This window comes from Pholcus phalangioides, unplaced genomic scaffold (genome assembly GCF_987345545.1).
Source record: "Pholcus phalangioides strain wild (caught in Gottingen) unplaced genomic scaffold, Ppha-v1.0 ptg000007l_1, whole genome shotgun sequence".
Taxonomy (NCBI): Eukaryota; Metazoa; Arthropoda; class Arachnida; order Araneae; family Pholcidae; genus Pholcus; species Pholcus phalangioides.
The window spans coordinates 62,989,504-63,098,597 of record NW_028301600.1 but is presented as its reverse complement, the minus strand read 5'-3'; the positions used below and the strand labels follow the sequence as shown (position 1 = coordinate 63,098,597).

The 109,094-nt window shown below is 34.0% G+C and overlaps 1 protein-coding gene across 2 annotated transcripts; it reads right to left on the bottom strand.

Annotated features, from left to right (window-relative positions):
* Positions 1–9,348: 9,348 nt before the first annotated feature.
* LOC149085608 (histone deacetylase 4-like) lies at positions 9,349–98,977 on the bottom strand. Of its 2 annotated transcripts, XM_089233744.1 has the most exons (27): positions 98,697–98,977; positions 97,024–97,122; positions 73,028–73,263; positions 72,411–72,519; positions 71,850–71,961; positions 71,498–71,613; positions 66,659–66,790; positions 61,926–62,029; positions 53,591–53,701; positions 53,366–53,477; positions 53,102–53,258; positions 48,893–49,043; positions 44,666–44,927; positions 43,766–43,891; positions 35,622–35,755; positions 34,189–34,238; positions 33,454–33,521; positions 29,862–30,019; positions 28,896–28,951; positions 23,909–23,996; positions 17,502–17,621; positions 16,016–16,113; positions 14,513–14,631; positions 14,021–14,090; positions 12,844–12,992; positions 10,643–10,784; positions 9,349–10,194 (listed from the first exon to the last, which is right to left on the bottom strand). In XM_089233744.1, the coding sequence occupies exons 2-27, from the start codon at positions 97,046–97,048 to the stop codon at positions 10,131–10,133; spliced, it is 3,069 nt and encodes a 1,022-aa protein (XP_089089870.1). In that variant the 5' UTR covers positions 97,049–97,122; positions 98,697–98,977; the 3' UTR covers positions 9,349–10,130. The 2 variants fall into 2 exon arrangements, with proteins under 2 accessions (XP_089089870.1, XP_089089871.1); XM_089233745.1 differs by lacking the exons at positions 9,349–10,194; positions 10,643–10,784; positions 14,021–14,090 and having other exon boundaries at positions 12,850–12,992.
* Positions 98,978–109,094: the final 10,117 nt, after the last annotated feature.

The window sequence follows — 109,094 nt, the reverse complement described above, 5'->3', positions numbered from 1 at the left end:
CTGTAGTTTCCTAACCTTGAGGAATGAATTCAAACTGGCTTCTAACATAAAACCTCTCACTGCATAATTTTGCAAGGAGTCTCACTCAACAAAAATACATTCCCACCTTTCTCAACTTTAACATCTCTTCTAGTTTGAAAAATAAATCACAACACCGACAAAGCGTATCTCTAGCAACACATATGCAAACCTCTAGGATATGCTTATTGAAATTCTGATTCATCAGTCTGTAGGACTAATCACCTAATATTAATAGACTATAGTTGTATACGGAAAACTATTGCGAGATGTGAAAAATATATAATCAGTAAGCCTTTAGTTGCTTTATTATTCTTTTCAATGATAATCATAAATAGAACTGAATTCTATATAAATAATTTGGAAAAACAAGTGAGAGCAAGATAAATGTATTAAGTACTTTGAACATGCACAGCAATCATATGTAACTGAAAAACATGGAATATAATTATTAAGCAACAAAATTAACAATATTTATTAATAAACAAAGAAAATATCCCTGATAGGGAACAACACAAATGCTGCGGAATGAAAAAAGAAATCTACACAACAATGCTCTGAATTTCAGATACACAATACAAAAATGCAAAACAGCATTCTTAAATATACAATGATGAATAGAGAAAAAAATCTTGATGCAAAGTTTAACAAAACAAGCAATCTACAACAAAAGTACTCAAATATTGTATAATATAAAAAAGATCTAACTGAAAAACACAGCAACTTTAGTTATTAAAATATTTTCTCACATACGAAAAATAATCAATTTTTAATATGGAATGTAGTCTAGTGCAATGTAACCATATTAAATTAACAAAAAAATTTTTGCTCTGTAAAAAGCTTCTTCTAGAAATTAATAAAAAAACTTCTTGCGAGCTGTAGATGTTATCAAGTACACATACAAGTAAGTAGATCTGCTGAATGAGTAAATATCAATCATAAATCTCAATTCTAATTAGAATTTTATAGTGTTGTAATCCTAGATGACTACACAATTATCACGAATAAGAAAAGTAGGATAAATATATTATTTAAGAAACAGGTGATTGAATGTCATATTGCTTAACCCATAGTATACAGAGGCAGGTTTATATGAATTTGCCGCCTGCAGGAAAATTCAATATTTGCCACCCTTTTGCCATTTTAATTTGTAGTTTTTGACCATAAATTACTGAAATTTGCCATCCTGGGCTATAGCCCAATTAGTCCCCCATATAGTATAAGGTAAAAAATCCTCTGATAGTATGAGGTAAAAAAAAGTTCTAGCTATTTTTGATAGCCAGAAACAAAAAGGTATAGAGTAAATGTCACATATCATTAGTCCTTATATAAAGAAATCCCTACCAGCATCCATCATTTTTTATCAATGCACTCCCAGTAGCTTAATATCCTGATAGTAAAAATTGGGCAAGGGGAATGCCCTTGGTTGCAAAGAAGTTTGTGGGTGCCTGTTTGCACATCTGCTTAATCTGCAAAGAATGTTCTGCAAGAATGACACAGTGATGCTTTTCCAGGAAATAGGAGAGAGGATGACCTCTCTATTGGTACAAATTACAAGAGTGACACTGTGCCATTCACTATGCTCCCCAGACCTTGCACTAGCAAAAATGATCTCTCTCATTACCTGGAAAACCGCCTTCATGATAAATCCTTCATAAATAAGGCAGTCTTGGGGCAGATTTCTTTCAGTTTGAAACTCATGACTTTTACATTGCACAGAGATACATGGGCAATGGACGCTGAATGCTAATAGGAATTACTTTGAGGACTTATGGAATGTAACATTTGCTGTACCTTTTTTCTTTTTTTTGCATCTGACAATCAAAAATGGCAAGAATAAATATTAAAATTTAAATGATTCTTATTTTGTAGTGATTTCGAAAATTAATTCAAAAAAATCAATTACTAAAAATATTTTTCATAGTATGATGATATTGATATAACACATATATTTTAGAACTTTGTATTTGCCTTAGACTGTTTGTGACATAAAAAATATTGGTACATAATGGGCTGCGCAATATACTGATTTCAATATTTGAAGTTTTTTTAATAGTGATTACAATGATAAAATTAATATGGAAGAATCTAATTCAGGAAGGATTATTAATTTATATGTACATGGCATTACTGGTTTTCACGGCAAGCTAGTTATTGAATATTTTTTTACAAAACTTGCTATGTAAGATTTGCAGTGTAAGACTTTTACATACGAATCAAAGCAATACATTTAAAATGAACCTTTTGTGTTTGAAAACTTTCATATTTAATTTATACTATAATATTCAAATTGAGCTATGAAGAATGCCCTGAATCTCAAGAGCAATATCTTGAGCATAGCTATTGAGAGAAAAATATATATTTTTTAGCATCTTTGTGAGGCAATCAATAAAGCTTGAACAACATGTTCGTAGATTTTGTAGCTTACTGTCAAATGACATTGCAATCAATATATCAATCAGGTTTTCTAAAAAAATAAGTCCAGAAAAGACATTCAAAAGCACTTAATGAAAACAGAAACAGCCAAAATTTTTAGTGCACAGCAAATTGAATTTGCAACACTTTTAAACTGACAGATCACAGAAAATGCTTTGACTGCAGCACCATCTATCAAAACATCTCACTTATTGCACACAAAACATAGTCAGGTATTTATGATGGCCAAATAAATACAAAAAAACAAACATTTATACTTTATCGTAATTTTTTTTAATAACATTCTTACTTATCAAACTCATTGTGTTTATTATTAGAAACCTTGAGTAAACATATAAAGCCATTAGAAATTGCATTATTTGTTTATTATAATAATTGATTTTACTACAAAAAAATTGCAGTTGAATATTGATAATATAATACAAAGAAACTTGGTTAATTTTAACGTAATTGTTTAGAAATTTTGGATAATTTGAATTTTTAGATAATTCAAATTTTAAGAATTTCCCTTGAGTTTCCTATTCAATTTGATGTTGAAATTACCTGCTTAATTCAATTTTTTTGCCTAATGTTTGGAGTGATTTGAAGTTTGATTCAGATATGTCCTTTGTAAAATTTCTCTTTTCTCTGAATTCCTGGCTAACTCTTAGTCATCCTTTTCTTTATTTCATATTTTATGGATCTTTTCCAGAATATATATAGCCTATATTAAAGCATAAAAAAATTATAATCAAAAAACTTTAAACTTTTTATTATTGTGGCTCTAAGTAAGAAGCAATGTCTTCATTAAACTCTCACACATACTGGCTTTTGTCTTTTTTTGTCGGCAGCTGGAGTTTTAGCAGATCTTGTATGACTCCAGTAGCATTTGCACCTGACAATAGCAGACGTGAATGCTACTACTCAGAAAATACAAAAGTTTGTGTATGTGTAGTAAAAGTCCTCCATAGATGGAATGTTTAAAAGCTAGAGCATGGAAGAGTAAATAATCCTTCGCCTGACATAATTTTAGAAGGAACCAATGAAAAAGGCAAGCACAAGGGAAAAACACAATTTCACAATTTTTTATGTGTTTTGACACATAACTAATGCCGTCTTCAGAGGGTAACTATAATCCCAATCACACTGACCAGGGATCCCAATTGGGGTAGCTTACCAAATCTCAAATCCCGGTTGCTCAACAGATAATGTCTGTTTGAGTCAAATGTCATGATCAGAATGAAGGTCTGTGCCTGCATGTAGGTCTGAAACAATGCTCTGATTAGTTGCTGGGAAAGTAGAGCTATTTGATTGGTCTATTTTAAGTAACACATGCCTTCCTCAAAGACAAAGAAAGCTAAAAAATGTTAAGAAATCACCGCAGATCCCTATTTCAACACTTAACAAGAAACTACCAACCTGTTAGGGGGAAAAAATTGAAGCTCAAAAATTGCAATTTTCATTCTCTAAATAAACTTGAAGTACATTGTTTAAGCACATTTAAGATAAAACAAACGAAGATTAAAAATTAACTAATGGAATAGTTTTTTTTTTATCATTTACATTTCATACAAACACTAGTTGCAACAACCAGGAAACTGGCATAGAAGAGGTGGGATCACGGTCGTAACTAGGCTGGGGCAACCGGGCACTGCCCCTGGTCCCTGAGCCGATGGGGGCCCACAAAAGTTTACATTTGTTTTGCATAATAATCCTTTCAAGAGGGGCCCCAAGGAAAAGTCTGCCCTGGGGCCTTGAGAAAGCACACTATGGCTCTGGGTGGCATTCAATAAATTTGTGTAGTTATCAAGATTTTTTTTGCAAGTGTACTTATACAAGTTGTCCTGTAATTGCTAGTACAGCTTTTACCTCATCAACCGTCCATCGTAGAGTTATGATTCTAATTTAAAAACTGCTCAACAGACATTCCAAAATTACCCTGTACCAGTTTTGAGAGTGAAAATACAGTGTGTAACAAAATAAAGAAATCAAAATTTTTATACAGTCCCCTCTGTGCTCTAACCTCCAATTAGAAAGTTGTTGTCCTGTCTCTCCTGATGCCAACTAAAAAATCCCATATTTCTAATTGCAATATTCACAGAGATATTCAAATTCAAAGAACAGAGAAAATTTGAATATTTCACTTAGAAACATTGAATTTTTTTTGTTGGCATCAGGAGAAGCAAGGCAACAACTTTCTAATTGGAAGTTGGAGCATTGGAGACCGTATAAAAATGTAGATTTTTTACTTTGTTGCACACTGTATTTTCACTTCCAAAGCTGGTGCAGGGTAATTTTTGAATGTCTGTTGAGCATTTTCTAAACTGGAACCATAACTCTACAACAGACGGTGAATGAGACAAAGGCTGTGCTAGCACTTACAGGACACCCTGTGTATATATATATTGATGAATTTTGTTAATTCAAACTTTGGATTGTTTGAATTTTTTGCTGTTTGTTTGAGTTTCTAATTAACCAAGTTCACCTACATTTATTTTAACTAAACTTGAGAAATGATTAGGTTGTATTAAAAAAATTAGCGTGACACAATGCTACAGAGGTAAAATATGTATAATAATAATAGTGTACTTTTTTTAAACATGATTGGCGATAATGTAATTAATATTTGATATTGTAAAGGGAGTATTTAAAGTGTTTGGTTGAAGAATATTGAAGAAATTCTAAACATAAATTTGATGATATTACTAAAAGCTCAAAATTTCAACAGCTGAAACTGCATCAAAAGCACAAAAAAGCAGACAAAATCAATTCATAAATTTTGAATGTGAACATAGTGCGATACCTATATGTGATTTAAGGGTACATTATGTGAACATAATGACCATAATGAGCAAGTAAAAGAAGATAACAGAAAACAAGAACTAATTAGTTTAGAAAAAGACAAATATTTTACCAATGTTTCAAACGAAAATGAAAATTTTAAAGAGTATAATTGTTCTATACAGTGAAAAGGGAAAGTTTTGAAGATTGTTAAATATCCTTTCTTTCTACAGAGGAATTACATTGTATTATCAATTAAATAAGAATCACCAGCAAATGTAGTTTACACTGCATTTAAACAACAAAATAAGAATTTCATTTCCTGGATAAACAAATATTAAAGTTGTAAGCTCAAGTAGCGCCATTTTAATGCATGAGCTGGCCCAAGATCCTCATGATTATAAGATCTGGTACTATGATTTTTGATAAGTATATAAACTGTCAGGAGGGTAAATTCAGAGCCACCATAGGAGGCCCCTGAACATTTCTTGCCTGGGGGCCCATGATGCTCTTGCAAAAGCAGTGATCTAAAGAAATAGAGCAGTGTTTCCCAAAGTGGGCAATATCGCCCCCCCCCCCCGGTGGGCGATGGAATGATCCAGGGGGACGATTAAAGCTACAGGTTTAACATAGGATCCTATGGGTTCGCTTGAGTAGGGGGGCGATGAGAGAGAAAAAAATTCTGAAGAAGGGGGCAATGGAACAAAAAGTTTGAAAACTATGAAATAGAGCATGGAGTTTGATGCTATTTGCAAAAAGATAACTCTTAAAAATGAAGGTTTAGGTATGAAAAAAAGCTCACACTTCTGGCAGGTTGCACATTTTCTAAGATGGCTTAAAAAAATCACCAAAATTTTAATTAAGACATCTTTCTAAAATAACAAAACAAACCAATTATGATATAAACATGAAATTTGATTATTGGTTTTACCATGCATAACTTATTTACAATCAATTAAGGAGAAAGTATGGTAACTTGACTAGACAAAAATATTCACAATTTGAAGAAATCAATGATAGCCATTCATGTTTTAGCATTCAGCTATTTAATTCAAAAGAAATTCTAGTACGAGTAGCTTTACAGACAAGAATTTTTTCAGTGTAGGTCAAAGTTTCATAAAACTGAAATTATTAGCAGTTCATGAAAAATAATTGTGAAAGTGTGATGAATATATATATATCAAGGGTGACTAGCAGATAAATTGTGAGCTAAAAATCTAAATTATTCTCACATAAAATTATTCTCACATAATTATATTACTTTGCAATATACCTAACAATTATGTACAATAGAATTTCTATATAATAAACTTCTATTTAGAAAGTTTTTCCAAATATCAGAATTTTTACTAAATGTTAATATTTTCATTAATTTATTCTACATTTAAACAAATTTTCTACATAATTAATTTTCTTATGAAATGAATCAACTTTGTTACATAGAGAAGCAACTTTTTAATGAGCAAATTTAATATGACCAAATCTGCTTATAATATTTTTTCCAAATTATGTGTTTTTTAATTTTTTCATAATTTACAAACGTTCAGGTATTTGTTGATTCTGAATTTGAAAAAAAAAATCATTGCAAATCTCTATTTCTATGATTGAAGCACATTTACAAAAAGGTGTGTGTACATCAGAGTTTATTAAATTATTTAAGATACATTAATGTTTAATTTCAAACATTATTATAGAAAAATTTCAACAAATAAACAAATGAATATGAATCATAATAAATATGCTGAAACTGGTTGCTTTGATGAAAGTTAAAAGATACATTATCGTTAGATATCAAGCCACCTAATCTCTAGCAGCTAGTAAATAAAAAAAATTCAAAAAAAGGAATGTGAAATGTCAACATTTACAGAAATGTAGACTACAATTATAAAATATGCATAAACTTATTAACTCACCTAAGAAAATTTCTTTATTTTCACACTTTTCTATTTACTTTAATACTCTGTTTAATCGTTTGCTTCTTGGAAAAAACTATGATAAAAAAATTTTTAATAAAAACTTATTTTAAACAAAAAACATTCTTTTTCTTATGAAGCATATGCAATTTAAAAAACATTTCCGCAATGTTGTTAATGTGTTAAACAGAAAAAGTAGAAATTAAAATTAAAAACTCTAATTAAAATAACTAAAAGTAAACGACTTCCAAAATCTACAAAATTGGTCCCACTGGTGCAAAATGCAACAGGCTCAATGACTAGTGAAGCTCCCAATACAAATAACTAGCTGCAAATATATTCTTGCACATATTTTTGTATCCTGTAATAAAATATTGCATCAAAAGAACTCGTGTAGTGTTAAACCTATTATATCAGCAGTGCTTTTGAAATACCATGATATGAGGTTACAGGTTCTAAAGCAACAAATAAAAAAAAACATTTTGAGTAAATGATAAAAAATATCCTCTAGCTTACATGTTACTGCGAATATATTAACTCCATGATCGATCTGGTCAGAAGAAACTCTTATTATTGCATTTCAGACTGGTCAAAAAATTGACTATTTCAATACCACATTTCTGAATATTTGCAAAAGAATTTGCAACTAAAGCAGCAAAATAAAATAAATGATAGCTTTGTAATTTTTAGAATGAATGTTAAGATCAGACTCAAAAGTTCTCGTAAACACTGTTTCAAAGAATTTTTTTTGGGACAGAAAAGCTCCCTGCAATAGAATTGTCTTGTTTTACTCTTTAAAAACATTTTTCAGCAAAAACTACAATGGTATTGATCTATTGATCTTACTAAAACAATTTTTAAAGTGTTTTAATTTATATTTTGCAGAAAACAAGAACCACTAGATAATATAAATATGATTGTTATACTAAAACAATTTAAACAGGCATATGAAGTAAATATTAAATAAAAATTTATCTTAAATATTCAAATTTTTCTAAAAGCATTCAGATACTCTGATATATAAGTAAAATTTACCCTGACTTTATACTTTGAAACTTTGGCCATAAGCAGAATCACACAAAAATGTTTCTATTTCAAACCTCTGGTTATAAGTAAAAAGAAAAAGCATCTCTTATGTGTAAATAGTTTGGGAAAAAACTGAATAAAAAAGAGATGGACTTGTGAATCAACTACACATCATTTGAAAGATATATACATATATACTATTTTCAAGTTTCATGAAAACAGCAAAAATGTGAGCAACAGAATCACGTAACTTGGTCAAATACACATATGAACACATTTTAAGCAACATGCAAATTTCTGTTTTACATAAAACATTTATTTGATAAAATTATATGTGAATTTTTCATAGATATAATACCAAACTGCTAATGGAAACTTACAGCTCCAAATTTAAAATAATTTGCGATGATCACATGCATAATACACACACATATGTATATATTAATTTATTCATTTACGACTTCACAAGAAAATAAAAATAATTGCAACAATCCTCTGAATCACATGAGCAAGGCTTTTTTCAATATTTGCTTAGTTATCTCTGTTAACTCAGATTCTAACAGTCCATTCACAACAATGAAATTTTTTATAGCACTAGCACTCTGAAAAATCACAGCTGTGTGATATAGATGACTTTTAAAAACAAATGATAGTAAATTTAACATTCAAATACTGTTTCTGAAAATGCATAACATGAACTTAGATATGGCAATACATACATTTAGTTCAAAACAGAATAACTTTGAGCACAAAATAAGTTTCACAGATTTCACAGAACTGTAACAGCAAAAAAATGACCACATAGCATTGAATTTACACACACATAAATTACAATTAACAAACATGCAAGTAGAAATTCAACAAGCAGATATTTGACTAAATATTAAACATATTATATACAAATGAAACTAGGAAATGTAAAAAATAAGCACTGTTTGGTGCACCAGTAGATACCATTTATCTAATACATTTAATTGATAGAATCATTTTCTCTAAATTAGTAACAGTTTTATGTCTACTGGACGTTTTTGAGTAGCTGTTAAATGGTTCTCAATTGGTAATATGACATTTTTCCTACTCAAAAAGAGCAATTCCGAGAAAACAGAAACCATGTGCGTGAAACTCTCGGGCAAATTATTATGCATTGTCATCCATAGACAGAATAAACACTTCTGTATATATATATATATATTTCTCATATTTTCGATTATATATATATAATTCCTATTCAAGAGATAAAAAAAATATTTGTAGAAACAAATAAGCTTTAATAGCACATACACTTGGACTATATCATTTTAATTCACATACCACACACATAAATTTCTACACAAATGTAAACGGTCCCTTCAAAAGTTTCTCCAATACTGGAAGGGAAACCTGACTAGAAAATTCACTAGCAAAGAGATTTTTTTTTTCAGAAATGCTTTTCACTTCAAGTATCAGAAAACTTAATCCAATACAAAGCCTACAACTTTATACTAAGAATATTTATGACACATTTTAGCTTAATCATTATTTATTTAGTGAAGAGTTGAATGGTAGTATCATCCTATAACGATGTTTGAGAATTCAAGAGAAGCTCTATTAACATAACACTAAAGAATTAAATATAGATTAATCATTATAGGAGTGCAAAGTGTCATGGAACTTTAAATTAATAGAACAAAAGAAAAAAAGTTGAGTACAAGATAACTTTAGATTAGAGATGCTTCTGATGGCAACTGGTAATACATTGTGAATCTCTCAATTAGCCCCATTTTCACAATATCTTCCTGGACATGGTGAAACAGTGCATTATTAAATTAATGCAGAGCATTCACAGAGAAGCATGACCATAACGGCAACATTGCCCATTTTCTGGCATAAGACATTGGCTTTCATACCATTTAAGGACAGCAGGACTTCATCTGCCCAAAAGCTTCACACTTTGAGGCTTAGCTGAATCAGAAATCATTTTAATGATGGATAGGTATTTCACTTTTTATTATCTTCTTCCATTGGCTCTTCTTCAGAGTCGGGAATAGCATCTGGTGTATTCCTTGATGCAAAGGAAAAAAATAATATTGATACAAAATTCCATAATTTTATTTATAGAGGAAAAGTTTATCATTCCTTTTGAGATATATAGTTACTCTTATTATACAGTTTTTATGGGTTTTTATACAAATACAAATACAAATACAACGCCACAACAGGCAAAATGCCCAACGAGGTGGCTGATAAAAAGATGCCCATAAAAATATGGTTGTCATATGTTTCAAAAATACAGCAACCCAATTAAAAATGCAATTAACACAAATTACAAACAATATATACACATGATTATGAAGAACTTACTGTAGAATGCATTTATTTTATATAACCTATTTATATATAAAAAATGAAAATATTTTGTTAAAACAAGAAAATAATGAATTGTACAAAAATACTATTCAAAGCATGTTAAACAATAGAGTATTAATTCTGATTATTTGAATGAAACCTACGGCTTTCTCTTGCAAGATGTTGCCATAGAAAGTGATGCTAAAGCTGTGACAGTATCTACTTCTTCCTTTTCTTTCTGCTGGGCTTCAAAAAATGATAAATCAATTGTATGAACCCATCTCTTTATAGAAGGCCAATGAGGAGCTGAAATTTGGAAAATATTAATAAATGACAAGAAAATAATACATAAAAAAGTGGAGTTCTTTAAACTCCCAAGTAATTCTGGGTTTATCTCTAAGTAAAAAGCTGTACCATGATTTCCCCTATTAAAAAGCTGCAGCTCCTACAACTTCAAAAGTGAATTTTTAGGTTTGTAGCTAATTCAGAGCTGCAGCCTCTATTCAATAACTTTTTTTCCAGACATAACTGATAAATTTGTATAAAAATTTCTTTATGGATTTTTTGAAATAGAATTCAAAAAAATTAATTTTTTGTTTAGTTAGTAATGATGTTTAGTTAGTAATTTGAAATATTCCTCAGAAAAAAAAAAAATTCCTTTAAAAACTCAAAAGATAAGTAACATGTACAAAATTTTGCTTTACTCAAAATGTAAACAAATTTGTACTCACAAATGTAAAGGCTTTGTTTTTGTTCTTGAATAAAATTTACATGCGGTTTATACAAAGCTGTGGCATTTCTGTAAAAACTTTTTTCACCAGCCAATTTTTTATACAACTACAGTATATGTTGCATATTCTTGCTCGATTGATAATAAAAGTTGAGGTGTTGCAAAAATTTTGTTGGACCAATTTATTGACAATCACCCCTGTTCAAGTGCATTCTTGAAATAAATTGGAACTATTCTGTGGCGTTTCTTACATTTAGTTTTTATTTACCCTTATTTTCTAGGTATTTTCTAGTCAGATTAGTGTATAAATTTGATGTCCTATTCACATTAATGGGATATTGTTGGATTTTTCTTAACAAAATACATCTTATCATTTACTTTTACCTGCATCAAATGCTTTTGAAAATATTAGCATTTAAATGTGACAAGTTTTGCGATGGTAAAACCATTTCACACATTTTATATGTTTAGAACTGAGAGACAGTACAGCACAGTTGGTCTGGTACCAAAACATGATGACAATCAAACAACCTCTATTTGGCTGTCAGCTCTGCATACAGCCTGTTCATCATAGAATGTGGAGTGGCCCCTCTGAGGTAAATTAACTTCCTCACTAAATTCAGACAAATTTTAAGTGGGTCTTACTGTATATATTTTGTGATATCTAATCAACATAAAAATATAATTATTAAGATTTGACTCAGAAGAGAAAGATAAATTCTGTGTCATTATCTACATTGACTGAAATGGTTATTGGTGGTGCAATTATATCTAACCCTATTACATGATTCCAGTTAGATACTGAGATCTTCCACCATTTTCACTTCTCCATTTTTGACTTGGAATAAAATGATTTAGATTCCAGAATGGCCAATCCCATTGCTAAAGTCAGTTCCTATATAATTTTTTTTACACATTTTTACGACATTTACTAGCTTATTCTACAGTAATTATGAAATTTCATCAATATCAAACAAGAAAAATGAGATGGCATACCATGCTATCAAATATTGTTGATTGGATATATTACTTATTTTGTTATATTATGATTTTTTTTTAGAATGGGATCTGTTAATTCAAGTAAAAAAGTTAAAAACGTAATAAAATAAATGCTTGTAAATAGAAATTATTCTTTTACTATCAAAATAATAAAGATTAACAAGATTACAAAATTAAGATTAAGAATTACAAAATTAAGATTAAGAATTACAAAATTAAGATTAAGAATTACAAAATTAAGATTAAGAATTACAAAATTAAGATTAAGAATTACAAAATTAAGATTAAGAATTACAAAATTAAGATTAAGAATTACAAAATTAAGATTAAGAATTACAAAATTAAGATTAAGAATTACAAAATTAAGATTAAGAATTACAAAATTAAGATTAAGAATTACAAAATTAAGATTAAGAATTACAAAATTAAGATTAAGAATTACACAATTAAGCTTAAAATGATGAGACTGAATAGCAGATAAAGATAACATTTTCACTTGATCAAAAAATCAGCAACAGAAAACATTTTTGGCAGAATTTTTGTTAAAACTTTTTGGTATGTATTTTAGCATACTGTTATGTTGAAGAATTTTAAATTTTCACATCTTGATTATACAACTGAACAAAAACAACAAACCTTGTATAGCTACTGTATGATGCAGAACCTGTTTTGCAAGAAAGCATGGCCTGCGCTGCAGTTCCTCATCTGATATAGATGAACACTCATCACCTAACAATGCAGCAATGCATTCTTGAGTACAATCACAAACAGAAGGAAGGTCATACCTGATAGAAGAAAATCCGACTTATGGTAAATGAATTGAATCAAAGTGATAAAACGATTAATTTTAGTTATAATATGGTAGTGATGGTCCAAATGATTAGCACAGGGATGTGTATTAAATAACTCAACATGACAGTTATATCAAACAACTACTATATTCCTGGCATGCCATAAAAATTGAAGAAAACCAGCATTTGATTGTTGGAGTCCGGTTCATTCTCAACATATCGAGAAAAGTGAGGTTTAATAAAGATCACAGAATATATTCAAAAGACTGATATAAATGAATCAGAATGGAATAATGGTTTTTCACTGCAACACGTGTTTTGCTCAGGACTTTGATGATGATGATTTTAATATTTACTTTTTACACTAATTTAATTACTATCAATAATATAAAATGGCGATATTTCACACATTTTTCTGCATGTTAAGACATTGAAAAATATGATGTCACTTTTGTAGTACGTCATATTTTGTCATGCGATTCTTAAACATTGAGCTATGCTTATTCCAATTTTAAACACATTATCACACAAAAGGATTACAAAAATGCTTTATAATCTCTCTACTTATTTTTCCATTCAACTTTTTACACAACTCATTTACACAAATGAATATACTCAGTACCTAACAGTTTTAATAAATCTAGATTGCTTAGAGCTCAAACTATCTGAAAGTAGTTTGTAGAGCAGGAATGTTCCCAAGATGCAAAAAAACAAACAAGGTTCATGTTCAAATCAGCCAATTCAATCAATTCTTACTTTTCTTAATTCTAAGAATTACCTGGAGTCAGTGACTTGAATTTTGCAACATGCCAAAAAATATGGGGATTCCCAGCAGAGGGAGATCAGCATACTGGCTGATGGGGGTGGATTTATGGTTTATTTGATCAGGTTTATTTAAAGAATTATTATCAAATATTGCTGAAGCTGTCATAATATTTTTTTTCACAAAAAAGCTTCCTACATTAATTAGTTGGAGCATGCCTTTATAAAATTTATTAATTGTACAAAAGTGATCAACTTGCCCTCCTTCCAGAGCCATGACTATTTTTCCTTTAGCTAATAACATCAGTTGTTTGGTAAGATAAGCAAAGCCTGAAAAATATATTAGGAGAATGGATTCATTAACTGAACATCTAATGAGCATTTGAAAAAAAAAAATTTCTCACAAACTTGAATTTTTTAATGCGTATTTATACAGTGGATTTCATTGTTTAAATGAATCAGCTGTCTATTATACTCATTTCACTCATGGAAAAGTAGCAATGACTACTGAAAAAAGTCAGACCTCACCACTGACTGTAATCTACAAACTCATGCATTCAAATGATTATGGTTTTATTTAGATTTCTGTTCATTCTACATATAGGCATTAATGACAAAAAAAGTACAGTACAGGTGGAGGAAAAATAAAGTGTTTTTTAATTTCTTAATTATCAATGAAGTATTATTAAATAATAAAATATTACTAAATCATTTATATTTCCAGACTCAAAGTTATATAAATATCAACATACAAGCAGGAGTCACATTATAGCCTCCCAATGGAGGAGCATGTCCTTTAGCTGCATCAAACCCACATGAAACTAATACAATATCAGGGTCAAAGTCTTTTGCAATAGGCATGACTATGGTTCTACAAAAAAAAAAAAAAGAGTTAAAATATTAAATTGAATGAAATAAAACAAACTTGAAATAAATAGTCCCAGAGCATTAAGAAAACTTAAATTCAAAAATTTAATTAATTATTTTGTTCTGAAATGTTCTAGGCAAAAAATATCAACATTCTTTACTTTTTCTTAATTTTATATTTTAGAATATAATATCTCTCTCTTACCAGGAGGGTTGTCTTAAAGGTAAGAGTCGATTGAAAATAATAACAAAACAAACCAGCAGTGAGGAGGAAACAAAAACCAAAACTAATGAGCTAAATGGTTATAAAAAAAGGAGAAACATAATAAAAAAATAAAGAGAGAGAGAAGAAACCAACAACAGAAGCAAACAACAAGGAAATGCTATGAATTCCTAATGCATTTTGACAGTCTATCAGTGCTGTTTAAAAAGAAATACGATAAACATGTTGGGGTAAATCGAGAAGCTATCCATACTTAGAATAAGACAACCATAAGTATTCTTTATGGGCATTGTATAATATTTTATCACGTGTATATATTGTTTATAATTTTTATTAATTACATTTTTAATTGGGTTGCTGTATTTTTGAAATATATGACATCCATATTTTTATGGGCATCTTTTTCTTAGCCACCTCGTTGGGCATTTTTCCTGTTTTGGCACTGTATTTGTATCTGTTTTTAGATCATAAATGTAACCACTGTCATGCTGACCAATGATCCGACTTGGATTTGTTAGCAAACCTTAACTCTTGGCTCCTCAGGAGAGAATATTTACATCCCTACAGGTCAGAAGCTGTGTTCAGAATGAAGCTGGGCAGTGTTGCTAATAACAAAAAAATTTCCAACTAGATTCTTTACCAAAAACAACTAGAATCTAGATCTAAAACAATTATTAAAAATTATGTAAAAGATATAAGTAAAGTTCTCTTAAAAAAAAAAAGTTTTGATCAGAAAAACAAATATCTCCTGGACATATATCTTTATTTGCCTGGTTCTATTTTTAAGTTTGGTCATACTGTTCATAAAATTAAGATGCCAAATTCTTATTCAGGTTAAAAAAAACTTTGGATGAATGCAATACTGAAAAGCAAAATACATAAACTTGACCATAAAATTTAATTTAATTGCAGGCCTATACATATAGCTTCAATTTTCCTCTTCCAAATGATTCTGCATGTACATATATACAACAACAAATTTTTACTTTTAAAACATCCTCTAAAAAAATTCTCACTCACACAAAATGAAGACTGATATCTAGTTGTTTATATGGAAAATAGGTGAGAAAAATGACAAGAACCATTTTGAAATGGCCTCTACTTTGAAAGGTAAAGCATTTATAAGAAGGGACATGAAGTCAGTTGATTAAAAAAAAATTAATACCTGAATGCAGATAAATATTCAGAATCTCCCATTGGTGGGTGCAACGAGCCACTCAATGCTATGTTGACATTGAAACCAACACCATCATCAGAACCAACCTGAATTGAAAAAAATCCAGTTAAACATCCAATAAATAAGTTTTAATTAAATATAAATTAGCAGAATATTTTTTTTCAAAGCATCAATCGATATAACCGAAGAACTTTTTTGAAAATGTTGAATTTTTAATAAACAGCTGAAATTTTTAATGCACTGAATCAATGATCAATGTTATAAGTAACAGCATTAACTAACAATAGCAGACTCAAGCAATCAAACAATGGAAATACCTCCACATGTGCTTTGAAATAAATAGAGCTGATGGGTGAATTATTAAAAGTTTAATTTGAAATGCATCAGCTGCACTCTAGCTGGAAAAAAATGTAACTCTTATAACATTTCATTCGAAATCTTATTCAGGGTCATCCTTATGCAAATGTGAAGGATGCAACCAGGATGCAAAGAGAAAGGGGCTGCAGTTTTCCAGTACACTTTCAAACCCCAAAATAGAAACCATGGAAGAATCATCAGGCAAAAAAATAAAATAAATCAGTCTTACATAATTAATGTAAAAAATCATTGTATCAGATCTCATAATCATGAGGCCCTCCTATGCATCTGAGGAACTTATGCGGAACCTGGATGGAGCCCCATGCATTAACCCTTTTACTATAAATTTTAGAACCTGTATGGGACATATATATCTCAATGGGAGTGAAAGAGTTAAGATAGCACTGCTGCTATTACTAAATTGCATATGTAAATTGTTCCTTTGAAGAATTTTTGATAAATTTATCACATCAGAAAATTAGCAGATGATTGTATATGTTGTGGGCATAACTGTTTCCTGTAGAGAGCATTTGTGACAGTGAGACAGGAAAACATTTGAACCTTGATGTTGGAAAAACTAGAAAAAAACCCTTCACCCAACTACCACAAGGCAGATTGCAGGGACCAAACCCAGGCTTTCATGATGCAAAGCCATCACAACTGCACAGTTAGGGCCGCAACTAGATACTTGGTCAGCCAGGACAAGCACACATTTTGGAGCCCTTATAATGTTGAAGGAGAGGTTAAAAGGGGGGGGGGTCCTTCTATACCTGAATACCGGGCACCAGACCCCCCCCCCTGCTTCCCCCTAGTACAGCCCTGTGTATATGGTTCATAGGAGTTGTTACTGGTGAATCTTCAAGTCTAAATTATTGGCATCAAATATATATCAAGTATCAAATATTTTTATATGGGGGGGGGGGGGGTGTTGAGGGCTGTAAAATTCCTTAGTCCAGCCCTAATCTTATTCCAATACAGAAATGGGTAAAATTAAATTTGAATCATCATGTCATTCAACACGTATTATAAAAAAATATGATAAACAAACTTTATGAAAAGCACAAAATATTTAATATTTATTGAATAACAGTACAACAGTAACAAAACAATATCTCACTTCTTCCGGGTCTCCAGTACCAGGAAAAAAGTTTCCATCATCATGACGATGAATAGAGATGTATAAAACATGAGGATCATCATAGAAAAGTTGCTGCAGTCCATTTCCATGATGAACATCCTGAAGTGAAAGAAGAAAATATTTTATTTAATAAGTATAGTTATGAGATCACAATACAAAAAATTATTATTGCATTTAGTATTGACATAATACACATATTAATAGATTTCTCGGTCACTTAATATTTGACATTCTCTCATAAGTCGCAAATGTACAATTTTTAACTTTCTTAAAGAACCAGAAATTCTGAAAGATTAAGTTTTTATATACATTTATCTTGTCTATATACTAAAAAAATCTTTTTATGATCTTTATTTAGTTTAAAATTACGATCAAATAGAGTCACTCCCCTAAGTTATGAGCAATTGACTTTGAGACTTTTTGAGTTGTGAACTGAACAGTGCATATAGCATTTTACCCATTAAAATGGTTTACCTGTATTTAGTGCTATTTTTCCCAACTTTCCTCCATTTCTTGAATTCAAATATATCAGCGAATATTGCTCTTAGAAATGTGGAATTTTTTGTTGGCATCAGGAGAGACAGGGCAACAACTTTTTAAATGGGTTTTTGAGCACAGGGTGTCCGTACAAAAAGTTAACATTTTTATTTTAATAACTATACATATATCCCCTTGCAACATGAATGCAAATATCTGAGTACTACATGTCATTAGGATACTTTTCTGATAGAAAGTATGCCTCTAGGATCAACGGTTTGCCAGTAAAATGCCATATGCCCTGTTACCTATGCACCCTGTATGTTTGGCGCTTTTGGCAAATTACAGATAGACCTTGACAATATTAGGCAAAAATGTTTTAACTTGACCTACCTAGTCAAAATTGTTGCAAAATGAAGTTACAACTCTGATTAAGAAATTATGGATATTATAGGAACAGATATTTTTTGTGTACAATGCATGGAATGTGCATCAGGTTATGTTCAATGTACAAATTGTGTACAACTATGTATGAATTTAAAAGCATGCTATAGTCTTGAAACACCTTTAGAATGCAGTAACATAAAAAGTTAAGAATTTAAGAGAGGGTATGATTTACATTATGCCCTTCTTGACAGAGCACCTGGATGGGCTCCAACATAGAAACTGATTATAAAAAGAGCTCCATAAGTCACAAAAGTTAAGAATTGCTACTGTAAATCACTAAAAAAATAGATGAAAATGCAGCTTGATTTGAAAAAGTGAAGAGAAAGATACATTTGATCATTTCTGTCACACCAGTCATTTTCTGCACTCAAGGGAAAAAAAGGCTTGGACTTACAGGTTATAGCCAATGTCATAAAGCCACATTCTGAATTTTTTTTCACGTCTCTTGCTGAAAGGTTGGTGTGCTAACCATCTAGTTTGGGGATTTCCTGTGGTAATGTGCTTTGTGGTCTTCTCACTCCTCTTCTCACTATTTTTATTGTACCTATGTCTCAAAGGCTCTGACAAGGACTGAACTTTTAGCACCCTTGAGCGACTTTAGCACAGTAGGTAAGTATCTTATAAACCTCAACTAAATACTACTGTACTACCGAACCATACATGAAAATCATAAACATTCTTCTAGGAATTTATAATGAATTGGTACATGCCAGAAAGTGTTGCATGTGTATATGTGTGGCTCTAACATTCTTTTATGATGTCAGAGTTTTGCACGTTTCATGTGCTGCCATCCGTCTTACATATTAAAAAAGAAAATGACAAACGCCTGAATTTTCATACTTATGCAAGTATTGTGCTGAAAGTCTGCTCTCTGTTGAGTCAAATAGATCAGCTTTTATTAGAGCCTCAAAATTGAAAACAGAAAAAATCAACTTCGATAAACCATCACTGTGCCATCCACTGGGAACAAACCTGGGTTACTGCAATACATGTCCATCATGATGCCTACATGGCCACATAGTGGCTATCAAGCCGAATTACCACTAAAAGAAGTCCACATAAAAGAAGAAAAGATATTTTTCAAAATTATTCTTCCTCAAATTAAGCTGTACATTCTGTTTGAATGGCACTGACTCATTTCTGACTCCTAATTAGCAAAAGTTTGGTTAGCATGATTTTGACTTATAAACAGTTTGATTTAAGGACGGTACTCTGAAAAAAAGCCTGTTAGTACGTCAAGGAGTATCTTGCTAACAGTATCAACTATTCAAATTAAAATTAATTATATGATTTTATCTTCTGATTACACCAAGTTGAAAAAAAAAATCTTCATTCGGTCCAACAGATCAACCCTTTTCAACCTTACCCATGAATTTTTCATAAAATTTTTGTATCATAAGTTAACTTTTGACATATTATAAGCATGAAAAACTTTTACAACCATTTTGGTGGTGAAGAAATTGATGAAGATCTACAGTATTACACAGATATCGATAAACAGTCAAACCTTGATTAAGTAGTGCCCAATGTAGCAATATTTTCAATTTAACGATGAATTTAAATGGTTCTGACAGAAATTCATTGAAATCTATAGAGCTTGTTTCACAATTTACTGACTGTGTGATTTTCTCAATTTTGTGACTGAATTTAAGTTTTGCATCTTAAATCACAGTAGAACATACACTGCTGGCCACCGTAAATGCAACACCCTGAAGGAAGCATACAAATAATATGAAATTTACAACATGCATTAGCGGAGGTGAGATATGCAAATGATTAGAATTTCAGCGCAGACGCACATCACACGCCTGTGGCGCCACTTCAAAGCGCTATTTAAGGCTTGGAGATTTCGACGATTTGAAGTACGGCAATTGTGTTTTTCTTGTGGTTTTTTCAAAAAAACGATCAATTATGCCTCGTAGAAAACAGCGATCATCTTTTGATCAAGTATCCGAGTTCGACAGAGGAAGGATAGTGGCCTACCGAGATTGTGGATTATCTTTCAGGGAAATCTGTAGTCGTGTTGGACGAAACCAAACAACTGTAATGCGGATATGTGATCGTTGGATACAGGAAGGTACGACGGACCGACGTGCTCGATCGCATCCACCTCAGTGCACCACTTCACGTGATGACAGCCGTATTGTGCGTATGGCAGTGACGGATTGCTCAGCCACATCACGAACCATAGCACAGCACATTCAGTCTGTACCGCATCATCCAGTGTCTGCGCGTACCATTCGACACCGTTTACAGCAGAGTGATCTGTCCGCAAGACGTCCATTGCTTCGTCTACCCTTGACGCAGAACCACAGATGTCTCCGCCGCCAATGGTGCGATGAAAGAAGGATGTGGACGGCACAATGGAATGAAATTGTCTTTACTGACGAGTCACGCTTCTGTCTGCAACACCACAATGGTCGGATTCGAGTCTGGAGACACCGTGGAGAGAGGATGCTGAACAACTGCGTTATGCACCGCCACACTGGTCCTGCACTGGGTATTATGGTATGGGGCGGTATTGGATATCACTCTCGCTCTCCTCTAGTACGCATTGCCGGTACTTTAAAAAGCCAGCGTTACATCTCCGAGGTGTTGGAGCCAGTTGTCCTTCCTTACCTTCAGGGCTTGCCCACAGCCATATTTCAACAGGATAATGCGCGACCACACGTGGCACGCATTGTCCAAAGGTTCTTCGTCAATCTCCAGATTGAATTGCTTCCCTGGCCAGCTCGCTCTCCGGATCTTTCGCCAATAGAAAACATGTGGTCCATGGTTGCTCAACGATTGACCCAGATTACATCCCCAGCTGCCACACCAGATCAACTTTGGCAACGCGTGGAAGCTACTTGGTCTGCTGTACCCCAAGAACACATCTAAAATCTAAAAATCTCTTTGAATCAATGCCGAAGCGTGTGGCAGCGGTGATCTCCAACAATGGCGGCTACTCTGGCTACTGATTTTGGCAGGAACCACACTTCACAGAAGTCTATAAATTTAATCATTTGATGCTTGGTCAACATGTTATCTACAAAATAAATATTGTTGCGATATCTCTTGTCTTTCTTGGTGTTGCAATTTGGGTGGCCAGCAGTGTAGTTTTTTAGTACCAGCATATATTTTAAAATACCCAATTTTCCACTTTTGAACCCAATCACACACATTTTGACCATCATGTCCTCTGTATAGATAGATGGATGTTTAACTCTGCCCACGATACATCAAATTAAAAGATTTTCTGGATGTTACGCTGAGATGAACTTGGGAAAGAAAAACTTTTTGTTTCCCCAGGAATCAAACCCAGGACCTCTTCTAAACCAGACCAATGCACTGACCATTATACCACAGGGACGCAATCTTGCTTCTTTTCAAACATGCACAGTAGCATGATTTGCTGAGGAGAGACATTACAGCCTCTCTTATCTTCAGCAATCAGCCTCCTGGTGGTGGCAATAGTGATGGATGTATCGTTTGCTGTGAAAAAAAACACTCATCTTCTACTGTTGTCATTTGGAGGCCAATCACTGAAGACGACTCCACTGTAATGTATCAACTCAGCTAGTTACACTGCTGTGCATGTTTTAAGGGCATCTCTGTGGTATAATGGTCAGTAAGCTTGCCCAGTTTGCAAGAGGTCCTGGGTTTGATTCCCGGTGGAGACAACAAATTTTTCTTTCCCGATTTCATCTCAGCACAATATCTAGAAAATCTTTTGATTTGGTCTCTATAGATCATCTGCCACATATTTTCTAGCTCCTTATTGTGTCATTTCCAGACCACCTTTGCTATGGTCTAGACTGTGTAAAACCTTTTTTTTTTCATATAAGGGTGTTCATATTAATGTTACTCAACTTTGCAAGTCTACATCATATCACTGAACTAGAATATCTTCTGATATGCACGAAATTAGCATTGCTCCTTTTTTAATGACAATGGAAACTGCAGTATATAAAATCGTGACCACATACATGTGCAGCAAACCCCATATAAAACCAACAAAGTTTTACTGGTTGCTTTTGCACTTTCACACACAAATGGAGTTCCAAAAACAAAAGTTTTCTGACCACACCATTTCTTTTTATGTTTTGAAACATTTACCTAACATGACTATTATTCGGTTAGTTAGTAATCTAATATGTAAATCTCTAATCTTAACTTATAATCTAATGAGGTATCATAAGAATTTTCTTGACGAGGTGAAGAAAAGAAGGGAATTAATGAAGCGATATTGATCAGCGGCTAGACTGGTGATTCCTAAATGTCATGAGGGCGCTGCAAGATCAGACAAGGGTGTCAAGATATTTCAGAAATTTAATTATAGTAAAAGCAGTCATAAATCAATGGTTTTCAAACAGTGCATCACAACATTTTACTGTGCTGTCAAATTGACCAAAATTGTAACAAAAATATTTTGCACACCTAAAAGAATACTGTTACAACTCAAAAAACCTAAAAATTCAGAATAAAAGAAATAAACTTCACTTTTTCAATACAAAAGGCTCCCTACTAGAATGAAACTTATGCTGCTTAGAGGCCAGTTTTGCAGCTACAGGAATGTCACTATTATCGACTTATAGAGAAAAAAATTGTTGTTTTGAATATAGAATTGACTTAATTTCATGAACTTTTGAGTTGTGACAGTATTCTTAGTCTTCTTCTAGCCATACGATTTACTTAAATTTCTAGTTTCAAGGTTTGTCTCTAGTTATAAGGATGCCAGTAATGTGAAGAGTTTAATAATTCTTGAGCTGGAAACAAAAATGGTGATTCAGGTCATCAAATTCTAAGCAAGAAACTATTCCACAGAACAAGGAAGAAAAGATGTGCTTTTAAAGAAGAATTGGCATCATCTTCTTAACATTATAAATAATAAGTAATCATGCGGTGAAGTAATATCATTAATGAAAATATTTTCAGCCACAAAAATGCTAGCATATTATAACTATTTAAAGCAGTTTCACTAAATTATTATTAAGAAAAGACTAAAGATTGAATCATTCTTTCATCCTAGTTATTCATATTAATATGACTTACTTCATAGTTGAATAAAGTGCATTTTGTCAATTTTACTAATTTTTTGATTTCATCAGAAACAAAAAGATAACAATATGGAGATATTTATAAATCTGAAACAATTTTTTGTTATTAAAAAAAATTGCTAGTATTGATGGAAAATGTGGAATAATGTCACTGAAATATTTTTATTGAAAAAAAATTATGATTTGCCAGACCTCTGCCCGATTTCAAGAAACTCTGCTTTATAAAATTTTGTAACATACTGATTGGTAAAATCACAGTCACATTACTACTGTCTAAAAGACTTTTTTCCCCAAAATTATCTTGCTGCACTGCTGACCCATCTCATTGGCAGATAATTTAGGGGAATCACTTCCTTATCCATTAGTCTGTTAAATAAAGGGTTTATTTATAATTTCAAAAATAGACTGAATATACTTCATTACCCAATCAATTATGAGGATCTTTTCCAGTTTCAGTCTTTGTTGAAGCAGCTTAGCAGTTATGCCCACGTTATTAAAATAACAAAATCCCCTGCAATAAAAATAATTATTGAACATGAATAAATTTTTCAACCAGTTGTTCACTCAGCTTCTTAAACAAATATGATGCATGCTTTGTTTAGAATTTGAAAGTTCATTCATTTGCGAAATGAGCTGAAGCACTGAATAGATAAAATGATGTAGATGAAAAAATAATACACTAACAGAATAAATTAAAGAGAAAAAACATGAAAACAAGTATAAGCTTTAATGCCACACTACAGAATGTGCTTTTCTGTGAATAAGATTCAATACTATTAGAACTCTAAGACAATTTAACCACTTTAAGATCATGGATGTAATGTGCGAAGGGTTGCTCTCCTTCTGTTGTCATGAGTTGATGATTCAGTTTCTTGCTGCAACGCCATTGGAGTAGCACCGCTTCTCCTCCTGTTGGTCGTCTCTCTGACCGTTCTGTCATCTGCATGTGAAAATACGAGGGGACACCCTCTCATAAAGGATGGAACATTGCTGACAGACTTCAGGATGTGTTTGAATCCCCCCTGGACTCGCTAGTGCAAATTCTTGCTGAACTTGTGCCATCGGGAGGTGATCCGGATTCTTGGACTGTTTTTTCATTGTTGAAGATGTGAAAACTCTGATAACAAAGTTTTGAAGGGTACCCTGTTGGACGACTTGGGTGAGAATGTTTCAATAACATTCTGTGATATTTTCTAATGTTAACACTTTAAAGAAAAATTTGTTTGTTACTTTGTTAATTCTAAAAACATTTTAATAGATTGTTAATAAATTTAAATGGAAAAACCTTGTCTCACATTGTTGTCATCCATTTGAATTAATGTTGGGAAACACTAAAAGTAATCTGGGTATGCAAATGGCAGGTTGCAACTGCAACCATATCACAACTTCATATCACACGATCAGTACACAACAGTGACCACATAGAGCTTCCATAGATCACCATAGCTACCGTAATCTACGACAATCGCAGTTACAACGTAAAGTAGAATCCAGACCTGGGGCCATGAAAAAGCAAACAAAAACACAAATTTGGAAGCGTGGCTGAGGACAGTGCTGGCAATAATGATGGTGAAAAAGAACTTCAATGAAAGGGGGATCTACATATACACTGAATCTAGTACTCTGGCAAGCAAGAAATTAGCATGAGCTTGTAACAATAGTTGGGAATCCCTGTGGAATTTGCCAAATGGCTCATCTAGAGTGTGCCAAAACTACACTCTTAAATTAACTGAACATGTTATATATTTGTATTTGCATAATTTTATAAAAGAATTGTCAAATATCCATATCAGTCCGAATGTAAGTTCAAAGAAATCACCTCGTCATCGAATCGTGACCTTGCCCACTCCTTTCAAGGTCAATAACATCATGGCTTGTGTAGTTCAAGTATCGTCATCCAGCTTCAACTGCCAATAGGGACTTGCATGCGAACTGGTATGAATATTTGAGTATTCTTTTATTGTTAACTGTTTAATTGTAACCTAAATATACCCGCTATAAAATGTTAATAAACTATTTTCATTAAAATTTAAAATCTCCTTGGAATCATTTGTGTGTGTCTCTCTCTCTCCCTCTCTCTGTGTACCTTTGCATCAATGCTTTGGATCAGAACCTGGGTCATGTGCAAGGACATTGCAAGCCAGTGAATTGGTTTTCGAAACATTGCATGTAAAAAAATAATTTTTTAAGGCCTTTGTCAGATGAACGCCATTATCGTTGCGCGCCAAAGATGACAGAACACATAATTTGTCAGACAAGTGCTATTTTTTACAGATGAACCAATTTCATAATAAAAAAAAAATGATTGCTGTTGCTGTCATTTGCTGCATGCTTTTTTTGGCATCAGCTGTCATCTGGCAGCTTCAGTTTATTCTTCATCCCCCAAAGTGTAAAGTGATGTATGTGCAGTTAATGATAATAATTTTTCCACTAAAATTGAGAGGAAATACAATTTTTGGCAAAAATCTGGAGAAATTTTCAATAATACTGGAGAATGGAAGGTATGGTGAAAAATCTGGAGAGTTGGCAAGGCTGCGTGTGTAACGCTTGGAAATAGAAGATTTGTTCACTGAAAATTTCTGGTGCTATGGGTTTCACGCAACATCTGGGGGTGCTATAACAGGGTTCAACTGTATTTAGTGCTAAAACCTTACAATCTAAATATGAAGATATGTTGCACATCAAGCTTTTTTTTTAACACGTTACCTGGTGGGGTTTTTGGCCCAATATCCTACCTATTTGGTCCACAGTAAAGAAAAAAATGTTCACTCATTAGCTATGAACTACTGTATTTCTGTCAATGAAGATGACTCTCTCCACACAGTTGGATAACCCTTCTTCAAAGTGGTTCACCAGTTAAAATTTCTTATGATCTTTATTTATTCTCTATTATATTCTCTAATATCTTCTTATTTCTTTCATTTTCTTATGATCATAATAACACAAGATATATTTATTTTTATGATTTTTCCTACCAGTGTATTAAAAAATATGTTTCTTGGAATAACTTTAAATATCTTGGTGAATGGATAGCACCTTTCCAAGATAAAATTTAATTTCCATGCAAAACATGTTTTCTGGCATTCTCCAAGTATATAGTTTTGAGAAAATACTTGATAGTTGCTTCCCAAATGATTCCAAATACACTCATGTCCATAAATTAAGGATAATTCAGAATCACACGGAAATCGAAATCTAATGTAAAAATTTCATCTGTAGAATTATCACACACATCTGCAAGAATGATATGCAAATTTCAGGAAGCCACCAGATGATGCCGATAGTACGTCACAATGGCGAGAGTGTAAGGGGTATATAAGGAATGGTGGCAAAGAAGTGAAATTGTTCACAAGAGTTCTGTAAGGCACTCAGTGCCATAAGCGAATAGTTATGACACAGAGGACGCATGTGGATGATTTTTTACGTGGTAGAATTATCGGCCGCCTGAAATGTGGGCGTACTCAGATGGAAGTATCCGAGGAACTTGGAATTGCCCAAAGTGTCATCTCTAGGCTTTGGCAACGATTCCAAGATAACGGAAATGTCAGTAGACGTTACAGTACAGGTCGCCCCCGAGTTATAACGCCGAATGAAGACCGGTATTTGGCAGTAACTGCCAAAAGAAGCAGACGGAGCACAGCATCCGACCTGTCTCGTCAGCTATCTGCAGCCACGGGTACCACAGTTTCAAGGCAAACCGTGTACAGACGTTTGGGAGATATTGGTCTATATGCTCGCAGGCCTGTCAGATGTGTTCCGCTCACGGCAACTCACTGTCGGCAGCGATTAGCCTGGAGTAGAGAACATGCAATGTGGACATCGTCACAGTGGGCTTGTGTGATGTTTTCCGACGAGTCCAGGTTTAGCTTGCAGTCTGATTCACGTCGGACTTTCATATGGAGAACGCCAGGTACCCATTACCACCAAGACAACATCATTGAACGACACCGTTATGGTGGTGCAGCATTGCTCGTTTGGGGTGGAATTATACTGGGTTCCAGAACAGATCTGCATGTTCAAACCGGAACCATGAAAGCCAAAATTTATCGGGACATCATTCTGGAACAACATGTACGTTTGTTTAGGGGTGCCATGGGTGCAGAATTTGTGTTTATGGATGACAACGCCCGTCCTCACCGAGCAAACATCGTAAACGAATGCCTTGAATCTGAGGATATAACCCGTATGGAATGGCCAGCATTCTCACCTGAATTGAATCCGATAGACCATGTGTGAGACATGCTTGGCCGACGAGTTGCAGCCCGTCAACCACCTCCTACATGTGTACTGGAACTTCGGAGAGCATTGCTTGCTGAGTGGAGTGATCTTCCCCAAGATCAGATTGATAATTTGATACTCAGCATGCCTAGGCGTTGTACGGACTGTATTTCATCGCATGGGAGACATCCAATGTATTAACCATCATACCAACCATGTAATAGTAAGTTTTTGTAAAGGAGATATTTTTTACAATTGCTCCAGGGAGCAAAAATCGTAGTTTTTATGAATGGTATCATACATACACCATCGTTTTTGTTCTTTATCTTTTGTTTAATAAATGGGCTTTATGAATAAGTAACGTTTGTTTTGTTTCTGAACCTTTATTTGCCAGAGCTGCTGGCATTATCCTCAATTTATGGACATGAGTGTAGTTGAGAAATACAATTCAGTCATCCAATATTTCAAGATATTTTTATAATGTTCATTATTATTTTTAGGCTTTTTTACTGCTAATATTTTTTTTCTATATTTTTAAAATAAAAACCAACACATCCAATCAGCATGAAAGAAGTTGTCCACTAAAAATATGTTTCGAAAATACAAGCAATGCAGCACTTACCAAGATTATGGCTTATTAAAGAATATGTGCTTTTTATATATGTATGCTGGAGTTAAAGGAAACTATGTCCATTTCATCAATATTGGGATAACACTATTAATTAATATAATACTTTCATTAAATGACACAGATATAGGGTACCAATTCCTATTTCAATAAATAACATATATTCACTTCATAAAACAAGCAAACTTCATAGAAAGATATACTAAAAAAATCTTGAACGTCTCTCCTGTAAAATTTCCCTTTTGTGACATGGTGACCTTTACCTTTGGCGTACAGATATAGTATGCCAATGTACAGATATATTAGCTCACTGGCTATTTCTATAAAAAAAGTTATTATACTTGGTTCACTGTAATGAAATATATACCATATTCTTCTTACTCTGTGTTTTTTGAGGTTGAATTATAAACCTGATTGCTGTTTATTTCACCTCTTACTCTATTCCTTCTATTTAATCAAATATAATGATATAATGAAAATGCATATAATGCTTATGTAATGATTTTGCTCAATACTGATTAAAACAATATGACAGAGAAGGGGAAAAAGAAGGAAAGAACTCACATAGGCTGTTGATATTCAGCATGATGACCAGGGGGTCTCACTAATGCAAAACCATTCTAAAGAAAAGATACAGGCACAAATGTAAACAAACACATGTATAAATATATTCATAACAATCTGAGATATACTATCAATTGAGAATATATAAGTAACTCTAAGGAAGGAATTTTGTTTCATTTTTTATAACTATATTGCTTTCACAACTTCATAACAGAACTTGAAGAATTATTATGAACCACTCAAGAAACCATCTAATTGAGATATCTATTATTGAAATACTTTGGTGCTACATTGGTTATGCTGTAGGGCATATTACCTCATGATACAGTTATACACACTATTTCATTATATATATAGGTATATAATTTAGTGTGAGAAGTGATTATTGGTGAATATTGATTATATCTTCCAATTGTGCTTCAGAGAAAACTCCAACCTATTTATAAGCTTTAAACAGTACTGATGACATTGCAATTGAAAAAACAGATTGTTGTCGTTTGATGTTTAGAAACTGGGGCACCGGAACCTGGGGCTGAGGTTACTTCAGGCCCCCAATAACTAATTAATATACAATGCAATGCACCTCCCCTCTCTGTATATGGGCTTGAGTCCCCACAGGATGACTGGCAACTTTCAGTATCCTCCCCTCAATGTTTTCTTTTTATGTCAGCGCCTCTGACTGCAATCATAATTGTGAGTGCTTTGCTGATGCCATTGACCAACCATCTTTCTTGATCATTGAGCACATACTTCAAATAAAAATACAGATGAAATTCATCGGCATTTCCCAAGTATTGTGGCCTATGAGGCTGGCTTATAGGATGAGTTATTTTATGTCAACTCTACATATTTTATTTGTAGAAAATTGTCCTAAAAATGTGCTTCCAAACTTTGTAGGTTATAGTTACCTATATAAACAATTCCATGCGTAAAAAAAAGTATATATAAATACATTAAATAACAAACCTTCAGTTCACCCATAGCAACTTTGAAAGATAAGTCTAGAACACATCCTACTGCCATTCGTGCTGCACTTGCTGTATGTAATTCATTCCAAACTGTATCAGAATCTACTCCAATTCCTCCACAAGGGAGCATAACAAAGTTTTTTATGGGTAACTCAGCTGAAAAAAAGGAAACAAATGAGAACACTTAAAAAAATTAATAAACATATAATTGGGAAAAAAACAAAAAACAAAAATATTGCAAATTGAAACAAATGTTTACGAGCAATATCATTGCGTAATACATCATGAGAGGCACTAAAAACCTCAATCATATTCATGCAGTGGTGGCTTTTGGGTTGAAAATCATGTTGGTGAAAAAAAAGTGAAGGGAAAAAAAACCCCATATTTTTCCAATTTTTTGTTAATGCAAAGACAGGTCGATTCTTAACCACACCCAGTGATACATTAAAATAATAAAACCTTATTTTTTGGCATCATGATCAAAATATATTAAGTAAAAACCTTTTCTAATTGATTACAAAAATTGTAATGATGTGCATGTTGATAATGACAAAGGTGCATTGACTGTTTGGATGACATATGTTTAAAAGCAATGACTGGCAAAATGGAATAGGTTTCTTGAGAAGAACAGGAAATTATTCGTTCACTGAATGAACAAAAATTAATGTAATTAATTAATTGGGATAAATCAAGAAGCTATCCATATTTAGATGAGACAACCATAATTTTTTTATGGGCAGTTTATTTATATTTCTTCATAATTAATGGTTTTTTATTGTTCTTATTGAGTTGCTGTATTTTGATATAGTTTAGATATACATTCGACATCCATATTTTTTATATGCATCTTTTTTTCAGCAACCTTGTTGTGCATTTTGTCTGTTGGTCTGTTGTGGCCTTTGTATTTGTTGTTGTGGCCTTTGTATTTGTAATTTTCTATTGCAATAATAGTTACTAATTGAATTAATAATTAATACTCTATTATAACAGCTTCCTTCCAACAAGTTCAACAGTTATTGATGGTTCAAACTCCATTATAACAGAGTACAGATCATTGACATTATTTGAAATGTGTTGACAGAAACAAGTTGCAATTGAAACAAGATGTTGAGGGGATTGTGAAAGAAAAAAACTTTTTTTGTGTCATCCACATCCCTCTCATTACTTGTACTCATGCTCAAAAATGCTAGAAAGTTGAGTTTGCTACTTGATTGGAACTGAATTTTCCCACAGACACCTTCAGCAGGAAATATGATATGTTGGGTGGGAGTAATTAAGAAGCTATCTGTACTTGAATAAGTGACAACTACATTTTGATGGGCACTTTAGTTGTGTTTTTTCTCCCTGATTTATTGCTATTGGGTTGCTGTATTAGGGCTGTGATTACCATATTTTTATAGGCTTTTTTGCAATATTATTTTTTCATACTGACTTTCTTTTCATTAAATTTCTATCTCTTTCATTATTTTTACCAGCCACACGTTTGGGCGATTTGCCTGTTATGGCTTCTGATTTTGTATTTGTATAACTGGATCAAGCAAATTTCATCAGAAGACAGTAAACACACGTGAGAGTCAGTATTATTGTCTTGACACAATGAAGACCTCAAGAAATAAGTCACATCTTATTCGTACAAAATATTTGTTTTATTTAATTTACTCTGTGCTTGTGATTTTTAACAAAATATTTTTTTAACTTTACTAATTGCATTATTAGGTTTAATAAGTTTTACTTCATCAAAACTTATTAAAATTAATAATCAGCATTAATTCACTAAAACTTATAAAAATAAAATAAAATTCACATAATTTGGAAGTGGAAAATGACGTGAATAATAAAAACCAGGAATCTTTTGTTGTTGAGCCCCTCAGTTTTCCAAGGGAACGAATGACTGATTATTTTTAAACAAGTCAACAATGCGATCAGAATTGTAATAGAAGAAATGATACTAATGACACTAAATTTGTTATGTTTGTGAGAGATATTCAGAATTCTCTGGGTAGCTACAAAATTTTTATAGAGAGACAAAGAATATTGCCTGTGAGCCAAATCTTGACTGTTTCATTATTTAATTAGTCTATTATCCCAGGAACTTTAAGAGAACAGAGATCCACACTACATAATATGCAGTGGGCCCTTGGTATTTGCAGATTTCATATTCACGGTTTTCATATTCGCGGCCTCTTTCTAGGTTTTTTTGGAAAACACTGTTTAAGTAATAATTCTCATATCAGAACAAAATATAAGGTGTACGTGTTTCATAAAAGTTTAAAAAATCTTTCCCAAAGGTTTTTCTGGTGCTTCTGAAAACATTTATGCAGAACTATTGTTCAAATGTTTCTAAAAGTGAAAAATTTGCAAGGAAAATTTGAAATATTGACAAAGGTTAGTTTTATTACTGTGGTTTCCCATTATTACAGCATCAATGAGTCTACAGAGAAATATATAAAGAAATAAAAATGTATAACTTGATCAGTCATTGCTGTAGCTACACATGCTACTATTACAGCCCTGGATTCATGTCTTTCATGTAGAAAGTGCTGCTATTCTGTGAGTGCGATAAAAAAGTACGCAAGTTATGTATTGCATAATTTGCACACTATAGCTATAATTATAATCTGCAAATTCAGAGAATTAGAAGACAAGTTCATTATGAGCAACATAGCAAAGGCTTCTTAAGATTAAATCTGCAATGGATTGTTTCCATAAAATAGACCGATCTGTAGTAAGTATGTTTTTCACACATAAAGAAATTCGTAAAGGAAGCCTTGTCACTATACTCTAACTAGAATTTAGAAGAAATGACAAACAGACATTATGCTGTTCTTTCCAAACAGCATCGCCTTGAATCACTGGACCCCTCCCCCTTCTACTTCTTCAGTACTGTAAAAATAAGATGCCTAAAGAACAAAATTTTAGGGTTTGGGTTATTTTTCATGAATTTCCTGTATTCGCTGGATGTATAACCCCCACAAATACCGAGGGACAACTGCACTGTGAAACACCTCTTAAGGGACACCCCTCAGATACAGTCACCCTTTTTTACAGCCAAATAATAATTTCCTCTTGTATAATAAAAATACGCATTTCAAACCCCCTGATTAACGATCACACCCTCTTTTACGAACAAATTTTTTTTTGTCTCACCAGTGTCTGCGAAAGAAAGGTTTTACTGTATATAAGTAAACAATGTATTCATCACCAAATTGAAGACTTCAGATATACATATATAATATTCATAAAATAGTATTAATCAAATTAATTCAACCATTGTTAATTCACAAGATTATAGTTGGGAAAAGATTACTTATAATTTTTAATAATTCAATCACAAAAATTTCTTTTGTTGCTAGGTGCCAAAAGAGTTTCATTTTTTTTCCTCACTCTTTTAAAGAAACCCCCCCATCCTTATCTTACCTATGTTAAATTAAACTGGCTCTACATAATTCCATCTTATGCAATTATTTTGGGGAAACAATTAATCATGTAAAGCAAAGGCCACATGTGATATAATATATATTTCAAAGTAAAATTTTTTCACTAATTTTTAAATAGCATTGTAATAAAAGTCAAGATATACAACTACACACCTAATTTCCCTGCATCCAGTTTCTGACGATTAAGTAGATTAGTTCCAAAGAGATATGTATAAACTTCACTGCAATATATATAAAAAATATTTTCACACAAAGTATTTTATTTAATTTTTATTTGAATACATGATCTTAAAATTGTTTCAATAGAAAAAATGAGCAATATAGAAGAGCAAAAAAAATTTAGATCATCAAAGAGGTTCTAACAAATAAGTAATAACTTTAAACAAGACAGCCGAATCTAAACATCATTTCAACAACCAACTAAAGTTCTCAAATACTTCCAGCTATTCATAAGCTTTGAGTATTTTGAAGTATGATATAAGCCTATATGTATGATGCAAACTATGGATTGGATTAATTTAATTAAATCAAACTTTATCGCAAACACTTGCAAGTAGATAAATAAAAGAATTTGTGACTTTTAGATAAGTTGAGTTTTGCTACAGGAAACACAATTCATGTGAAACAGAAAAAAAATAATTAGGAACTGAATCTAGGTTTTCGCAACAGAATTGGGTATTTTCACCACAAGGATCAATTTGACCTAGTCCATGGTTCTAAGTGCATGGGAAGAGTCACAGTTATAGTGTTAAGGAAAAATAGCAGATACTATGAGAGAAGCTTCATAGTGTTTGACAAAAATGTTTCATAAAATTTCTAAATCTAAAATTAGGAGGCATTGGAAGATAAAATTTGAAACAACTCAATAATAAAAATGAATTTTCATACCTATGACATGACTGTATCTCTTCTAAGGTAGCTTTCCTAGGTCGAACACGCTGAAAAAATTTTTAATAATAATAAAATTCTTTGTCTTTGACAAATACTTAAATCACATTAAAAACTTTACGGGAAAATGCCTTGTATTCTCTACCAGTGATTATTTGATTAGAAATCCTTATAGGGATTAAATTCAATCCATACTTGTTTTTTACATTGTATATTGCTATATAGCGTTGTACCTTGTTAACATGATATTATTGTTTTGCCAACTTACTGCCTCCTTTTATGTTTACCATGTAATGTTTTATTCTGTGACTGATTTATATATTGTTCTAAAATCTGAAAGTTCAAATAGAAATCAAAGGACATAAAAACATGTACACATGCTTTGTACTAAAAAAGTTTGCTACTTGTCAAAAATTGTCACTCTTATGAATATTCACTCACAGACCACTCTCCTCTAGTTCTTTGCACAACGATTTTTTATTACAGTAAAAAAAGGAAGTCTGGAATCTAAACATGAAAAAAACTCTAACAGACAATAATTTCTTTTCCTCTATTACCTTAATATGATCGCAGATTCCATTTTTGGTGAATTTTTGGGAAAGATACAATGTGCATTAATCTTTATTCATATATATTTTATTTCCGTCTCTTTTTTTTCATTTATACAGGGTGTTCTGTTAATGGGCCGACAAACTCAGAGGGCTGTTAGTAGGCATCAAGAGGAACAAAAATTGCAATGGAACATGGTGTCGCAAACCACGTTGAGAGGGTGACAATCGTGAAAAACTCATGCAGGTTTCGATGTCACGCTGGAACGGCAAAAAAGTACAATAATAAGTACGAAAAGATTTATTTGGTTAATTGTTACAAGAGTTGTTGGAAGTGGTGGCTGCTGATACACAGTCTACAACGACGTAAAAATGATTCCCTGACACGTTCAAAGATACAAGATATGCTTTTGATGTCTGCCGCAGCGATGACAATACGAGTTATGAGAACCTTCGGTGTGTCCACAGGTGGCGCAAAAATGAGTGATTTAAGGTGACCCCATAAGAAAAAGTCACACAGATTGAGATCCGGCAAACGTGGAGGACAAGCAATGGGTCCCGCGCATCAAGTCCACCTCCTTGGGTATGTGCATGCATTTTTCGTTATTTTCACCCTCTCAATGTGGTTTGCAACACCATGTTCTATTGCAAATTTTGTTCCTCTTGATGCCTACTAACAACCCTCTGAGTTTTTCAATCCATTAACAGAACATCCTGTATATTTTACTTTTTTTCCAGCCACCTTGCTGAGCTAGGTGATTGCCTGTTGTAGTTCACACTTTGTATTTTTATTTAAACAAAGAAAGAAGAAGTGAAGCAGATAATCAATATTATATAATGAACATTCTTTTGATAGAATTTTACATTTTGATAAAATAAATTTACCTCACACCTAGCTGCTAGACCAGTTTCTTGTAAACGAGCCCAGATACTTTGCAAACGACCAGCATGTTCAGGATGATGGGTGTTGTCCCCACAAACACACTGGTGTCTCAGCATAATATTATCATAGGCTATACCTATCAATGCAGAAGATTTAATCAGGATCATCATTAAGATTTTATACAAAAAAAAAAAGAATAACATGTTTATTTAAAGTTTTGTGTTTAACAAATTATTCTTTCATTAAATTTTAAAAATTATATTTTATGTAAATTTTGTATGTTTTTTCCTATAAAATATGAACAAAACAGAAATAAGGGCATGAAATTTCAGTGCATAAAGAAATTTAATGTAAAAGCATCAGAATCGTCACCATCTAAATCAGTGGTTCTCAACCTTGGCAAGCTCGCGGTCTGGTTTCATTTATTTTTGTGAGTGGAAGGCTCAGTCAGACACAAGACCAATGAAAAATGAATGAGGAAAAATGAAACGACTGATCATTTGCGGCCCAGTATGAATGATGTCAAGGCCCAGCGATTGAGAAACACTGATATAAATAATATAGTCCTCCAACTCGGAGATGAGACTTGGCTACGGCACGTATTGTCAGATGATTCTATTTTTTTTTCAAGATGAATAAGCCAAACATGAAAGCTCAGTCACTGATGAGCTATTCTCGATATGCACAACTGTTTTACCTAAAAGAAGTGAATAAAAATTCATCCAATGTGACATGACATGAAGTAGCCAAGTCTCATCTTGTGATTGGAGGACTATACCTGCAGAAATATTTGGTTTCAGCCCTCCCCAATATTTTTGAGCTCTTACAGTATTACCACTAAATTGATGTCTATGATTGTCAGCTTCTGGTAAATCCCTTCCCCTCTTACTAAATGCAAGAAATGAAAAACCAAAGTTGAATTGGGCGAAATTATTGTCCTTTATTAATGTATACATAAATATAATTCAAAGTTATTTAAATTGTTAATTAGGCAAAATTAACAGCTTCAATATATTTGTACCGGTGTTGGTGACTAATAATATATATATTTTAAACTTTGATTTGCACAATTTTACATTTAAAATGGACAAAATCCACTATAACATAATTTCTAATGTAGCATAGCATCCAATCATACATAAAGTCCCACTTAGTACCACTCAAGCCACTAAGAATTCTCTAAAAATTTATTAAAGCACGCCTTGTCTTAATTTAGACAGAAGGAAACCCTAAAGGGTATAATATTTTACAATTATAAATACATAATTCATCATGCAACTGCAATGAGTTGAACACAACTCACCCCTTGTAGCAATTCAAGCATAACATAAATTGCACACAACTATATAGAATCACGTATCACTCTATCTCTCACAAAATTCCATACGTTGAAAGAAAAAAATTCTCCCCATTTACTGTACTAAATCAAAGCATTTTTACTTGTCTGTATTAAAGCATTTTGTTTGAAAATCTCTATCTTGCACAAAAGTTTGCATAATCTTGCATAAATCTGGCTCTCTTCCAGAAATTCATGATGGAATTACAATCCATTATGATGATGGGTATTGACATTCATAGGTACACAAAACTGACAAAATAGAGAAGATACGAAGCATATCCAGGTTAATATTGAAGGGGGTGGGAATTGAACACAGCGGCCAAGAACTATGATATCCCATGGAAGTGCAAAATAATTCACAGCCAAGAAAATTATAGTCATAAGTGAATATTGTTTGTTTCAAGTCAAGAAATACCAATAAATGACTGAGAAATGAAAATGTACTTCCAAGAAACAAAAGAGATAATAAAGTTTTCAGATAAGAATTCTATCATAAAGAAAAGTGGAATTGCAGTTACTCTCAAAATTATGTGCAGTACCTTTTTAATAATAATCAAAAACAAACAAAAGTTGAAACAAGTATGAAAAGAACATCAAAAAAGAGTGAAAAAGTGTGTGCGTGCATGTGTGTGTTTGTATTGAACACTACTCAACCCATTATGTTCAACAATGGTTCATGTAATACTGAGAAAAAAAATTTGGTCAGTGAATAAACCAAAGAAATTTGCTAAGGCTATGACAAGAGCTGCACCTAGAACAGGGCAGGGGGTTTGGTGAATTGTGTGCTATACTACACAGCCACGAAGTTTATACTTTTTCATTCAAACTAAAAGTTAGGGGCACCAAAATGAGTACTTGCCTCAGGCAACCGAGTAAGTTTTGTTCCTGGTTGTGGCCCTGGCTACAACAGTGATTTTGTGTGAGAATAGTAAAATATATGTGTTTTCTTAATTGAAATTTTTTTATATTTTGATCTCATATTTTTTCTTTTTTTACATAAAAACTCTCAAAAACATTATACTGTATATATCTGTATGCTGAAGGTAAAGAGCACCCTGTCACAAAAGGGAAATTTTACAAGAGAGAAAGTTAAAGATTTTTTTTGTCTATAGATCTGTATAGATCTTTCTATGCAGCTTTATTGCTTTATAAAGTGAATATCTCTGTTATTTATTGATATAGGACCTGGTGACCCATATCTCTGTGTAGTGTAATGAAAATACAGCAAATTAACAGAGTTATTCCACTATTGAAAAAAATGGACATAGTGGCCCATTACCTCCGGCATACAGATATGTAGTTACCTAGAATGTAGATGTTCACATGTTCCATATAGTTAAATGAGAGTTTTTTTACATAAAGAATCTACTGTACCTGCATTCGTTTAGGGATACCCTTCTTTGATTTATCTATTAATAGCTTCACACAGATCATTTATCCATTAACACTAGAATGATCGGAATTTCAAAATACCTAGAATGACTGTAGCGGTCATTTTGACCGCCATAAGAAAAATCAACAAAAATTATTTTTCTTTTCTAAAACTTCTTAAAACAGTACCTATTCAGTCTCTTTGACTTATTTTTGCAATAAACTCTTGTTCATGCACCAATATTTTTGGAATTTTTGACAAAAGGACTTGTTATGACAAAGACCAAGTCCATGTTTCATTACTTTGAAAAGAAGTTTGACCAGGATTTTTTGAGCTCTTGTAATTTGCGGCTTCATTTTCACTAGGCAGTCAACTGAGAACATTTGAAGTATAATACGCTTGAGAAATTTGCAAAAAATTTGTTGGATGTCAGGAATGAAAAAAAAAAACATGAATAGCTGCCAAATCCTGAGCTAGTAAAATAGTATACATACATGGGGCTGTTGAATAGTCTTTACTTGTTAACTAGGAGAAGACCCTTTAATTTCTTCATTATAAGGACTTGAAGGAATCGACTAGGAGTAGAGGCTTAAAGTCCAATTCGTACCTTCTCGTGGTGCAGCCTGCAAGTATCCATGTTTAACAAGTGGCGAACGGAAGTGGATGGGCTTCCTCCAACCCGCACTGGTTAGCATGGAGGATTACGGCCAAAAACCCTTTGAAAAGAAATATCAACTCGAATATGGACCAGGCTGCCATAAGATGATGACCTTGGCCACGTATAACGGACGATCTTTTTCTTCAGAAAATTGTTTGCAGGAGTTGGAAGAACTGGGAAGAATAAATTGGGACATCTTAGGGATCTGTGAAATAGGAAGAAAAGGAGAGGAGAAAATCAAACTTGCCAGTGGACATCTATTTTACTACAAAGGAACAGATAATGGAAGAACCAGTGGAGCAGGATTTCTCATTCATAAAAAGTAGAAAAATCACATCGTTGAGTTTGATAGTACATCTGATAGAGTTGCAAAGTTGGATACGCAAATATCAAGCAGATACCGGATACAGATTATACAAGTCTATGCACCAACAACAATCTATTCTGGGGGAAAAGTAGAAGACTTTTATGAAGAATCAGACATGATGAATAGTAAACGAAACCATCATATCAAAATAGTAATGGGTGACTTCAATGCTAGAATTTGAGAGAGAAGAAATAGTGAAAGCTCAGTCAGAAGTCATGGTTACGGTATACAAAACGACAGAGGAAACAGACTCTTCGAATTCGCAGAGAGTGAACAGTTATTCATCATGATTTCGTTTTATTAAGTAGAATCTCCAAAGAAAATAGATGTGGGGAAGCAAAACTGGAACCAGCCAGATCGACTACATCCTATCTAATAAGAAGCATATGATCCAATGTTGCAGTGTTCTCAACAAATTCAATACAGGAAGTGATCATTGACTGGTGAGATGTAGAATAAGGCTTAACACTAGAATGGAAAGAGCGAAACTTATCAAAAATACAAAAACTGTCATCAATATGGTGAAGTTTCAAGAACATCGATATAAATTCCAGTAAGAGCTGAAGAACAGATTTGATTTTCTATATAACACCACTGAGGATGAACAAAATGTCACCATGATGAACAAAACTTTAACCACTAACCTAAAAAAAGTAGCAAAAGAATTCGCTAGAGAAAAAGAAATCAAACCAATGAAGAAAATAACAGAAGAAACAAAGAAACTTATGAAAGACCGAAGAGAATTCCAGATTAAGAAGAATGGCCGTAAATCAAGTGTAATATGCAGAACTTTGTAAGACAGTATGAAAGTAGATTACAGAAAATGTCAGGAAGTTTAATTGTGGTATTGTAAAGAAAGCATTGGAAGATAATAGGAGCTTAAAAACTGTGTGTTGGGAGAAGGGAAATTTTTGCACTAAAAAGAAAAAATGGAACCATCACAAAAGATGGAAATGAAATCATTAGTATTGTTGAGGAATTTTATAATACTCTATACAAACACAAAGAACAGGATCGGGACAGAGGAAAGGGAGCAGAAAGAAAAGAAAATGAAGCCAAATTTGTACAAGTAGCACCTGTGCTGAAAGAGGAAGTCTACAAGGCTATAAGATGTATGGAAAAAGGCAAATGCCCAGGTGTAGTAATGCATAAAGGACAGACATACATTCGTTTTTATATATATCTATATATAAAAATAATTAAAATAAATGGAGAATTTCTCAACCATTTGCGTTTTGCAGATGACATTGTTGTTATCAGCAGTAATCCAGACGAACTAGAAGAAATGATACAAGAATTGGCGAAGGCAAGTATTCAGGTGGGCTTGAAAATGAATCTGCAAAAGACCAAAGTTATGTTCAACTCCTTTATGTTGCAGAACACGACATTACTGTTCATTACTGCAAAAGACCAAAGTTATGTTCAACTCCTTTATGTTGCAGAACACGACATTACCATGGACAACAAAATCATAATGAAATAAACAGAAGGATCAGGATTGGATGAAGCACTTTTGGCAAAAACTGTGTAATTCTAAAGAGTCTCATGTCACATTATGCCTGAAAAGAAAAGTTTTTAACCAGTGTGTGCTACCAGCACTGACTTATGGAGCTGAAACCTGGACACTCACAAGCAAGACGATACAAAGGTTACAGACAACACAAAGGAGCATGGAAAGATGTATGCTAGGCATCACAAGAAAAGACAGAAAATGAATCACTTAGATAAGGAACCACACAAAGGTATATGATATCATGGAAAGAATTAAACGTTTGAAATGGAAATGGGCTGGACCTATTGAAAGAAGACAGGACAACAGATGGACCAGTATTCTATATTGGTACCCCTGTGGTGTTAAACGTCCAAGAAGGCGTCCCCACGCAAGATGGATTGACGAAATCAGGAAAGTGGCTGGAGTCAAATGGATGGCTAATGCATCAGACAGAGCAGAATGGAAAAATTTAGAAGAGACCTTCATCCAGCAGTGGATTGAAAATGGTTGTTGATGATAATACATACATGAGACAGCTTTTTAATGCTGATCGCATTGTGCACTAATTGAATTGATTTTGTTGAAAGACAACCATTAGTAGAGTAATAAAGTTTCATAATTTCTGGCAGAAATTTTCTTTGTCTGCAATTTCAATTTTGTGTGTGCATGGCACTCAAGACCTAGATTTTCTCTGCTTACCAAATGTAGAATTATATTTTGTTCTGTCAAAAGCATGATATGTTGTAAAATTATGGCTTCCCACATGATCCAGTAGGGCCTCCTTAGGCTGGGTTCTTTGAGTGAATTTATAGTGTGAAGAAACAAAAAATGGTAAGAATTGCCTTGGCCTCAGGGCTGGAACTTTGTCCATGGCTAAAATAGTGAAAAATAAAGATTCTCGTTGTCTTGTTTAACTTTGTACCAGTGAATGCAATGCAGTAGAAGCACAAAGATCCATAAAAATGCTAAATAAATTGAATAAAGTATGACAACTAGGGCAGTCTTAAGAACATCATAGGATTTTTCTGAGGCTCTACCTGGAAAATTCACCCAAAATTCAACTACTTCTCATTTTTCTGAAGCCGCTCTTCTCTTGAGGCCCCATACGTCAGAACGGCACTGATGATAACAAGTTCTTTCAAAAGTATACCTTTGAATTGTACCAAATGAGTACAAAATAGGTACTGGAGAATAACGAAGACCATGCTAGAATAGCTGTTCTCCCAATATTAAAGTTTGTATTGGAAGACTGCCATTTTAACATGTTTGGCAATCATACTAGTTAAATATAACAGTAAAAATGGCAGCTACTGTCATTCTAGGTAAAACTTCATTTTATCACTAAACTAAGAAACCTAATAATCAATGATTGGTTCAATAATAACGATATGAAATTGAATCTCCAAAAAGCTCAATTTATTTTACAGCTTGATTGGGGGACAGCAATTCAGACATAGTATTCAAATCACATCTTACAGACTGCTCAAGAAGTGCTTGCAACTGTCCTAATGTAAATAGAGTTTTTCTTGGAAATATCTTGGAATCCAGTTAGACTCAAACTTGAAATGTAAATCTCACGTTGCTATACTAACCAAAAACTTAGATATTTTTTCTACAGGTTCTATCATCTTCATAAAATTGTCCATCTTTCTTTTTTACGAACATTACACTACGCATGGATACAATCTTCATTACAATATGGAATAACAACTTGGGGATGTGATTATAAAACCAACCTACTTCCTACCATAACCTCTCAAAATAGATTATTTTTAAACTTTTAACTCATTCAGTTTTGACTTCTGGTGCTACCGTCAAAGACATCTAGGGTTTACGACACTTGGTTGTCTACAAATCAATATTGACACTTCATAAAAATAAGAATTTATGCTCTCCTAAAAAATTTATTTCTCTGAGGAGACCTGGTGAAATATTTGAAATCCTTTTACATAGAAAAGAGATATTTAAAAAACACTTCATCTATTTAGCTCCCAAAATTTACAATGTGTTGCCATTCGAATTAACAAATATAGCTTCATATTCTAAATTTAAAAAGGAATTATTTAGTTACATTGCTGCTATCACTAACATTGAAGACTATTTTTAAATGTATATCATGGGACTATGCGAATACGGTACTTGAATTAAAATTTCAGCTTTGTGTTTATGACTATTATTAACATGTACATTATATATGACTGTGAAATTTTTTTTGACTATGATTATTAATTTTGTTGATTGGTTGTCAGTACGGACCTAATTACCCCTTGACAACTCATATATGTATTGATATACTTGCATATGTTTAGATATATCACATTATACATTATATTGTATTGTGTTTTTGAATGAATTTGATTGAATAAAGTTTGTGAAAAAAAAAGAATATTCACATTTTAGTAATTTAAGAGCCTCAACAAGATGAGAAAAGCCATGAAATTTCAAGTACCTTAGATAAATTGCTCGGGTGTGCAAAGTAGGTTTGTGATCAAAATCACTGCTTTTCTTGTTCTAGTGTTAAACAACTTAGATTTTTATTTTCTTTAAAACTTGGATTTTACTTTTAAAATAAAAAATAGGAGACAACAATATTCTTTTGCACTGCATAAGATTCACAAGGTTACATTAACTACATTGTAGTTTTTAAAAGGTGTGTTTGGGCACCCTCTGAAGCATCTCGAAATCAGGCTGTGGTGGTGATGTGATATATTTAAAATTTTAATCTCATTCTTAAGGATCTTGTAAATGTGTAAAAAGTTTTAGAATCTTTAGGTTAAGCATTTGTTAAACTTTCCACAATTTTTTACTCAGTAAACAACTGCAGTCAGCTTGAACTAGTTCTGGGTGAATTACTTATAAGGTGTGTAACTTATTGTACTTATTAAATATGTAAAGAAAAACAAATAAAATAAAAGCACCAGTAGAAAATCCTATCCTTGGTGCATCTTGGAAAGAAGATACAAGTGCAGCTGAAGTCATTAGTGGACTAGACATAGCACGGGATAAGGTATGAGACATCAAGTACCTTGATGAAATACTTCCCACTAAAAGCAGAAGAGAATTAACAATTGATCAATTGGAATAACTAAATATTTAAACTGATGTAAATATAATGAGCATGCATTTAAAGAGTCAAACAGAAAAAGTTCCATTTTCTAAGTGGAATATTCCTGGAGTATAAATAACTCATTATTTCAAATTTGAAAATTGTATAATTTTCACCATTTTCAGCACAAATTTTTTATGAAAGAATCTCCACTTTAGAGGGACCAGCTACCTATGAGATAAACAAAGCTAAATAAAGATCCAGTGTGTTTGAGATCTAAAGATATTTTAAACTATAAAATAAATGCAGCTCAGGCTTGAAACTCTAACATCCATGTAAAGATCAAATGCAAATAGGTACAGCTATGTACAAGTTGTATAAGTATATAATAAAAACAGGATGAATAAACTTATATATAGAATGAATCTTTCCTCACTGCTGGGATGCTTTTACAACTTGTTAAATGTTTCAATGTATCCTATCTTGGTGATAATTTCAGTTAGAAACACGAAGTTTTTTGTTTGACTCATAAAATGCAGAATAAAATGTTATGTGAAAAGTTCAATTAAAGAAAGTAAAGTTAAAAAATTTACAATTTAATACATATATTGCTTTGTAAAATGAATGGCAAAACTCAGATTGATATGTTGTTTAAAAAAATTTCTAACTGGAAGTATGTGTCTATGACCAATTATACAAAAGTTGAAGGGTGTATGAGGACTTTACTTGGCACCCTGTATGAAAAAAATTGTTGTGTTTTTGTTTTAATTACCATCAGCAGTACGATGTGCAGTACACAGAAATTCACGTTGATGCTGTTGGATGGAAACATCATGGTCTTGACTGGTCAGTTCACATTCACAATCTGGATCTTTGGTTTTATTATCAGTCATATCAACTTCTGGAAGGGCTTCAAGAGGGGATGAAAGTGCTTTAAATTGTGGAGCAGGTGCTCCATCTGCAGATGATTCCTCTGTGACATTTTCAATTTGTCCTTTAGCACTTAATCTTGTCAGTACAGTGTGTCTTACATGCTGAAGGGAAAGAACATAGAGTCATATAACATAATAATAAAAATAATTTCAAGAACAAGGTATACCTATACATATAAAATAACATATCCTGACTGATTCATCATCCACAAGCCAAAACCATTGAAGCCATAAATATAAAATTTAATAACTTTTTTCTTGTCAACATTGTAGTTTTATTTCATGATGTGAAGATTCACTAAGAAGGGATTGTTCAAAATTCAACACCTAAAAGGGTCATGGGGGGAGGGGTTCAAAGTTATATGGAGAAATCATCACTGAGCCGAACCCACTGGAGCTATAAATATGAAATCTGAGCAGTACTTTTATTTTATGATGTAAAGACTCACTAAGAAGAGATTTTTCAAAATTTCAATCCCTGAAGGTGTCATAAGGGGATTCAAAGTTTATACGGAGAAATGCTGAAGCTATAAATATGAAATTTGTCAGTAGTTTTATTATAAAATGTAAAGACTCACTAAGAAGGAATTTTTCAAAATTCAGCCCCTGGGGGGGGGGGGTTCAAAGGTTATATAGAGAAATCATTGCTGAGTATTCATTCATTTAATTCTGAGTATCATTCACTTAATTCTGAGTATCATTTATTTAATTCTGAGTATCATTCATTTAATTCTGAGTATCATTCATTTAATTCTGAGTATCATTCATTTAATTCTGAGTATCATTCATTTAATTTACAAAATGATCAATATAAACTTCAATATAAGGTCAGTACAGGCAGTGGTGACATTGAAAATAATGTCCTTTATGTTGTATCTCTTCACAAAATTCTCTGGCAGTCATGGCATCATCAGATGAAAGCAAGCCATCAATAAAAGCTTTCCTGTAATGTCACTTTATATTTTCAATTATGCCCTGGTCCATAGGCTGGATAAGTGGAGTTGTATTCACTGGAAGAAAGAGGTGTGTGTCTGGGCATTGTCCATTAACAGCAGCGCTTCCTGCTGCAACTGCTTAACTGCTTTTCGGCATGAAAATGTTGTGGAACCATTCTGAAAAAATTGTTTGGTCCATCCAAGCACTTTTTTTGGGCATAATAGTCAATGTGTTCCCAGCCAATACATTCATATTGAAATTGTTGAAAGCACATGGTTTTTTGGATTTACCAATTACAAGCAGGAGTAATCTATGGGTACGTCCATAGTGAACCGCTTCTCGCTACTCGCTTTATCGCGGCTGAAAAAAGATCATGAAAACTCATTGGGGCGGCCATAGTGCGCCCGCCTACCTGCTTTTACCGGCTGAAACTTCTTTTACCCGCTTTAACCGGAATGAATTGTTATTTCTTTTTCTCGCTTGACCGGCTCACCGCTTGCACTTTAAAACGGATACTTTCCTCGAAGTGTTCGTTTTATAGTGAAATAGTAAATCGACGGAGTTGATTGACTAATCGTTGATTAATTATGACATAATAAAAGCAAAATCGTTAATCATCAAGTAATTAAGGAAAATTAACAATTATAGTGAATCCTATTGGAGTTTTTGTGAGAATTAATTATTGTCAATACTAATCGTTAACTAGTTATGGCATAATATAAGCGAAATCGGTTATTAATTAAGGATCAGCAATGGTAATACTGAATCCAACGGAGTTTTTATGACGAATAATTATTGTTAATTCTAATCGTTAACTAGATATGACATAATAAAAGTGATATCGGTGATTAATCATTAATTAAGGTTAATTAATGATTATACTGAATCCAACGGAGTTTTTGTGACGGATAATTGTTGCTAATACTAATCGTTAATTAGTTATGACATAATAAGCGAAATCGTTAATTAATCGTTAATTAATTAAGAATCATTAATGATCATACTAAATCCAACGGAGTTTTTATGACGCCTAATTATTGTTAATACTAATCGTTAATTAGTTGACGTAATAAAAACGATATCGTTAATTAATCAAAATACCGTTGGATTTCGTTTTAGCGTTAATTAGTTAATTAACTAATTAAGTTGATTAACTAATTAAGTTGATTAACTAATTAACGATAAAACGAAATCCAACGGATTTTGCCGTTAATTAACTAATTATCGGCCAGTTTAGTTTTATCGTTATTAGTTGATTAGTTAATTATCGATCATGATTTAGTTTTATCATTAATATAAACTAATTAACGATAAAACTAAATCAAACGGAATTTTGTAACGATTAATTCTCGTTTTTCTAATCGAAAATTTGTTGTGGCACTAAAAGCGAAATCGCTGATTTATCATCAATTAATTAATTAACTATAATTAGCGATTACACTAAACCTATTGCAACTTCAAGGCGAGTCCTATTCATTTCATGTACATATTTTTTGTTGTCAACAAAAACGCAATAGATCCCCACGTGATAGCTCCATGATGCCAACTGCTCATGCAAGCAGACGCTCCAGCGAGCGGTGCACTATAACCACCACCGGCTAGAATCGCGCGAGATCATCTCACCTTCTACAACTGCCGCGGTTTAAGCAATAAAGCGAGAAGCGGGAAGCGGTGCACTATGGACGTACCCTATGACTGCCAATGGCATTTGCACAGACCATAGCAGTCATCCGATCTTTTTGGACCTTTAAACGTGGGACTGTTTTTCTGTATTTTTTATTTTTTTAGATGATGAAACTGATGGTTAAACAAGTGACAGTTAATCAAAGTTTTACTGTATTGATATATAGTTAAGCTTTTACTCAACCCACCCTGTACAGGTACTACATACTCAAGCTTAACTCCATCCAACCAGATAGGGCATGCGAGAATCACAAGTATTATATACAGGGTGTTTGAAAAAATCTTTAGAAAAAATTGGAGGGGTGATAATACCCATCGAAACAAACAATATTTACAATGGAACCTATAGTTGCAAGCCACTCACACACAGAGTGTTAGAAAAGCCTAAAGTAAATTAGGGAAATCTAAGTAGTGTAGATGCTTGCCCGGTATGCACGAGGACCTGGGTTCGAGTCCCGGCAGAGACCAGGTCACTTTTATTTCTGAGTTCACCTCAGCATAATATCCAGAAAATATCTATTTTCTAAAGTAAACTGTCCACATTGAAGTTTCAACAGTGAAAAAATGGGACATAATGAAATCATAAGTTGCACATTCCCTTGCAGATCAGCAAAAGATCCAAAAGAGATGTCTCGAAGTTCCAAGGGTGTTGTTGCACAGCTCACATTCCCGTATGAAAGACTGGCACAACCTTTTCAAGCATTCTTGCAAAGAGATCTTCCATAGAGTCTACAGGTGTCTTGTAAACCAATTCCTTTATGTGCCCCTGGTGTTCTGGAGAAGTGCTGCTTCTCTGGCAGAGCAGAAATGATGTCAGAAGTGAGGACGTGCTTGTTGGACATGTTTCTAAGTTTTGCTTTTCTGACAGTCTGAGAGGATTATGACCATAAGTTCCATTGTTAATATTGCAACGTATGAGGGCTACAAGCCTTTACAAAGGACTGTCTTCATCTCATTTCTTTGAACTATTGGTTGCTATGGTAACTTAAGAGCAATGCAACGTATGAGGGCTACAAGCCTTCACAAAGGACTGTCTTCTCCATCTCATTTCTTTGAACTATTGGTTGCTATGGTGACTTAAGTTAATTCTTTTTGATTATTTTGTTTTTTGGGCAGTTTTATCTGCGTATTCGCTGTGTTCAGTCACGCTATTCCTTTCGTCCCTGTATTGTGCTTAGCCTAATAAAATAATTCACAGTGTTTGATCCGTTTGTAATAAACGTGACATTTTTGTTAGCCGTGATGGGTACTATCAGCCCTTCAGTTTTTTTAAAGAGTTTACGAACGCCCTGTATATATACACCATCCATACCAGACGTTGACCATACCACGTATACAGTAAAAATAAGTTCTATACATCACTGTAACTGAAAGAAGTGTAATAATTATTCATGCTTTTAATTTTTCCAAATGATTTTCAATGACAGATGAAAATTTAAGTCTCTTACTTGCTGGCATAAACTATGTTGATTCCCTTGTTGATCACTACTAAGTCTATCATTTGATTGAGTTGCATTTGTGAGGCTCGGATGCTGAAGCATGGGATGCCCAAGAGGTAAAGGTGCAGACTGAGTTCGACCTAATGGTCGTTGTATAGACCTAAATATCAATTATTATCATGAACAATGTATGAAGAAAACCAATATGTAATGAAATACAATTATGTACTTACATATAACCATTCAATATTTGAATTTTTTCAGCCCATTTATCAGCTGATTCTCAGTTATGACAATCATCCGTAGAAGTTTTATTTTGTTTGTTGTAGACAGTTTTATTTGGTTCCTGAAAATATTTCTCTCAAAAAACCAACCCAGACAAAAAAACGGTCAAATTTTCATATTTAACACATTGTCAAAAGTATACTGTAGAATGAATTGAGTCCTGGTTCCCATAATTTCTTGGCATGTATATGTAATATAAATGCTCTTATTTAAGGCCATGCGAATATTTTGTTAAACAAAATCTTTTATTAAAAATTACAAACACAAAATCAAAAAGTACAATCCTTATTAATCACACAACAGTTTTGCATGTGCAAAATATAATTTAGTGCATCAATACTTGAAAAATGAAAAATGACAAATGACAGACAATATATGTTTCATATTTGGACACGTCAATTATAAAAAAGATTTTGCTACTTGTTAAAAAATTAATATAGTATTGTTTCGTCTATTTGGAGGTTTTTCTCCATCGCGTACAGTTTTCTGGCAAACTGAGGTTGGCTTTTTATTAAAACATACACTGGTAAAGAAAGAAAAGCAAAGAAAGTGTACTTTCATTACAATAAGTAATGGAAATATAAAACAGTTTTAAGATTTCTATTAGTTTGCAGTGTTGAACAGACGATCTGTATTCACTGCTGTTGGCCGTGGAACTTTTTTTTAATTCTCTTTAATGCTACTTCTACTACGTTTTTGTTGCTTTGTGTCTTCAGTTTCTCGCTTAAGCATCCAACAATAGCTATAGCTATTTTTCTTGAACGTAGAGCCATTATGACAAAACCAATGACAGATTCGGAATTAGTGCCCCAATACCACCCTAAAATCACTAAATTATCTTTTGCAATGATTTACTACATTTGTTTATAGCGCGCAGTTTCAATGTGATTAGTATGTTGTTTATGGTATTACTATTGAAATTTAATTTTCACTTTTTTTTCTTCAAAAAGTAAAGCCAATATGGCAAAAACCAATGACAGATTTGGAATCAGTACCCCAATGTCACCCTAAATTCCCTGAATTACCTTTGGCAATGATTTACTATACAGGGTGATTCAAAACTCAATGTATAAACTTTCAGGGGAGGTGGAAAACACGAAAACAAAACAGAATCACATAGAAATGTATGAGCAGAAACCCCAACCTGATCAGCTGGAGCAGTAGTGCACAAACCGTGGGTCACAACCCCTCAGAGGTTTGTGCCAATGAACTAGGGGGGTCGCGAGAGATTCTTCAAAATAAAAACTTCCAAATAAGAAATTCAATTTAATTAAAAATATGTCAAAACTAAAGAATGCCTTTATTCAGCTGAGCTAATTAGAATGTATCATACAATGTAATTTTATAAAATTCTGCTTGCACAGTAATAATCAATATATTTGGCTTTGCCATGCCATAATCACGAATGTGCAATGTCCTTGCAAAAAAAGAACATGGGAAATGGAATTTGAATGTTTACTCTACCCATGTTATTCTACTCTATGAAAGTTATTTTCATAAAATGTTTTGTAACACATGTTTCAATAGGGATACACATTAGCAATTCAGGCATAACTTAGATCGCAAAACAAGGTATCAAAACAGCTGATAAAAAAGAGGAAAATTTGTACATTTGTGCTTCTGGCATGTGGCGGATGATATTAAGTTACAGGGTGACTTAGAGAGGATCACTCGATTTCAAAATTGTACATTTCTTAAAAATTAAAAACACAGAATAGAATGATAAGTAATATGTGAATATATGGGCGAAAATGTGTCTACGTTTTATGAACAATTTTTTTAATGGCTGATTTCAAGTGAATTTGAAATCGAATGATTCTTTCTCAATCATCCTGTATACGAAAATCAAGGACCATATAAATTGCTACTTTTCCATCTAGCATAAGGGACAACAAGTACATTGAAAAACAAAGTAAATATTTATATGATATTAAAAAAAGTATTGAATATTTGTGGAAGTCAATATCACCTAATGAAAATCAAAACAAGCAATGCTGAAAAGTGCTTTCGGGACAGCATATTTACTGTCAAAAAATCTAAATGTCACAGAAAACTGGGACATGTGTTCAGCCTATGTAATGGTTGGCAATAAATTTTTTGGTCAAAAGGGGGTCGTGCTCCAAAAAGTTTGTGCACAACTGAGCTGGAGGATAAACGAAGATGCAAAAATGACAAGCCAATTATGGGTAGAAAAACTCTTTATTTAGCTATACTTCACACGAAAACAGTACGTGCACACGTTAAGTTTCACAACAAGTACTCAAAGTTCTTACCATCCACAGTTATGCATGCTTCATAATGGCGATGCGAAGATTGTTGAACCCTTTCAAAAATACCTGGCATTTCGCAGATGTTTGCAACTGTAACAGAGATGGTAAGAACTTTGAGCACTTGTTGTGAAACTTAACGTGTACACGTAATGCCCTCATGTAAAGTATTGCTAAATAAAGAGTTTTTCCCACCCATTCTTGGCTTGTAATTTTTGCATCTTTGTTTATCCTCCAGCTGATCAGGTTGGGATTTCTGGTCATACATTCCTATGTGATTCTGTTTTGTTTTTGTGTTTTGTACCTCCCCTAAAAGTTCGTTGAGTTTTGAATCACTGTGTATATGTTTATAGCCATGGCCCTCACATCCTGTCAGACCAGACATGACCTGGGCCCCCACATCCTGCAGCAAGGGCCCCTAGGCTGGGATCTTTGGCAAGCCCACCAAGCCAAACTTTTCATGGGCCCCTTTTATAGTGAATATATAGCATGAAAAAATTAAAAATTATGATAATTGTCCCTGGCCCCAGGTCTAGATCTCTGTCAGCCCCACCTTCGTGGGGACCATGTTTATAGCACACAGTTTTAATGTGATTAGTATGCTGCTTCTGGCATTATTATTGAAATTTAATTTTCAGTTTTTTAAAAGTAGAGCCAATATGGCAAAACCAATGCCTGATTCAGAATTACCCTACCAATATTACCTTAAAATCATTGAATTATCTTTGACAATGATTTACTATATTTGTTTATAGCGTACACAGTTTCAATATGATTTGTATGCTGCTTATGTATTACTATTGAAATTCAATTTTCACTTTATCTCAAAAACTAAACATGATAGATTTTTTCAATTACTTTTCCAGTAATTATCGCCCTAAAAGCTATGAGAAAGACTAATTATTTTTAAAAAAGTTTTTCCATCACAGACCTGTGTTACATTTTGAAAAATGAAATCTACATTTGATATTAGAAATTTCAGATTTACACATCACACAAGGAAATAATCACACAAAGGAAGAGGCATTTTTCCCTACACTCAGACATACTTTGGGGGGCTAGTCAGCTCAACTTGTCTAGCAAATGTTTGACCATTTCTATGACTTTGGAGTCATTTTATGCACCCTAGAGTTAATTGGACTGGGATCCTACAGTTTAAAGCTTGTTTTGGATGACTTTTACCTGTGCCACATCCGGAATTCAAACTAGATATCTGTACATTAACAACTGGGCTACTAAGGAGCTTCAGGGCTGTCTAAAGCACATCATAGGCCTCTGACAAAGTGATTTTCGTGAGGCCCCCACCTGGCTAGAAATATCTGTCTATGGTTTTTATACTAACTCTGGAAAATTTTGGGACCAGATCTCACTGTCATAAGGCCCCTCTGCACTTGTGTTTCCTGGGCTGTGCCTGGGTGGACTATGTGATTAGATGACCTTCAGGAGCTTGGGTTTTGGATAAGGTTAATGATAATGGTTTGATTTAATATACAAATATATAATATGACATTACATCAATGTCATTATATTATGTCACATAACAATTACTGATAGAGTCTCTATAGATTGAAGTTGGCAACTGTCATTTATAACAGTTATCAAACAACTGAGTGAACTGCACCATTTAGTGAAAAAACAATGCTGATGATAATTCTAGTTTCCATACCTTGATTGATGTGATAAATGAGCTTCAGAACTAACGTTTCCTTGAGAGATCATAAAACCTGGCATAGCATTTACAAGTGAAGAACAAGAACCCTGGTCTCCAGACAACTCATGTAAGTAGCCAAGATTTAATGATTGGGATGAATCTCCATCTAGAACTGAATAAAATATTAGGGTTTTCATTAAAATGACCTAACAATGAAGTGAAATAAAAACCCTTGAGTTTTTTTAAGGAGCTTATCAGCTTCAAAAAAACTTACAATACCTGGTAACGCTGGAAAAAATGGCAATACAGAATGAAGGACATGAGTGTTCACTGCTAATCCCGTCCTTCCAGTAAGGAGCTGAACCTGCATTTCATTTAAAAGTTTGCTGTCCTGCAAGAAATAATAGTGTTTCATTCTAACAAAATGAAAAACAGGAAAAAACATTAAAAAAAAAAATAGTTTTAAAGAAAGCATTTTGTTTTACAGCAACTATAAATATTTACCAAATTTGGTGGATGGGGATGTCCCAGGGAAATGTTTGGCATGGATGGAGAAGAATACAGGTTTACGTCACAGCCTCGAGAGACAGGTTGAAGAGGGGGTGTGACAGCTTCCTGATAACGAAGTATTAGGATAATTAATTACTGATAAAAATATGTCACAGTAGGATTGATGAATATAAGATCCATGAAAATAATATTGCTTATTATTAGAGCCTGCATTATATGCACTAAAAAAGTGGTAAAATATGCTCTAAAAATATGCAAATATGCTCTTAAAAATGCAAAAATATGCACTGAAAAACGCAAAAATTTGCACTGAAAATCACAAAATATACATTAAACACCCCAGAATATGCACTAAAAATCTTGAAAAGTCAAAAATTCCGAAATATGTGCTAAAAATGAGAAAATATGAATAAAAAAAATTACCATAAAAAAAACAGATGTGCTTTTAAAATGCATCTTTTCTTTGCGCATATGTTATTAATTTACAAAAACAATATTCCCTTCATATATATTTATGTACTGCATATGCAAATAATTTCTACATATTTTTTATTCAGGCAGTTTTTAATATTCAGTTTGTTGTAGCTGCTCAATAACGAAAATACCAGTAAGAAAAGAATTTCATTACTATTTCTAAAAAAAAATGAACACTTTGACATATCTCTAGAAATAGCCTTACAATAAAATGGTTAATATTCGTAAAATACTTTATAAATATGTATTAATTCACTAAATTTCACCTGCGGGAAAAAACCGATATTTTGAAAATACTTATTATAAACAATATTTATTTGAAAAATTATAAAAAAAATTGAGTGAGCTCTTAAATAAACCTTCAAAAACATGCAACTTATACTGAAAATTCTTCGATTTTATGCATTTATATGTATTAATGCTAAAAAAGGCCAAAATATCTAATATATATAATCCGGGCTCTACTTATTATGAAGACAAGTATTTGAAAATTGAAACAATGAAAACTATTTAAGTAAAAACATTTAATTATAATACTGATCAAACAAGTTTTTGATATATTTTCCATATTTTAATGTTCAGAAAATCTAAGTCATTTGTGAATGAGAATTCCCAAATCAGTAAGTAGGTTCCATATGGAATAATTTTAACATTCAGCTCATAAGAGAAATATGAGTTATCAAATCCATAGTAGTCAACCAACCACTTGCCATTCATGATGCCATTCATGTTGGTTTGAAACAATTACCTATATTGCTTAGATTCTCAACTACACTTATTACTTTCACATCATCTGTGAATTTGCTAACAATCCTATCAATAACCTGATTGAGTTTAACAATAAAAAGTATGGGACCTAAGGCACTTCTCAAGTAGTCACTTGACGTCAAATATGACGTGAAAATTTGGTAATTTTCTCTGAATGACGTCAGTCAAAAAAAAGATCATGTCATTTCAAAGTCATTTAATGACCACGAACAATAAAGGTCAGAAAATAATGTGATACTTGATGACTTTAATGAAATGACATGATATCAAATGGCGTAAATGATTTTGCATCATAAAAATCCAGAATTTCTTTTGAACTGATAAAAATTCTGTTCCGGATGAAAATATCAAAATTATCCAAAATGTTTGTTATGAACCTTTAGAGGGTATTTCAAAATTACCCTAGGCCTATTCGTTACTGGTTGTTATAAGATAAATGAAATACTTTTAATTGCAATTTTGTTTGAATGGAAATGTAAAACTTTTCAATGAGATGTTCATATAAATTTATCAACACATTATATAAATTATAATTGCATCCATATCATGTTTTTTACAGAAGATTAAAGGATGTGTGAAATCTATCTACAATTGAAAAAGATGCAATGGATTCTTTGACGTGTACATTGAACTAAGAAAAATGAATTTTAAAACTTTTTTTTTTCGATAATTATAATTAACGCAAATAATTATATTATTATTATATCATATTTTTGAAGAATAAAAAAATAAAAGAAAACGAAAAAATAACTGACATCGGCTAAACTCAACAAGAGATTACTTAACGGAAATCGTAATACAACTAATCAATACTTGTGAAGTCTTTATAAAATAACACTGAATGGGCACTGTTACAATAGCGCGATCGGTAGAGGCATGGCGTGAGATACATAGGGACAATCCTCGAGTGGTCTGGGTTCGAATCCGAGCTGCGTCACAGCATCGCACATTTTATCAAGCCATGTTTGAGACATTTTATGACTTCAAAAAAACGTTTTTATTGACGTCAGGTGACAACTTGGGTTCTTTGAGGAGCTCCACTTGTAAACACCTGCCCAATCAGAAAATTGGACATCAACATGACTGACTATGATCCATCTTGCAATAATGAATTTATCAAATTCAACAAGCTGCCCCCGCCCAATCTCAACCCCATGCAAATGTTTTAAGAGTTTACCAAATACAAATATGTACAATGCCACAACAGGCAAAATGCCCAACGAGGTGGCTGAGAAAAACATGCCCATAAAAATATGGATGTCATATATTTCAAAAATATCGCAACCCAATTAAATGCCATGCTGGACTGGTACTAGTCTAATAGAATGAGTAGATATTACAGAAGTAGTGTTGCTGAGGGTATCATTCAACAAAATCTGAAACTTGATCTAACATGGTTCTGATTTTCAAAACTGTAGTAGGAAAAAACTCTTCAACATTAAGTCATCCCCCCTGTTATTAATAGTGATAGACAAATTATTGTTGCGCATTTTGAAAATAGTAAAATCTGCAGTTTTACAGAGTTTTCAGTAGCAACAATGGTGATCTTTGATGTGAGGTTCATTTCTGAATCAACTGGCATTTGATACACCTTGATTTTGAAAATACCCTACATTACTTGGTTTTATTTATTATCTTCAGATGACTTTTCTAACTATGCTTTTCTGCGCGGGAATATGGCTTAATTTAATGTTCTCAATCACTTCTCAAAGTTGTTACATAGAGTTTTGAAGCACCCTAGAATGTGTGAGTAGTTGGGAGATTCTCATCCATCAGAAAATGTGCATAAACATCAGTGAGAGAATTAATTTAATGATAAAACTAACATCTACACTTTTTTTCTTTCAAACCAAGCACAACTGCAGTCTATCGCTATGAGCAATTTACTACTGAATGGGTTGTGCTGGAAGTAAGCATGTGTACCCAACAGTCTGAGTACATATATAGTACGGGTCTTCAACGTTTTACACTTGAGGGCCACATAAAGTATTTGTTGCGTTCCACGGGCCACTCATTAATGGCGTGGGGGCCCCCCTCTGATACGGTGATCAAAGACGATCACAAACTAAATATATTTCAAAATATTTTAAAAAATTTTAACATTCAATTCAATTAATTTTAACAAATATTAATTTTGAATGATTTAAAAAAACATTTCAAATTATAGTGTCAAAAAATGAATTTTTTGCTATATTAATACATTTGTGTTACTTGAAAATGCTTTTGGTAGTTGGTAAATCTAAATTTTTCTCAGAGATTTCTTGTGCCTCTAATTAATCTCAGTGTATCCCACTCCTCCCCCCCTCCAAAGGTTGATCCTACTTACGCTCAGATACGACAAATTAAAATGTGACTCGTACTACGTATTTTAAGATTCCATTGTGTAGCATTTTGTTTTAAAAAATTAAATTGAATTGGGGTAAGACAATTATTTTTAGGTATTTTTTATATTTTATGAAACGGAATGAAAATGGATGATTTTTGTTTATACATGTATATGTTGAATTAATTACGTACCAAATAAAAAAAAGAGTCTTTGGTTACTTACATTACGAATGCGAGTGGATGTAATTCCTAAATTAATGCGAAACTGGACATTGTTTTTGCTTGACTAAAGCTTCAATGTTAGGTAAAATTTGTGTTGTTGCTATTCGTAAAGTATCCTTCAAATGCCGATCAGTGAGACGTGTTCCAGTTTTCGATTTTGTATTCTTCATTAGACTAAACAACTGTTCACATATGTAAGTGCTGCCAAATATAGAAGACATGAACAATGCATGTTTGCGTATTCCTGGATAATTTTCTTCGGACACATACTTAGAATAAAAATCAATTAATGAAGGAATGTCAAAAAACTTGCATTTAACTGCAGAGTCACATTGCAAATCTGCAAATTCTAATTGTAGCTCTGGTGGAACACGTTCGATATCGACCGAGAATGGTGAGGAAAACATTTTCATAGAAATTTCGTTCTCGGGGAAGTTGGAAAATCTGCTTCTGAATTCCATTCTTAGATTTGAAATGCAATGTACATAATCGTCCGGTTTCCAAGTTGTAGATCTATTTACCAACTCCAACAATTTTGGAAAATGTATGCAGTTTTTGTTTTGCAATTGACGTTCCCAAAGGACTAATTTAGTTTCGAACCCTTTCACATTGTCATAAAGATTATGGACAAGTAGATCTTTTCCCAATAAGCGGTAGTTTAGATCATTCAGATGACCAGTGATATCGACAAGAAATGCGAAATCTCTCACCCACTTTTTATCTTGAAACTCCCCAATAAGTTTTCCTTTGGATTTCATGAATTCATGAACTTCCTCCTTCAAGGAAAACAGGCGCTGAAGCATCTTTCCCCAGCTCAACCAGCGTACTTCTGTATAATAAATAACGTCGCCATGCTCAGCTTCCAAATCCTCTAAGAATTTTTGAAACTGTCTATGGTTAAGTCCTTTGGATCGAATGAAGTTAACTGCTTTCACTACAACAGATATTACATGCTCAAAGTTGGAGAAAAACTTTTTGCACAAGTTTTCCTGGTGAATGATGCAGTGGAAAGCCATCATCTTCGTATTCCCACATTTTTCGGCATCTGATTTTATCAATGTGATTACCCCTGTCTTCTGACCGGTCATAGAGGGAGCACTATCTGTAGTTATGGCAGATATGTTGCCTAAGTCCAACTCACATTTGGCCAATGTTTCTGCCAAACTTGAATATAAGTCGAAACTTCGTGTGGTATCCTTAAGTGCAACGATACTAGCTAACTCCTCAACAATTTTGAAGTTTTTGTCAATACCACGAATGAAAATAGCTGTTTGTGCGGTATCTGTTGCATTTTTCGATTCATCCATAGCTACTGAATAAAACAAAAATTCCTCGCATTTGGATTTCAAGGTCTTGAATACATCTGCTGACAGATCCTCCACGCGTCTTGCTACTGTCACACCAGACAAACCTGTTCGAAACAGCTTGAGCCTGTGATGGGCAAAGCACATCAACTGCAGACTGAAGACATTCTTTAACGAATTCTCCATCAACGAAGGGCTTCCCACGTTTCGCAATTTTTTCTGATATTATATAACTAACGCGAACACAATTTTCAGACTGTTCATTTCTTCCAAAGAATAATAATTGCTGACAGTTCAGCTTTGATTTCAGTTCATTGACTTTTTCACTTCGAAAATGTCCCTCCAATCCAGAATACTTCGCACTATGCTTGGTATTGTAATGTCTCTTAATATTATATTATTTCATCGTGGCTACGCTCTCATTGCAAATTAGACAAACTGCTTTAGCCTTGTGTTCGATGAAAAAATAAAGGGATGACCACTTTTCTTGAAAAAATCTCACTTTTTCTTCAACTTTCTTTTTTTTGCTGTCACGGTTCGGCATCATGCACTCATTTAAAGACTAAAAGGCTTCTGATCAAAGGCTTCAAAGACCAAAAACAGAAGTAAACTAACTGTACCAATATTGTACAAATCCCCTTCTTCTAACCAATCAAGATGCATACATCCATCTGCTCCTTTCGGAACCATGCACCCGAGAAATACGATACCATGGAAATTCCGTTCATTTCTGCTTTCTCCCACTCAAGGAGGATGGGATGTACTCGAAGTTATTTATGGTGAAAAGTGTACGGTGGCCTTAGCACCATACATTTTTACTACTTTACTACTTTTACACTTAAGAAGCTAAATACGGTACACTGATCAGCCTGTCCTTGTTAGAAGTCTATATGAAGCTGGGTGACTTTTTTTTTGTCGAAATCTTCGTTTGACCCTATTTTTTAACGATATTTCGTCAATTGATCGAAACGTTTCGGCGGGCTACCAAAATAGTGACGGCGGGCCACGGGTTGAAGACCCCTAATATATAGTGTTGTTTGTGAACTTTTAGAGCTGCACACCTATTTTTCAAACTGTGACTAAAAAACTGTAATGATAAAATATTTGTATCATTGTAGGTCTGTTGCTCTTTGTGGCGAGATAAATCAGCTCACATTTGCACCACTATATTCCATTTACAAATCTTCAAGAAATAAGATAGAGAGATAGAGAGAGAGTTTTTACAAATCATTTTTTAAAATATTCATTTCTATTCCAACCTCTAAGAAAAAAACAGGAAATATAATTCATGTTAAAAGATTCTATATTTTTAATGTATATATAATCTGTGGATTATGCACAGGAAAATACGGTATAGTTTTTGGGAAATATTTAGCTTCACTTAATCAATATTTATATGCCCTTGTATGTATGAATTTAGCTTGACCCACACAAATTTTACCTACGTGACTGATGTCAGTCCCACCTATCCTGTAACTTGGTGTATGACGAAATGTGTTGTATACCTAACATGAAGTTTTTTTGTGGAAAGCATGTTATGCGTTTTAGAAAGTGCTGCCATCTGTCTTCTGGTTTTGGAAACAAACAACTTGACATTTTATAAAATTAAATTAATTAATTTTTCCTGTTTTAATTGTGCGCAGAGGCGCCGACACAAAGAAAGCATTTGGGGACTGAAAAATGCTGGTCGCCCAGTATATACAGGAATCAAGCACATACACAGGAGAGGAAAGGTGCATTCCATTGTCTTTTCAGAAATTATTCGGGGTGTGGGACTCCGCCCCCTTATTCATGGGGGGCACTCAAATGACCTCAGCCCCTAGGTTCCGATGCCTATGATTGTGCGTGAATTTTAAATGTTATGGGCCTGATTTCTTTCTATGGAGAGACTGTTTAAACCTAGAGATCAACTTGTGTTTGCACCTTGAAGTTGGAAACAGTGCCGTTTTAAGGCATTGGCCATAGAGAATGGCATGGGAGCCTCAAGTGCAGAAGGAGCCTCCTGAAAATGAGATCTGCTTAAAATTTCCGAGAATAATGCATGTAAATTGGTAGGCAGGCATTTCTAGCCGGGTATGGATCTCAGAAAAATCACTTTGCCTTTGGGACTATGATAATGTTAAGCCAGCCCTGGTTGAATAACCAACTTCAGTCGACCACTGCCACCACCATGATGTCAGTGGGGTTCGTGCCTGGGTCCTATTAATGCTCACACAACCACATAACAGCAAGGGGTGGCATAGTGGACGGCTGTAAAGTCTAGTTAACTCCCCTCAGAAAAACCTACTTATGGCTCTGACTTTAGACATGATGAAAATGCATCAAAGATGAGGATTTCGTGTGGCCAAATGAATAAAATATTACATATTTGGCATAGCATACAGTTCTCCTTCAGAAGCATAGCAAGGGGTCACCCCCAGGAATATAGTGGCTCTTGGGAAAGTAAAAGTTTATTTTTTTTCAAAAGAAAAAAAAGACAACCATTCATTAAAAGTACATTCATGACTTTAATAAATTTTAGTCTTTTTTTATTTTGTTCTTGTCATTTGATCTGCTTGCATTTCCAGAAGAAAATACCAACAGATAAAATTTTTTGGTGATAAATGACTAAGAAATGACCGATTGCTTGAAAATTCCTAAATAATGACTGATTGCTTGAAAATTCCTAAATACTGACTGATTGCTTGAAAATTCCTAAATAATGACTGATTGCTTGAAAATTCCTAAAATATGACCAATAGCTCAAAAATGCCCAAAATATGACTTGTCATAAAAATCTGAGCCCTAGTATTTCTGATTATTTTTCTATCATTTTTGTCATACCACTGTCATTTTACGCACAAAAAGTTAATTACAACAGGACTTTCAGTTCAAGGCTGGGATTACACTGTAAAAGTTTTACAAAAGTTCATTTATAAAACTTGAAAAATGCAATCAGTAAGTGCATTGGTTACATTTAAGCAAATGTAACCAATAGGCTTATTGGTTGCATTTTTCAAGTTTTCTAAAAGATCTTTTATCAAACTTTTATAGTGTAATCCTGGTATAAAAGAAGAGATACTGAATGATCACTAAATTAAAATTGATATTAGAAATGTCATGTTGGTATACAAACCAAGAGGCTGCCAGGTAGCCTCATCACTATTTAGGTGCAAAAATAATGACGAAAAAGGAAAGTAAATCCCCTGATTGACACACAAAGCATAAATACGTACAACTATACATCACATTTTTACCTCATGTATAGGAGTACTACCGTTGCTGGAATGGGACGATGCTATGCTCACAGCAGTTTGAGGCGATCCAGGACCTGATTCTGGTCTATTTGGTATTCCCTCAGCTGAAATAAGATGCATATTTTGATTTCATGGAAATTAAAATCAATTGCATTTTTTCAATGCCTATCAAAAATACAATGCAACACAATAACCAATAAAAAAAAAATCAACACACATTTAAGAATTTTCTTTTTTTTAAATTATTTATTAAAGAAAAGTGAACTTAACAGAATTTTAGCTTGCATCTTATAAAAAATACTTTTCTGCATTTTCCTACTTTACTCATTGATAAAAAAAAAAAAATTAGATCTAATTAAAAAATAGGTGCAATTATAAAGTGGCAATTAAAGTTACGGTGGATAAGTTCTCGCTCCTCCTAAAATACCAGCATCTACAATGTAAAACATACACAGTAAGGATTCAATTATAACTGACGAAATGATTTTGATATATCAACATAAGCAATCCTATTAAAATCAAAATTTCATATGAAAAATTATATTCATTCAAACGTTTTTAATTTCCATTCAAACAAAAAATTGTACGCTCGACTTTAAATTTTCTCCAAATTTTTATTTGAAGGCAATATTTTTATTTAAAGGCACACAATATGGTGATATATCAACATATTGTGTATCTGATATATATCTTTGTCAGGTTCACGATATAGATGTATGTCATGTTCAGGATATAGAGCTATGTCTTCTTTGATAGATCTATATCAGGTCTATATTGAGAATCTGATATAGATCTTTGTCAGGTTCACGATATAGATCTATGTTTTTCAAACAATATTAAAATAATTTATTGTCCCAAGTTAATGTCCTTCAAAGTAGAGATTATTCACATGGAATCAAATACATATTCGGCTGAAAAATTAAAGACTTGATCAATTAACATCATAAATAATTTGCACCATATAAGACGAGATCGTTCTATATCATAGTTATGACATCTGATATTCCTCTGACATTTTGATGTATAATGATATGGTCCAAATATTGTACTATATCGTTGTGCTACTGGGGTATAAACTTGTTAGCACAGTTTTTTTTGCAGTCTTTATGGCAAGAAGCCCAGTTTTATAATATGTCTACAATTTCTCCCTCCATCTTCTCAAATGTTTCTTTTGAGTACACAGGTGATGCTGCTTATTAGAACCTTGAAAAATGTTATCATTCGAGTACTGCTATCACATTTGCAAAGAACAAAATGGACCAATATCATAACATTATAGTTAGCAGAACTTTGGATAATGCTATCAAATTTGTTTCCCATTGAAAGTTTTTTGTGCATTCTCAAGCTAAGGTTTAACTAAACCTATCTTTTTTCCTGTAAATTATCATTATAAGGCTGCAAGACTATGTAGGAGGCTAGAAGGTGTTTTCCCCTCCCCGCTGATAAAAATTTCCAAACTTAATGTCGTAATCAGTCAACAGCATTCCTTGTAATCCATATTGCAATGGCCTTCTTAAAGTGAAGGCAAATGTATGACAGAAAAAAAATGTTTTTCTTCAGTTCTTGATCAGTTTCTTTCAGTTGACTAGATTCAAATTTCTTTTCCCAAGAGACTTTCTCAAGGGATCTATGAAATGTATTGTGTACATAAAAAAATATATTGTAATTTGTGATATATATATATATATATATATATATATATATTAGATAGTTGCGTTCTAATGCCTCACAATAGCTGAATAACAAAAATGCAGGATTTTAGCTTAAGGGAAAAAAAAGATCCTGTTTTAGAATATAATGAAATAAAAATGGAAAAAATGATGGAATCTTTCAAAACCAATTATGTGGGAAAGAAAAGCAGTTGTCATGTTTTACCAATACCCGTTTACTATTCGTCCTGTTCGACAAAACAGGATGTATGGTTACAGTGTTTGCAAACAGTACTTTTTTCAGATATAGTTATCATTTGGTTATTTTTATCAGTAACCTAGAGTCTCAATGTGATCACATTAAGCGCCATGGACTGTATTTCTTGTAAAAAAATAACTTCGCCTAACATGAACTAAATTTCCCCTGAAATTCTATATTTTTGGTTTTTTGTTTTATGAAATTGTGACTTTTTGAACGAAAATGTGATATAACATAAAGGATTTTCTCATGATTATCATCAGCAACCAATTCCATAGGGAGATATACTTATTCAACAGTTATATATTTAAACTAAAAATCAATAAATCTTAACATAATGCAGAATGAAGAAAAAGTAACAAATTTTTCCCTTAAGATTTTTTTGCAGCATCCTTATTTTCATCTCATGGAACACTAACTATAAACTGTTATATGACCACTTTTGGTTTTGAATAGATAGACATTAGGCACCATGACTTTGAATCTATACATTTTTTGGCATATATCAGGTGTGAAACACAACAGCAGCTCTTATAGTTGCATTTTGAAATTGCCAATAGTAACTGGCTTGCATTTATGCAGTTTGCTTACTGATAGAAACCACATTGTCTTGATCATATTAGTGTCACACAAATCCAAACTGATTATGCTGTTGCCAGGCACCTGATACTACAAGCATTGATGTAGCTTTATTGATACAGGAGATTCCATCCAGATTTCTAGATGAAAATGAAACTGCCATCTCCCTACAAGTCTTAAACTGCAGAAATTATATACAGTCAAACCCCTATTTAGTTTGGCGTTACATGAAATCTTGGTTTAACACATATATAACCCCTAGAAATGGAAAATTTGTTCACTGAAAATTTTTGATGCTGAGCAGGGTTGGCACAACATTGTAATGAGGTCAGACTATTTATCAACTGATATGCATATCATAGGTAATGTAAGAAGTAACTTTTATAATTAAAAAAAACCGCAGAAACTAGAACATAGAAAATCATGTATGAAATTGGAAAAAAATATTCCCAAAAACAAAAGTATATTTCAAAATAAAAAAATTTGGCCATTCTTTCAATAAGAAAAACATCAGAACCCAATGGTTAAAAATTGCATTACAAAAATATTGTATTACAAAGTAAAGTAATATCCCAATAATTATCAAAAATCAAAAAAAAAAGTTGAAAATTTGATCAAAACAGATATATATTGTGATTGAGATGATTTCGAATTTTTTTTTTTCAGCCCAATTGTATGAAGAAAAGATTTTTTCTGAATATTATGCCAAGGTGTGAACTCGAAAAGAAAAGACTACTAGTTTCTGCCAGTCCTCTTGCAATCCAGGCAAGCAAGTTACCCATATACACCACATACATGACTGTTCCTTTCTTATTTAAGCTCTGTAGCATGATGCGCTCGAGTAGAGGCATAGTAACCCCCTTAACTTTAGAAAATGTCCCCAAGGTGGTGGCAGTAGCGAGATTCCCCCTCGAGATGATTTTGATTTAAATCAAAATCATCTCAAGGGGTCTTAATCATCATCAGTTAAAGTTAAGACTTTTCTTTCCAAGTTCACACCTCAGCATAATATCCAGAAAAAGTTTTTTCTTCACAGATACATATTTTTATGTATTTTCAGATTATTTGAACAAACATACATTTATACTGATGATTTCATTAATGGAGGTCCTAGTACATAATATTTTGTTTCATTAAACATAATACAGCAAAACCTGTCTAAGATGGACACTGTATGAGATGGAAACCTGTCTTGAGAAGAACAGAAAAATAGTCTAGTGGATAAGTAATGCCTTTTCAACTATGGGGAACCTTTTTAAGATGGAAACAGTCTAACGTGGAAAAACGGAAGGCATATTTAGTCAATTTTTAGAAAAGAAAAAACTGGCCAAAACAGAATTTTTGGCTAAGTGCAAGTTTTTGTTCTTTGGATGGGAAAAAATTAAGTCAGACTGATCCCTCTTTTGTTAGGGAACTCTTTTACTTCTTGGAAACATGATGAATGCTTATTATCTACCTGAAATGGTTCTGAAAGTAAGAGGGTTGGGCTTGGGTAAAAGCCTATTTACTATTAAAAATTTAGTGAAAGCCCATTTAGCATTTCATCTGCGATTGAAATTGTGGCTTTTGTTAGAAAATACTACTGTTTCTAGGTAAAATGTTGATAATTTCTATTTAAACTAGTTTGGGAGAGAAATAAGCGAGGAAGAGACACTATATTGTTCAAAATTCAGTGATACCATTTTTTAGTACATGTATTTCATTCAATGTAAAGATGGAAACCAGCTGCAAGAAGCACATCTTCGATTTAAACACAAAAATGGGGATCATAGAGGCAAGAGAAAAGAAAAATTTAAGTGCTACAGAGATGTATAACCTTTCTTTCAAAAACGTTATTGGTTGTTGATCTCATTGTCTGTATTTTCACAAAGACTTTTTTAAGTTTCTAATTTTTCACCATTTCTCAAAAATGTTATTTTATTTTAAATATTAAAAATTTTTCATTTTTCACAGGAAAAAAGTTCATTCTATCGATATTCAGAAGAACGTTTTATATTGAAGTTTCCCTATTAGCGCATTAAATACGAAATTTCAAATGCAAAGTAATTTGAAACAGCAAACATGAAAAAATTCAATATAATAATATGCATGTCTCTATTTGATGCTTGTCAGTTTATAGTAGTTAAATGACTGCATATATTTTTGTGTGCACCTTTATAAAACGCAAACCTGCCTGGAATAGAAAATAATTTGTCTGTTTTATACAGATTTCACTATATCAGGTTGGAAGTATAAATATGCTGTACCATTTGGAGGAGGGGGTGGTCTTCTTTTGGATGGAATAGGTCCTCTATCTTTGGATTTCAGCAATGGACTACTTCTTCTATCCAAAACCTTCTGTTTTAGCACAGACCTCACTTTTAAATTTGGTTCAGAAGCTGGAGTTGCAAAATAAAATAATTAAATTGTGATAGATAAAAATGAAATGATCAACCTAAAATATTTTTGTAACTAACAAGGCATTTGCAGCCACCATTTAAGAAACAATTCATAACTTTCAGGATATCAGACCTAATATTCCAGAAGTTATGAATTGCTCATTATAATATTTTTAAATTAAAAAATATAGATTAATCACATTTTTTACTTCTCTGCAAGCAAATCAAGTATCCAAATACAAATTTGTTTGTTCCATATATATATATATGTTATGGTAAATGTGATAAATCCAGTTGCAGTCAATGCAATTTTACAAACTACATGTTTTTACAAACTAATCTCTTGGTCCCAAATAATATACTATTCTTTTAAACGCCTTTACTATTTACAAATTTTTTTTGCAAATTATTTTTCACATAAAAAGATTATCGTTGTGTTATCCAAGTATGGATAGCTTATCAATTTATCCCAATGCATTTATCATACTTTTAAATGTGTCGATTTCATAATAATTGATTCATCGCATTTACCAACACTTGGTTATTATGCATAATTGCTGGTAAAAGTGATAATGTTTTCAGTACTTAACGAATTTAGCAACAACGTTTGGGTATTATGCATATTTGATGGGTGAAAGTGATAAATTTATCAAACTTATTAAGATGATTGGTAAGTAAACATAATAACCGATTTATCACATTTACCATAACATATAGGCCTCTATATTATAGACGAAGTCTGGTCACTCTGTAAAGTGAATGGCTTCACTGAACACTAGCCAGACTTGAGATGTTTGTTAATTTGCAAAGTGGTAGACTGGCTAATTCCTGAAGAGTCTAAGCTTCAGGCATTAGCCGCAACATATAAATAAATAGATATAGTGGAAGCTTGATAACTCGACTATCCGGATAACTCGACATCTATTATTCCCTTGGTTGACACAGTACTAATTTCAATGTACAGAAAACTCCCTAACTCTATGCATGTTTGGCTTAACTCCAATTAAATTGGCTATGATTTTTCTGCTTTTACCACGACTGGTTTTTACAATTACTGGTGTGTTACCAGTTCAAAGAATTTTTCAACATTGTTTGTGTGTATTTCAACAATTCTTTGTTTGATTGTTCTCTATGATGTGTCTCTTTTATGCATCGGGGGCTGTACATATGAAGAATGAATATTTGAAATCTGCTGGCAACCTTATCATTTTAGTAGATTTTCCAGGAAAGGTCTTTCATTTGTTTGTTTCATGATTAAAAAAAGTATGGGTTTTGTCAACATCTAATAGGGATAAAAATCTTATCTATTGGGAGTTTAGATATTGTCTGTTGCTGAGAACGTTTTTGGTAGAACTGAGTTTTACGATTTCTTGGAAAAAGAGTAAAAGAAAGAGCTAAAGCCTGGTTAGATGCTGAATATGTCAGTTGGTTTTCATCATGAGTATTGGCAGCCATGAATGTAATTTCTCTATGCAAACTTCATACTTAAACTTTAAAATCAAAAGTTAAAATTTTGAAAAAACTAGAATTGTGTAGGTATAACTCAGAGTGAACTCATCAGAGAATATGTAGTTGCACAGAACACTATTTCAACATTGGCTAAAAATAAGGAAAAAAATTTGTAAGCATTTGATAGTTCTTATGAACCAAGCAGAAAACGCATAAGAAAATCAGACTTCACCGATGTAGAAGAAGCAACTCTTTTGTGGTTCAAATCTGCTCAATCTCACTCAATCCCATTATCAGGACCAATAATTCAAGAAAAAATAAAAGATTTTGCGAAAAGTTTCAATAAAAGTGATTTCACTGCAAGCAGTGGATGGTTGACCCAATTCAAAGAGTGCCATGGCATTGTTTTTAGGAAAGTTTGTGGAGACAGCGTATCTGTATCTCAAGAAACTGTTGAAAATTGGATGAATGAAGGGATCTCAAACCAATGATAGAAGGGTATAAAGATGCAGATGTGTTCAATTGTGATGAGACCGGTTTATTTTTTGCCTTTTGTCTAACCAAACTCTTGCTTTCAAAGGAGAAAAATGTGAAGGAGGTAAAAAAACATGAAGATCATTTGACAGTTTTTTTGACAGCAAACTCAGACAGTTCTGAAAATTGAAACCATTAGTTACTGGAAAATCAAAAAATCTGCAGTGCCTTAAAAATGTTAAAAGTCTTCTCCTGTGGACTATGATGGCAACAAATGGATAACATCAAAGGTTTTTAAACAATGGTTGAGGAAGCTAGATAGAAAATTTTTAAGTGAGAAGAGAAAAGCTTTATTTATTTTGGATAATTGTACCACTTATCTAAAAGTAACATAACTTTCAGCAATCAAATTATGCTTTTCACCCCCTAATTCAACAGCAATTTCACAACCACTGGATCAAGGAATTATCCTAAGTATGAAAACTTTTTACAGACAAAAAAAATTTGTGAATATTGGAATGGATTCAAAAATTTCTGTTTTAGATGCTGTTGGAATGATTGATTCTGCATAGAAGTCAGTCACAAATACCATGATTCGGAACTGCATCTGTCATGTTGGTTTTTGTTCTGAGTTTTTGGAAAATGATAATTTTTCTAAAGATTCCTCTCAGATTACATGTGCAGAAAGCATAAATAGTGCTATGAGTGGTTCTATCCAGGATGAACTTGTGAACATTGACTCTGATCCTGTAAGTTCAGGACTTTTAGAAGACAACAATATTCTAGAATCAATCAACCAAAGAGCAAGTGCTTCATGTTTCGAAGAAATAGAATCACACAGAAAGTTTAGATGTATAATATTATTCTTCTATAAACAAAAAGTATCTGCACCATCTAACCATGATGCATTAAAAGCTGTAGATGTGATACATCGCTTCCTACGCACACAGGAAAAAGCTGAACAATCGAGGGATAAACTGAATAGTGTAGAAGAGTTTTTGTTTTTTCTTTGAGAAAGAAACAAACAAATACACTCGATTATTTTTCATGCAGTAAATTTTTTTATATGTTTCGATTTTAATATGAAACAACCTGATTAAAGTTAATGAGAATTAACATTTTTTAGTTAATGAAATTGTTTGAATATACTGTCAATCCCACTTAGAATGTTTTTCAAGAAACTGTAAATAAAAACATTGTAAGCTGTACAACATTTTAAGCGAGAAATGTCTATAAGAATTATAAGACAGAGTTTTACATCAATCAATAGCTTTTTTGTCATTTTTAATTTATTAACAAACATTACGATACATACAACGATTTAATAATAAGCAATTATTTGTTATTCCATTAAATATTTATGTGTATTATAATACGGGATATAGTTTGCAGGAAAAAAAACAAGTAATATAGAAAAAAGAAATCTTTATATATATTTTGATTAATGTACAATGCATCTTTGAACCTGGGTTTTCTTTATCAAAAAATCCATCATAGATGATTGTTTTTTCCCTCTTGCTAAAGTTAAACTACAATAGTCAAGTTTCCGTAAAATCTAGGTAACATCACATGGCACATTTTCTTGCCTTTCCACAAAATATTGAAAAGTTTCCAGCCCTTTAATTGCTTCTGCAAATGTTGCAACTTGTGGTGACTGTGTGGTTATCATAAACAAATTTAAGAATTTTTATTTTTTCCTCTAAACTTAAAGCTTTCCTTTTTAACTTGCTCTGAGACATTTTGACTCGAACTGTGCTCGGCAAAATCTAATGCTTTTACTGCTTCATTTTCCAAAATTTCAAAGGACATGAAAGCATTGTATTGGCTGTTCTATGAAGAATTAAATTCTAAGAAGTGATGTTGGGAAATTCGATTTTTCATAGCTAAAAAAAGTCACTTTTGAATGCTATTTGATGATGGCATCTGAAAAACTGTCAAGTTGTTTATGTTTGATGTCCATGTTTCGCTTTTGCAGCTTGATTTGTAATAATAGATTCAGAAATGGATGAGAAAGACCACTGTTTATTCCTTTGTTATATGCAGTTGTCTATAACACCACTATGAGAAGATTCATTTTTGGAATCGATCTAATGCGGCAAATTAGAACTTTTTCTAGTTCTCATCTGTTAGTCTCCCTATACAAAGACATAACTTCTATCAATCTTGTGTATTTGAACAGTGGTAAGGGCAATTATGCTCTCTGGACAAATAATTATTCTAAATAGCCATAAAAGAAAACCCTCACTTCTCATTTTCATGCAATGGTTCATCTCTAGCACACACATAATCATCATTTCCGTTTCTTTACATGAAGAAAATGGTGAAAAAGTACACTGATTTCAAGGGAGGAAAAAGCCTGATATGAATTTTCCGAACATTGTAAGTGGGAATAGCAAAAAATTTAAACATTTTATCTGGTAAAAATTAACATTATCAACATAGTAAAAAAGTTAAGTCCATGAAAATTAGTTGTACTAAGTGGGAAAACATAAGCGGGATCAACTGTATATAATTATGTACACAAAAATTGTCAGACAAAAATTTACAGTGAAACCCAGCTAACTTGACATCCGCTTAAGTCGACATGTTTGTCGATACTTTTGGGCTGTTGAGTTACAGAGTCTACTGTATATATGCACTATATATTCATTTCATCAATAAACACAATATTTTGGGAGGGGATACAACTTGACCATGACTATATCACTTGAGACATATATGAAGCAATGTAGAAAAAAAACCATTTTTTCAAGCAAAAATAGAAGATATACTGCACATATTTACCAGTTTTCCTCAAAGGAAAATCGTCATCATATTTTCCTAAAATTGGATGCTTGCAACGTGGTGAGATTGCTGATGATGGTGGGGATGCTTGATCTAAAGAGTTATGTTGTCTGGACCTGTGTAAACAATATCTAATCATTAATCTAATCTAATCATCTAATCTAAATTAGATGCCATGCATATAATAGTTTTATTTTTACTTCTCTGATCATTGTTCTAGCTGCAGCCTATACAGCAGAGCAATTTATTTTCCGGAAATCAACATAGTTACATTATGACCAAAGGAAATTTGAGAAAATAATGCAGAATTAAAAAAAGAAAAAAAATGTTTGCATTTTAAAAAAAATGTTACCATGTCTTCAAAGTTCTGGGAGAGTTCCCACAATTAGCAGCTACCTCTCTGTGTTTTTTGTTCAGAAGAAACTCTTGAAGACTTTGTTTCACTTCTGAAGATGCAACTGCACCTAAGAAATGAGAAACTTGATCAAACAAAGTTGCATATTTTATTACATCGTCTTAATCTTTTGCACTTATTATAAAAAGCAGAGGTTTTGGGGTTTGTAAAATTGCTGAAAATACTTTATTATACAGTAAATTGGAAAAACTAGGTAAAAGAAATAAAAATCCCCCCCCCATACCTGATTTTAATTCTTATAGTGGTTTAAAAAATAAAAATTTGATATTGATCAAAACATCTTAAATGTCAAAATATAAAGCTTAAAGAATTCAGAAATATTTTAAGGTTAATTAACCATAACATTGTGCTAATGAATTTATGAGTGAACATGGATGTACAAAGTAGAAATAGACGTAAAGGAATAGAACCACAAATCACATAACTGATGAATGATTGTGAACAGAGATTCTGAAGTAGCAAAATATGATAAACATTTTATTATATCATTGAACTCACTATATTCATGTTTTTCTTTATTCTTCAACTGTTCCAATCTTTCTTTTTCCTTTCGCTCTTTTTCTTGTTTGTGTTCCTCTTCCAATTTCTTTTGCTGTTCCAAAAACTCCTGAAGAATATAAATTGTGTCATCATTAATGACTCATGCAATTTCATTTTATTTTTTTGTTAAAAATCAAAATACAGCATTCAGAAATGTCCCAATAAACAGGTCAATGGGGTATTAGGAAAAAGAAAAAAAAAAAACCAGGACAATTTCTTAAATATGGGAACCCTAGTTCAAAGAGTGTTTTTACACTAATGAGTGATTTTATTTGTATGACATTCCATTTAACTCACTTAAGAATCTCAACGCCGAACACTCCAAATTTATTTCCTTTGAAAGGACAGTACTTATCTTGGATAAGTTTTAGGCAGTAGTTCCTACAAATTGCTTCTCAAGTATAAAAAATATGAAACATAATAGGACTAAAAAATTCTGTGTATGCATATAAAAACACAAGTTAACTTGTGACCAGTGAACAATGCGTTAACATATAGGGCTTATAAGGTTTTTTTGTATGAGAAGAGAAGAAATTTTTTGTGATAAAAACTTTTAAATTTTTGAAGAGAATCACCTGAACTCGTTGTTGCAATTGTCTTTCATGCTGCTCTGCAAGCTGCCTTTGCTGTTGCTGAAAATGCTGCAATAGTAACTGCTGTTGTAATTGTTGCTGTTGTCTTAATTGCAAAAGTTGCTGTTGAAACTGTGCATGCTCTTCTGCGGCTACAGCACTAACAAAGTCATTACCACTGTGATCACTGATATCTGTTTTTCCCATTATTGATGAAAAATGTACATCTTCTTGAATGTCTGAAACATACCAGCAAAAATAAACATGAATGTATGTAGATAGATATTCAATCATATATCTTTCAAAATTAATTTTTGCAAGAACTTGCAATTGATGTTTGATTATTGGTATAAATATTTAATGGTATTTAATATACACCAGAGGGGAACAGAAACGATGTCTCACACGAGAAAGAATTTTGTCTCATCTCTCTCACCCCTGTTCTCAACCTTCCAGTACTTGAGATTTAACTTCAAATATCAGTTTAGCCTGCCTCCTTCTTAAATCAGTGTTTTCAAAGTGGCAATATCGCCCCCTCCAATGGAATGATCCTCGAAATACTAGTCCTCCCCATCCAAAATAAATTCCGACTATGACCCTGTCCAAAACTACTTTGTTGATAAATTAGAAATAACAGATAAAGAGAATGGAAACAGCTAGAAGAGTGGCATATATGATTGAGGCTCTCTCTGGAATTTATTGTGTTGATTTACTTAATTTTTTTTCTCATCGTAACTCATATTTAGTTTGAGTATAATGGTGTACATGTACATGAATTATAATTGGTGACCATAATCTCACAGATGTGTACTGCATGTTGTATACAGGGTGATCAGCGAATAAGCCCTTATTTCAAAATTAAATATCTCTACAACAAAGATCAATAGAATTATGCAGTAAATGGTACGTTTATTAGCAAAACTGTAAGAATGTTGTACAGAAATTTCGAAAATTTAGTTTTTTTTAAAATTTTTTAAAATTAAAAAAAAAAAAAAAACTGGAGATTTTGGGGTTCCGAAAATCCTCATTTGTGTGAAGAGAAACCACTGCATTCGCCTAAAGTTACTGCATGGGCTGCGGTATGCGCCAGAGGCATTATTGGTCCCTTCTTCGTGCGAGAAACGATTACTACTGAACGTTACGTTACAATTTTGGAACAATTTGTCAGCACACATGCCGCATACTGCAGCCCATGCAGTAACTTTAGGTGAATGCAGTGGTTTCTCTTCACACAAATGAGGATTTTCGGAACCCCAAAATCTCCAGTTTCTTTTTTTCTTTAAATTTTAAAAAATTAAAAAAAAAACTAAATTTTCGAAATTTCTGTACAACATTCTTACAGTTTTGCTAATAAACGTACCATTTACTGCATAATTCTATTGATCTTTGTTGTAGAGATATTTAATTTTGAAATAAGGGCTTATTCGCTTATCACCCTGTATATATATATATTTATTTTTTTATTCATTTAAGACCAATAATACGAGAGCTCAGATCTCATTTGGTATGACAGAAAAAAGTGTAATACAGGTGTGCTGAGGTAATTATAGCTCCGGAAGATTTGATTAGTTGCACGAAATGCAAAGACACCTTCCATAATGATTTTAGAGGTTTCTCAGAACTGGTATTCCATAAGCTGAGACAGGCCCGTAGCCAGAAATTTTATTCAGGGGGGGGGGACCACTTTCATTTCAGGGGAGGGGGGGACCAAAGTGATATAACAATAGATTCTGCCATCTTTTTCCCCTTTTTTCGGTCATTTTCTCACATTTCGGGGGGGGGGGGACCAGACCATCAAGTCTCTCCCCCCCCCCCCCCGCCTCGCTACGGCCTTTAGCTGAGACATGATTGAGTTCTGAGTTGTATATGCTTGAAATGCACAGAAACAACAAACAAGTCATCGAAGAAAGATCCACGTAGCCAAGATGATCCAGGCAATACTTCTAAAATGGTTTCAGATCCCGAACCATTGATGATACGCAATTGCTCTCTCCACTTGATATTGAAAAATTGCTGAGTGAGGTAAGAGAGATCGTGAACAGGATAAGAAGCATTCCATGCACACATACAGGGCCGGTCCTAGAAATTTTGCTGCCTGAGATGAATAATTTTTTTCCACCTCTTGGATATGACTATCCGAAAAGGGTTTTCTTTTTTCACATTTATTACCCTAATACAGTGGTTCCTAAAGTGTGGGTCGTGACCCCTGGAGAGGGGCGGATCACTCTGATGATTTAGAGCAATAATTCTCAAACTTTTGCCACCTGTGGCTACCTTGCCATGACAACGTTTATCCACGGCTCCTCAGAATAGTCTAAATAAAACCACTTCAAAGCACTAAATGGGTAATTGTGAATGTCATCAGCTTGCTGCGATGCACTTCACAAAAGTTAGCAATGCCCCTAGGAGCCGCGCCACACACTTTGAGAATTATTGGTCTAATTCCATAGGGAAGATACAGACAATAAATAACCCCAAAATTTAAGGTGTTCTTCGTCTGAGACAAACTTGGAACTAATATTTGGTTGGTGATATTGTGGGCTGTCAAATTTCAATAGGGGAATAAATCAGGTCAAAACAAGCAAAATATAATATTATTTTAAGAAACCTGCTGCAGAAAAAGGGCATAAATCTAGAGGCTTTTTATGGCACCTTGTTCACAAGAAGAGGAGTCTGTGTCAGATGATTCAGATAACAGACTGAAGGAAAACAGATATAGGTGTACTGCAGTGGCTCTCAAACTTTCCTCATCCACGGATTTCTTGCCTTAGTCAACAGTCATCCACGGCTCTCCAGAGCAGGCGCGGATCCAGGGTGATGTGTTGGGGGGGGGGGGAGCGATTTTTTACCGTGAAGGTTTCGATCAGTGAGAACCAACCTAGTGTCCGCAGATGCCAAACATAGTTAAAATATAAAAGTTAATATTTTATTATTATATTTATATAATAATAAATAGCCGAAAACTATGTGCCATACACTGTTGACAATTTCCCTTGATGCTGGGGTCCCACATCTTGGTCTACCCAGCTCCAGGCTAGCTTCTTTCACTGAATCCCAGACCTGGATTTTTCGCACCTCCTACCTCCTCCAAATGTAAATACTGTGTTTAGTGCAAAATTAAAAACTAAATTTCCTATTCCTTGGAACAAGCACCACGTCATAAACTCTAACGCATAACTCTCTCTACTGCACCTTACACACACTAGGAGAAAATTTATCATGCAAGCCTTATTTATCATATTTAGCCTTTTCGCTTGTATCATGCAAAAAAATATGTGTTGAGAAGTGCTTGCTAGATGCTCAGAATTGATTCGTAATAACATGCAATTTACTTGATTACAAGGGCATAGCGGGGGGGGGGGACCTGTGGGTCTGGTCCCCCCCGAAATGTGAGAAAATAACCGAAAAAAGGGAAAAAGATGGCAAAATCTATTGTTCTATCACTTTGGTCCCCCCCCCGAACAAAATTTCTGGCTACACCCCTGCCTGAAGAGGTTTGCCATGCGATCGGTCAGGGAGGAGCAGGGTGCCGTTATATGAACAATATTTCTGAGGTGGAATTCAGTATCGGCTCCCGGCAAGAACTTTTTTTTAGGAAGGGGTTTGCTGAATCAAATATTCATTTTTAGGCACAGGTGGTCAATTTTAAAAAATATGATTTTTGTAATTAATTTCTTTAATAAAGAACTTGTTCTAATTCATTTGTCAGATAATTTGTGATAAAAATTTATTGCGACATCACATTTATATCCACATAAAACTTGAAGCACAAAATTAAGTCTATTTTTAGCCATCTAAATGTTATGTATCGTATTTTTCATATTTTCCTGGAACACAAATTGAATGCAGGAAACAATTTTGTGTTGCGTAACAAATGAATGATTGACTATTCTCATACGCTGCAGTAAAACATTAATTTTTTGTTGCGTGTTTTAATTTTTTTCCCCCGTGTTTTCAGGTTTTTTTTGTCATGTTTTATGTCATCCACACTCGAATACGTTAAATTATCATTCAGACGTTTCATGGCATTAAAATGATGACTCTAGGAAAGGAAGAGGGGATTCCTTTGTGCCTTTATGATGAGCTGCCCCTAATAGAAGTATATTCGATGCGATAAAGGACTGTAATTATCAATTCACATATCACAGAATTTTAGGAATGTCGCTGGAGTGCATAGAGATATTTGACGTTCCTAAAATTCATGAAAAAAAGATCAAGCCAGGAAGCAATGCATAAGCAAAAGGATAATTGATAAAATTTTGACATGAGGGAAAATCTATGATAACGAGATGTAGCCTATGCCCAGCAGTTTTCTTAATAATACCGACTCCTAAGATTTTTCTTCTAGTACAATTAAAGAGGAGATATATACATTCCAATCCAGGGAAGTTTCCTGAAGGTTTTAAATGTAAGCATTCCTCCCCATTGGGGACCGAGGTCTAATTATTTTTTCATGCGATAAATATATTTGAAAGATGCCTTTAAAAATTCTAGCCCACATCCCGAAGCTGGGCCCCCAGGCTGAGATTTTTGATGAGTCCAAGGGTTACACGAGCAGCTCTAAAACAAATTTATAGTGTGAAAAAGATAAAAATTCATGGGAGCTATTCCAGGGCTGGAGCCCGGTTAGCCCCATCCCATTCCCATGGCAAGGCGACGATTTTTAGATACTCACTCTAAAAGTAACCTCGTGCATGTCCACATGAGTTTGTGAACGTTCTTTGCAGGGGCGTAGCCAGAAATTTCGTTCGGGGGGGGGGGGGACCACCCGATTCGTTCTTGTCAGAAACTTTTCTGACACTGGGGAACAACAGAAACGGCGACATGACCACAAAAAACGTTTACTACCGCAGGGAGTCTCACAACGAGGGGCTAGCGCACCAGCCTCTCGGTGAGTATAAAAATAATCTGCCGTCCGGAATCGGCAATGAATTGTAGGTCCGAATCGTGTGCAGAAAATGAACGTGGTGCAACAAAAATGATCACTTATAATTTCATCTAGCTGGAAACACATTTGCGAATTTTCGGATGCTGAACGAATGTTTCACATAGATGAAAACTTTGTCTCTTGGCTCACCCCACCCTGCCCGTAATATACAGCCGTACATAGGCGTACGCAGAATTTTCTCGAGGGAGCGGTTTTAAATTTTTTTTCTTCTTGGGAGGGTTACTTTTACGTTTTTTCCTGCAAAATGAAACTATAATATAGGCTTGGGGAGGTCCCCCTTTGCGTACGCCAATGCAGCCGTGGTTCTCAACCTTTTGTCTCAGAGCTCTTTTTAGTATATTATTTCCATGGCGAGCCTTGCACACAAGCCTCCTTTTATTTATTTATTTATCAGATTCACAGATTTATTTTATTGCCCTGGAGCAACCGCGGAGCCTCTGGGAAGTGCACACGGAGCCCTAGCCCCCAAGGGTTCCGCGGAGCACTGGTTGAGAACCACTGTTATACAGTATTTCTATAGAAATATAACAGAAATAAAAAAAAAATTCAATACATATATTTTTGAAAATATGGGGGAAACCCCCCCCCTTGCGTACACCTATGTAAGCACCCACGGGTTGGAAATACTTCCGACGCCCCTGTTGAGAATAATATTAATAATACCGAGAAGGGTGACATTATTTGGTAATAAAAAAGGAGGGGGGAGAGCCCTGGAAAAAGCCAGAACTCCGCCTTCCCCCCATAACGAGCAATTTTTTTTAAAATTTATTAGTGAATATACAGGGTTCATAGCTAACATCTTGCACCGCAAATTGCTGGTGAACTGTTAATCGCTTAAGAGGCATACTTCTAATTAGAGCCAGTATCCAAATAACGTTAGATTCATACGTCATTCATATTGTTGCAAGGGTTGTATAGTTATCAAAATAAAGAAAAATTAACTTTTAATATTTACACCCTGTCCTCAAAACCCCAATTAGAATGTTGTTGCCCTCTGTCTCTTCCGAGCAGGGCCGCAACTAGATACTTTGACATCCGGGGCAAACCGGCATTTTGGCGCTCCTTGTAATGTAGAAGAAGCAGTTAAAAGGGGAATTCCATCGAGCTTATATTATAGTAATATAAGCTCGTGGGGAATTCGGAGCTCTCTTCTGGTTCAGCGTCCGGGGCACCAGACCCACCTGCCTCCCCTAGTTGCGGCCCTGCTCCCGAGGCCAACAAAAAAGTTTTACGTTTCTAAGGCCGGGATTACATTATAAAAGTTTTATAAAATCCCTTCTATAAAGCTTGAAAAATCCAGAAAATAAAGCTCATAGGTTACATTCGAGCAAATAAACCCATAATTTACTGGTTGAATTTTTCAAATTTTATATAAAATAACTTTTAGAAAACATTTATAGTGTAATCCCAGCCTTAGTGCAATATTAACTGAGATATTTGAATTAAAAAAATCTGAGAAAAGTTGGGAAAGAAGAGCATAAACTAACGGAAAACTCTTCTTTCTCTCGTTTATGCTGTCCCCCCACTTCTCTGATTTTTTAATTTAAAAATATTTCAGTGAATATTGCACTTAGAAATGTGGAACTTTTGTGTTGAGCTCAGGAAAGACAGGGCAACAACTTTCTGCTTGTGTTTTTGAGCACAGGGTGTGCGTATAAAAAATATTTTTTTATTTTAATAACTATACAACCCCCTTGCAATATGAATGACATATGAGGCAGGGCCGTCTTAAGAGCACCATAGGCCGTCGGGCCAAATGATTTTCGAAGGCCCTGCCAGGCAAATTTACATGCATGCTCCTCGAAAATTTCAACTTTATCTCATTTTTGTGAGGCCTCTCTTCCCTTGTGGCTCCGGGCCGTGCCCGGGTGGGCCCATGCGTTAAGACGGCACTGATCTGAGATCCACACGTTATTTGGATACTTTTTCTAATTGAAAGTATGCCTATAGGATCAACGGTTTGCCAGTAATTTGTGGTGCGACGCGTTAGCTATATGCACCCTGCATACTGTTTTAATTTAGAGCAGCGGTTCTCAACCGGTGCTCAAGGGCTCTGTCAAGGGCTCCGTGTGCATGCCTCAGGGGCTCCGCGGTCACTCGAGGAAAATAAAAAAGAACAGTTCATTTGAAAAAAATAATAATAAATATTTTCAAATAATAAAAATGTATCAGTAACTTTTGATGTATATATAAAAAATAGGCCTACACACACAACGGCGCTCCGCCATAGAAATTATATACCAGAAAGGGCTCCGCGAGTCAAACAAGGTTCAGAGCAGCTGATTTAGAAGATAAAATTGTGGAGTTGTCTCTTGCACCAGAAAAAACTCCCGATTTGTGCTTGCCTGTCTTTCCTCATATTTCCTCCTATATTGTTATACGTCTTTCGGTATATTGCCGGAAATCTACAGAAAATTTTCTCATGCATTTAAAATTTTATGTAAGTAAAATTTCTACATGTATTCGAATACCGATGTTTGTCACCACCCTTTTGTGGTAAATAGTGTACTTGGAATTAGTTTTAAAGTTTTAGTTTATTAGTTTTTAGAGTTAGTTTTTTCATCGGATCTACCCATCTTTCTTTCTCTGGTCCTTTCAGCCATTTTTTCCCCGCTGTACTTACATGTAATATAAGAACCCTGTCTAGGCGGCATAGAAATGTAATACATCTTGAAGTAGCAATACACCCGAAGGATGCAACAATTAAATTAATAAGTAACCTGTATATGTTCATGAATGTATGTTTCTTACAAAAACGGTGGCAGTATCAATAGCCTAAAAATTAAAAATGTACCTGGTATGCCTTAAAACAGCGGTTCTCAGCCGCTGCTCCGTGCACACTATCCAGGAGCTCCGCATCCACTCCAAGGAAATAAAATGTATCAGCAAATTTGATAAATAAATAAAAGAGGAGCCTACGGAGGAGCCCACCTTAGAAATTATATAATAAAAAGGGCTGTGTGTGTGTGTACGCGCGAGTCGCTCAAAATAACATAAAGACACCCGAAAGTTATTTTCTGAAGGTTAAAAAACTGTTCAGCTAGCAACTAATCGGCTCGTCCCCCCCCCCCCACACACTGTAAAATCAGACGCTGCCCGGGCTTTGTCAATACCTTCTTCCCTGTCTTGCTTGGAAGTGTAAAAGTAGAAATTTTTTGCAAAAGGATAAGATGAGACAGGGTGACGTCACCGTGACCATGGCTACCACGTCGTCAGAAGAGGTGCTTGAAAAACAGTTTTCTCAAAATTTTTTTACGATTTGGCCATAACTTTTTTTTTTCATACTGATTTTCATTCCGCGTTACGTTAATTATATAATTGACTGGGAAATGATCTATTTTTTTTATTTCATCAATATATACCCGAGTTTACCATACTTTTTTTTTCCATCGCCCTTTCTTCAGAAATCCCCCCCCCCACCCCCCACAAGCTCAAATCAGGGCCCTATGTTATACCCATAGCTTCGACTGCCCCCAGGACCATCGCATCGCTGGAAACACTGATATGCTGCATGAATTCAGTTTTGAGTTAGGCCCAGATCCCACTGCGTCGCGGCAGCACTAGAGGGAGAATCGAAAAGATATAGATTTATACTATACGCGCACCAATACGCTGCCGGAAGCGACGAGTTTTCTGCCGCGAAAATTTACATTTTGACATATGGAAGACGGCGAGAAGGGAGGGGGACAGGTACAGATATCAATGTTTTGAAGGGGACAAAAAAAGCGGCAAAAAAAAAGCGATGGGTGTTCGCCACGAAATTCCTTATCTCGCGGCAAACCGACGAGCGGCGAAAAACCTTGGTGAGATCTCAGCCATAGACCAATATCTTCCGAATTGTTGCTGCTTTCCACAATGATTATCTCAAAACTTGATTAACCATACGATCACATTGTGATCGAAAATGATCGATTATTTTGAATAGCTTGCTCTACCATATTAGCAGAGCCATTCTTGTGAAAAAGAAGTCTGAACCTTAGCAAAAGTGCAATACATATTGCGAGATTATATAATACCCTCCCTCACGACTAAACGCAAAAACAAAGAACGATTTATTTTTTGATGGTTGATCATCGTTTTAACAAGACATGGATGAACTACGATCGGGTCTCCATATAACGAAGTCACTTCGTCCTATTAAAAAATTCATTATGTACGGTATATATGTAGATGAGCCATTAAGTAAGTCAAATTGATATGATATATCTTAGAGTGGTAACAAATACTTTCAAAGAATGTTAATAGATCACAGCATTATATCCAGCTTTATGATATATTCATTTATCATTTCACATCACTGCGTAGAACTCGCACGCATGCTTAATTCAGTTTCAAAATGGCGATGGTGCTCGATGATTGTACGATAGAGGAGCAGCGTGCTGTTGTCTGATTTGTGTGGGCAAAAGGACTTGTGCAAAAAATATTCACAAGGAAATTTTTCTTGTTTATGGACAGAAGTGTTTATCGCGTAAAGCAGTGTACAATTGGGTCGATAAATTTTCTCAAGGCCGCTCAAAAATTCGTGACAATGATCGAAGCGGGTGTCCCATTTTGATTGAGACAAAATCAACAGTGCAGTAGGTGGAGGAATTGATTCGCGCTGATCGACATACAGCTCGCCTAACACAGGAGACAATTCAAAAATTTGGTTGGAAACTTCTTCAGCATCCACCTTACAGCCCCGACTTGGCCCCAAGCGATTGTCATCTGTTTAGTCCACTCAGGGACGGCCTTAAAGTGTTTTGCGGCCCGGTGCAAAAACAGCTTTGTTTTGTGGATCTCCGAAATGATTTTTCACGATCTTTGAGGGGGGGGGGGGGCTGAAATAGCCTCAGCCCCTCAGGTTACTGTGCCTATGCTAAGAACCCTGCTGCGCGAAATTTGGGTACTATATCTACAATATCTGCAGCACCAAGCACCACAATGGAAGGGCTGTCCATGGCCCCCACATCCTGCAGCCGGGCTCCTAGGCTGCGATCTTTGACGGGCCCCTCTATAGTGAATATTTAGTGTGAAAACACTAGAAAATGTTAAGAATCGTCCCGGGCCCCAGCCCGTGTAGTTTTAGATACAGTAAGTAGTTAGAATGAGAATTCAGCGCTCTTTTTTGTTCAACTCCCGGGACACCAAACCCGCTTATACTTTTGACATGGGCAGGGCCTGTTTTTCGTGTGGGCATTTTGGCCTAGAAATTTTCAGGGCGCCGAAGTTGGCTGAATTTTGCATTATAGGCACGGTTGCCTCTCCACCGCCTCTGCTTCAAAGAACACTATGTATATAAGGGGTCCCAAAAATACGTATAACATTGGCGTACGTGAAGGGGAGATTTTGGGGTTTTAACCCCCCCTCAAGCCGAGATTATAGTGTTATTTTGCAGGAAAAAATGCGAAACCCCCGCTTGAGAAGAAAAAAAAAAATTGAAACACCCCCCCCCCCCTTGAGAAAATTCTGCGTACGCCTATGTATGATAATACAGAATGATGTAAAAAGTTTGGGACTCCCTGGGATAGGAGTGCCAAAATAGGTACTGGCCCCGACGACAGAGGTAATTTTTGTTTCTAGTTGCGGCTCTGTGTTTAGAATTATAGAAAACTATTCATAGTTTATAAAATCCACAAAGGCAATGAAATTTACCCGTAATAAGGGGGAAAGTAATGAAAAATTTACTTAATATCAATCAATTTAATTTAGATCACGTATGAAAAATATGCAGGTGAAAAATTTTCTCATTATCAGCACATTTGCTGATTTCGAATACCGTTCTCATTCGAGTGAATTTTCTAGTGATGTATAACCTATAATACAGTAGTAATAGACGTAGGCGTACGCAAAATTTTCTCAGGGGGAGGGGTTCAATTTCTTTTTCTTCTCAAGGGGGAGGAGTTATGTTTTTCCTGCAAAATAACACTATAATCTCGGCTTGAGGGGGAGGGGGGTTAGAACCCCAAAACCCCCCTTTGCGTACGCCCATGGTAATACATATGTAAAGCAGAAGGAAGATAGTTATCGACACCTGTAGCTGAAATTTGTTTGTTTGGGGTTAGTGTGTTTTTTTATTGTCCAATTTTTTTTTGGTTGGATAGAAAGTGTTTTCACAAATATAGTTTAATCGAATATGGAAGTAATTAATTTTTATATACTACTACTATTTTTATATATTTACTAAGTACATTTTGTTTATTTTGACGCGTTAATGACGAGAAACTCAGATTTCATTAATATATTAAATAGAAGTTCTCTTCCGGTGAAACTATTTAATGTTTATTTTCAGATAATTGAATAGACTCATTTCATAGCTGTTAGTACACGCACGCATATAAAATAATGTACAGACATTTGACATGATATTTTTAAAATCAACGTTTTTTGATGTATAGAACTTAATTAAACTGGACGCCGTAAGAACCGAACTATTTATCACTACGAAAACGGACAGCAACGCCGCATGATAGGCCACCAAATAGATTAAAAAAAAGGCAAATTTTTTTACTATCTTTCATAAAAATAGTTTTACTTGGATAGTTGGGAAGAATATATTATCCTTATGTATTAGAAACTTTAGTCATCACAGTATGTGTTTGTAATAAACGCCGAGAAAAGTTCTTCTGTTTCTTCTAGTCCATGAAAATCCCAGCATGAGTAAAAAAAAAGACGTTCTATTGTATAGAATAATGATTGTGTATGTATAATGTGGTCACATTTATACAGATGGTTTATGGTGGCATTTTTTTATTTTCATTAGCGTTGGACGTTGTTTGGAAGCTTTAGAATATTTTTGACAGACCAATAGCTCTTACGGATCTATAAACTATTATTTCAATTGTTTATTATTTTTACTCTACTATACAGATTAAGGCTTGTACAAGTAGACTTGTACATTTCCAGCTATTCAAGCTCCGTTTACACATATCAATGAAGTTAGATTGGATACATAACTTTTATACAATGGTTTTTACAAAACCCCTTTAAACTAAGCATAGACATTTTCTTTGTGCATTATCTCCTGCAAATGATCATCTGTCGAAATTAAACTATAAATAGATGGGATTGGATTAATTTTTTATTTCGAAAATTGATGCTCGATTTGATTTCTTCCTACACATGAAGTCTTATGGCAGGGCACCGGATGTTGTCATTTGGCGGCCTTCTTCAATATTAAGAGAGAGATGTGATTGGGGGGGTCAGACCTTAGATTGATTCATTTTTTCCTGTATACATCTACCGAAAAAAACATCCACCGTCTTAGAATTCGGATCCACCAAAAAAAAAAAAAACTTTCCGAGGAGGGGTTCCAGAAAGCAGGGCCGTTCTGGAACGTGTGGGCATACTGGATAGTGCAGGTGGTTAAGGAGCCTCACGTTAACGAGACATATGCCAAACAAAATGTCTAATACATGAAATAAGATTTTGAATTGGGGGAGGCTGATATTTTTTCAAGTCTCATACGGTGATGTGTCCAGGGAGACTCTTTTCCCGAGGACTCATGGTGCTGTTTAGACCATGGGAAAGGCTGGCAGAGCTCTGGAGGCCGTAGGTATCGGTCTTATATTGTTTCAAATATTTAAAACTATCTTTTCTTGAAAATTAGTATGAGAAGTCAGCTAAAATTCTTAGTTTGGGGAGGGGGGGGGGGTCCTGTCGAAAATCAAGGATCCGTTCAAGGATATCGTGGCCGGAAATTCACTACCATATGTGCGTCAGTAAATAAATCGACATATTTTTCATCAATAGAGCAACAGAATTTCAAATTCTGGCCTTTTTAAAGCAGTTATCATAAAATATTATGCGTAATTAATGCAATAAAATCCAATTTTACGGTCCCTAATGTTTTGCGGCTCGACGTGATCGCACCCTTTTAAGTCCGGCCCATTCTCATGGTGTCACTTTATTTTACTACTTGGGTAATTTTTATAATTGAACGTGTAAACTCAACTGATCCGGAAATTTTTTTTGACGGTATTTTGGTGTTATATTACTACTAGCTATAACCCACGGCCTCGCTCGCATGGATTTGGTAATCAGAAAATTGTTCTACAATGATTTCCCCCATATAACATTTGGACCCCCTTGAGGGTTAAATTTTCAGAAATCCTGTCGTAGTGATTCTCTATTATAAAATATAATACTCACCAAATTTCACATTTACAGCTTCTGCTGTTTGACTAGCGATGATTGCACCGTATAACCTTTGAAATCTCCCCTCCACATGTTGAATTTTGAAATATCCCCCTTTTTTAAATGTGAGTCTCTAAAAACAAGCTACAACTACTAAACAAAGGAAAAAAAAAACAACTACTGACAAAATTTTATACTTACAGCTTCAGTAACAATTTTTTTGTTAGTGTTTACGTCATGAAATGAAACTACTGACAAAATCTCATAATTATAGCTCCAGCGGTTTCTGCTCATTTCTCTATTTAACCTTAGAACCCCCTTAGGGGTGCAGTCGAATTTCTAAAAACCCTTTCTTAGTGGGTCTTCACTTCATGAAATGAAACTACTGACCAAATTTCATATTCATAACTTCAGCGGTTTCGGCTCGGTGATGATGAATCAGTGAATCAGTCAGGACATGCCATTATATCATGGGCGGAGATACGGGGGGCGCCAAAGGTAAAGCCGACTGATCTAATGTATTTGCGTATATATAAATTGACATCATCATCATCATGCCCTCAGCAATCATCGTGGCCCCCCCCAGACTTTTAAGTCTATCTCTGCCTATTCATTATGTATATATAATTATTATGGTATAGACATTGACTGTGAGTTTGAAGTCATTGCTGAATTTTTCGAGGATATAAATTTTTTTTCTTTCAAAATAATCCTGACCAAGATTGTAGTTTTTGCAATTTGAAAAAATTGGAAACATGGTCTCGTGTAATTTTGGAATGTCCGACTTATAAGTACTACAGGAAAAAATATTTTTCTAATATCCTGATCGATAATAATATACATTCCTTTCTAACATACAGACATAAAAAATACCACCAAATCGTAAACTTTCTCCAGTCTATCCTAAAACTAAGAAATTTCATTTTAGCTGAGAGCGAGGGCATATAGATGTTCTGAAAAAAAATCCTCGGGTAAAGGGAAGGCAATGAACACACTATCTGCTATTTTATTTTCCCCCATCCCGCATTCTGTTGTTAATTTTTCCCCCTTGAATAAATTTGTTTGCTTTTTGTACTTTTTTTTCCATAATTTTTTTTTTTCATTCTTTTTGTATTTTCCTGTTGGACTCTATCTTGCATCTCAATTTTTAAACATGTTTAATATATATGTCTGTATATGTGTATACGTATGTGTATGTGGGCCGCAGCTGGCTGCTTGGTCAGCCGGGACAGGTGCTCATTTTGGCGCCCCCTTGGGTTGAGGAGAGATCTGAGAATAAATTCTGCGCCCCCTCCGGTCCAGGGCATGAGGCCCGTCTGCTCCCCCCTGATTGCGGCCCTGTGTCTATGTATATTTATGTGTGTGTGTATTAATTTGTGCGCAACTTTCCAGTTCTGACTTGTGTATTTTTATTTATTTATTTTTTTCCTCTTTTAATCTTTATGTATATATTTCTTTTAATTTACTCGAATGTATAACCATGCATGCTTCTCACATGTTTATTACTTTATTTATTTATTATTATTTCTTTTTCTTTTTCGTTTTTACTCCCTCTTTTTGTTTGCATATATTTATGTGTATATATATTTTTTTTTTTCCCATACATGTATTTCATATAAAACAAAAATTTAACTGTTCACCTTGTTTCCTTGTAACGGGGCAATTGGCCCTAAACAATAAAGATGATTATTATTATATATTAATTATTATGGTATATCATTATTGGTATTGTATTATTATTCATTATTATACAGAATGATCATACACTTGACAAATCGAAATGAAATCGAATGAATGATCAGGGCTTGACAAAACGAAAAAAAAAATTAAGTACCATCCAAATTTCTTAGGAGCCAATTATTTTTATTTCCGAGAAAAGCACACACACACACAGCCAGGGCGGCAACTGCTACGGTCAGCAAAATTTAGGGAGCGGCAATTTTAGATGGAAAAACATAGAAAACCCATCACAAAATTGTCGAATATTCAAGTTGTGGGGGCGGAAAAATCATGTTTGTCCCGAGCGACAAAAACACAGCTACGATAATGCTTTTTTTTTTTCGACTTCTGAGACTTGGTAGTCCTCTTTACATGTTATTAGACACGCTGACATAACTTTCGAAAATATTGTGTTCTCTTCATACTCAAATTTAACAATAGATAGATAGTGTATAGAATAGATACCATGTACAAAAGTTAGTTTAGGCGTCGATTCCAACTTTTTAGTCGCCATGGCGACCTGGCGACTCGGATTTCTGAAGCCCTGGACTCATGGTCTTGGGAGTGCAGATGGTTTACACTCACCATAAATCAACCAACAGAATAGCAATACAGTAAGCGAATTGGTCGACAGTGAGCTTAAATTTCACTTCTTTTCACAGCGGAAAAAAAAGATAAGAATTATGACGTAGGCATATATTCTGCGAATGGGGTTTTCACTATTTTACGAGTACGACGATCGTTTGTTTTACTCCTTAACTAAGAGATGAAAGTCGCACATTTTTCAAGCATACAAACAAAATAGAAGCCTACTTCTGCGTAGTTGAATCCTACTATCAAAGTAAAAGGATGACAACGTCTAAAACAAAGACTTGATTCATCGGAAGAACAAAGAACAAGTATGGAAAAAAATTGTCGGCAACACAGAACAAGATGACTGAAGACAAAATCAAATGAATACCGTCCATTCATTTTCGCAAAGATGTCATATGAGCTGAGGACTTTTTCATTTCTGAAGATCGAGGAAGATTGATGTTCAACAGCGATTTGGAGAAAGGGGTCTCTAGAAAGGCAATTCATACGAATGGAGAAAAAATAATCCGATTTTTTTCCTGGGGGGGGGGGGACACATACTACCCACCTTCACAATTACTATAACACAGATTATTTAATATCGTATTTCGCACCGCAAGGGTTATGACAGACAAAAAATCATTCTAACAAAGTGATATCTACTTTCAGGATCATATGATCAGATAGGGTGATTGAAGGCGCGGATCTATGGGTGGGGGGTGATCGCCAATGCTAATTCATGAAATTTTATATGATAATATTGCATTCAATCAGTCTGTTGAAAATCACCTGTATCAACGTTTTTTATTGAATAAATTCAAGAAATCTTCTACTGAAAAACGCGAAAAACTATTTTTTCAAAAAGTAGAGACACAAAGATAATGGAACTGTCCCAGAAAATACGGGACGTATGGCCATCGTATTCACAAATTGACAAATTTCTAGCAATTTATAAAAAATTACCCCTCCCAACAGCGAGCTCTAGATCCGCTCATGCTAAAAATTAGTCAATGTTTATTTTTTTTTATCTGTTGAGCCAGACAGATATCACTGTTCTGGAATGTACATTTACGCGACAATTTTTTTTTAATAACGTGATCACGTATTCCCAAGAGATATTTACGATCTGTCCTTAGGGAATTTGTTAATGTGTTAGTAGACACCCATCTCATTTATCGAATTTTCCTGAGAATTCAACAGACGCAGTGAGCCCCAAAAAGAAACAGATTTCAATAATGCAAATGTCAAAAATCGTTCTTGCTTGGCGTGTCAAGAAATAGGGGAAGCGTACCTTCGAGCCATGGTAGTTATAGAAACTTCAAGAGCAACTCACAAGTAAAAGTCGAATGTTTAGGAGTTGTTTAGAAGCATCAATGGCGAAACGAGCTCAAAATATGTAATGACTATTTGAAAAATATAAGAAATTTATGTTTGTGTGTGTGTTGCTTTTGAATAAAGCGGTCAAAATCTTCCTGAGATTGTCCTGCTCATTTGATCATTTTTGTCGCACCACGGTCATTTTCTACACACGAGAGATAATTAGACCAGGATTTACGATTTACTGCCGATTCTGAACAGCAGCCTTTTTTTTTCGTTCTGATCGGGACGTTGGTGCGCTAACCCCTCGGTGTAGGAATCCCTGTGGTAGCAATCTTTTTCTGTAGTCATGTCACCGTTTGTGTTGTACCCCTGGACAGGAAAGTTTCCGAAAAGGACGAACCGGGTATCGAACTCGCAACACCGCCAAACATCCTTTGTTGCTTAAGGCGAGTATCTTATCGACTTGGTTTACCGCGCCCAATAGTTCTGCGACTTACGTCGGAGTTTTTGGTACATTCTGCTTTGGAGATACGCACTATAAGTTCTGAAAACTTTAAAAGACCCAGACTCAATTCATTATCTGCATTTCTTAGATAAAGAAACCTATCAGCAAAATAAACGACAATATTTTTAAAAAAAGTTCAAAATTACGTTTTTAAAAAAAAAAAATCTTGAGAGGAATAGCACGGTAACAGTACTCGAGATTTCAGCGATTTAATGGCACGTGAATTCCAGTTTTTAAGTAATTTATAATATGGTTTTTAAAAAAATAAATTTTGCAGGTTTTTTTTTCCAAGTACAGTGATCTGTTAGGGGCCGTTCAAGTATTACGTCAGCAAATTTTTAGCCATTTTTGACCCCCTCCTCCCTTGTCAGCAAAATTTCGTCAGCACTGCCCCCCCCAACGCATATTGGTGGGATGAGAAACGTACGCGGGAGGGGGCATAGGGGGGCTCGTGCGTCCCCCCCCCAGACGAAAAAAAAATTTTAATGCACAAAATATTTAAAAAAAAATTAAAATTTCGAAAGTAAATACCTTTTTATATGTTATTATAATCGATTTCTGTTCATTTCAATGCTATTTGAAGGCTATGAACTAAGAATTTCTCTGTGAGAAATTGATTGCGGCGCACGCTTTAAGCCATATATGGCAAACCCTTGACCCGCGGACCAAATGTAGCGCTGAAGGTTATCTGATGTGGCTTGCCCCCTCAAACCCAATTTTGTAAAAAATGAATTAAGTGGCACATTTACAGATCGCTAAAATAACCCGTGACACAATTCCAGAGCATTTAAGTGGCCCGTCGCACATTTTCGCAAATTACCGCAAATTACTGGTGAACCGTTGATTTTAGAGGCATACTTCCGAAAAGAGGTAGGAATATTTTAAATGAGGAAAGACAGTGAAGCACAAATCGCGATTTTTCCCCCTTGTGGTAGACACTCCACAATTTTATCTTCTAATCGAGGGGTTGTATAGTTATTAAAATAAAAAAATTAACTTTCCATAGGGACACCCTGTCCTCAAAAACCCAATTAGAAAATTTTTGCCCTGTCTTTTTGACGTCAACAAAAAATGCTACGTTTCTAAGGGCAATATTCACTGAAATATTTGAATTCAAAAGAAAGTTCGGACAAAAAAAAACTGCAAGAAAAAAATAGACTAACGGAAAACGCTTCTTTTCTCCCTTATTTATGCTGGGTTTTTTTTTTTCAAATTTTCTCTCTCTTGGTCTTTTAAATTCAAGTATTTCAGCGAATTTGAAAAGTGAACACTTAGAAACGCAAAAATTTTTTGCTGCCCTCAGGAAAGACAGGGCAACAGCTTATAAATTGGGTTTTCAGCATAGGGTGTCCGCATAAAAAGTTAATTTCCGTATTTTAATAACTATACAACCTTTTGCAATATGAATGACGTATCTGAAATCCACACGTTATTTGGATACTTTTTCTAATTGGAAGTATGCTGCCTCCACAAATTTGAAATTCGATAATTGTGTTCTTTGTTCCCACCTAAAATTGCCGCCCTCTAAATTTTTCCGCCTGGGACAGTTGCTCCCCCTACTAGTTATGGCCCTGCCCTGTATATAAAATTTTCTTCGTGAGTTACTTAACTGTAATTTGGAACAGCACGAAATGTTTGTAATTTATCTCGGCATATCTGAAAACATGAAAGGGTTACCTTGCTTGGAAAAGTCAAAAGAAACATTATTTTTGAACTGTTTTTCACGGGTAAAAAAAATTTTGGTTTTTAAAAAATTGTTTTGGCGGCGTCTAGATTTTTTGCCATTTGTCAAGCCCTGGATTTTCACTTTGAAAATATCCGTTTCTCGTGATGCACCCTGTATATAAAATAATCTTGAGTATATTTCCCACTGAAAGGCCAAAAAGACCTACCTAGTCTACAATAGGTCTGAGACCTTTAGTAGAATGAAGTATCATTTCAAGACGGCTCCTATTCGTATCGGCTGTACATCATGAAAACAAAGTTGTAAGAGATGAAGATAAAAAGAGAGATATAAAAGAGGTTGATATTTAATGGCCTAGGGGTCAAACCTTGAAAGATGACGAGTAGCCAGTAACACAGAGGAAAATCAAGGAAAACGAGATTTTAAAGCGGCCATTCTGAAGTCGCTACTTTATTGTATAAACACGGAAAACAGCAAACTCTTCGTTTCAGTTTTCCTAAACCCATTATGAAAGTCACTTTCCTCATCTTTTTTTCCTCTCATGTTTTTGCGCATATATATTGCTTGGTTGAAAATCAAGTACTGTATACTTTCCTTTGAAAAGAAAATCTCGGTAAAACATTGCGAAATCAACGCATGTACGTATTTAGCTCACCCTTGAATTTGTTAGCACATTTTTATTTTATCTATTCCCTAAAAATAGTATTAGCAAAAACCGAAAATAGTTTTTTATTTACTTTGAATTTCTAGAAAAGTAGTATGATAGTAAGACTGGAGACGCGTCTTTACATGTATATGAAAAGATTTTTTATTGAACTTACATAAAAAAAAACTAATTAGACCGAAGCAGTTAGAGCTGATTTTTCAAAGATAAACATCTGTGTTACATTCGGGATTCGAACCGACACAATGCTATGTAGGTGTTACATTAACCTGTCGGCTGCTAGGCAGCTCAGATGCTATTGAATTTAACAACTTGTGGTGGTTTTGCGAAATCACTAATTTAGATTTAGTATTTCAACATGGTGCTGGAAAAAAGTTCTTCATTTCCCTCGTCATACATGACACAAACGTTTAATTGCTCAGAAAATCAGCACATGACTTCAGCCAACTTTTCTATCACTATAAAAGCTTGCCAAAACTTTTCTACTTTATCCAACAAAGATAAACTGAAGATAATTACTTTTAATTATCTTTTTTCCCCCCGGAGATTATCTTCCTCTTTATAAACACGGCTAGTTTAATCTCTTGCTCTTTAAGATACGAAACTGACACACCTCTAAATCACGATGAACCAAGATGTATCAAGTAATCAACAAACTGCATCCAAACAACTGGACCTTGTTCACAAAGGTCAAGAGTTCAGGACACCGCTACTTGATACATTCTGACATCTTTGCCACAAAAAGTACAGATATCGCTAAACTGAAACCTTTGAACCACCAGAGTTTTGAACACCTAATGACTGTGTAAAGCGCAAGAGAAAAAAAAATTAACGCATGTCAACGTCGATATATTTTTTTTTTCGAGTCAATTTCTGACGTTAGAAGCAAAGAGATATCTGTAAGATTTATGAAATCGCTTTATTCAGGTGGATAAGGGAAGAAAAACCATCGATAGCAAGCAATAGCTGATAAAGTAATGGGACATCTCAAGAAAAGTTAGATTCACACACATATACACAGATAAATAGATAAAACTCTTAAAACTACGCTTTCCGAGGCAATGAAAAGAAAAAAAACCCACGATATGGTATTAGACAATGAATCTCAATGGATGCCAGAGTTTGACTACAAAATAAATAAAAGGGTGTAATTAAAAAGAAGTCTTCGTTTCGAATGAATATAATTAAATTTCAAATGTTGAAAATACTACTGATAGAAATTCTTTCATTATAGCGTTTGCCGTTTAGTGTAGTTTAACAGTTTAGCGTCCTGCATTCACTGCTACTGTTTTTAGTCAAGCCTCTCCTAAATTGTACACATATTTTTCCTCTCGGATTACTGCATCTGCGTAAAATTGTCTGCTCACCCTCCCATTAGATGAAAATGAGCCTTATCCGAGTCGAACAGATTGTTTACTGAACAGAATGGTATTATTTACGATGATATAAAATATTGTACGGCAAATATCGGCCCTGTGTACCGGTTAATCATTGCACTAGCTACATGGAATCGTAGGGGTAATACGTTTTCTCTAGCAATACACATTGAATGCCTGTAACTGTGTTTTGACATTACTGACGTGTTGCAACTTCCACTGCCAAAAATAACGTATTGAAAATCATCAGCTAATTACGCCACTTTCTGTATTACCATTCAATCCATATGTGCCAAAACTCGAGGCTCATGCTATTTGAGCCCTTTCTCCCGAACAAAATTGTGAGGAGCTGAGCCTCTCAATTATTCAAGAATATACAATGCAACGCGCCCTCTCCACCTCCTGTGTACTTAAATGAGTTCCGTATTTACGGGACCACTGTTATCCAAATAAATAATTTTGAAGAGTAATTTGACTCTTCTCCAAAATTTAAAGGAGTAATCTTGTGAAAAGTGGGGTATTTTTTTTATATATGAAAAATAAAGTAACTCTATTTAAAAAAATTACGTTAAATTTGAAGGAGTATTTTCACTCTTCAACAAAATTTGCGGAGTAAAATTGAATTTTGATGCGTGAATCACACATCTAGATGAGTATTGGCGAACATTGTATGTGGGACTACTAGCAACTTTAAGCCCACCTCCATTGCTTCTTTCATGTCGGCACCTCTGATTCAAACTGCTGGAAAACTCGTCATTTTCAAGCCTTTTATCGAATTGTGCCCTTTTATTGCATTTAATTAAATTCTTTTTCCTGTTATTGATTCAAATTGAGCACGAGAGCCATTTTTTCAGACCTTTTACAAAGTTTTCTAAAACCTTCGAAAAATTTCTTGAAAATTCAAGATTTAACAGTGGGAAATTCACACTCAACGTTCATTTATTGTTTCAATAGATGCCAAATTAGCACTTAATAAACTAGAATACCCATCAATATATAATACTAACATTCCATTAATAGATGACTGCTGAAGTTTTTCTAATACCGTGGAAATAAAAGTGCACGATGTATGACACGAACTTGATTCTGTGAATCCAGTAGGTGAATTGTTGACATTTTTCGACAATTTTTAACCGAATAAGCTATAACCGTACGAGACATTTTATAAACAAGTTAAAGATAAACATGCAAGAATAAAACAAGACGAATAAAATATTTTACGTCATTTTATGGCAAGAGAGGAAAGAAAAATACTTGATGTGGAAAAAATAAAAAGGTGGATGTGCACACACAAACACACGCCAATAACGGATGGTAGTGAATCAGCGGGCCGATCTATCACGTGTTTAGGCGCAGTGTTTTAGGGAAGGATGGAATGGGAAAGACGATTGGCGTGGCTGAGCTGACAGGCTAAAGATCCACCTCCTCCACGATCGAAGAAATCCTCGCAACCAGCAGGTATCCAAAAGGTAGCTGCTATCCGCGTCAAGGCCACATCGCGCTAAATATAAACAGCAGCATATTTCCATTCAAACTTCAGAGGGCAGATTGCAATTTTTTTTCTTTCTCACCCCCCCCCCTCCTTTTTCTCGAACGTAGCGCATGGCTATTTTTTTTTTAATTTATTTCCCAACTACTACATCTTTCGCTCCAGCCGATTTATCGCAAACTAACAGACACACACACTTAAGCTCCGGTAAGCGACTTCATTAAGAAAAGCACAGGGCGAGAACTGAATGATCACAGCTGGCTGGGAACCAAGACCAGAGAGCGAGAGCCTGACTCATTTTTCTTTTGCAGAAAGGGGTAGATTTATTGCCAGTTCGGCAAAACTGCCAAGATACAGAGCAGCGCTGCTCACACACACGCACAAACCACTTATTTTTCTTCTCCCATCATATGTGGCGTTAATAAAGTGTTTCCACGCAAGCATTTTCTTTTTTTTTTTTATACTCTCCGCACTAGCTCCCCACCCCTTTTTCTGAAAATTACGTAACCGCAAATACCAGGAAACCACGAACGCTTTTCCGCGGAATCTGTGTGTAGTTAAGTAGAGGAGTAATGAGAAAAAGAGGAGAATCCAGGGGGAATTATCCAAAGAAATAAGCGAAATGTACAGTAAATGTTTTCGCTCCTCAATCATCACCTACAGAGGAACACGTTTATCATATTAGTTTCTTTCCATTGATTAAAATGTCATTGGGCACACATTTGAAGAAAAACACACCTCTTTCCTTGCCCTTTGGGTTACTAGCAGACCTGATCTTATCACTAGGTCAGTATCATAATGCCAGAGAGAGAGAGAGAGAGAGAAAGATGTGCTGCTACACTAACACACTTTCTCTTTTTTTTGTAGTATCCTTTTCATCATGAATGAAGCTGGTTCCTAATAGTTTCATTTATGAATGGATCAATTCATGCACAATTATTGTATGCTTCTTTTCAACCTCTCAATGGTTTGTTAATTGCACTTCCTCATTAGTATAGAATGTGCTCTATCTGAGAACAAACTAATCACATAAATAAACTGATAAACAACCTGCTAATCTACAATCTCAATCAATGATCAATTATTCCACTTGAAATCACTTTCTTGTGTTCTCACTCATAGAAATTAATGATAGATTTTTAACTGATACAAAATTTGAAGAAAAAAAGCTGTCGATAAATTTTAAATTAAAATCATAATGGATTATCACAGAAAACATGGTTAAACAGGGCAAATTACGAATTATAAAATAAAACTCATGCATTGAGGGATTGGAGCAAACTTTATGAAATACCCCTTGAAAAAATTTTGCCACATCTGTTTTTTATATAAATACAGTGTCAATCTCAAATACAGTAACACCTGTCAAACTATCGTAAATATTTTGTATGGGTAAACTTTTGTTGACAAAACTTCTAATAAATGGAATTTATAGTTTATTAGCATCAGCACAAATAATAATAATAAACTAAGTTTTATATGAAAAAAAAGATGCTGTTTCAAAGGCCGTGAATAAAATTCTGTATTTTATAACAGTACGAGATATCCATCTTGGTTCTGAATATATATATCTCAATCTTTTTCCCATTACATAAAAACCACTGACCTGAAGTCGTAGACTGCTCAGTCATTTCCTTAGTTTTAAATCAGCAGCAATGCCAGTTTTTGGTTTTTAATGGAGTGTACTCAGAAACAAATCCATAATCTAGAGAACAAATTTGCAAAAAAAAACAACAAAAAAGTATTTCATTAAAATAACAGAGCAAACGCCAATGAATAAGTAAACATGATGGTAATTTTTATTTTTAATTCCAATTTTTAGTTTTATAAGACTATTACATAATATTAGGTTGAACAATGATTGAACATTGAACATAGATATTAATTTCATAATTGTTTTAATATGTACTAATATGTATGTGATTTCAATGCAAGTTATCAAAAAACACAAATAAAGATTTAATCCAAATATGTATCAAATAGTGGCAATTTATAAATTTAATTTTTTTTGTTATCATTATTGTAATTCTATTTCTATGAGAATAAAACATGTTGAAATATTCAACATGGTGTTATGTTTAGGATAGTGGGTTGAATGAAAATTATGAATCACAAAACCCCCCCTCTATGAAAATATTTTATAGCTAAGTGTTTGTGAAACTTATTTATATATTCTATTTCTTCTTTTAATAATTTATTTCTTACTCATTTTTCCTTCAAATAGTTAGGCACTTGGAAGGAAGATGCTTGTGTGAGAAACATATAATGCTAATAAAATTAATATTCCAACTGGAAGTACAATTTTGACTAATTTTTTTAAAACAAATGTTAAGTAATATATATATTTAATTAAACTCAAGATCATAGAAATGAGGCAGAGCAACACTAATACACGCGTGTGAGAATTCCAAACAGTTTGTATTGCCATGATTTCAGTGTGTTGAATATGAATTTTTAAGATTTTCATGACAACAAATTTTTTAACTAGGAAGACATTAGGAATAATCAAATTTTAATGTTATTCATAAAAAAATTTCAAAAATAATTCACTAATTAACCATAATATTTAAGGTCAATAACTATATAAATGTAATTTATATATGAACGCATGAAAGTCACTAAGACATTAGCATCAATTGGTCTCAAAAGTAAGCTAAATATTCATGGTAATGAGAAAAGAACTATGTCTAAAATGTATTTGACAAAAAAAAAGAATATATATATATATATATATATATATATATAAAATTATGCATCAACAAAATAATAGAATAATATTCTATCATTTTGAACTGATAGCTACTTGCTCCTAAATGACTACCAAAAATATTCATGTACCATTCGTAATAAAAAAAGAGCAATGTGTAGAATGTGTTCATCAATGACACATTCATTCACGATTCAATACTCATTGAATGACATTCTTTGTTGAACTAGTTGTTGAATTAGTTGAACTAACAAAAATAACAGAATAGAAGTGATATTCAGTTGTGAATTGCTTTTACTAAAGCATTAAGGAAAAATAAAAAAAGAGAAAAGAAATGTATTAAGTACATTCACTGTTTTTCAAAGAATTCAGATAATGAGATAAAAATTCTATGTACAAAAGAAATTGAGCGGAAATCCGTTCAAAAATTTCATGAAATAAAAGTGAAGTTTCGAAAACCAATGCTGCATAACTATCTTTGTCAACAAATTACGCAATACGAAAAGAAGTTCACGAGAATATTAACCGATTAATTTAAATTTAAAATTCGTAAAAAGAGGATTTGAACTTACGATGAATTTTTTCAGTCCTCTTAATTGTCTTTTTTTCATGGAAACCAATAATCAACAATGCACAAACACTATTACACAGTTTCGATTTTACTCACGCGATAAAGAAGTCAAGTTAAAACGTGAACGCACATGATTGAGTTCGAAAAAACAAAATCACGTGCAAAGGACTTTTTTTTTAAAAAACGTCGTTTCTTTTGTTTTGTGAGCGTTTCATTAAAATCAGAGCACGATCGAACAAGCACTTTTTCAGCATGAGACGTTTATATTCGCCATAGTAATTCACTGCGAGAGTGGGTGTGTTATTGAGAAGAAAAAAAACAAAAACGTCCTTATAACGTTGTTAGCCTGTGCAACGGCTGTCATTATCTTGCTCGGCGGTGATTCATAGTTTCGCATGCGCGGCGACAGCGTTGGAACTGTTTCGACCAATGAAAGAATACATTTGATTATTTGTAAATAAGAAGTCATATTCCATTCGTTGTTTAGTCAGTTGTGATCCACGATTCATTCGGAGACTTCTTTTTATTTATTCTATCATTTTTCATTCTTGGATTCCAGTACGTCATTCTTTAATTTTAATGTATCATTTCTGAATTACGTTCCATGCATTGACTGTAGGATTCAACAGAAATTAAAAGCAATTTTGTTCTTTCCCCCTCTTTTTGAGCATTCGCGAACCAAGGGCAAATATGTTGGGAGGACGAGGGGCAATTTATTTGGTAGGTTCGTTGGATCCTTACGTATTTCACAAAACACACCATTTTTTTTTTCGTATTATTCGTGGCTCTTGGGAGAGGCGATCGCCCCCTTTGAATCCACACAAACTTTCGAAGTTTTCGTTCGTTTCAAGGTTTGTGTTGCATGAATGGCGTTTTTATGATTCATTTATTTAATATTCGAACACAATATTGATTTTAGTTGGGATAACGAAAGATTGCGATTATATAGAACAGTGATTTTCAAAGATGATCCGCAAAAGTTGCTAAGGGATCTGAGCAGGGCTATTTCAAGATCACCATGGGCCCTCGGGCAAGTGATGTTCAGAGGCCCCTATCTGCCGAAAATTACGTCTGCCAGATTACATATTTACCATCGAAAATCATAGTAGCAGCTGTCGTAATGTTGAGGCCTTTCGCTTTGTATTCAACTGAGGCCATGTCCGAGTGGGCCAGGTATCCAGGCACGGATCCAGATAGCAATATGCTGGGGAGGGCCACACTATAGAGATATCTCTAGCAGGGTGTTGATTAATGGGAGCAAAGGGTGTACAGTAAATATATACCCGTATTTTACGGGGCAAAACCATTATTTTTCATTGTATTTCTGGCTCTGATAGGGGGTTCGATAGTCCCCCTTCTGGATCTGCACCTGTATTGAGCTTTTATGACATAGCCACTCATTGTTTTGCTAAGGCATAGCTCAGGAGTTCCTTGTATCCCTGGGTGACTGTCCGTGCCTTCGGGAGAGTGATGTATCGAAAAATACTGAGAGATAACCAATGTCAGAGTGATTAAACGGAATAATCAAATATCCCATAGTGTATATGTTATGGTAAATGTGATATCATACATTTATAACCGGGAATTATAATCTGGCGGGGAACTTGGGGGTCTGGTCCCCCCCCCCGAAATGTGAGAAAATGACCGAAAAAAGGGAAAAAGATGGACAAATCCATTGTTCTGTCACTTTGGTCCCCCACCCCCGAACGAAATTTCTGGAACGCCCCTGTTATGCATATTTACCAGTCGTCGTAGTGCGAATATCCATAATACCTAAGTGTCGTTGGTAAATTTGATAAATATTTGAAATTTATCGCGTTTATCTGTGATTATACATAAGGGGCCGTTCAAGTATTACGAAAGCAAATTTTTAGCCAGTTTTGACCCCCTCCCCTTGTCAGCAAAAGTCAGCAAAACGCTGACCCCCTTCCCCCCTTTGTCAGCAAAATTTCGTCATCAGCTCTGCCCCTCTGAATCCTAACTCATAATTTCATAAAGGGTGGTTGATGACGTAAGCATTATCCAAACCCCCTCCCCCCTTGTCATCAAAAGTCAACAAATCGGAACCCCCCCCCTCCCCCCATCGATGATGACGTAACACTTGAACGACCCTAATATCCTAGTGCAATTGGTGAGATTGATATATATGAAAAAAATTACAAATGAGTCTAATACGGTATGTGTGATGAATATAATCAGACCCCGATATAATGATAATAAATTTTACGATCGTTTCCCAATATAATGTAAAATAAATGTATGAATTATCATGTATAGTTTATCATATAGTACGATTTGTCACATTTACCAACGACGTAACGCTTGGGTATTATCATGGCCCCCACATCCTGCAGCCGGGCCCCTAGGCTGCGATCTTTGACGGGCCCCTCTATGATTATATAGTGTGAAAAAACTAGAAAAGGTTAAGAATCGTCCCGTGCCCTAGGGCTAGAGCACTGCCAGCCTTGTCCTTGTGGGGGCCATGGGTATACCACGGGTATGCATGATCGCCGGTGAAAGTGATAATTTTTTAGTACATATTAAATTTACCAACGACGCTTGGGTACTATGCATAATCGTCGGCGTGAGTTAAGATTTTAAGTCCACAGTTAGAGTCCCATCGTATAATCATTTATGAATGCATTTATTCGAGAAAAAAAATTCAAAATATTCAGTAACATGTTTTTTCTCTGTTACTGCCTCACAAAAATAGTAATACACCGTTTGTTTGTTGTTTATGTTTCACTCACACTTTCATACACTTTGGGATGATATGATGGATTTAATAGTTTGCTAGATTTGTTTATGGATAGATTTCCCAAAATGGGATTTGAAATTATGACCTGTTTATTATTTGAATTAAAAATAAAACAATCTTTCTAATTAATCTCTAATTAATACCACATAAATGAGACTCATATTTCAGATACACGACACAATTACAACCAGGCCCATAACTAGGCTGGGACAACAGGGATCACTGCCCAGGGGCCCCACAAAAAATGTACACTTATTTTACATAATAATCCTTTCAAGGGGGCGTCCAAGAAAATGTCCACCCCAGGGCCTCGAGCAGGCACGCTACGGTCCTGATTATAACATATTTTAAACAAGAAGAGTGACCTCAGGCAGAAATTTGTTGCGGGGTAACACACTTGACTGGTACGTATTTTAAATAGGAACTAAACAGACAATATGACAAATTTGAGCACGTATGATTCCATTAATTTTTTTACGTTTCAGGAAGGGGAAGATTCCTTGAGTTAAATATGACAAGAAAAATAATGAAGATTACTTGTGAAATTATGTTTTAATAAAATCCCGCCAGCGCTCTTACAAGACGATAAAATTTAAGTTGAACTATTATTTTGTTTCTGAACTTGGAAAATGTGATTACATTTTATTGTTATAAAAGTTAAAATGTAATAATAGATTCAAAGAATTTTAAGCAGTTAGGAATGAAATCATAAAAGTAACAATAAATAAAACTTTAAAAACAAAAAAAATCTATAGTTTTTCTGTCATTTAAATCAGTGTTTCTTGACCCTTCTCAAAGCCTCCTAGATATTACTTCTAGGATGCTTTGCCCTTTTCCACCCATGGTCCCTCATAAACTCGGAACATATTTTGAGTGAGACTTGATATACTGATTGTAATTTTTTTTTATAAATAAGGTGTATCTCCAGAGCCCTTTGGTTGATATCCATCAGCCACCCTCTTCTGGATGTTCTACACTGGGGGGGGGGGGGGGGGGCAGGTGGGTCTGTGCCCCGGACGCTGGACTAGAATAGGCTCCGAATTCACCCTTTCACTGCTTCTTCTACCAGGGCCGTATCAAGAGCATCATGGGCCCTCGGGCCAAGTGATTTTTCTGATGCCCTACCTGGCAAATTTTCGAAAATTCAACTACTTCTCATTTTTGTGAGGCTCCCCGGGCCGTGCCCGGGTGGGCCCATGCGTTGAGATGGCACTGCCTGGTTTTACAGGTTGTTCGGCTGGATTCTAAAACTATATAGTCAGGCTTTTCCTGCTATAATTCATTTTAAATTAATTTTGTTTCAGGGACCACCTTTTTTTTTTAGTTACCTGCCATTTCCGATGTTGTGGTCAAGTGGTCAAAATAACGGACTTGCATAGCGAGGACACTGGTTCAAACCCCACCGTCGCCACAGTGGTGGTCGGTTGAAGATAGTTTTCTTTTGTTCCCAACTTCGAGGCTCGGATACTAGCCGCGATCTTCCTGATAAAAAGACTCGCCACAGAGAGCAACAGGCCTACACAACGATAAAATTATACAATCATTACACTTCACTTATAGTTTGAAAAATTGATGGCAGATGATAGCCAGTGCCGTCTCAAGGCATGGGCCCATCCGGGTACAGCCCAAGGTCCTGAAGAGAAGAGAGGGCCTCAGAAAAATCAGTTGGCCCGGGGGCCCATGATACTCTTAAGACGGCCCTGATGGTAGCACGATAACAAGCATTATACACGTTAGGTTAGGGTTCAAGGGCGTAGCCGGGGGGGGGGGGACTTGGGGGCCTGGTCCCTCCCCGAAATGTGAGAAAATGACCGAAAAAAGGGAAAAAGATGGCCAAATCCATTGTTCTGTCACTTTGGTCCCCCCCCGAAATGAAAGTGGTCCCCCCCCCCGAACGAAATTTCTGGCTACGCCCCTGTTAGGGTTACCAGATTCACAAACTGAGAAAGGACACCTGCACACACATCCTTAGTTGCTTACGTCACTTATCCCAATTTTCCCAATAGATGGCGCCACTATTCCGAACCGGTCTCAACGATAATTGTTCCCAAGTCTATGACTAGGGTTACCAGATTCGCAAACTGAGAAAGGAGGACGCCAGCGCAAGCACCCTTAGTGATGTCACTTATCCAAATTTTCAGAATAGGTGGTGCCACTATTCGGACCAACAAAATCGGCCACATTAATAGTTTTTCTCAATTCTAAAACAGAACGTCTAAAAAAAGGGAGAAATAGTTTACCTTTTATTGTTCTTCTTTTTCTTGATCTTCACTTGCCTTCAAGACGCAAAGGAGCAATTGCTCCTTTAAAGGAATTCCTTTACTCCTTTTTTTTAACCACAAATGGCCCCCGGTTGAGAACCACTGATTGAAATAGTCAAAATTTTTTTTACTCATTTTCGCATTCATATTTCTTCAAAAAATGTTTCTCAAAAACGCTAATTTAATACTAATTTTCATGCAGATTATTTTTGATATTCAAATCCAATCACATATACTGAAGGGGCCCTCTTCTTAAAGTCAGGATAGATGGTTATCCTTTCTATTTGAGTGAAATGATTTTTTTAAAATTAAATTCATAGTTAAAAAAAATGTATGGGGTCCCGAGGGAGTGAGAGCCAATAACAGTCTTTCCTTTTGTAGGGACCATGGTAAAATTGATTATTACACAGACTAGAAATATGTATGAATTTCACTCCCAATAAGATGGCAGCACCATCTACATCATGAATCTATGGTCAGAAGACAACTTTTCAACAGTCGATGAAAGTAAAACCAGAGTAGGAAGATTTTGGTTCCACTGCTGTTAAAAATGGTGTGTGTGTGTGTGTGTATGTTTTAACCTTTTTTCAATTGGACACAGCAGAAGTAAAATATTAACATATATGATTAGTAAAAAATAGAAAATATTTTATTTAATAGGTGTGCAATATTATCAAGAGATGGCAGCACACATTTGCTTTGGATCCAATAATCCGTCTTACCAGCGTGACCACATGACTTGCATTTTACGGGACATTCCAGTATTTTCACGCATCTTTGATCGTCCTATTATTATACAAAAATGTCCCGTTTATTATACAATCCACGCCACTTATTATAACTACGGATAATGTTGTCATTCATAGTGTTGCTATCACTTTTGTAAAATGCAAAACGGACCAATATCATAACATTCGAAAAAATTCGTTTATCGGACTTCGGTTTGTGTTACCAACTTTATTTTTCCGTCGAAGGTTTTTTTTTTTTTTTGCGTAATTTGAAGCTATGGTTCAACCAAACTTATTTTTCCCCTGTAAGTTATCGTTTCAAAAGTATGTAGGACGCTATTAAGTATTCTCTCCCCTCCCTTGTTGATAAACGTTTTTCCGTAATCAAAATTGTAATAGGGCCGTAGTATTCACTATGATCCATACACATATGAAGCTGCTTTTGCAATGACCATTCTATAGTGAAACAAATGTATGACAAAGAAAAGCCCTCACTTTCAGTTCTTGGTTAGTTTCTTTCAGTTATCAAGATTCACAATTTTCACTTGAAAGACTTGTCATGCACATTATTGACAGTCCCATTCCAATTCCTTACAGTGGCTGGATAAATTAAAAAAAGTGGGATTTTAGCTTAAAAATGAAAAAAAAAAAAACTGTAAAAAAACCCCTTTTTTATAGAACATTTTGCAACGAGTGGGAGAATTAAAAAAAGGGGTGGTTTAATTTTCAAGTCTCAGGTGTATTTACGGGTCTCAAGTAGGATGACCATAAGTCCCGTCAGATCGAACGGGACGTATGGACATCGTACTTGAGACCGGGATTGATTTTGGATATAGTTATCAATCGGTTATTGTTATCAGATACCACCGAGTTCTTATGTGATCACATAAAGCGTCATGGACAGTACTTGCTAATTTTTGTCGCCCTACGACCATTTTCTGCATATGAGGAATAATTAGATCGGGACCTACAGTTTACTGCCGATATCAAACGACAACATTCGAAATTTTGCTTTTTTTACATATCTCGATAAGGGGTTGATGCGTGGGGAATTCCCGCGATAGTAATCTTTTCTGTTTATACGAATTATTATACGAAGATCCAGTGAATTTTTATTTGTTATTAAAATTGAGGATGAAGACGATTCTCATTAAACTATACAGTATGACGATATTTATAGCTTTCACTAAAAATATTCATTACCCTTTCACAAATTTGTCATGTTCAACGAAATACATTTTAATAAAATGTGATTTGCAGAAAACATTCTCTACCAGTTTCGAGAGTATAAATACAGTGTGATACTTTTCTCTGATTTTTGAATTCAAATATTTCAGCGAATATTGCACTTAGAAACGTTGAATATTTTTTTGGGGCCTTAGGGGGGACAGGACAACAACTCTCTAGTTGGAAGTTAGAGGACAGAGGAACTGTATAAAAACTTAGATTTTTTTATTTCATGGAACACTGTATTTATAATTTCGAAACTGGTGTGGAATGATTTCTGTACACATTTTGAGTATTTTCTAAATTAGAACTATACCGTTACGGTTGATGAGACAAAGGCCAAATTAGGATTCACAGGACACCCTGTGTATTTACGAAAAATATTCGATTAAAATTCGATTAACCAGTTTATTAAATAATATTTAATTAATAAACGAATAAAATAATTATCAATATATATTTAATCAATAATTAATAATATTAATTAATATTTAATAGTTAATTGAAAATATTTAACCAGTTCAAAATTTTAATCGACTCCCAGCCCTAATTATTTATACAATATAGATATTTGTATTACACCACCTATGGGTGAAAAATTTTACGGCTTCTGATACCGCAGCATCCCAGAACAGCTTTTGTGCAACCCTGGGGATCAGCGGAACTGCAGGTGGAAACCTATGTTTTATACGCTTTCGTAAATGGGTCATGAGATAGCACAATTTTAAGGTGAATATCTGTCCTAGGACGTCGAATACTACAGCGGGGGTGCTTCTGCTTTAGAATACTCATAACAGATCGAATAAATCTTTTTTTTTTTTTATGTTTTAGTTCAGTACCTGGGTGAAGCTCGAAGTTTTCATGGTGTTTATACGGATCAATGCTTCATTTACATATATTTTCCGCTCTCTTTCTACCTTTTTTTTAATCGAAGCTGAGAGCGAACCAAAAAATCTTGGTTGTTCCGGAGATTTTTCACGAACATCAAAGAAAAAGTTTTCCACGAGTTACAAAAAAAAAAAATGTATATATATATATATATATATTTTTTTTTTGCCCCAGGTAGAGGGTTATGATCTATCCGAAAGATATAGCCGTATTTACTGATTTAACTTCATTAAAAAAAAAGTTGAAACGAATCGAATTTTATTCCAAAACTTGAAATAAGTCCTTTTTTTTAATTTTTGGATCACAATTTGCACACTTCATCATTTAAAGATTCTCTCAATTATACTTTGTTTCAATTAGTTGTTAGAGATGGAACTCCTCAAACGGTCCAATTTTCAGCACTAATCAGTACAAATAACTGTGTAAATTTCTTTGAATTCACTTAGAAGCTTTCAATTTTTGTCACCTGATTGAATCTATTTGCATTTTTTATCATAAAAATCACATTATTGAGAAATTACAAAAGTAAAACTTGAAAAAAAATTACATAAGTAAAACTGGAATTTACTGATTTTAATTCTTAATAAAAATTAAAATTTATTTACAACGATACAGATGTGTTTGTGAAAGAGGAAAATTACTTTTTAGGCACTTCTGAGATGAAAAACATTCTCTGGGAAAATTTTTTTACCTCCATAATAGGACAGTATATCATTTTTATACATGATACATTATCGTTTTTTTAAAGAATTTTCTGAAATTTCACCTGCATATCTTTACATGGAAGCATCATTATCGACATGAAGGTTATCTCTGAGAGGTATCCGATAAAAATCATGAGAAAAGATGATGCAGGGCATAGAATGTTTTGTGAATCGATTCTGATTATTTGAATGAGAGGAATATAAAAACGAAATACAACTGATAGCAAATGGAAAAGAAGTGAGCCTATACTAAGATTATCAATTATTAATACTTTTAATTTAAAACAGCTTCGTTTTGAATGAAAAGATGTACCTATAAGTAATAAGGATATGAAGTAAGCACGCATACGTGTAGTACTCGCGTACAGGCTAAAAATCTAATGAAGAGAAAATCGAATATAGTTCAGTTTCAAAGTCAAAATGGTATCTTAAAATTGTACAAAAATTTAATTTTTGTAATGTCTTACCTTAAACTACTTCCTAGGTGGTCAGCAGTTTGATGATGATGATGTTTTGTGTCATTGGTTATCATCACCGGTAGTATTACTGTATGAGGAACAGATAGAAAAGTCAGCTATAGATAGATATGCAGTAAATAGATTTTATTTTGCGTAACAACACAGATGAATACGGAATGCGAGAAATGAATGCCTTACATCCATGTTATCATACATACAACATTAACAAAAATCATTTAAATAAGGCAAAGACAAAAGAATCAAATTCAAAGAGGCATGCATGCAATTCACATAATGTTAATTTAAAAATAAAACTTAATTACGGTTGCTATTAGCTGGCAGTGGGAAAAGAGGGCAATTATACCCCCCTGACTGTGGTCTCCACTGCCATGCTTGGTGACATAACAATGAACTCCAGGATTAAAAAGATTAGTGCCTTAATTAATAAAATGGAGGAAATTATGTGAAGAAAGTAGATTAATGCTTTAATATTTCAATTTAATACGTGTATGAAATTAGTACATACAAAGATTGTGTACAAAAGTAATTTCCTAGTTATATTTCCTATAAGTCTTGTTTTTAAATATTATAATATTTGAGAAACATTTATGTCGTTTACTTTTGCAATGCATACTAGTCTACTGGATGACAGCCAAGGAAAGCAATGATCGATTAAAAAAGGAATATACGAAGATTCGGACGAGAAACAACGAAAAAAAAAGTGATTATTCCAAACAGTGAAGGATCATTTTTATACTACTCATTATTTTAATAACATACTGCTTGCTTTAAAACGGGCTTCCGTTTGAAAATCAGGAAACCTTACACAATTTTTCATGATGGCGAAGAGTAAAAGGGACATCTTTTATAAAATTCCTCTGAAAATATTGATGCTAGTGTTACTTTGTATGTATGATGTCTAAAGACATCAACCGTATCCTTTGAATTCTTAAAACCACTTCTGTTATGAAATCAATACGAATGAACGTATCTTGTAGTAGACTGCTAGGTTCTCACGATGCATCCTCTCATTTCCATTACAAAGTCAGCGGGCATAATTTTCGGCCCTTTTCAAAACTTTTGACAATGCTTCCTATCTTGAATGAAATAAATGCTTGTGCTGAAAAACGCTAGAGAAAATTTTAGCTGATACTGTGCATGATATTAATTTTAGTTTTCATCGGAATCGAAATACATGAAAACAGTTTTTTACTTCGCGATAAGAATATTCGAGAGGTACCGTATGCACTCTCTTGCAAAAGCTGAACACACAAAGATATCTTCGACGCAAATTCTCGGTTCACATTTTATACACAGGTGCTTTTCCTAAATTTAATATGTATCTTTAGGTACAAATCCTACTCTGTACCCTATG

Bases quoted from the DNA above. Each gene is read 5' to 3' on its own strand.
- LOC149085608 (XM_089233744.1), bottom strand. From the start codon at position 97,048: ATGACTGAGCAGTCTACGACTTCAG. The intron at 53,259-53,365 runs GTATTGTAAGTT...TATTTTATTCAG, and splicing joins ATTTTTTCCAGCGTTACCAG to TTCTAGATGGAGATTCATCC. The intron at 30,020-33,453 runs GTGTGTAGTTGT...CCTTTTTTTCAG, and splicing joins ACTGGATGCAGGGAAATTAG to CTGAGTTACCCATAAAAAAC.